Genomic DNA, 144,179 nt, shown 5'->3' with positions numbered 1-144,179 from the left:
AGCTTTACTTCCTCATTTCCAATCTGATGGCCTCTATGTCATTTTCTTGCGTAATTGCTTTGGCTAATGTATCCAATGCAATGCTGAATAGAAGTGGTGAGAATGGACAGTCTTGTGTGTTTCTGATTGTAGGAGACAGCACTCCATCTTTTGCTATTAAATGTGATGCTTGCTATAGGTTTCTCATATAGTCTCATCATTAATTTGAAGAAGTTCCCTTGTTTTCAGTTTACTGATGTTTTTAATCACTAGGAAGCACTGTGTCAAGTACTTTTATTGTGTCTATTGAGATATGAAGTTTTAACTTAATATTTGTCTTGATAAACCCAGTTTGAAGATTTGCTGAAATGACATGACCACTTTAGTCTAGAGTTATGCATCTTACTGTTAGGGTAAGAATTTGAGCCTGCATTAAACAAAATACAACAAATTTGCTTATGTCACCATGTGAAAAATAAGCACAAAACATTTGGAAACTCCGTAATGTTTTAAAAGAATAATACATCATGTCTAGGAATGCTGAAAATCAACTAGTAGTATTTTTTACTTTTATAAGCAGAGGAAATTCTGACGACTTACAATCATCTGCTGATGATAAAAAGATACAGAAAAAATTTTCATTTATAATAATTAAGCACATTGCAGTGTCTAAAGCATTCCTACTGGTCTCTGCCCACAAATATTAGTAACATTTCTAAGATTGACATGGAAAATATAAAATAGACATTTTACTTAGCAATAGAGACATTCCAAAAAAAAGGAAAGGTGCTTATTATTTTCCCTATTATAACCATCATTCAGTATTATGAAAATATAAATGTAAATCCATCTGAAAACAGAAACTTGTAGATATCAGAAAGGAGACACAATGTTATTTTTGGATGCTTTGTCTATCAGGAAATCCAAACACCAACTGGGAAAGTAGTAAAGTAAGATTTCAGTGAATTTGCCTATTACAAAACAGAATGTCAATCCTTCCCCCATACACCTACCATATATACAGGGAGAAAAACAATACAGGAAAGTGCATTTTAAGGAGAATACAGAATGTAAACTAATATTCTTGGAAAGACAGAGGCATGAGAAGAGGTAATAATACCTATCCCAAATCATCACAGGTTAAGTGGCACATCACAAAACCCCCATCAGCATTAGCACTAAAGAGACATGACTGAGACCTTCCTCAAACTTTGAGGAATTTTCCATAGAACACAGAGTAGGTGAAACCAGATTTAATGCGTTTACAAAAGCTATGTAATGATTCTTCCTTGTGGGAAAGAAGTGCAGTACCTAGGGAAATAAGTAGAGGTACTCCTGGCACAAGGCCATCTTCTAATTTGGAGGTGCTAGTCCTGGCAGCAAGTGGAGGAATAGGGATAATTATCTAGAGACCACCTTCCTGGGGCAGATCAATACATTCAGAGACACCTGCTCCACAGACCTGAGAGCAAACGTTGCAAGGCAGCCACATCAACTTCAGGACACTCCCCAAGTGACCAAGTGCTTCCTTGAACATTTGCCACGTCCTCCAGATAGGGTCTTTGCCCCTCAACAGACACAACCCATAAGAAGAAAGCCATCAAATGACAACATTAAAGCAGTGAGGATAACCATCATAACAATTCAAAACAACTGAAAGTGACATATTAAATATATTCGCAATGCAAATAAATGGGAGCCAATGTCATTATTATGCAAGGGCCCTTACAAATGAATTACAAGGTCACCCAGGAGAAATATCTAAGCAGTAAACTGTAAACCCATCTAACCCAGATACAAAAGGGCCTACCAATACAAGAAAAGACGCTCCCTATCAGTGTAATCAAAGACATTTAAATGTAAACACTGAGAATTTATTTAGTTGATCATTTGGTGAATATTTTGAATATTTTAATACAGTAAAGAGGGCCATATTCAGGAGTGAGATTGGCCAAATTACATTGTTACATTACATACATGTATGAATATATAACATCATTGTGTACAACTAAATGCCCCAATTTAAAAAAAAAATGGGAAAAGAGAGTGCACACATGCTTTGGTTGGAATAACCAAAAAAAAAAAAAAAACTGCAATAATTTTGAAGGGCAATTTGCCAAATATCTCAAAAGCCTTTAACATGTCCTTCCCCCAACCCAGTAATTCCACTTCAGGAAACTTAACCATAAGGACATAAGCATAGATTTAGTGATTGGAACATTCATTGCAGTGTACTATGGTTTGGACGGTAAAAATTTGGAAATCACTTAACATTCCTGATGATATGAACTGCTTCAAAATGTTATAGAGCTTCTAAATAAATACCAGGAGCCATGAGAACATGGCAGATGAATGCTGGGTGTTCAAAGAATAGCTCCAGAGTAAGTTTAAAATCCTTCTTAAAACATTTTTTTTTATATATGTCCACGTGTCCACTCGCACACATATGAAAAACCGGAAGTTTTTCTCTTGGTGACGTATTTTTATTTTCTGGCTGTTTGTTTTTCAGAGCCAAAGAAAACATCTGTAAAGAGATAAAAATGAACTCAGTGCTGGTTAGGAAAACATGGGCCAGGTGGAAGGGAAACCAGTTGTTTTCTTGGGATGCATCATGAGGACATTTCTTGCAGGTCTTGATCAAAGGCAGTGTCAGAGTCCAGTCCACATTGAGGAAGCAATTTGTTTGGTTTGCACTTCATAAAATGTGTCAAGAGAACGGCTTATTCTCTTTCTGAGTGGCCCTTCAAGCTGAAATCTAAAATAGGAAAGGCAGCCTATTGGCTAATGCTCTGCTTGCTCAAACTCTCAGAGATCATGAATCTGCTGCTTTTGACTCTGGTGCCTGTTGTTTGAACAGCAAACAAATCAACCTTTAACAATGCATCTCCCCAAACAAAAACCAAGGACGTGGCAGCTCTTCCTGTGAAGAGGTTTCTTGAGTGATGGCTCTTCAAGGCAGCCAGGGACATCCATAAAGAACAGGGGTGAGAAGGCAGAGGAGGAAAAATTTAAGAATTTCAGGCAGACAGTGGGGATAAAATGTGGAAGACAGTCATCCCCTGGTATCCACAGGGGATTGATTTCAGGGTGCCCAGAGCCCCTCATGGATATCAAACTCTGCAGGCATTCAAGTCCCTTATTTGCATGTAACCTGAGTACATCCTCCTGTGTACTTTAAATTATCTTTAGATTACTTATAATACCAAATACGATGTAAATGCCATGTAAAAAATTGTAATTCTGCATTGTTTAGGGAATAATGACAAAAAAAAGAGTCTGTACATGTTTACTACAGAAACAGTTTCCCCTCTTCTGAATATTTGAAATCCACACTTGGTTGAATTCCCAAAGGCACAGTCTATGGATACAGAGGACCGACCATATAGGGTCTTGCAGATTTCACTGTTTATGCCAGCCCTAATGGATTTTTTTTTTATTAACAAAATTACAGAAGTTCTATAAATAGATAGCTAGATGCCCTGGCAGGGCTGGTAACAGATCTAACCGGGGAAAAGGTACATAATAAATGGCACAAGTCCCTAATGCCATTAAAATTCCTTGGGTTTGAAAGCATGAGACATTTCACTTGTGCTACTTGAAAGACAATAATAGAGTGTGTGTGTGTGGGGGGGGGGGGGGAAGGCAGAATTCTCCTTTCCTGGTGTTCTGATGTAGAAACTGAGGTTCAATTTTTTTAAAAGAGTTTGCTTAAGGTCACATGGAACTTCTAAGGGTCAGAACTAAGTTTTCTAAATCCCAGAATAGGGCTGTTTACACCTATCACTTTGAATCAACCCATTTACGGTGAAAAAGAAGGAGCTTTGAAAGTTAGAAGAAAGGTCTTGAAGGGAAGGAGTAGAGATAAAGCCAAGAGAAAGAAGTGTGGTCTCTGTAGGCTGTGCACGGTTGGCTTGGTTGGCTTGATGTGGATTCTCTCCGCTGTCTCGCTTTTCTCGACTACATCTGTTGATCAACCTATTCGTGCCACAAACTGGACAGCAGCTGTCAAGCTTTGTGCCTACGAGTCTGTCTGGAAGATGGAGGGACATTCAAAAATGATCTCAAAACATTACATTTCAATAACGTGAAATGAGAGCTCTTTCATGTGACCACTGACTGAAACCCTCTTCCTTATCCAGAGGCTTATTTTAGATGCTAAATGTCTCTTTGCTCGATACGAATTGAAAACCACTAGTGACTAGAAACATTTCTGTTGAAAGAGATTTTCGCCTCGTGTTATAAACGAGAAAGGATCTTAGATGTAGAGTGTAGTTAAAGTAATGCCCCAGTGAGATTTATTGTTGAATGAGAACTCATAAATGGCTCTGTGACAGCTTCCAAATGTGGTTTCCACAAACAGAGATTCCTAGCAATCTCTCATGGATGTTACTATCACATAAAACGATTCTCACGCCGGGTTCTGGCATGCAGTCTACAGTAACAATTACGATTATTTCTTCACATTGTGGGCAATAAATGCTTATTCCAGAAAAATTTAAGAATATGTGGGGTTGAAAGGAAATGAACCCAGACATTATAATTTAATATAGACCTTTCTTATTTATGCACATGTACACCAATACATGAAACTACAGAGTGCTTTGAATTCTACTTTGAGATTAACATGTAATTTAAAAAAAAATTGCTGGGCATGATAGTACATGCCTATAATCCCAGTAATTCAGGAGGCTGAGGCAGGAGGATCACAAGTTCAAAGTCAGCCTCAGCAACTTAGCTAGGCTCTAAGCAACTTAGTGAGACCCTGTCTCAAAATAAAAACTAAAAAGGGCTGGGCATGTGTCTCAGTGGTTAAGTGCCCATGGGTTCAATCACTGGTACAAATAATATACATCTCCTCCTTATTAAATCACTATGACTACAAATTTTCTATTGTACACACGTACCCTAATTTATCCATTGTTCTAAATTTATTAGCATAAATTCAGCACTGATTCTTTTGAGTCAAAATTTGCAAATATATAAAGGCTTTTTAAATACATGTTGCCAATTATCCTTCAAAAAGATACATTTCACATTCTCAATAGAAGTGCATATGAGAGTTTTGTTTACTCAAACCTCACTCTTAAGTGCACTTTTCAAATTTTCACCAGTCTTTATGGTCAAGGTGATATCCTTCATAGTCAAATTTTCATTTCTCTGATCACTGGCAAATGTCCTATTTATATCCTTTATATTATTAGAAGTTGAGGATCCCTTATGCAAAATACTTAGGATCAGAAGTGTTTTAAATTTCGGATTTTGTTTCAGATTTTGAAATATTTGCATATACATAACAAAACATCCTGGGGATGGAACCCAAGTCTAAATACAAAATTCATTTATGTTTCATATGTACCCTTTATACATAGAGCCTAAAGGTAATTTTATATAGTGTTTTTAATAATTTTTGTGCATGAAACAATGTTTAATGCTGTGGAATTTTCTATTTGTAGCACAAACCATATTAACACTCAAAATGTTTCAGGTTCTGGAGCATCTCAGATTGCTAATTTTTGTATTGCTGTGACCTCTTTTTATATTAGTGAGTGAGCTCATCATATAAGCAATGTTTAATCCTTGTCACGTGCAGCCAATGCTATTCCATGTCTGACATTTATGTGTTACTTATTTTTACCTTTTGTCACCACTCTGTTCTCTCCTCATGACTCTCAGTTCTTGTTTCAGAGAGGTCATCATGACTTCTTGGACTTTGAAATCTACAATACGTCCTCATGGAAAGAATGTTGCTCTAAGACTGCTGGATGCTGCTTCATTTCCTTTCTGTGGTATTAATTTCTCTTTTCCTCATCTTTCTACACACTGTCATCTAAACTCTATCAACCAGTTAGGATTGAGTGACTTGTGTCTGGCCTTGTGACCCTCCTCTCCTCCACTTGTCCAATGATCGAATGTGATTTTCAAAGCTACTGGCATGAGGGGAGGTTGTGGTGCTTAGATCCAAAGCCAGTTTCCAGTTTTTAATAATATCTAGTGTGTCTCTGTGTCTTCAGGAGGTCTATGAGTCTGTTTTCTATTTTTATAACAAAATATCGGGGCTGAGTAATGTAACAAGAAAAAAAGGGTTTATATAACTCACAATTTCTCTGAGGCTGAAAGTTCAAGATCAAGTGAACTCTGGTGAGGACCTGATGGCAGATGGTATCACTGTGGGATCACAGGGTGTGACAGGAAGCCAAAGAATGGGAGGGACAATTCTTACTCTTTTATAACAACCCTTTCTTGTGAGAATGGATTTGGATCCTATGAGAACTACATCAATCTCTTCTGAGGGCAGCACCCAATGATCTAAAGATCTCTCAATAGGCCCCTCCTCTTAAAGTGTCTACCACTTTGGGGACAAACTTTCAACATATGAAACTTTGAGGGACAGGCTCAAACTATATCCAAGCTACATCAGGAAGATACAGTGGTGTTTTTTGTTGTTGTTGTTGTTTTTTCCCTCAACACTGGGTCCTCTTGTTCTCTGATCAGATACAGACCAATTGTCAGCAGCATCCTCACCCCAGTAATTTCCCACATCTTTCCCTAGTTGACTGGAAGCTCTTCTTTTCTTAGGAGGCACTGGGAAACATCCATTTTTTTAAATATTGAGTTGCAATATTTTAAATATTTATATTTAGTTGCAGATGGACACAATAACTTTATTTTATTTGTTTATTTATTAATAATGTGGTGTCAAGGATCGAACCCAGTGCCTCACACATGCTAGGCAAGGGCTCTACCACTGAGCCACAATCCCAACCCCGAAACCGCCATTTTGATTTCCCTACTTTCTTCATAAATACTTCATGAGAATTCTCAAACTCTGTCTGATTGTAGAGATGTGTAAAGAAGAGGGGGTGGAAGCAACAGGTCAAGAGGAAAGAAGAAAGAAAGGCAGACACCATTATATCTTGATAGCCCCAGGGAGCAGCACCAGGAGACAGAGAGTAGCTGCCCCTCCCTCACAGGGGGCAATATTCACTCACCACCTGGTCCCTGATTCAAAGCACCTTCTATCGTCTTCCATAGAGCAAAGTTCAACCACGTGCGGGAAGACTGAGTAGGAATTTTCTCAGTCTGCATTTATCTGTCTTTAATTGACACCATTGTCCAAAGTGTCAGACATCCTCGGTGGAGAATTCCATGTTGTTCTTAGGTATTTTTCGAGAAAAAGAAGAGTTGAAGTTCAACAACTGCTAACACGTATTTTAGATTCATAAATGGGCCCTGGAACTTGTCTCTCTTTGCATGAAGAATCCCTTTTGTAGAAGATTTCCACCGTGCATAGCAGTGACTGGAGCATGTCCCTTGCTGGCCACATGGAATGCAGATAGGGCAGAGGAAATAAGTGGCATTTGTGCCACATCCTTTAAGAGGATTGGCATGTAAGAGAAATCGTATCACACGTTGCCATGAATAATTGCTTTTGACACTGTGTTAGGGGAGGAGGGTGATCCAATGTAATAAATAACATGCTTTAAAAGGCACCTTCCAACTCATTAATCGAGGAGGAATGAACCAAACATGTAAGCACATACCTTTTGTGTATTTGCTCTTTATTGCTTCATAACAAATTTCCCCAGAACTTAAGGACTTAAAAGAACAATAAATACTTAATATTACAGTTTCCATGGATTATGAGTTCAGGAACAGCTTGATTGGGTACTTACGGCTTGGGGTCTCTCTGCAGATTGCAGTTTTGATGTCAGCCAGGGCTACAGACTGAATGCTTAACTGGGGCTAGAGTATCCTTTCCCAAGGAAACCTCACTTTACACAACTGGAAAAATGGAAAGAGATCTAGAGGGAATTTCCAAGGTTCTCTGCACTTGGACTTTTCTAGGGGGCTGCTTCAGTATTTGTGATTCAGGGGAACATGCAGAATTTCAATGCCCCTTAGGATCTATTCTCATCATTTTTTGTGCTCTTTTGTTCACAGGGGAGTTACCCTGCTTCAATGTAGGAGGAGATTACACAAGAAAAATGAATACCAGGTGGTAAAAATCATTGGGGGCCATCTTGGAGGTTGGTTGCTAAAATATGGCTAATCCTCTGTATTATTTGTCTTCATTCTCAGCCAACTATATGATAGCATTTGGGAAAAAAAATAAAGCACAGAAACTGGTTAAATGACAGTCATAGGATTTAAACACAGAACCTTGATACCAAAGTCCATGCTGTGCCCATTGCATTGTGAGCTTCGGGGCAGGTGGCTATCCTGTTCGCATCAACTTCCAGGGGCATGAGGCAGTCGTCACCCCAATGTAGTGCAGGTTTAGAGTATGAACAAATGTCTGAGTGGGGGGATTACTACCAAGGCTAGTTTAGTTCCTCCTGTGGCCTGAGCTCACCTGGAATGTAGAAATGGGACCTTCTGATCATACTGGCTCTGGAATGAGTTGCATGTGGGATGCTCAGGAAAGGTCAGCAGGGAATAAGTGTGTTGTAACAAAATCCAGGGCAGTTCATTTGGTCATTGGTCACTTAAGGAAACATAGGGCCTGTGGTTATGGAAGTACACGTGGAATCTCTTATCTGAAATGCTTACAACCAGAAGTGATTCCGATTGGGGGCTTTTTTTTTTTTTAAATTTTGGAATTTTTGCATATATGGAGTGAGATATCTTGAGGAGGGGACCCATTATCTAAACATAAATTCACTTATGCTTCAGAGATACCTTATATCCATACCCAGAAGACAATTGTATACACTCTTCTTAGTGTGCCTGTGTTTGGACAGAGGCCCATCACATGAGAGTCAGGTATGGAATTTTCCATTGGTGGCTTTAAGCAATTTCAGATTTCAGAGCATTTCACATTTTTGATTTTCAGATTAGGGCTGCTCAGCCTGTAGAGAGGGATGAATGGCAATACAACAGAGATCATGTCAATAACATGGCAAGTGAGAGCACGGTGAAACTAGGGCATGGATATCCCTATAGGTAGGTATGTCCACTGGCCTGAATGACAGTGACTGTGCCTCCATGGGCTCTTGTCACCCAAAGCCAGTGGCATAAAACTCACCCCTAACCTCTCTCTCACATCAGCGCTCTTCTGAAATCTGACTGATTCTGGAGAGCGCTCAACTCCTCTCCTCTGATGTTTCTCATTTGGAGATCCGTGTGAATTTTAATTGTGACTTGTTTGATAATTATCTGCTTGGGAAAAACTGCGCAAGCCCCTAAAAAGTTTCCGGGGGAACCTCCCTACCGAGAGCTGTTTAACTGATCAGGACATTGATTTTTTTCTGAAGTAACCATGGAGTTGAGACTCTATTACCTGCTTTAACTTTTAGAGAAAAAATATTCTTTAAATGGGAACAGATTGAGAGGGCAAATGGTAAACCTGCTACCCTAGAGCTCTTCTTCCCCATTAACCAAGGCCAAAAGGCAGGCCTGAAAATCCCTTTTAAAGAGCTGCCAATGACAACTTCATTTTAATGGACAACAAGTCCTTACGGGCACATGCTTGATTTCATTTTTTTTCCCCCGTCTGAATTTCTGATGTAAAAGAACCCAGCACAACTTTTAACTTGGCCAACGCTCTGAAAGAAAACCAGGCTGCTGGATTCTGAAGTGTACCATCGGTGGAATGTGTTCTTTCCTCTTTGTTCTCTAAATCTACTTTTTATTTGCCTGCATAAAGGAAAGAGAGTCTCTTTAATGTTGTGTGGATAAAAGCCACAAGAAAGAGATAAAGCATGGAACAAGTTCTGGGCGCTTCAGGGTAGACAGAGCAAGGAGTTTTTGGATGGCTCTTTTCACCAAAGAAAGGCGCTTTGCTAGTTTAGACAATTACAGACAAGACAACTGTGGTTTCATTTGCATTAATTGAGGGCGATCACATTGTGTAGAAGGAGATTTTGGCAAGGACAGATTAAGAATGATGTATAGCTATTACCCACAGTCAAACAGATGATGATTACGTTGATGGGAAAACAAATCGCTTAAATGTCATTTTGAAACTTTTTTTCCCCCCCCCACTTGGCCAGAGAAATTTACCCGAATCCTCAAACATGGCTTCAAGAATCTTTGCCTATCTTCATGCTTTCTCCAAATTATTTATCAAAGCCCAAGAATGCAATGCTCTCTGCATGATGGATTATTGGCAATACACACATTCCTCCTCAGCCCCTGCTCCAGTGTTGGTAAGCAAGTGGATATTCCCACTCCATCCATCTTCCCTTGTTGGATGATATTCCATTTGCTGCTTTTAAGACCAGCAGAAGGCATAACTCATCCCTCTTGTGAGGTTTAGGAATGTGTTCTTTTTTTTTTTTCTTTCCTTTTTCTGTCACATTATATCCACAGTAAGCTCAGATGAGAATTTTATTAGGGTGGAAAAATCCCTCCCTTTACTTCAAGTTCAAGTGGAGTGAGGTCATTTTCCACAGGGAGGAATCAATGTGTCTTCATATATATATATTTTTCAGCTATCTTGTTTTGCCACGGATCTTTCAACATCTACCCATTGCTCTAGATGGGCAAATAGAGACTTGTGAGCCACGCAGAGCAAGGCAACCCAAGGGGAAGTTCTTGGTAATAAAATCCAGCAGAATTTTCTAACACCTTATTAATGAGCTGCAAGCCTGGGGCTAAATGGAAAACCAAGCCCCGCTAACTTTTACCTTTCGTTTGAATTTCGGAGAAGCTATTTTGACATTTGTATTGCCCCAGAGAGATCTCATGCCCGTGAGCTGAGCTTTAAAGTATGATTGGACGTGCGCCATTGAGTCTAAAGGTTTGGGCAGCATGTATCCAAAAATGCAGAACATTTGACACATTTCTCTGAAAATCACCTTAGCAAACTCCAGTACCTTTTCCTGCTTTCTCTCAAGCTTTTTTCGTATGATCAATTAAGAAGGCCATGCTGAAGGACTAAGATCTCAAACAAAAGTCAAGGGGGAGGCCCCCAAGGACTGCCAAAAACGTTCCCACATTTCCATATTTCCAGATTTGGGGTTCTGCGCTCAGAGCTATGAACTCCCTCCAATGTTCTGCTCCCGGCCCGATGCCTTTTTAAACAGCGAGATTTGTTGCTGGATAAGTCTAAATGACCATCGCATCCTAACAAAGCCATCCTATTTAGATGTGGGCAGATGAGATAGAAAATGGGTGGTTCAGGCAGATTTCATGAGGTCTAATAAATCTTCAGTAAATTAAAACTCATCCCCCACCCCTCCCCGGGTCTACTCTTTGTCTTGCTAATACACATTAGGCCCCGCCTGGCTTCCCACTTTCAGGCACTTCAGAGGTGAGGCCTAGACAAAGCTGCAGATGTGGAAGCCCAAGAGACCTTTGCCCCAAATGTTGCCCATTAACATCAGCGTGGCCCACGGAAGAATTTAACTATGGTTCTCTGGCCTCAAAAGAACTCCCAAAGAGCAACTGAAAGCAACAAGAGGAGAGAGGTGGGGAAGAAATGGAGGAGGCCACTATCTCTGTTTCAAAACTGTACGTTCTCTGTTCATGGGTTTAAAAAATTCAGACAGACAGAGAAAGGGACCTGGCCTTTAAAAAAAAGCCAGATAGGTATTTCACAATTATAGTACAAAATGGTATAAAGTGCAAAGTTGATTATCTACTCTTCAAACACTCTGATGAAGGATGGTAGAAATAAAATCTGGACTCTATGAAATGAATCTCTGTTACTATCTAAACACGTAGATATCAGAATGTTCATGGGGCATTTTGTAAATCGGTAACAGAAAATAATGTTGACTTGTTTCTAGAGATTCCCTTGCAGCAGATACCTGCCTTCATGTATGTATGTTTTTTATACGTATATAAAATGGTGTTATGTTATATATATATATATATATATATATATATATATATATATATATATATATACATACATATATTATGGTGACTTCAGTGACAGGGTGACAGTTACAAAGGTCTTCTTCAATACGGCAGTAAGCAGAGCTGACCCTGAAGTTCGACTCCTTGGGTCAGAAGCTCAGGTCTACCATTTTCTCTGTGTGTGAATTTGGGCAAAGTGCTTAAGTTCTCTAAGTCTTAAAAAAAAAATCCACAAAATGACAATATCTTCCTTGTAGACCTGTGAGTACTAAATGGTGTCTGTAAAGTGCCAGATGCAATGCCTTCCAGAAAGAGAAAGCTCAATAAATGTGAACAGTTAGTCTACTGTGTGCTGGGTTTAGGAAAGGCTCCTGGCAGGAATGTGCCTGCCATAACTGATAACAGAGGGGATTATGCACCTGAAAAAATCATATAATTCAGGAGTAGATAATTATGTGTCAAAGAAACATCTGATTATTCATCGAATGCCAAGAGATCAGAAAAGAGATAGAGTCCTATGAGTAGGGGATGATTTAGAAAACCTTTCTTAAGAGGGGCAAGAACAAGAATGGGTTACCTGATTGTTAAGATGTGGCCAGGCCAGATGGGGGTGGGAGAGTGGGGAATGAGGGACAGAATGCAAAGAACTTGGCTGAGAACAAGAATGGCTTATTCTGGGGTTCAGAGAAGAAGAGTCCGAATGGAGACTTGGGAAATGAAGTAGGCACTATGCCTCATATTCCTGCTCTTCCATTTTTGTATCCAGTCCATTTCAAGCCACTCTAGAGACCACAATTCATGTCAGGAAAGTTGCCTGTGCTCATGAAATATGGCTCCTGAAGACTCCCCACCCTCTGACAATTCTCAGAGACTTAGCCCCATCTAGTGTCATGGCTGTGCAATCCAGAGGGTGGATTTGAGGCACCGGCAATTAGGGCCTATGGTGACAATCTGTTTCACAGATTCACAACTAATTGAGCATCTGCTAGAGCCAAGCAGCATATTTAATCTAATACAGATGCCACAGAGTCCTGCTCTCACAGAAACTGGTGTGTTTTCTTTCGAACTTCAGAATCGCCTGTGTACTAAAGATTTTGATCTGGTGATTTTGATTATCCAATAGTTCTTTCTGTACCTACCTCTTCACCTGCAAATTAAACTTCTGGATCCTCAGATGGCTTCCAAAAATGCCAGAAAAACACACACACATTATGGCCAGATGAATTCTTAACTCTGAAGGGGATTACACTTCAATTCCCTGAGCGAACTCATCTCCATCCTTGGCTGTTTCTTCTCTGTCAACTCCCACCGCATCATTTCCTACCAGGTATTTCCTCTGGGTCCTCTGTGACTTTTCCACCCACTTTTTTCTTTATCTTTTCACAGAATATTTTCTCAAACTTCCCTACTTGGCCATAGCTCAGGAGGGCACTTCAGTATCATTTCATCAAATCTTGCATAGTTCGGCATATTTCATGCATTTTCTTATTCCTCTGTTCTTCCTTTACATCCAACGAAGATAATCCCAGGGCTGGCAGAGTGTGACAAACCTTCCCAGGGCAGCAATGAGGAGCTGAGCCCTCGTTGGTAGAGAGATTCACTGAGGAAATGGATAGGCAAGGGATTAAAGTGAATCTAACCCAAATCATTAATGAGTTTCTTGGTGTGTCCTGCTTTCTGCAGTGTGTGTTTTATAACTTTGTCATGCCCTCACACCTTTGACTTCCACACAGTCCTGGTTTGAATGTGTCCTCAAAGGTTTATGTGTTAGAAACTTAATCCCCAATGCAATAGCCTTGAGAGGTGACAAGATCACAAGAGCCCTGCTAAAAAGGGACTGAAACATCCCCAACAAGCAAACAAACAAACAACAACTCCGTCACCAGAACTGCAACCTTCCTGCTTCTGTATGTCTTCTCTCTCTAGTTGCATTGTGATTTCTTCTCCGAGCTAAGGTCAACTCCACCCAGACTGCTTTCACAGTGACCTTGCAATCACCTTGGGTAAGACCGACAGTGCTTCCATGTGACTGAGTCAGAGATGTTTCTCCATCTCTGCCCGCTTAATTGACCCCTTCTAGAATCTTCTCTTCCATTTGCTTTTGTTCTCTGTTTCTCTGGTGTCTACTTCCCAATGGCTCATCTTCCTCTACTCAATCCTTAGAAATTGGTGATTTGCCATTCTTCTTGCTCTATGCTCTCCTTGGGAAAGTTTATCTGTCTTTGCATTTTAATATCCTTTCTATAAAAATATGGCCACTATTAACAATAAAGTTAATAAGATGCACCAGTTTCTCTGCACATATTAACTTATTAGTGGAATCCTATGCCAGTGTTCTCTCCATTACATAAAAAAAGAAACAGGGACTGGAGCTATATTCCCATGGTAGAATGTGTACTTAGTATGTGCACAGCTCTGGGTTCAATACCGAGCACCCCAAACAAAATGAAAATAAAGGGAACAGGAACAGAAGGGCCAAGGGCAATTGGCCCAAGGCTGCACAATAAGTTTCAGAGCTAGGATTCAAACCCAGACTATGTGATTCCAAAATATTATCCTTTAATCATGGAGTAATATTGCTAGGAATTCCGAAGTCATATCTCAAGTCCATGTTCACATCTCCAATCCAGACTTCTCTTGTGACTTCATAATCACACAATCAGTTGCCAGTGTGCCATCTGCTTCCCGGTACCTTCTCTGTCCCAACCTACTGGGAACTGAACTCTGACTTCATCCTCTTCCAAATCTGCTTTGGCCTCAATTTCCCCATCTTGGTCGATAACACCCCCTCCTTCCATCTGATCAAGTCTGCATTCATTGATAGTATCTTCTATCATCATTTATCAAGTGAACAGCCTGGAAATACATATGTGCATAAAGGGGAGCTTCTCTTCAAACAATGCAAATCAATTGCCACACCCCTCTCAAGCTCTCCCAATAGCTCCACAATTATTTAATGATCATGTCCACAGTTATTTCCATGACCACTTCCGCTCCCCATGATTTCGCTTCTGTTCTCTCTCTAGCCTCATCTTCTAGAAACTTTGACCTTCGTTCCTTCTCCCAGGTACTTTATCTACCTTCAGTCTTTCTATGGGTAATTTTTCTACCAGATACCTCGTCCCACTTCACATCCCTCTTCTCAATGTTGTTCCCAGATTAAACTTCTCATTTGGTTTCTTGTGCCTTCTACTTTTCCTTCATGGCACTTTTCATAATTCTAAAATCATGCATTCACATAAACATGGTTAATATTTGTCTTTTCCACTAGACTGAATGCCATGGAAGAGCAAGGATTGGAGCTCTTAATGACTTCCACATCTTGAACTTCACATGGTACCTGAAATTCAGTTGAAAGTCAGTAACTATTTGTTGAATGAATAAATCAAGGACTGGTACCATGCACCAGTACTGAAGACTTAAGCAAAGTCTAAATCAATGGTCCTCCAACTGGGGGTCTATGGGCCAATTTATGCTGCTGCTCTGAGCGTGGGTAGGCAATAGTTTCATCCCTAAAATGGAAATAATTTCTGCCAGAGAGGGTTACTGAAAGAATTAGAGCAAGAAAAAAAGCACAGTGCCCTGTAAACAATTGGTACTCAATAAATATTAGTATCCTTTGTCAGTTTCTATTGCTCTCCAGAGACTACTTAAAAGGCAGCATAATAAAAAGACTGTTTCAGAAGCTATTATTTATGCTGACACACTTAGAAGCAGGAGGTGGAATTAAAGACCTTCCCTGAACCAAAATGGATACCAGAGTCTTTTAGGACTCCTCCACCCAGCTTCTTTGTTGAGAACAAACAAACTTTCTTTGTTCTCTTTTCAACCGAATCTTAAGCTTAAAAGTAACCTAGGACATCTAAGTTAGCATTAAACCTTGGTAAGCAGATAATGGTTCCCAGCAACTGTCAGTATTTCTATAAAAGGAAGAGATCAAAAACTAAGGATTTTCTCCACTAAAGCTCTCATGCATGGTCTCTTCTTATGTTGCATCCTGTTGGGTTGTTAGGAGACAGTCTAGCATCTGCTTCTTCAAGATAAACCTCAGATAGCGTGATTGAGAGTGAGTTTTTCTCCCACCTCTGTTAGTATTGTCGGGCTCCAGTTTCCAGATTTATGAGGGGGAAATACTGATATCTAATAGCTTTAGGAAATGTTGGTTAGAAACATGACCTCCTGGACCTCCTCTGGGCAGGGCTGGCCTTTGGTTCACAACCAATTCAAGATTCAGCCCAGAGAAATCAATTCAAATCTCAGTGACAAAAATCGCCCTCGGGGTCTTTCATCTTTGTTGTTGGTGCTAATGGCTAATAAGGTGTGCAGAATCCTTAACCTAACTCTGTCATTTTTATGGCAAAGGGCAAATGGAACACCCTGGAGTTTTAAAGCCTATCCACTCCAGTGATCATTTGCTGCTTTCTAGTCTCACACTTTAATGTCCCTTCATGCCCACATCTCTGCTGATCTCGTTTCTCATCGGATCCTTTGGTGCTCAATTCTCCTTCACACAAGGAAGGATCGCCGTCTGCTCATCCTGGTGAACATCATTCAGTGACACTGAGTGAAGGATGCAGGTAGCATCTGGTATCTCCACTGCCACAGTGAGTTACTGCAAACGAGATATTCAAACCTTGGGGCTTAGATCTGTATGCCAATCCCAGGGGGCAGAAGTGACTTCTAGACTGCTCCTTGCAGAGAGGAGCCAGGACAGATGTGAGGTTTTATCCATTACTGCTGTTCATCAGGGTTCTTCCTCATAAGGATAAAAATGGGCAATTATTCTTATAACGGGAATAAAAATATGCAGATTCTAACATTAAAGGAAGTGTCACATAGAAATCCGAAAGGAGCTTTGACCATTTACTTTATTCCACAAATATTTGCACATGTGCTGTGTGCTAGACACATTTCTAAAGGCTCATGATACTTCGGTGAGTGGAACAAAATCTTTCTTCTGCAAGTACCTTGCAGACGAATGGGAGCATTTTTGTGCCAGTGGATGAGGGTGTATGTAGAGCAGAAATAAGACAATGAAAATGAAATACATTACTTAAATAATTTCTTACATGGTGACAAATATGTGTGGTAGAGGGAGAAAATTAGAACTAGGTTCTGGGAATCAGGAGTTGAGCATTAGAGTTTTAATTAGGGTAGTAAGGGTAGGCTGTAAGGACATTCTAGAGAATACCTAAGGGGGATACAGCTACTCATACAAGGTTTCCAATCAGAAGAAACACATCAAAGTAAGAATTTCACTTAAAAGGCAACTGAAGGATTGTAGTTGTGGTTCAGTGGTAGAGAGCTTGCCTAGCACATGTGAGGCACTGGGTTCAATCCTCAGCACCACATAAAGATAAATAAAATGAAGGTATGTGTACATCTACTACTACAATTTTTTTTTTTTAAAAAAAGGCAACTGAGTGGCACACACCTATAATCCCAGTGGCTCGGGAGGCTTAGACAGGAGGATCGCGAGTTCAAAGCCAGCCTCAGCAAAAAGCGAGGTGCTAAGCAACTCAGTGAGACCCTGTCTCTAAATAAAATATGAAATATAACTGAGGATATGGCTTGGTGGTGGTCGAGTGCCCTTGAGTTCAATCTCTGATACCTGTCTTCTCCCCTGAAAAAGCAATCCCTGATACCTGCCCCCATCAAAAAAAGGCAACTGAGCTGTATTAAGATCCCACAACTTTTCCATCTCCATCACCTTCATAGTGATGCCAAGGAACCATGCATTAAGAGAAAGACACGTGAGGCCTTAACTAATCCTTCTAATAGGCCCTCACCCTTGTTAGCAGTTGTTTTAAGAGTTCACAGACTACCACCACAACCTTTTATTGTTTTCCACATGCCAGGGATATAGAGATCTCATTCAACCACGCAACTCCAGGGTGGTAGTTTAGGTGCTATGTGTACATTACAGATGGTATGTTAGTCAACTTCTCGTCACTGTTCCCAAAACATTTGGCAAGAACAACTTAGAAAAAGAAGGGTTTACTTTGGCCTCAGGGTTTTGGAGGTCTCATTCCTTGTTTAGCCGACTCCATTGCTCTGGACCTGAGGTGGAGTAGAACATCATGGAGGAGGAAAGAAGCTTGGGTCATGCCAGTTGGGAATCAGAGTCAGGGAGAGAAGGGGCGAGGGACAGATATAGTCCCCACTGACCTACTTCCTCTAGCTGCACCCCACCTGCCTACAGTCACCACCTACTAGTCCATTCACATTACTAATCCATCATGTGGATTAATCCACTGATGAGGTTACAGCCTCTCATCACTGCCTAAAAGTCACACCTCTGCTCCTTGCTGCACCAAGGAATCATGCTTTCAATGCATGAACATTTTTTGGGAGGGGGGCATTTTTAGATCCAAACCATATCGATGGTAAGGTCAAGACTCAAAAAGGAGAAATCACCTACCCAAAGAGACATTACTCTATTTTCAAACCCTGTAATGCTTTTTTTCCCTGTAATGTTTTTTTTTTTTAGGAAAACTAGAAAAAAAATCATTTAGTTCTTTTTCCTTATTCTTTAAAATATTCTATCCATTATAAATATATTTACATATTTTATATTAATTTTATGGTAGCTATTATGAGTTTATAGTCTAAAGAATAGGGAAAAGTATAAAATTCCTATATTAAAATTCCCAGGACGTTTCTCCAAATCGAAGTAATTGTTAGCTGTTTGTTGTATATATTTCTGGGAAATTATACATGCCAATTAGCTCATGGATTTTCCTTCACAACATTTGTATCATTTAAGGTATAACAAAAGGAAATAAATTCAGAGCTTAGTGACAAAATGTGCCCACGACTTCCTTCTCCTTTGTTTTAGCTTATAAAACTTGGCATTTTCTGAACGGGATGCATCTTGTTGGTGGCAGGGATATTAAGTCTTGGTTGTGTTTCGGGGTTCTTCGCCATTCCCATGTTGCATTGGGGTCTTGAGAGTCTTTTGCTGTCTGAAATATTGGAGGCAGGTGAGCCTCTCATCTTCAGTCCGTGATGGTCTCCCTGATGTGGTCACGGTCCAGGTGTGGTCACAGTCCAGGTGTCCATGTTTTCTTGAAGATGAGAAAAACCATCAAGGATCAGTTAGACTCAAGGGTAGTGTCTGGGGTACTTGTCAGCCAGTCTCATCAGAGAAAGGACCTTGTTGGGGGAGGAGCTTTGAATCCTATTCATGGAAACTGCAAAATCTTACTCCCATGGACCTTCCTTCTCTGGAGTGTTCTGTGGCCTCTGAATTTCTAGGATCAGCTACCTCTCTGCTTCCAACTCCAAGCAGTGGGCTCCATTTGCCCCTACTTGGCCATCTACATGGGTCTCCTCCACCACCTTGATACTCACATGGGTTTTGAAGTCTTTTGAGAAGAATATAAGGAAGCATCAACCTTTAAAGATAAAAAATAATTTAGTCCTTTTTCCTTAATAACTTCTATACATGCATAAATATGCATTAAAATTTTATGAACAAGTTCATCCTGTATAAGAATCTTGTACCTTATTTGGTCTCACTCAAAATCATGAGTTCTTTTTATATCCATTCATACATAACAATCCCATTATTTCTGAGAGATGCATCCCATATTATTAATCACTTCCATGTTGACAGACAGGGTTGTTTCCCATTTGGTGATCAATTACTAGCAATGCTGCAGGGATCAATCCCCTGTGTATATAATCTGATGTGCTTTAGGGAACATATCCATATAGGTAAGACTCAGGAATAGAATTGCTGAGTCATTTTCAGGGCATGTTTAAAATATGGGTAGATAACAGTAATTGATTTCTGATTTATGTTTCCAACAAAACTGTGCATTTTTTATTCCACACTCTTTCATAATCTAACATTTATTCAGTGCATCCTATGTGTTGGCTTCTTTTCCAAGTATTTTTGGGCATTGTCTCATTGTATCTTCTTTACAACTTTGTGAGTTAGGTGCTATTATTTTTGTTTTATGGAAGAGGAAACAAGGATTTACCTGAGGTTACACAGTTGGTACGTACAATGAAGACTCGAACACAGATGGTCTTTGTTATTTGTCTAATATTTACCATGGGAATAGATATCATTGGTTCAGGTTGATTGCTCTAAATGTCTAACTATTTACCAACCTGATAGGTAAAAGCTGTCATTGCATGGTGGACATTTATTTATTTATGAAAGGCAGTTCATGTACTCATTTGCTACTGATATTTATTTCCATAAGTTTCTCATTCATGTCATTGCTTTGTTTCTCATTTGAGTGATTTTTAATAGGTCTGTATGAGTTCTGATGTCACAAAAATTAGCTACTCATCACATGTTGCAAGTTTTTCTATCCATTCTGTTGTTTGTCTTCAATTCATATATATACTAATTTTCTTTAAAAAAAATTGCTATGAATTACACATGAATTTTAAATCATGTGGTTAAAATTATAAATTTTGGTTTGGAGGATTTCTATAATGCCTTAAAAGGCTCTGCCACAACAAGATACGTAAATAGAGACACGAGGAGGGAAGATGGCGGCGAGGGGAGTGCATTACCCCCGTGTGCTGCTTCACTGTGTGGGAGTATGACAAGTCAGGACGGCTAAAGGATATCTTGTTAGGAATTTCCAGCAATAGTGGGGTGCGCCGGAACCTGGAGGAAGGATTTCCATCGCATGAGGATCGGCTACGGGGACTCAAACGCGAGAGGTTTGTCGCACGGAGGGTAAAACTGCTTATTCAGCAAATCGCCCCGCGGCTAGAGTCTGCAAGGCGCGCTGGGATAGAGACGCAGGGTTACAGCGCTGCAGTTTCTGCCAGACGCGCAAGCACCTCACTCAGGGCTGAATTCTGGGTTCGAGACGGGGAAGGAAGCGGTCCATCTCGGTTCTCCACACCGGTCAGACCACAGAGGAGGCCAGCAGCCACCATGTTGGTAAACTGACGTCACCACACCTGTTTTTGACTGACCGCAGCTCATTCAGCCATAGAACAGGTAATTTCAGGCTGCAATTCGCCTGCGGCTTGCAGACAGATTGCTAGGGTTCAGCGCCTGGGGGCTTCTTAAAATCTGATCTTATCGGAGTGAACACGGAGCGCGGGGCGGCCAAGTCCCGGCTCCCGGAACCGTCCCGGAACCGCCCTGGCTCCGGGCTGCGGAGCCTGCGGAGGCTGCTTCTTGGACCCTGCTAATATCAGAGCAAACACGAAACACCAAGAAGCCGAATTCCAGCTCCCGGAACTGAGCCCGCGGGGACTGCTTCTTGGAGCTTACACTTATAGGAGCTTACACCGAGCACAGAGCGGCCGAGTTCCGGCTCCCGGAACCGTCCCGGAACCGCCCTGGCTCAGGGCTGCGGAGCCCGCGGAGGCTGCTTCTTGGACCCTGCTACTATCAGAGCATACACCAAACACTAAGCGGCCGAATTCCGGCTCCCGGAACTGAGCCCGCGGGGGCTGCTTCTTGGAGCCTACACTTATAGGAGCTTACACCGAGCACGGAGCGGCCGAGTTCCGGCTCCCGGAACTTCCCTGGACCGGGGCTAGGAGCCCGCGGAAACTGTGTCTCGGTCCGGGTCCTGCTGAGGGCAGGTCAGGACTCACCCATTGCTTGGGTTGCCTGGCAAGGGGAACGAAATGCTGCCATTCGCATAGGATACCAACATGGCAGAGATCTGATGTCAGCAGAAAGCGGTGGAGGAGAGATCTTCATCAATACCAGCGGTGACATAAGCAGTTGGTCTTCTGGTAAGGGGGGTGAGGCTCAGTCACCCGAGTCTCCTCAATTTGTCCTCGAGCCGGAGGGAAGGAGCCGGGCCACCGCCAGCCCCCGGAGCAGGCCCAGCGGCTCGCCAGCATGGTGACCGCGTGACCCCAATTGGAGAGGGGGCGGAGCGGAGCCGCCACCCACACCCGACAGGTGGGCAGACCCACGATCCAGTAGTACATGGGCGTGGTAGGAGGGGCAGGGCAGAGCCGCCCTTCGCGCTTGCAAGGTAAACAGACCTGTGACAGCCTGGCGGGTCAGGCCCAGTGGCCTGCCAGTGTGGTACACACGTCACCCCAACTCGAGTAGGGGCAGAGCAGATCCTTATCCCACGCCCGGATCAGGCCCTGCCGGTGTGGTGGTCACGTGACCCCAATTGGAGTGGGGGTGGAGCGGAACCGCCACCCGTGCCCGCAGGGTGAGCAGACCAGTGATCAACCTGCAGATCAGGCCCAGGGGTCCGCAGGCGTGGTAGGAGGGGCAGGGCAGATCCGCCGCCCGCGCCTTCAAGGTAGGCAGACCTACAACAGACCGGCGGATCAGGCCCAGGAGCCTGCCGGCGGGGTACAAACACCACCCTAATTGGAGTAGTGACAGAGCAGAGTCGCCTCCCTTGCCAGGAACAGACCCAGCATCCTGCAGGCGGGGTAGTCACGACACCCCAATTGGAGTAGGGGCAAAGCAGAGCCTCCACTCGTGCCCGAAAGGTGGGCAGATCTGCGACCGACCAGCAGGACAGGCCCAGTGGCCTGCTGGTACGACAGACACGTCACCCCAATTGGAGTAGGGGCAGAACAGAGCCGCCACCAGCTCCCAGAACAGGCCCAGTGACCTGCCGGCGTGGTAGCCACGACACCCCAATTGGAATAAGGAGAGAGCAGAGCCGCCGCCCGCACCTGCAGGAAAGATACGCAAGCAGTATGAAAAGACAAGGAAAGAAAGGACCACAAGCAATGCAGGTCAACGCAACTTTAGAAGAGGTAACAGCTGCAGCAGATGGAATGTCAGATAAAGAATTCAGGATATACATGCTTCAGATGATCTGGAGTATCAAGGAAGACATTAAACAGCAAAATCAGACAATGAAAGATCACTTCGACAACGAATTACGCAAACAAATCCAGGAAGCAAAGGATCAACTATACAGGGAGATAGAGGTTATAAAAAACAAGCAATCAGAAATCCTAGAAATGCAGGAAGCAATAAACCAACTTAAAAACTCAATGGAGAATACTACCAACAGAGTAGAACACTTAGAAGATAGAACATCAGACAATGAAGACAAAGTATTTCAACTGGAAAAGAACATAGACAGCTCAGCAAGACTGTTAAGAAACCATGAGCAGAACATCCAAGAAATATGGGATAACATTAAGAGACCAAACTTAAGAGTCATTGGGATACAGGAAGGTACAGAGCTCCAAACCAAAGGAATGAGCAGTCTATTCCATGAAATAATACAAGAAAACTTCCCAGACTTGAAGAATGAGACAGAATCCCAAATCCTAGAAGCCTACAGGACGCCGAATGTGCAAAATCATAAGAGATCCACACCTAGACACATTATAATGAAGATGCCCAACATACAGAATAAGGAGAGAATTTTAAAAGCTACAAGAGAAAGGAAGCAGATTACATTTAGGGGCAAGCCAATCAGGATAACAGCTGATCTTTCAACACAGACTCTGAAAGCTAGAAGATCCTGGAATAACATATTTCAAACACTGAAAGATAATGGGTTCCAACCAAGAATTGTGTATCCAGCGAAATTAAGCTTCAGGATGGAGAATGAAATTAAAACCTTCCACGATAAACAAAAGTTTAAAGAATTCGCAGCTAGAAAACCATCTCTTCAAAACATCCTAGCCAAAGTATTACAGGAAGAGGAAATGGAAAATAACAATGAAAACCAACAGTGGGAGGTAGGACAGTAAAGGGGGGGGGGAAACAATCAAAGAGGAAAACAAACAATGTTTAGTAACAGAAATAAACAAATATGGCTGGAAGAACAACCCATATCTCAATAATAACCCTAAATGTTAATGGCTTAAACTCACCAATTAAGAGACACAGGCTAGTAGAATGGATCACAAAACAAGACCCAACAATATGCTGCCTACAGGAGACGCATTTGATAGGAAAAGACATACATAGGCTGAAGGTGAAAGGTTGGGAAAAATCATATCACTCATATGGACTTCGGAAACAAGCAGGCGTGTCCATACTCATATCAAATAAAATAGATTTCAAGCCAAAGTTAATCAAAAGAGATAAAGAGGGACACTACATACTGCTTAAGGGAACCATACACCAACAAGACATAACAATCATAAATATTTATGCCCCAAACAATGGTGCAGCTATGTTCGTCAAACAAACTCTTCTCAAGTTCAAGAGTCTAATAGACCACCACACCATAATCATGGGAGACTTCAACACACCTCTCTCGCCACTGGACAGATCTTCCAAACAAAAGTTGAATAAGGAAACTATAGAACTCAATAACACTATTAATAACCTAGACCTAATTGACATATATAGAGTATACCACCCAACATCAAGCAGTTACACTTTTTTCTCAGCAGCACATGGATCCTTCTCAAAAATAGATCATATATTATGTCACAGGGCAACTCTTAGACAATATAAAGGAGTAGAGATATTACCATGCATCTTATCTGATCATAATGGAATGAAACTGAAAATCAACGATAAAAGAAGGAAGGAAAAAGCATACATCAATTGGAGAATGAACAATAGGTTACTGAATGATCAATGGGTTATAGAAGACATCAAGGAGGAAATTAAAAAATTCTTAGAGATAAATGAAAACACAGACACAACATATCGGAATCTATGGGACACATTGAAAGCAGTTCTAAGAGGAAAATTCATTGCTTGGAGTTCATTCCTTAAAAAAAGAAAAAACCAACAAATAAATGATCTCATACTTCATCTCAAAATCCTTGAAAAAGAAGAGCAAAACAACAGCAAAAGAAGTAGAAGGCAAGAAATAATTAAAATCAGAGCTGAAATTAATGAAATCGAAACAAAAGAAACAATTGAAAAAATTGACAAAACTAAAAGTTGGTTCTTTGAAAAAATAAACAAAATCGACAGACCCTTAGCGATGCTAGTGAAGAGAAGAAGAGAGAGAACTCAAATTACTAGCATACGGGATGAAAAAGGCAATATCACAACAGACACTTCAGAAATACAGAAGATAATCAAAAACTATTTTGAATCCTTATACTCCAATAAATTAGAAGATAGTGAAGGCATAGATAAATTTCTTAAGTCATATGATCTGCCCAGATTGAGTCAGGAGGATATAGAAAACCTAAACAGACCAATATCAATTGAGGAGATAGAAGAAACCATCAAAAGACTACCAACTAAGAAAAGCCCAGGTCCCGATGGGTATACAGCAGAATTTTACAAAACCTTTAAAGAAGAACTAATACCAATACTTTTCAAGCTACTTCAGGAAATAGAAAAGGAGGGAGAACTTCCAAATTCATTCTATGAGGCCAACATCACCCTGATACCTAAACCAGACAAAGACACTTCAAAGAAAGAAAACTACAGACCAATATCTCTAATGAACCTAGATGCAAAAATCCTCAATAAAATTCTGGCGAATCGGATACAAAAACATATAAAAAAAATTGTACACCATGATCAAGTAGGATTCATCCCTGGGATGCAAGGCTGGTTCAATATACGGAAATCAATAAATGTTATTCACCACATCAATAGACTTAAAAATAAGAACCATATGATCATCTCGATAGATGCAGAAAAAGCATTTGACAAAGTACAGCATCCCTTTATGTTCAAAACTCTAGAAAAACTAGGGATAACAGGAACATACCTCAATATTGTAAAAGCAATCTATGCTAAGCCTCAGGCTAGCATTATTCTGAATGGAGAAAAACTGAAGGCATTCCCTCTAAAATCTGGAACAAGACAGGGATGCCCTCTCTCTCCACTTCTCTTCAACATAGTTCTCGAAACACTGGCCAGAGCAATTAGACAGACGAAAGAAATTAAAGGCATAAAAATAGGAAAAGAAGAAATTAAATTATCACTATTTGCAGATGATATGATTCTATATCTAGCAGACCCAAAAGGGTCTACAAAGAAACTATTAGAGCTAATAAATGAATTCAGCAAAGTGGCAGGATTTAAAATCAACACGCATAAATCAAAGGCATTCCTGTATATCAGCGACAAATCCTCTGAAATGGAAATGAGGACAACCACTCCATTCAAAATATCTTCAAAAAAAATAAAATACTTGGGAATCAACCTAACAAAAGAGGTGAAAGACTTATACAATGAAAACTACAGAACCCTAAAGAGAGAAATAGAAGAAGATCTTAGAAGATGGAAAAATATACCCTGTTCATGGATAGGCAGAACTAACATCATCAAAATGGCGATATTACCAAAAGTTCTCTATAGGTTTAATGCAATGCCAATCAAAATCCCAATGGTATTTCTTGTAGAAATAGAGAAAGCAATCATGAAATTCATATGGAAAAATAAAAGACCCAGAATAGCAAAAACAATGCTAAGCAAGAAGTGTGAATCAGGCGGTATAGCGATACCAGACTTCAAACTATACTACAGAGCAATAGTAACAAAAACAGCATGGTACTGGTACCAAAACAGGCGTGTGGACCAATGGTACAGAATAGAGGACACAGAAACCAATCCACAAAACTACAACTATCTTATATTTGATAAAGGGGCTAAAAGCATGCAATGGAGGAAGGATAGCATCTTCAACAAATGGTGCTGGGAAAACTGGAAATCCATATGCAACAAAATGAAACTGAATCCCTTTCTCTCGCCATGCACAAAAGTGAATTCAAAATGGATCAAGGAACTTGATATCAAATCAGAGACGCGCCGTCTGATAGAAGAAAAAGTTGGCTACGATCTACAGTCAGTGGGGTCGGGCTCCAAATTCCTCAATAGGACACCCATAGCACAAAAGTTAATAACTAGAAGCAACAAATGGGACTTACTCAAACTAAGAAGTTTTTTCTCAGCAAAAGAAACAATAAGAGAGGTAAATAGGGACCCTACATCCTGGGAACAAATCTTTACTCCTCACACTTCAGATAGAGCCCTAATATCCAGAGTATACAAAGAACTCAAAAAATTAGACAATAAGAGAACAAACAACCCAATCAACAAATGGGCCAAGGACCTGAACAGACACTTCACAGAGGAGGACATACAGTCAATCAACAAGTACATGAAAAAATGCTCAACATCTCTAGCTGTCAGAGAAATGCAAATCAAAACCACCCTAAGATACCATCTCACTCCAGTAAGATTGGCAGCCATTAGGAAGTCAAACAACAACAAGTGCTGGCGAGGATGTGGGGAAAAGGGTACACTTGTACATTGCTGGTGGGACTGCAGATTGGTGCAGCCAATTTGGAAAGCAGTATGGAGATTTCTTGGAAAGCTGGGAATGGAGCCACCATTTGACCCAGCTATTCCCCTTCTTGGTCTATTTCCTAAAGACCTAAAAAGAGCATGCTACAGGGACACTGCTACATCGATGTTCATAGCAGCACAGTTCACAATAGCAAGACTGTGGAACCAACCTAGATGCCCTTCAATAGACGAATGGATAAAAAAAATGTGGCATTTATACACAATGGAGTATTACTCTGCATTAAAAAATGACAAAATCATAGAATTTACAGGGAAATGGATGGCATTAGAGCAGATTATGCTAAGTGAAGCTAGCCAATCCCTAAAAAACAAATGCCAAATGTCTTCTTTGATATAAGGAAAGTAACTAAGAACAGAGTAGGGACGAAGAACAGGAGAAGAAGATTAACATTTAACAGGGATGAGAGGTGGGAGGGAAAGGGAGAGAGAAGGTAAATTGCACGGTAATGGAAGGAGACCCTCAGGGTTATACAGTGGAGGGGGTAGAGAGAGAGGAGGGGAGGGGAGGGGAGAGGTGGGGAGGGGGGAGGGTGGATGATGGGAAAGGCAGCGGAGCACAACAGACACTAGTATGGCAATTTGTAAATCAATGGATGTGTAACTGATGTGAATCTGCAATCTGTGTATGGGGTGAAGGTGGGAGTTCATAACCCACTAGAATCAAAGTGTGGAATATGATATGTCAAGAAATTTGTAATGTTTTGAACAACCCACAATAAAAAATTAAAAAAAAAAAAAAAAAAAAGATACGTAAATAGTTTTCCTGAGTTATTGTCTAGAATAATTGTGTCATTTTCTCAACATATACCTTTCCAATAAATTTGGTGTAATAGATAAAGTGGTGCTCTATTTTTTAAAAAAATATTTATTTTTTAGTTTTAGGTGGACACAATATCTTTATTTTATTTTTATGTGGTGCTGAGGATCAAACCCAGCACCCCACACATGCCAGGTGAGCGTGCTACCGCTTGAGCCACATCCCTAGCCATTGCTCTATTTTTATTCAAGAGCAATCTACTTAAACCAATGATATCTATTCCCATGGTAAATTCATATTTATATATTTTTAATATCATTGCTAAGTTGTGCAACCATTACCACTAATTCCAGAAACCCTAGATATGTTAAAGCTAATTTTGAACTCTACTCAATCAAACGTACCTGTGTCTATTGGTGCCATAGTGCCAAACTCTTAACCATTAGAATTTAGAATGTATTTGATAGATAATTCAATTAATTTACACTTACACTTCTTCCTTTTTGGAAGATAGGGAAGAACGGATTATCCTGCAAAACCTTAGTTATTGCTGGGATATAAGTAAGCCAAATATTTTTACTTCAGTTAAAAACTGAGATTTTTGAAGGCGAGTACTTAGTTCACTGTTTTGAATCCACACCTGTTAACACCAGCTGATTCAGATTCTAGTTGAGGATCTGTAATACTTTGTGTCTCTGATGCTCTTTTATCCAATGAAAAGCATGCTTCTTCTTCTATAATTGGTGTAGATAGTTGGACTTGTGTTTTCCAGTCCCCTGTGCGTATATTTAACTATACACAAGCTAACTGTGTGTATTTTCTCTGTGCATTAAAGCCAGCCCCTCCCTATGTTTCTTCTCTTCTGTTGTGAACATTATGTTGATCTAGCCACCTCTCTTTTATGTGCCAAATATCCAATTTTTGCTGAGCACCCTATGGCAGCAGATAGAAGGACAAACAAGACCTTGCTCCTAATTGGTGTCCAGAAAGTGCTTGATATAAGGGGAACTGCTTTTACCAAAAAAAAAAAAAAAAAAAAGTAGTCAAGCAACTTCTGAGTGTCCAACTTTTGACCAGTTCAACAGTTCATTTCTGACTTCAGCCATCCATTTCTGGATATAAAGGATTTCTCCATTAATTTAGGCTATATTAGCAGTTTCTTCTTTCTTTCCACCTTCATTCTATACCCTGTATTGAACGCAAGGATTATGACATCTACACAATTTAAATAGTTGGCCTCCGCAGGCCCGCATCTGTCTGCGTGTCAGAAGGGGCCTCACCCTGAGTGTGGGTTGGAACTGCCGATTTTAGATGTCACGTTCCTAGAGAACAAGCGAGGCACTGTTCCGCTGTTTGCTGGGACCTCACGACAGCCCTGCACAGGTGGGTGCTGGCTCCCCGATGATAAAGTAGTAATGAGCACCTAATTATGGATAATTGCATAATGAAGGCCGCTCTTGCCTCTGCCAGTTCCCAGTCGCAGCTGGTACCTGAATGACTTCTGCTTGTGGCAACAGGTTACTTTCTTCTTCAATCATCTGAGGGGGAAAAGGCAGCAGGCCAGCTCTCCAGCACGGATTAAATTATCCTCAACAAGTCAGTGCCGGATTCCTGTTTCTCCAGGGCAGGATGGGAAACCTAACTAGTCATTCTCCTAATTATCCAGGGAGATTAGTTTGTGCACCCGGGCTATGAACTAATAATAATGTCTTCCATTCGGAGAGGGCCTTAAAAATATTTAGGCTATGTGTCCACACCCTCCTGAATTTCTGTAATGAGTTGCCCATGTGCTGATCTGTAATTGCAGCCCCAGTGAGCAGTAAGCTGTATCACATACAGTGTTCCCCAAATTGGCCTGCTTATAACAATTGCCTTGTGCACTTACTAAAAATCTGCATTTCCCAGCAGCCCTCCTGGGGTTCTGTTGAATAAAAATCTACCAGGGTATTTAAGAGGACCTCGTTTCTTTTCCCAGGGCTGCCACTCTGGCCTAGGAAAGTTTCAATTTTTGTGGACCTTAGCTTTCTCACCTGTAAGATGAGATGGGAAACTTCAAAACACACAGAGGTGGCTACGTGATACTTTGCCCCACTAAATAAGAAGTGTTACTTGACTAATTTCTTCAACCAATACCTTATTCATATGCTGCCTGTAGCAGATTGTGTTTTCTAAAATTATGACTGCCCCAAATCTTTCCAATTCTACAGGGTTTTTTTTTTTCTTTTTGTTTTTGTTTGTTTTTGTTTTGCTTTGTTTTGCTTACCATGTGACTTGATAGTCCTCCCATTGAATGATGGTGACTATACTTGCTCCCCCATGAATCTGGGTGCTCTTGTTATGACGGTGGCGTTGACCCACTTTGGCTTCTGAAGCTAGGTCCTAAGATGTGATCCAGCTTCCTCCTGGTCCTCAAGGAATGCTGACACTTGGAAACTAGCTTCCATGCAGTGAGGAATCCCAAACATCCTGTGGATGGGAAAGGGCACCCACCCATCTCACAGTCCTGACTGAGCCCTGGTTTTCTGGCTACGCTAGTGGACCATCTTCAAAGTGAATTTTCTAGCTGCCCTGCCATCAAGCTGCCTCACCTGACAACACAAGTAGACCAGACTAGCTTGCTCCACTTAACCCATCTCAAACTGAAGTTTTGTGAGCAAAATAAATGACAATTGTTTCAAGCATGAAAATTTGGGGTAGTTTGCTACTCTACAATGGACGACTGATAGACTACATGACAGGGGAATTAGGGTGTGTATTTAACCAACAAAAAAATAAGATGGGTGAATAGTAATGAGGCAGATTATGGATGATTCTTATGACAGAGTTGGATGTGATCCAGTTGGCAGTGTTACCAGGAAGAGATAGACCAGATGGAGGAGGTGAGGGAGGGCATTAGGCAAAGGTCATGGTTAAGAGGCCACATGAATTCCAGCATCAGCGTGAGTTGATGAAGACCAGAATTAGGCCCATGATGGTGGTAGAAAAGGGAGATGAGACAGTCTAGGGGTTAAAACAAAGCCAAAGAGACACATTTTCTGACTAAAAGTGAGCTATGAGGTTGAGATTAACACTGCAGAATCTTTGAGCTCAGCTTCTTGTACAGATCCTGGAACTCTTGACAGAAATGGGGAAAAAAAACTGGAAAACTGGCATAGGAAATTTTTTTTTTATTACTAACAGGTTGAGCCAAGTTCAAGTCAACTTGCATTTGCTAAGTGTTTCTATAATGAAAGGCATCTGACACAGAACAAATGTCAGGCATCTGTAGATGTTTGAAGGAGAAAATGTTAAGGTCAGAGCATTGTTTGGGGCAGGCACGATCCAGTGGCTTTTTTTTTTTTTTTTTTTAGTTTTGGTGAATTTACTATGGTCTAGGATTTGGTTACCTACTTTGTAGTTTCAGAAACTTGTTTCTGTAGCCTACTGGGACTGAGGGAAATACACATCAATCAAACTCAGAAGACTGAGTTATAAAACCAGTGTTTTATCATTTATAATAAGAGATGTCACCTGCCTGGAACATGCCTCTCAGCATGACCAGTACATTCCTTCCTTATAGACGAACCTATACAGGAAGCCAACTCGTATTCACAAATCTTGTTGGGAATGAAATCAAAAGGAGAAGCCGTTAGAGTGACTGTTAATAAACAAAGAATGGCTGATGCAGATGTTTCCAAAGATGAAAGTCTACTGGGCATGGAATAGGCCACATCCAACCAACCACCCAGTGTCTCCTCCCCACCCCACCCCCTTTGACTATGCTGAAGGCCTTGAAGACTCTTTTCCCTCTGTCTACACTGAGGAAACTACCAGGCATCCCTTGCAGAGTGATACATCTTTCTTTAGACAGCTGGGTTCCAGTACAATGCTTGGGGCCATTCTTCTCCTACCTAGCATTTCTCTTCGTGCGTTGTCTATCAACTTCACAATACATACAAACTGAGACACATCTGATTTTCAGGTTCTTGATGGTATAGTACTCTATAATTGTTCAGAGCATATTCAAGTAGCTCCATCTTAAGACATCTGGACTAGAAAGATTGGGTGAGAGGAAAATGCAGGGGGTGATTGAAAGCGTTCAAGGAAACTCTACAGAGGTGAGTAAAAACCTAGAGACATTAGGAACTTTTAAGGTTTGAGAATCATAAGGTACAGAAATACCAGGGTAATTGGCATAATGTGGTAACAGAAATCCAAGGGGTGAGAAAATCTCCATGAAACCAAGAATGGTGTGGGTTCTCCATGCAGCCACAAGAAAGATCTGACTACACTGTTTAAATTTCTCTACTTCATTGAGGAGCTACACATATTTCTCACAAAGCAACTTGGTTTTCCTTAGACAGACAGGTACAATGCAGTGCCTGGGGCCAACAGATTCACGTGTGCTTAGTCCTAGTCTCTGAACTGTGGCAATACCAGCAGAACAGGTACCAGTTTCAACAACCAGGTCTGTGTGCTTTTCCACGTGGCTCCTCATAAAAAGCTCTTTTGAAGTAACAGGTTAGAATGTCAATTATAATTAGAGGTACATTTAAGGGCTTCTCTAGGGGGCAAGTGAAACACTTCACTATAATTTAGGTGTTTTGCATTTATCACCGTTTAATCTCACCTCTGTGTTCAGGCCTAGAGTTGATCTGAATGCTTCTCTTTCTGAATCCCCCTGAATCTGTATTTTGAAGCTCACTGGGTTAGAATAAAAATTTGGGAAAAAAAAAAAACTTTATAATAAAGCTCATCTCAGCAGTTTTCTCTTAATGTCTAGAAGCTTATCTCAGCCTCAATCATGTATTACTTTAAGACTATATAAGAGACTTTTTCATTCCTTGTATTTTGGCATCTTGCTGTAATGCAACATGTCTTTTAATAATAATCAGAAGTTTTCCTGACAATTTTATTATGCCAAAACACCTCCTTTCTCTCTTCACATAGATCTTCTTTACTCAGTAATTTCATGATTTGACATGAAGGTAGCAATCTCCTTAAGAACCTACTTAAAAACTTACTTCTGATAAAAACTAGGTTTGTACCAGAATAAATAGGAGGAAGTGGGTCTTTTGGAACCCATACAAAAATTTCTATTTAAACACTAATTTAAGTTACATTATTTTTAAATGACATGACTAAGCATCAGGGACATCTATAATTTGAAGAAGGATCCCAGTTTTACCCCAGAGTATGTGACAATCTTTAATAAGTAGTATCAGTTAGTGGTCAGAAAAAAGACTAGAGAGTTTTGAAAGAAAATATTAAAAAAAAAATCCTGCCTTAGAAGAGAGTCTTTCTAAATTATCTTTAGATAATGGTCTGTTGCCACTTCAACTGAATTTCTTCCTTCCTGTTTTAGTGCATTTAAGCTACTATAACAAACTACTGGTTGGCTTATAGGCAGCAGAAAATTATTTCTCACAGTTCTGAAGCTGCAAGTCGTGGGTTAGAGTTGCATGCTGGTGAAGGTCATTTTTTGGGTTGTAGTCCACTCACTTCTCACTGTGTCTTTACACAGTGAAAGGGGACTCTATCCTGTCTCTTTTTAAATTAATTAATTAAAATTGAGAATACTGGTATATGTTTGTAGTGTGCAACACAATGTTTTGAAATATGTATACATTGTAAAATGGCTACATCAAGCTGATTCAGATAAATGCATCATCTCACATACTTACCATGTTCTTTTGTGATAAGAACACTGAAGTCAGACATGGTGGCACATGCATACCTGTAATTCCAAGCGGCTCAGGAAGCTGAGACAGGAGGATCTCGACTTCAAACCCAGCTTCAGCAAAAGGGAGGCACTAAACAACTCAGTGAGACCCTATCTCTAAATAAAATACAAAATATATAATAGGGCTGGGGATGTGGATCAGTGGTTGAGTGCACCTGAGTTCAATTGCTAATACTCCAAAAACATTGAAAATCTACACTTGTAGCAATTTTTAAGAACACAGCATATTGTTATTAACTACGGTCACCTTGTCATACAATAGGTCTCTTGAACCTATGCTTCTGAGAACTGTGTATTCCTTCACTAACATCTTCTCAACATCTGGCCTCTTTTGTAATAGGGCACCAACCTCATTTGTGAGAGTTTCACCCTTCTGACCTGGTCACCTCCCAGAGGGCCCAACTTCTAATACTTACATTGAGTGTTAGGATTTCAATGTATGCATTTGGGGGTGGGAGACAAATATTCTGACTATATTGACCTTAGCAAGCACTCCTTAATTTGAAATAATCTAGTTTGAAAATATCCAATAATGCAGCAAAGTGCAATCTTCAATCCCTGATTTAGATAATGAATTCAACATTCTTTCATTTAGTGACCAATAATAAAAAGTAGAATTCATTGCTGGTGACAAGAAATAGATTGGGATAGAGAGTAGAGAAGAAGGTGGTAAAGACCTGAATCCCATGAGAAAAAAAAAAATTGACCATGCTCTCTAAGTATTTTATTTCAGAATTTTAAGCACTGTTATCCCAGGTGTCATGTGATCATCAGGTCCTTTGCTAACAGGAAAGGACCTTATCTGTAGAGACGTAAAAGATTTAGCCAAAAATAATAAATTGTTTTGAAATTTTTTTTAAAATATTATTTTAAAAAGCCAAACTTTTGAAAAACACCGAGTCTGTGAAACATTTGAGAAGATACAAGAAATTATCCAACTCGAGGGATTCGTTGTCCATACCCAAAGTTTCTTCTCTTCTTTTAGAGGTTTTTAAAAACGATTTTTCATCTCATGTTTTGGCATGCCATGGAACTCAGATATTTCCTAATTTTACCCATATTCATTTTAGGGCTAAGGGTAACTGCATGGATGGTCAGAAAAAGGAATGCCTGAAGAGTCCTGGTTCCTGGGGTAAAATCTATCTTCTATCTATCTATCTATCTATCTATCTATCTATCTATCTTCCTACTGTGATGGTGGTATGCCTGGTAATTTTACATGGTGATGAGACTCCCACAAACATCCATGAGATAGGGGCTATTTACCAAGGGACAACCAGGCATCTTTTATTCTGGATTTCTGGAAAAATCCATTGGGGCTGACCCTCCCTTCATTTCCCAGTCTCTGAACCTCATGAGACTCTCTTCCACATGGCTAGGCTCACTCTGGCTCACATTGTCCAGCACATTCTTCCTGCTCTTAGCAGACAATGATTTAGAAAGGAAGTGGCAGACCTCCTAGCAACTAGGGCTTAGTGGAGATGCCCAGCAAATTATGCCCCTTCCCATCGATCCCTATTTTTCCTTCACCCCCCTCCCAAATCTGTCTTCTCCCTGGGGCTCCTCCATGTGCTCTGGGTTCTGACTCTTCCTCCAGAGGTCTTGGAGAAGGTTCCTCCTCATTCTGCCCACAATCCCATGCAAATACAGTCTCTTGCATACAGAGGTTTCTATTGAACACAAAGGTGACCAGTGGTCAGCTGGGCTGGGATCAGCACAGCCCTACAGCTTGCCATCTTCTTAGAGCAGAGCCAAGTCTGTGAACAGGCTCCAAGACCCAAAGAATGGAGACTTGTTGTCAAGGGGACGCACCTTTCCTCTGAACTCCATCACTTAGCCAGCCCCCGGTGAGTGCCTGCTCACGAGATGTCTTTAGCCACTGGAAAAGGCAGAGGTGTTCAAAGAGGAGAAACTGTTCAAAGAGGTTCCATCAGCAGCTGTTTTATAGCAGCTTGCCTGCATGGCAGGTACAATTGATTGCATTCAGAACAAGATCTGAAGCCAGACGTTATAACTGTTTCAATCACTAATTATTAACTCAAGGTACAAGAAGTTGCATCACCACTGTCCTTGTGAAAATGGCCTGAGTGTCTGGGCACTCTTGGAAACTCCAAAGCAACAGTCATCTGCCCCTGCACAGGGCTTAGGCATGGTCTGTCATAGGAGGTGAAGTGCTGGGTGGTAAAACCTATTGCATTGCCTTTTAGGCATCCCATCAACATATCATGAAGTATGTATAGTCCCAGGAATGAGACAGAACAGACATAGCAAAGGGCTTCTTGCTTTATGAAAAGAGGTGCCTGGCAGGACAACCCAATAGCAGGAGATATATATTGCTACATCACTGAACAATTCCTCAGGCTGCAGTCTCCATAGGAATCCCAATATTGATGATGGAGTGGGCACGATGGGTCCCAGAGTATGATAGTTCAATTGTCCCAGTCACCCAAAGAACAAACAAAATTCAGAATCCTTTTTGGTGTAGTCTGGATGTCTGTATTTTAAACAAATGGTAATGCTGACTTTGCTATTTTATCATTTTCCACGGGGATCATTCCATTCTACAGATGTAGAAACTAAGTGAGATGAAATGATAAAATAGCAAAGTCAGCATTAAGACCCCAAAGGGAGAATGAATATCAAAGGCACCCAAGAATACCAAGTACCTACTAGTTCACATCCCTGTGGAAAGACCTCTGGTGTGAAAAGTCTGTGCTAGATTTTTGGAGATAACCTCTTAACTGTTAGTAGAGGATTTCCCACCTACACCATTCATCTCTTGAATGCTTCATCATCTAAGTAAGCGGTTGGCTCCAATCTAAAATTACTTGGAAGATTTGTTTAAAATACAGATATCCAGACTACTACAAAAAGGATTCTGAATTTTGTTTGTTTGTTTGTTTATAGCGGGGTATTTTCAAGTCTTCCAAGAGATTTTAAAAATTCCACCAGGATCTAGGTGCTCCTTAAATGAATGGGGCCACTCCCAGGAGTTGAAGAGGATGTCCTATTACCTGCACTCTCTGTCCCATCATCTGTGGACCATGCCTGTCCCTTTCACCAGAAATCAGAACTAAGGAGAAGGGGTGTCCTTAAAGAGATTCTAGGAAATTTGCAAAGGAAGTGAATAATTTCCACTTGTCCTTGAATGAGACTGTGGAACTGGGGAGAGTCTGTGAAGTGAGGAAGACCTTCGAATTAGAACAGGCAGGAAGCAGAAGGGAAGGAAGACTTGGATTTGGAGGACATGTGGCCTTGTGGACACTGCTCTCCTTTTTCACTGCCTCCGGTGGCTTCATAACTGATGAGGTGGAATTTTTAAAATATGCCAGTCTTCTCTATTAATAATTCTAGTAGTGGGGCAAAACATTCACTCACTGGCACACGTTTTGAGGAAATCATGTGAGCGTCCTCTCTCAGGCATGTAATGAGCACCTGTTGCTCTTGGAGATGTGTATTGAAAGATCTGGTAACTTCCCGACAACTTCCCTTCCTCAGATCTCACTGGTCTACTGGACTGATTGCCTCAGTTCAGAAGTACGGATGCATTTATTTGCATAGGAGTTATATTTTCTGTTGTGGCTTTAACAGATTTAGTAACAAAGCAGCACAGATTTTCTTACTCTGGAGGTCAGAAGTCTAAAATGGGTTATCGGATCTCTGATGCTTCCTTTCTCAGCTTCTAAAGGTCGCCCATATTCCTTGGTTCATGGCCATATTATCCCAACCTCCACTTTCTTCCTCACTTCTTCTCTGCTGGGCCTGCCTACTTCCCTCTCTATGAGGACACTTATGATTACAATACAGGATAACCTCTCCATCTTGAGGTCTTCAATTGATTTATATCTTCAAAATCCCTTCTGCCATACTGTGTAACATATTCACAGCTTTGGGGGATTAGGGCATGGACATTTTTGGAAGCCATTATTCTGCCTGTCCTCGAAGGAACTTTCCAGGGAGGAAATGGATCCAGATAACGAACTTTGGAGATTCAGTGATATCAGAATTGTGCTCATGGATTGTGGTGGTCCAAAATAATTCCACGGATGGGAAATCATACCAAGGACCCCATAGATCACTGTTTGATGGAAAAAGAGGTATCTGCAAGGGGGCCCTAGCAGTACATGTTAGGCAAGGGTAGATCAGGGGTCTGCAATCCCCAAAACACCAGCATAAGGTCCTGCTTTGGGAATAATATTCTGGGCTCTAAGCAGAAACAAAAAGAACTACTTAGATGAGCCCCACTTGGGAGTTTATTATTGATCTGCAGCAGCAAGAGCATCCATGTGGCTTTGGAACTGTGTTTAGCAAAGGGTAGGTCTGTCTGCCTCTGTAGCTCTCTGGGGGCAACCACCAAATATGCACCAGTAGAGAATGGTCAGTGGGGAGGAAGAAGGACTTACTTAGTGGGGACAGGAGACTTCCTGCTCATGGTGTTAATGGGAGCAAGTGGTTATGTGCAGAAAGAAAAGACAACGTGAACATATTTGCATCCTGAAGTGGTGATGGGTGCAGTGAAAAAAAAAATCCATTAAATGGAGGCAAATCCAAGGTGAGAGGGCTCAAATTTCAATGTGCTACTCCTCCCGATTCAATTTGTACACAAATACCTGGTCTACTGGTCTACTGGACTGATTGCCTTAGTTCAGAAGTACAGATGCAAGAAGTAGACTCTGATCAGTAGGTTTGGAGTGGGGCCTTAGATTCTGCCTGTCTTTCTTTCTTTCTTTCTTTCTTTCCTTCCTTCCTTCCTTCTCAGATTGTGTTCAGTAGACATTTACTGAATAAAGCAATTATTGCTTATTCTTCTTCCCAATTATCCAGTACAATGCTTTGCCCATGATAAGGACTCGATAAATATTTGCTGAACATACTGACTATGAAAGGTGAGAAGAGATGGGCCCCTGTCAGATGGATGTCAAGTATAATTGGAATTTTACCTGGCAAAGACAGAGAGTGGTTAAAGAAGATGTAAACTGCATGTGGTTTACAAGTAAATAAACTCAGATGTCAACAAATCAAACAAGCAGACAGCGCTGGCACCAGAATAAACAAGGCCAAGACATGCCCATAAAGGTGTAAATAAAACTGACTTTTAAGAGATAACCAAACAAGAGTTTATATTAGACCAATTCCATTTGAGACCAACCAATAGAGGCATTGTAAGAGAATATGATTGTCTTCCTTGATATTCAGATACCTAGTTTCCAACAATATATTATGGACCAGTTATCCATGAATCAATAGATGCTGGTTCACATTTGGGGATCAGTTTCCACACGTCCAAAGTTGAATTTCCTTTTATTTGTCCTAAAATGCTTACTTTTAAACTCAAAGGAACTTCAGTTGTTCCCTGTAGTTTTGGATAATTCTTTTCAGACTAGAGTCAAAATAGTCATACAGTATTCATACTGATGGGTGACCGCTCACCCACCCTTTGGCCTTTCTTTGGTCCTTTTCCCATTCTCAGATCTTTCTTGAAGTGCAGTAAGCAGAACTGTACTGGGTATTCCAGCTGCAGTTTGGTCTCTTATTGTCGGAATGGCTTTTGCTATGGTTGTAGACTTCCAGTCAAGCCTTCTGTTCCTAGGGCTATGAGATCTATATTTGTAATCAAAGACCAATTTCTTAATCTCCTCTTTTCCCAACTTCAGCTTCTAGAAGGTCTGTGTCTGTCATCATCATAGCATCCACATTCTCCCCTTTAAGCTTTCATTTGATTTGGTATCTTTCAATCCCCCTGTGCAAACTGTATTTCGATTTGACATCCACAAATCCATTTTCTGACCAAATTATGTCAAGCAGCTTCAGCATCACCAACATCCTCAAACTGAACATAAGCAAATCCTCTTGGGTGTCAAGTGTAGAAATCGAGTGGAACAGACCCATCAACTCTAGGACCCTAAGGACCAAATTCACGCCGTAAATCTTCAGAGCTGGTGTGGTAGGCTGCGTTCCCGACAAACAGAGATGTGTGGGGGGATGCTCGAGTAGCAGGACGTGAGTCTTCACCGGGATCTCCAACGGTGGCTTCTCAGAGATTCTGCATGTCTTATTATCTTTCAGGGGATGCTCAGGCTGTAGACTCTGAACTGCACTTTAAGCAGCTGGGGATTTTGAGCAGAGCAGGCTCTGTGGACCTGTGGCCTGCACAGTAACTCAGAGCTCCATGCTGAAAAGGGGCCTCTGTTTGGTTTCATGCTCTGTGGTTGCTATTTCAAAGTTTCAAGTAACTTTTGAGCCAAGACCCCTCACCTTTTCATTTTGCATTGGGCTCTGCAAGCTGTAACTGATCCTGGCTTAGTGTCAGAGCTGGGTTCAAGTCTTGGTTCTGCCCCTCACTGCAGCAGTCTGGCTGCGCACAATTCACGAGCCACTTCTCGAGCAGAAACGAACTTTATTTTTAGAACACACACACACACACACTGCACCACAGGAGCTCTTCAGGAATTCCCTCAGAGCCCAACTGCCACCACCGGCTTCCCACAAGCCTCTCACTTCCCCCCACTCCTCCTGCTCTTGAGGCGGATTGGCTGGGTCGCATGGGCGGAGCCAAAAATAGTCCCCCAATGAGCAGCTCTGCTGTCTGAAAGGGCGGACAAACAGTCCAATGAGCATCACCACAGAGGAGCCAATCAGTTGGCAGCTGGAAGTTTGCTAGGGCCAGTTGTGAGCCAATCATCAGCTGGCAGCTGGAAGTTTGCTGGGGCCCCTTGGGCTGTGGCTCTCAACACCTCACAAATGTGATGTGCTAGAGAAAAGGTCCTTAGTTCCCATGTATCGCATTTCCTTTGATCATAAATAAGGCAAATTGTTCCTGCGGAAGTCTACATGAGATGACAAGCAGCCACTGATATCACCCCAGCAGATACTGTCCTCATTTCCAGCAATTACTACCGACTGCTAATTTGTGCCAATACTACACTATTATCATTACTATTTTTTTTCTACTTAATTCTTTTTTTTTTATTTTTTTTATTGCTTATTCAAAACATTATAAAGCTCTTGACATATCATATTTCATACATTAGATTCAAGTTGGTTATGAACTCCCAATTTTACCCCAAATACAGATTGCAGAATCACATCGGTTACACATCCACATTTATACATAATGCCCTATTAGTAACTGTTGTATTCTGCTACCTTTCCTATCCTCTACTATCCCCCCTCCCTCCCCTCCCATCTTCTCTCTCTACCCCATCCACTGTAATTCATTTCTCTCCTTGTTTATTTTCCCATTCCCCTCACAACCTCTTATATGTAATTTTGTATAACAATGAGGGTCTCCCTCCATTACTTAATTCTTAATAATAATTTCCTCTTTAATCTCATTTAATTGATATTAAAGCCTTGAGGTTACTTTTGTTTTAACCATGGTCTGGCGCCATTGGACTCTTAACGGAAATGGGAGGGACTTTTCAAAGAGAAACTGTGTGTACCCTGAGGCCCAGCCATTTCCTTAGAACAGCATTCATCCTCTGTTCTTTCTAGATGTGTGCCTCAAATCTGTGCCAGACTGGTCATACCATCAGATGTCATAAATTTCCCTTGAAATATGCTGCCTGCAGATTGAGCCTTCTCTGGCTAGGTAAATACAGAAGGTCCCAGAGTCTAAGCGAGAGGGTATAAGTCAGAACCTAGAAACTCCAAATGAATGAATAAATAAAATTGTGTGCGATAAATTATTTTTTTCCTTTTACAAAACAGAAATGAATACAAAATAAAGCATAAATCAGATGTTGTGGTGCACACCTGTAATCCCAGAGACTCATGAGGCTGGGACAGGAAGATCACAAGTGAGAGGCCAGACTTATCAACTTAGGAAGACTTCGTCTCAAAGTAAAATAAATAATTGAATATAAAAAATAAAGCTTAAGAAGAGTGAAATCAAAAGTGCAAAGAACTTTTGTCAACGATATGCTGAGGAACCATGCATGGATGAACTCAATGTCTGGCTATAATTTCACCCAATTCTTGTTTGATTCTGATGTTTTTGGAGCGATTCTCCTGTGGAAAAGCACCAAGCACCCATTCTTCTCAAGTGCTGCCCTCGGTGTAGTGAATAGGATGGCGTCTAGTGATTCTGTCATATCAAACACTTTCATGAAGAACAACAAATCTGGAGGGAAGCAAAGTTGTTCACAATCTTGGCTGTATCTTGGAATCACTTGGGGGCACTTATGAAACATACCCCTGACTGGAGTGTACCTAAAGATTTTCATTGATTGGGAAAGATCCGTCCGATATTATCCCTCTTTAGAATCTTCTCTGCTGGGTACAAAGTACAGCCAAGTTTTTAACCGACAAAAGTATAATAACCTGAGCCAATATGTGATCTTCAGAGCTTGGTTACAAAGAGCACAAAGGATGGACTCATTGCCTGGGTTCAAATCCCCAGATAGCCCCTTACTGCCTGTGTGACCTGTCAGTTTACCTAACTTCTCTGTGCTACAGAGTTTCTTCCTTATTTAAATGGGGGGTGGGGGTGGGTAAGATTGCCTCCTTCATAGGGCAATTGAGAGAATTAAATGAGTTTTTGTCTTTAAAGCACTTCAGACAACGTCTGGCACATAGTAAGCACTGGCAAGCTTTTGATGGTTAAATATGCTTTACACACAGTAAAACGTAATATGTGATTTATAAGGAAGACATACAATTATCTTAAGATATTTTGCTAATTATTTAGATTAAATGATTTAAGCAATTTGTGCAGTTTAGCTTATTTTCTGATTCTAATTTTGATGACTTTCTTTGAGCTAGTTTTCCTCCTCCCTCTGATTCCCAAATTGCCTGTATTAGGGGAGAGAGAGAGAGAGAGAGAGAAATGTCAAATGTTTTTTGAACCTCCTGGCAGATTTTATTGCTAACAAGTCCGTCCAATTAGAGCTAATTAGCAAATGTATATTTTTCTTTTGCACAGTAGTGTATAGAAGAGCTCCTCTTCATTAGCAAGGCTTAAGTTGCAAAGTACTGAGATCCTTGCAGACAAACCCACAGCAGTGGGAGCCACATGATGATGCAGTTGGAATGCAGTTCCTGCATCTGGATGGGGCTCTTGGGGGAGCCTGTAAACACTGGGATCAAGTCAGTTACTTCAGAGTAGCAATTCTCAAAGTCTCTGGACTAGCAGCATCAGCATTCCCTGGGAATTTGTTAGAAATGCATATATGGGGCCCCGCCCCAGGCCTACTGAATCAGAAAGTTTTGAGGTAGGGCTCAGAATTCTGTTTGACTCCCCTGTTGCTAAAGTTTGACAATCTACACTCTAGAACATTTTCTTCAAATCTAAAAGTAATCACTTCTGTTTTTCAAGTAAGCTTTTAAAAATTGTGGCATAAACCAGAACTATTTTAACTTCAATTAAAAATATCAGTTGATGATTCATTTGACATATTTTGGAAATTTCTAGTTACTTTATCATCAGGCTTCTTTAAAATCTGCCAATAGAACTTAATTATAATTAATGTATATTATTATAATTTTATTATATCCTAAGTCTTCCTTCCTAATGATAAAATCCTGTTTTATTTACTTCTCTTTCCCCACTTTTAGCTGTTTTTATTAATTTTGAGTGATTTATGAGTCATCAACATAATTTTGTTATGTTTTGTTGATTTGTTTCATTTATGTTCCAGGTAAGAGATTTGTTTTAGTATTCTTTAGTTGTTAATGCACCTTTATTTTATTTATTTATATGTGGTGCCGAGAATTGAACCCAGTGCCTCATTCAAGCTAGGCAAGCGCTCTACTACTGAGCCACAACCCCAGCCCCCCCTCAAGAGATTTTAAATAGCCTATAAATAACCTTTTACCAATTTGATTGACACTTAGAAATCATTAATAGCTTAAAAAAAGCAGAATAGTGTGAGATGGATTATTTTATTATGAGCTATGCAGTGATACATATTTTATGATTTTTACTCAATATTAAGAATTTAAATAGGTAGTCATGAGACAATACAATTATGCAAAATAGGTTAGTTATAAAAGTATTGAATCTTACACAATGAGTTTTCCATTATAATATTGTTTTTCCTTTTTTAGCAAAAACAATATAAAATACATCTTTTTAATAAAAGGACAAATCTCAGAATAAATGTCCAGAAGTAATAACTGAACTTTTTATAATTCCAGTCCTGACTGAAATGTTTTGCTGTTAAGTTTGTTTTCTTTTAAAGAAAATTAAAGAGTATTATATGATTAATGGATGTTTATACATTGATATCTTAATGACTTTTGAGATTTAAATAAAAATAATCCATCTTTAAAAACTTCATCATTATTTTATATGATTGACATAAGTTGCAATTTTTGACTTTTATGGTTTCCAGCAATGAATTTCTTTATAATGCCTCAGTATATGCATATAGACAGGCCTAGACATTTTAATATATAGGATATCTTCCACATATCATGAAACTGACCTCTCTGGAGTTCTGGGAAGAATTATATGCCCAGAAACTTAGTTTGATTGTTTCCAAAGGATTCTGTGACTTTTGGCAAATTCATTCAGTCCTTCAGTTGGTGGTCTTCTGTGATGGATGTAACCACTTTCTGTTTCTATAATGTTTGATAGTTTTCTAAGCTCTTTCAGATAGATCCACTGAACAATCTCAAGAGACTAGCAGGGCAGGTATTACTCCTCCTTCTTGCCATTTGAAAAGACTGAGATGGAAAAATTGGATCTTTTCTTTGGAGCTGGGACTGTAACAGAAGCATCTGGTGCAGAAAAGATTTTCTCTTTCCCACAACTCTGGCTGCACCACGACATTCCCTCCAAATCAGAAGCAGCTCCCTAATGCTTCAGGAAACATAATTTCATAGGACAGAAGGCAGAAAATCCACTGCAAAAGTTTTCCATTAATTGAGAGGCAAGAGTGAGAAATAGAAGCTTTTTTATTTTTTTGAAAATAGTTACAAACTTCTGTTTTCAATCTCTATTTTTTTTGTAACCTATCCTTCCCATGTATGAGCATTAATCAAATGATCTTTGGCTCACTGATAAATAATATTAAAGAAAATAGAATCTCCTCAACTTGGTTAGAGGTCCCAGATATGAGAACATTTTTCATGTGAGAGGAGAAGAGAATTCTAGACAAAGAAAAATATAGAAGATCAGTCAAGGTGTTAGGTGGGAGTTCAGGGATGCCAAGATGGCAGAGGCAGGATATAAGAAAGATGTAACTGGAGGACAAGACAGGGAGAGCAATCATCACGTCACCGTTTATGAAAAGTCCTATTATCATGACAACTCCCACCCTAGATTCGGTATTCTAAAACGACCAATGTTGGTAAAGTGGGTAAGTATTCTAATTAGTTTTTTTTTTAAGAAACCAATGGGGGAACATTGGACAATATTCTAATCAGGTATCATAAAGTAACCCATAGAAGCAAATGGGTAAAGTCTTCAATCTGGTCCATACAGGAACGAGAAGGCCTCATGGCTCACACTAATTTCCAGACACTGGGACCTTAAGCTTCTCTTTCTGGTTTGGCCCAGGTGTTCTACCTTATGGAATGCTATTTCCACCTTTATCTTCAATAAATCTGTACTTTGTCTTTTACTTGTGTGTTTACTTGCTCAGTTCTTTGCTCTGGACCTGGATCTCAACTGGACACCCTGATGCTAACAGAGGTAGGGCTTGAAATAGAAGATGGGAGGTCCTAGGGACGGCAAGTTCTGTCTTCTATCCAGAGTCTGTAGACTCTGAGAACAAATTGATAAAATCATAGGCTTAGAATGGAGGTTCATAGTGAGTGAGTGGGGGAAGTATCTTGATTAAGAGTCTAACTTGTGCCAGGTGCAGTGGTGCATGCCTGTAATCCCAGTAACTTGCAAATTCAAGGCCAGCCTGGACAACTTAGTGAGATACACTGTCTCAACATTTAAGAAAAGAAAAAAAAATTGGCTGAAGTTGTTGTTCAGTGGTAGAGCTCTCCTGGATTCAATCCCTACTGCCACACATACACACACACACACACACAAAAGCCCAACTTTGGGGGGCAGACTGTCTGGGTATGAAATCTGTCTGAAGCACATCCTTGCTTGCATCTTACTTACGTTACTCTCTTTAGGTCTCTGGGTCTTCATCTTTAATATGGGCATAAGAACCAGGGATGTTATGGAATCAATATTTACCCATCCCTGAGGATAAATCGTGCACATCTTTTCCTAACTGGACACTCAATGCTATAATACTGTCAGCTTGAAATGGGCCTTAGTGTGAGTATTTTCACTAGGGAAGTTAGCAAAAACTGCAGAGCAGGGCTGTTTTTTCTCTTTACATATTTCTACACATTCACTTATGGAAATCTGAAATTCTGCATTGAGAATAACTATTTCTCCACGTTTGTTGATAGCATAAATTAAAATAACTAGTGTCACTATGTCATTGACTGGAACATAAGAGGAGGAGTTAAATCAATGGTGCCACACATACACACACACACACAAAAAAAAAGCCCAACATTTGGGGGCAGACTGCCTGGGTATGAAATCTGGCTCTAGCACTAGCACATCATTGCTTGCATCTTACTAAATCAATGGGAGATGCTGATTTTAATAGTAGAAATAGTCACAGCCATAGTCCCATAGTCTCTCTCTCTCTCTCTCTCTCTCTCTCTCTATATATATATATATATATATATATATATATATATATATATACAATTTTGGGGATGGAATTCAGGGACCTGGCATGCTAGACAATTGCTCTGTCACTGAGTTCACTGAGTTATACCCCAGCCCTCTTTCTCTTTACTCAGACTTTAGAGTCAGGTTCTAACTCCACTTCTGTGGACTTTGGGCCAGTTTACTTACCCTTCTTTACCTGGACTTCACTTTTTACAGAGGGATGTGCAGTGTCAATTCCCTGTTTTTCTCTGCTCCCTGAAGAATCCACTTAACCTCCCTGAATATTCCAACATTTTTTCCTATGGCAATTTCAATAAGAACATCCATGAGCACACACACACACAAAACTTCCAAACAAAACCATCCTATAATTTTACTTGGCCTATTTGGATCTGACATCATAACTTCTAGTTCTTAGCTCTTGAGCCCATAGTTCACATTAAGGCAGACCTCATCTGACAGCTGGGAGCTCCCCTCCACTCCCAGGGCCCTACTAGAGTCATTTTCTGGACTTTGTTCTCATTTCTGTTCAAGTGACTTCTGTTTCAAAGTAACTGAGGTAAACCAGAAGTCGAAAAGAGGAGAAATTCTCTTTCCCTTCAAATTAAGTAAAGGAAAAACCATAGGATCTAAAATTCCAAAAAAACTGAGCCAAATTATGAACTACAAAGACCTGGATATGTTCCCCAAATATCCAGAAGTCAAAGAGAATTTCCAGGCATGTCAGATCTGGAAGGGACCTTCAATGTGATCTCATATAATACTATCCTTTAGCAGATGAGGAAAGGGATGCCTGAGACCCTTTAAGTCACCTGTCCAAGGGCACACAGCTGGCTGGAGTCTCCAGCAGAAGCGAGGCTTGGGTGTTTTTCCATTGCATTACAGTGTGGAGGATGCTAATCCATTTTTCAAACCCCAGGGTATCAGCATCAAAGCAAATTCAATCTGACCTCAGGGGTTATCTTTTGTAAACATCTACTAATTGGTTTTGCCAGCCCGAGACCTTTATGGTCTTTCTGTCTAATTTCCCTTGTTCAGTGCATTTCTTCCTCTATAAAAATATCCATCTTTCCTCCCTGTCACATAGATGCACTCTCAGGACACTTCCTTTCGGCTCCTCCCTCCACAGAGGACATAAAGCTGTCAGCTCCACCGGTGACAAGAGCCAGGCACACAGCTAGTCTTTTGTCTCTTTCAAAGAGGAACTTCTGTGGGTGTGCCACAGGATGGCTCTCACTGGAAGTTCAGGACCCACAGCAGGGACATGGTGCTGATTCTGTTGGTCTTATAGGGGTGGGATCCTTCTCAGAATGGACCACAACTCCCTCTGCTGCTTATTCTTATATCTAGGTCTGTGTTCCAGAAGGCAATTGGTGAGAAATTCTCAGGCCCTTCCAACAATTTTCGAAATAAGTCTGAACAGTAATTTGCCATTCTGGGACGACTTTATGTCCGTATAAAACTGTTCACCTCCCAAGAAATTAACACTGGGATAAGATGGCCTCCTATTAGTGTGAGTGGATTCCCCTTCCTTTGGGTGAATGAAAATTATTATATTTTTAAATTAAAGCAATGCGGTGTTGATGTGTACACCATAATAGAAAACAGCATTTGAATAACCAAGTGCTATTGCAAAATATTCAGAACCAATCAATAGTTCTCCAACTTGAGCAAGTTTCAGATTCACATGGAGCCCTTAGTCAAACTCAGATTTGCTGGGTTTCAACCCCTAGAATGTCTGATTAGCAGGTCTGGGTTAGAATCCAAGAATCTAACTGCTTGAGTTCCCAGATATGTTGATGCTATTGGTCTGGGGACCACACTTGGAGAACCACTGTTCTAAAACTTAGGGCTAGTTTTCCTCATGGCACTAATTTGCCTTCCTAGGTATTGAATCTATGCATTTGGTCTCCTTTGTCCGTGAGCTTCCATGATTGAGCTATTTGGTCCATACAGAGGATATACAACACAGCTGCTTCTAATTTCTGGGCAGGCAATGTGCTTCTGACTTTGGACAGGGCTGAGGGTGGGAGTGAATTCTAGAGAGCACTTTTCAGCTCAGCTTTGGCCTGAGGACAGGCCGCATGGTCTGCAGGGGTCAGACTCATGGGTCAGAGAAGGGCCTTCATCTGTGAAGATTCCATAGCAAGAGCCATGTTTTACTGTGGATCGTTTAGTTTCTACTAGAAGGCGTGTTCCCCAAGGAGGAAAACGCTGGCTCTGAACTCGCCAGGGAATCTGAGCTACCAGATATCACAGCATGGAAGAACAAAAATCAATGCTACTTAAATGATGGGCAACATATTATAGTGGAAAGTTTGTGGTTTTTCAAAATCTAAAGACCGGAGTTTCTCTATTAGTTCCACAGCTCACCATCCATATGACTCAAAGGAGTCAATTTACGTCTTTTCAGTCTCATTGTGGAAAAAAGGCAAAACTTTCAATCCAACAACAGGGTGGATGGAAAGGTCAGCAATTATGTATATACAAACATCACACCAAAGGTGAGGATCTGGTATGGACTTCCGGAGGTCAGTTTGCAAGCTAAGACAATGGGCAGGAAGGCAAGTAATCATAGGTGTGCAGCCTTAATCCAGTCTCAGCATTTCTGCTCTATTTGGGGCCTTGGGGGCAGTGCTAAGCCAGGGGACTCTATCAGTGTTCTACATAAAAATAGGATTGATAAAATATATACCATGGGATTTACTAGATTAGCTCACACAATCTCTGAGACTGAAAAATTCTACAATGGCGGGCTGTAATCGGATAGAGTGGTTCAGTCCAAGAAGTCGGGAGCCTCAGGAGTAAGTAGCCTGAGATTGCAGCCCTTAGTCCAAGGTTGAAGGCCTGGGAGCCCCAGGAGGGTCACTGGTGCAAGTTCTAGTGTCAAAATGTCAAAGAATTTAGGGTCTGATGTTCAAGATGGCAAAAGAAGGAACAGAGAGAGGTAGGGGTTGCGGGGGAGAGATTGATTCTTGCCGCAGTCTGGCTGGGCACAAATGCCGCAGTCTGGCTGGGCACACAATCACGAGCCACCACACAGCTTGTAGATTCAAACAGCAACTCTTTATTCCCAAACTCACACCAGCCGTCTACAATCACGTTCTGGGGAAATCCACGTTCTCTGCCCAAATCCACGTTCTCTGCCCAAATCCACCTCCACTGGGCTTCTATCTCCCAAAATATATTGTCTGAATCCCGTGAGAACTCAAGGGGAACTCAGGCAGCAGGATACGCCCTATTCCCAGCAGGAATAATCTTAAACCTTAAACCTGGAACCTAAACTGGGAACGCCCTAAACACGATTATCTTAAAACCGGGAACACCCTAATCTGCCTTGGTCCTTGAGCAAGGTCACCTACATTCAATGTCAGTGCAACATGTCAGCAACATGGGGTACGCTGGCAAGGAAATTGTCATACCTACTTGGCTAATGGCTCCCAGCAGATTCTCCTTCCTTTTTCCTTTCTGTTTCATCAGGGTTCCTAGACAACTGGATGGTGCCTGACCATCCAAGTGGCTCTTCCCCATGCCGTTATTTTTTTCTGGAAACATCCTCACAGACACATTCATAATGAATGATTTCATATAACATAATCCAATCCAGCCAAAATTAATCATCATAGGGACTTACACAATATGTGGATTGCCAAGTGGATGATGAGAAAGATCATATATCATACACCTTGAAACATCCTTATAATTCAACGACAAGCACATACTCTTGAGAAAGATAAATCAACAAAACACACACACGCACACCCCTCCAAACAAAACAAAATCTCCAAACCTACTGCTGTTCATTTTCACAAATTACCCCATCATTCCTTCTTCAATAAGTTATTAAAATTATGAATGATCATCTATTCTCTTTTTATGACAAATGGGCCAGGTCCACAACTTTGTCGACATAACTTTTCATCATCTCTCAGGCAACTCAGTCCTTGTAAATTCTTACACTGGAAATTTGTAAACATTCAATAAATAGTAATTTTTAAATTTTTATTTTGAGAATATATATTTAAAAAAAAACAGACCATGACTATCATCCTTCCCTCTTTTCTAGGAGCTTCTCTTAAAACAATTCATACCTAGTATACTAACTTTGCCTTCTCAAACTGGTACAAATAGACCTATCTAAAAGTGTTGTGGTATTGGACACATTGAGAGAATAAGTGTCAGAAGCCACAGGACTATAAGACGTAGCAGAAAATGATCCAGATGAATTCATGATTGCTTTTTCTATTTCTATGAGGAATGTCATTGGGATTTTGATCGGAATTGCATTAAATCTGCTTTTGGTAGTATGGTCATTTTGATAATATTAATTCTGCCGATCCAAGAGCAAGGTAGATCTTTCCATCTTCTAAGGTCTTCTTTGATTTCTTTCTTTAGAGTTCGGTAGTTTTCATTGTATAGATTTTTCACCTCTTTTGTTGATTCCCAAGTATCTTATTTTTTTTGAGGTTATTGTAAATAGTTTTCCTCATTTCCTTTTCAGAGGATTTGTCACTGATATACAGAAATGCCTTTGATTTATGGGTGTTGGTTTTATATTCTGCTACTTTGCTGAATTCATTTGCTAGTTCTAGAAGTTTTCTGGTGGAGCTTTTTGGTCTTCTAGGTATAGAATCATATCATCAGCAAATAGTGCTAATTTAAGTTCTTCTTTTCCTATACATATCCCTTTGATTTCTTTCATCTGTCTAATTGCTCTGGCCAGTATTTCAAGAGCGATGTTGAATAGAAGTGGTGAAAAAGGGCATCCCTACCTTGTTCAAGTTTTTAGAGGGAATGCCTTTAATTTTTCTCCATTTAGAATGATGTTGGCCTGAGGCTTAGCATAGATAGCCTTTACGATGTTGAGATATGTTCCCGTTATCCCTAGTTTTTCTAGTGTTTTGAACATGTAAAGGTGCTGTATTTAGTCCAATGCCTTTTCTCCATCCACTGAAATGATCCATTACTGAAACTGTTGAAAATGAAAAGGAAAAAAGCAAACCTTAAAGAGAGCTGGAGTGGAACAGAATTATACACAGAAAAATAAAGATAAACTTAACAGTAGACTTCTCATCAGGAAGTATGACAACAAGAAGTTGATGGAACACCATCTTTACTGAAAAATAACAACAAAATCAACCAACCTTCAAAAATAAAGATGAAATAGGGATTCATTTTTTTTTTCTTTTTGACACTCAAATGCTAACAAACCATGTTATACTGCAAAGACCATTAAAGAAAGTACTTTAGGCAAAAAGGAGCGTGATGGATGGAAATTTGAGTCTATTTAAATAAAGTAAGAGTGTTGAAGTATATAATTGTCCTATTGTCACAGGAGGGTAGGGAGCTGAAACTCCAAACCTCAGTTCTTGTGTCCTGATAGAAGAAAGTTTAAGGTCAGGCACAAAATGTCTAGCAAGAGAATTTCATGATGAGTATAAGTAAAGTAAGGATCAAGTAAAGACCACTCTCAAGAGAAAAAGAAAGGATCATCTCTGAGCAAAGAATGACAAAGAAAATGATGTCACTTCCTGATTTATTAATATTTGATATTTACCAGGAGACTTCAGTGACACCTTCTGCTGTCATTATCATTCAGATGTTTAACTTCTCCTTCATGTCTGTCAGGGGAGTTTTGACCCTAGTTGGTCCTCCCCAGAACATTCATGATGACCATCTTATTCCAGAGGGGCTTCATTACAAATCAGTCCTATGTTAATGCAAGTGACCTGGCAGACTTCATCTTAGTGTGCACCTGGGCTATTAATGAAATATCCCTTTTAAAATACATTTAGAAATCCTAGGGCACAGTGACCTCAGCAGACCCTGTCAGGAGTTATCGCCATTGATCTTTCTTTCTTGATATATTTCTTAATTAGAAACCTTTGTTTCCACATGTTTGTTCTCAGGGTTAGTATACCTGTTATTCTACAGTTATTTGATGGCTCATTAAAGGCAATTCAAAGAAACCCTGTGACCTTGCCATGTTATTGGTTCACATTTCACTTCTCATTGCTAACTACTACCTACCCGTATGGTTTGAATGTCCCCTCTGAAACTCAGGGTGAAATTTCATTGACATTTGAACAGTATGAAGAAGTGGGATCTTTAAGAAGTGATTAGGTCATGAGGGCACCAAGAATGGATTAATGCCTTTATCTCTAAAATAGGTTCCTCAAGAAAGGATGAATTTGACCTGATCTCCTCTTTCCACCACATGTGATAGGACACATTACAAAAACCCACTGTTTGACTGTGGTTGACTCACAGTTTGACTCCCCAACCTCCAGAACTGTCAGCCAAATAAACCTCTAGAGTTTGTAATTTACTTAGTCTGTGGAATTCTGTTAAAACAGGTAATTATGAGTCATTTATTCTTATATTTGATCTTTTTCAAAGATAATTAATGTGAAATAACAACAAAATGAAGTCTATAAAGTGCAAATGAGCAAAAATTGAAAAGAGCCAAAAGATAAGCAGTCTTCAATGTATTCACAACCTTAAAAATGCACTTATGAATAATTCAGGAATCAAGAAGTCTTAAGAAAATTAAAATTAGGGAATACATTTAGACTTGAATATACTTAAGCTTGAGGAATACAGATAAAAATGATACTTTACAGGGAAGTGAACAGGTTAATGCATAGAAAATATTACTGGAAGTTTGTGAGCAGAGGATATAACTCAAGTCCCCTAGTAAAACAAAAACACAAAAAGAAAGACTAAACTCATAGACTAGAAGCACAATAATAAACATAGTATAAATTATGGAAATATAAAATAACAAAAATCTAAAAGGATCAATTAAAACAAACCAAAAATAAACAAAAAAAATAAACTCATTTCTGGAAAAAAATGTTTTGGAAGAGTGAATGTGTACTGTTTCCTTGTAATATATACTGAAGTCAGGGAATGTGACACTTCCAACTTTGTTTTTCTCAACATCAGTTGGGTTATTAGGGGCCCTTTATGGTTCCATATGAATTTTAGGATTGTTTTTTCCATTTCTGTAAAAAACATCTTTGGGATTTTGAAAGGAATTACACTGGATCTGTGCATGTCTTTGGGTAGTATGGTCATTTTAACAGTATTAATTTTTCCAGTCTATGAACAAAAGATGTTTTTCATTTGTTGTGTCTCATTTAACTTATTTAGTGCTTATTGCTTTTTGATGAAAAAGTTTTTACCTCCTTGGGTAAGTTCCTAAGTATTTTGGTGTTATTTATAAGTAGAATTGTTTTTTTTAATTTCCCTTTCAGTTGTGGTTGGTACCTAGAATGCAATTAATTTTGGTATGTGTCTTTTACATCCTTCAACTTTACTGAATTCATAAGTTATTTCTTATATTTTTTTAATGGAATCCTTAGGGTTTTCTACATATAAGATCATGTTGTCTATAAAGGAATAATTTTATTTCTTCAAGTTTATTATTATTATTATTATTATTATTATTATTATTACCTAACTATCTTTTTCTTGCCCAATTGCTCTAGCTAGAAATTACAGTATTAAGTGGAAAAGAAGTGACATCACGACCTTGTTGTAGATCTTCAAGTTTTTCACTACTGAGCCTGATGTTGGCTGTGGTGCTTTCATATATGGCTTATATTATGCTAATTTGCTTTTTTTCTATTTATTGTTTTTATTATAAAATAAAGTTGGATTTTTGTCCAATGCTTTTCTGCCTCTATTGAGGCAATTATGTGAGTTTGACCCTGACTCATTTAATGCCATATATTATACAGGTTGATGTATACATACTGAAATGCCCTTGCATCCCAACAGTATAAAGTTTTCTGTAAAAATGAAAAATAGAACCACCATAGAATTTAGCAATAACACTTCTACATATAATATATATGTATATTTATATATATACACATATGCATGTGTATATACCTATATATACCTATGTGTATATTGAAATTAGGATCTTGAGATATCTGTACTCCCATTCTTTAGGGGGAATCCTTATTCACTAATAGTTTACAATAGTGAACTATTTCAAATACTGTCTGAACTATTTCAAACATAGATGTTGTTATGATGTGAATTGGGGGTGTAGCTTTGGGGTGTATATTTGTATCTGGCAAGTGGAGACCTCTCTCTCTCTCTCTCTCTCTGCTTGCTGATCATCATGTGAGCTGCTTCCCTCTGCCACTTCCACCATGAGGTTCTGCCTCATGTGGAGCCCTGAGGAATGGAGCCGGCTTTCCATCGACTAAGACCTCTGAAACCGCGAGCCTTCGTATAAACTGTTCCTCCCCCATAGTAGTTCTGGTCAGGTCCCTTTGTCACAGAAGCAAAAAAAAAAAAAAAAAAAAGATGACTAAAACAGAGTATTGAAAGGAATATAATACCTAGAGAGTATTATATAGATTTAGAGAATGTGAACATCTTGCCATTTTGCTTCGGATCTCTTTTAAAATAAATAGAATAAAGATAAACATTAAATCCCTACTGAGCTCCCTCCATCCCTCCCCACCTCACACCTAGAGATTGTCACCCTTCCAGTTGATGGACATAGTTTCCTACCTAATGAACCCCTCTTCAGAGGCTCATATCCTGATTCCGGCTCATGTTTCTGTATGTGTGTGTGTGTGTATGCGTGTGTGTGTGTGTGTGTATAAAAAATTAAAAAATTAAATATACACAAAATAGATCATATATGCACAATTCCCATGCATATGCTAACTTACAAGGTAAAAGAGACTTGATCCTTGGTGAACAAATGTGGTCAAATTAAAGAATCTTGAGTTCAGGACATATTTTGGATTATTCCGAGGGACTCACTGTAATTACAAGGGTCTTTATAAAGGAAAGAAGGCATCAAGGGAATCCAAGTGAGAAGAGGATGTGTGGGGATGGAAATCAGAGGTAGGAGCACTGCGCCTGCAAGTCAAGGTGTGTGGATAACCTCTAGAAGCTGGAACATGCAAGGGAATGGGTTCTACTCTAGAACCTCCAGAAGAAACCCAGGGCTCATAACCCATTCTAGACATCTGACTTCTAGAACTGTAAGAGGATAAATCTGCTTTGCTTTAAGCCATCAAATAGAGTCATTAAAATGGCTTTTTTTTATCAGTGGTTAAAAGATGAATAGCTTCTAATAATGTTGAAGTATACGCTAGCCATATAGAAAAAATAAATCTAAATCATCACCTCATTCTTTAAACCAAATTCAGATGTATTAAAAATTAAGGTGATTTAAAAAATCTATATCCACAGAAGAAAAAAATGAAATATTTAAAAATAACCCTGATGCCACAAAGACTTTTTTGTAACCAAAAAGAGGCCCATTAGCTGATAACATAAATAAAAAAGATCTGTGAAGTTGTATATATAGTCAACAATGTTCACAAATGAAAATTTCCATAGGCAAAGTAATAAGGCAATCAACTCCTAAAACAAACAAATGAACAAACAAACAAAACAAAACTATTGCAGCAAATTATCCTAATTTTTAAATAATTTTTAAGAAACAGTGAAAATTGTCAACCATTTAAAAGTAGAACATATGAACAAACAATCACAAAGAAATTAAGACTGATAAACAGATGAAAGATAGTGGACATCATTCTTAATTAGATATACTTTTAAGATTCATCTTTGAACATGAAAAACTGTTTGCACGTAAGATACTGCCAAACATTGAGAATGCTTCTGGATACATGGTTATATGAGCTGGTGTAAAGGAGTGGCCATTCTCTCACAGGGATGGTAAATTGCAAGTAGTTTGGAGACCCATTTGTTAGTATTCACAAATGGAAAATGGGCACATTTGTTGACCCAGTAATTCTTCATCTCACAATTTAGCCTGTTAGGTTGTTCACCATTATGTAGCTCATCATGGTAAAATGTAGATCCAAAATATGAGTCTCATATGAGTTCACTGTTAGGGCATAAGGCAAATAAGTTGTTATACTTATATCTGGCCATGCAAGAAAAGGAGATTGATATTTATGAAGTGATATTTTTAAATCTACAAAGGTAGTAATCAAGGTAGTATACAACATATACAACATCCTTCCATTTGTAAAAAGTGGAAAGTAAGAAAATATTATCAAAAGCACTAACATATATCCACATAGTAAATGGATAATAATATATGTAGGATTGTCAGTGGATAATTATTCATTGTTGTTCCATTATGTGGCAAAAACATTTTGGAGAGTTGGCCACAGTGGTCACTTGTGAGGAAAGGGACTAAAGAAGTCTATACACAAGAGAGATTTGCTTTCTTCTGCATACACTTTGATACACTTTGTGCTGTGATTTTTTTTCTAAATGCAATATTGATTTTTAATTAAAAGCCGTTAATCAAAGAAACCCATTTGGAATAATGAGTCATTGAGAATTTTTTTTAATTGGAAATGAGTCTGAAACCTCCCAAAGGCAGATATTATCTATTATTAAAGCATTTTTTATATGTCTTCTGTCTAGGAACTACAACTGCTCCTGTTATCGATGCATAGAAATTAGCATATGCAACTCTATTCTTCTAACAAGGTATATATATATATATACACACACACACACACTTGCCAAGAAGAGACTGCACATGAATATTTAAAAAAACATCTCTTAGATGTTTATCTTTTTTTTGGCAGATAAATGAATGAATTTCATTTGTTTTTTGCATTTTTATTTTTTTTATATTTTGACAATTAACTTGTATTACCTTCATAAAGAAAAAAATGCAGGTTTTAAATGAACAGAATTATGAATGCTTATGATATATGTATATATAAATGCATAAGTATACATATAAAATGGGCAATGTTATATTAGAAAAACTTACTAATATGAAAGAAAATGCACCAAAATATTAACACTGCAAAACCCTTTCTATTGAAGATGTTTTACTTCATTTTGCTATATTTAAGGTTTTATGTGAGAATTATTGTAGTTTAAAAGGCAAAAATATTTTTAATGCTAGACATAAAATATCTTCAGAGTCAATATCTTAAGAACCTTTGTATTGTTGTAGGCTTCCTATGATTAAAGCAAATAAAAACTTTTCTTTTTGGGGAGAATATTTTTTTTTCCAGAAAGGACAAGAAAAATACATTGTGCAATTAAATAGCTTTTAAAAATTCCTAATTGGAAAGCATCCATTAGAAATAAAATCTGGAAGGTAACTCTACCTTCTACTTTGGAGCACCTTTCTACTTTGAACTCTGGGGAGGGGCTGGGGGGAGGTAAGCAAAACTAGAGTTGTCTGCACCTTGCCTTCATATTGGTTGCAAATAAATACATGTTTTGGTGTACACTAAAAGGAGAGAGCAAAGTCCTAGCTATTTCTAAGGTCAAGCCTTCTTGATTCTCACTGAAAGTGATCTCAAAGAAAGCTTTGCAAGGGGCTCCTTCCTCAGCAGAGGTAAGGAATGTATGAGAGAGAGAGAGAGAGAGAGAGAGAGAGAGAGAGAGAGAGAGAGAGAGAGAGAGAGAGAGAACTACAGTTCAACAAAGCACATTCAATGAAAGACGATGTCAATTTATACTTCATGCTTTCATTCCTTAACCTTTGTTTTGTATATCTACAAATGGACACAATGATTAAAGTACTTCAGAGGAGACTTTCTGGAAGGTGCCTGTTAGTACAGCACCACTGCAGGTTTTTTTCATAACCACATTAACATTTGTCGATTTCCCCAACTGATTCACTTGGCAACCATGGAGTACGGCATTCTAATGAGAACAGACAAGAAGGGATGAAGCACAGACAAAGAGGAGGTTCTAGAAGTATTTTAAATGTTATGAAGAGATAAGAATTAGATTGAAATGCTTCAGGGGGAAATGGAAAATAATGATACCATTTTGTGGTAAGTATATTTTTAATTATGCAATATGGGAAAAAAAGAACAAAGGGTGAGTGTAATCAACACATATAGATCCAACTCCCAAAATTAAGGAGTGTCAACATTTTGTCACATATTTCATGTTATTACTTTTAAGAAATAAATGTTACAAATACAATTGAAGCCCTCATTGTACTTCTCATCTATACCATCCCTTCTCCACCTGATATAACCATTCTTATTTGTTACTATGTAAGTAAATATCCATAAACAATATACACAGTTGTGTGTGAATTTTCAGTACCTATAAAAGTGTCATCTTGTATCCATTTTCTCACAAATTGCTTTCTTCATCCCACATTATGTTTATGGGATTTAATTATGTCCCTACATGAATGTTTAGTTCATTCATTTCAGTAGCTTTAAAGCATAGTGTCTGTATGACACAATCTATCAAGTCTTCCATTGGTGTGTATTTAGGTCTTTTTTGCTTTTCTGTTTAACAAGCAACACTGTCTGGATGTTCTTGTACATATCGCTTCTTGTGCTTGCACTAGAGGTTTTTAGTTAGTGAAACAAGGGATTAGGCACTGTCTTAATAGACAGTGCCAAATTATTCTTCAAATATTTTTACAAACTTATGAAGCACTTCCATCAGCAAGGAATAAGGGTTTTCACTTTCCCATGTCCTTGTCAATGTAATATTTCAAACTTTTAACATTGTCATTCTATTGGTAGTGAGTGATTTATCACTTTTGTTGGTTTTTAGTTTTTATTCTCCTGGATAACCACAACATAGCATTTTATTCATATGTTTATTGACCATTCAGATTCCCTCACCTTAACATGTTAAACACCCATCCATATTTTTTAAAACTGTTTGCAAAAAAAAATTTTTGTTAACTCGCAGAATTTTAGAAACTATTTCCTGGATAATGTTTCTTTTTCATTTACAAGAATTGAAATATATTTGTCCAATCTGTAAAGTATTTTTGTTCACATTAAATTTCTTTTGTCTATTATCATAGAGAAATAGTCAATGTAAACGTCATTCGATTTATAAAAATGTTTCTTTCAGTCGTTTTATTTTCTCTCAGTTAATAAATTTTGCCCTATCTTAATTCATAATGATACTTTTATATTTCTTTCTAAAAGATTTATAGTTTAGAATTTTTTACACTCTATCCACCTATTCAATTGGAATTTAACTTTGTTCATGGTATGAAGTAGGGAACTAATTTCATTTACCACTTATGAAAGACATTTTAAAATTTTTTTGATGCACTGCCAAATGAATAGTGTAACATTTCTTTATCAATTTGTTAGCCCCACCTGTTAGCTTTACCACATTTTCATATGTGCATTGGTTTATTTCTATCTCACTATTTTATTTTATCTATTCCTAGATTATTACCATAATTTTATTAATATGGTATTATAATTAGTCTTGCTTTATGGAAGGACACATTATTTCTCCCACATCTTCTAAATGATTTGCTGGTTCATCCTCTTTATTCTTCTATATGAATCCTAACATCAGCTTCTTAAATTAATTGAAAGACTGCATTTGAATAGGGAAATAGTTCATGTAAATGTCATCAGATTTATAAAAATGTTTCTGTCGTTTTCTTTATTTTCTCTCAGTTAATAAATATTGTCCTAATCTTAATTCATAATGATACTTTTATATTTCTTTCTAAAAGATTTATAGTTTAGATTTTTTATACTCTATTTACCTATTCAACTGGAATTTAACTTTGTTCATGGTATGAAGTAGGGAATGCATGGACTAATTTGGAGAATTAATCACCACCACCCATCATGTACCTAAAAATGTACATCCATCTTGATTCATTTATTTAACAATTATTACTGAGTGTTTGCAGTAGACAGGCAACGGTCTGGGCATTAGCTCTACAGAAGCAAAAAAAAAAAATTAAAATGGACCAAACCCTGCTTTTGTGAAGCATACATAAATAAATGTCCTAATAAGTATATAATTAAGAGAGCTACAAATTGGTTAAGTGCTAGGTTGAAAATAGAGCAGAGAAGGGGGATGGACAGGACAGAGAACAGAGGGATGAATAATTTTTAATTTCTCTCTTCACTTAATAGGGTTGAGTCAAGAAAACAAATCATTCTCTAGGTTTCAGTAAAGAAAATACATTCACTGAATGCTATGGGAGAGGGAGGAGTCCTATAAGATTGTAAGGCAGCACAGTTGAAACTTTAAACCAGAGGAGTTCGGATTTTCAAGTATAACAAACAAAATAATTGTGAGTGGGTTATTAGGTTTAATCACAACCTTAGCCTCTTGGTTCCTGAACTTGTTATTCTGACCATGGGAAAAAAAGTATACCAGATCTTGGTTGCTGTTTGAAATATATGCCATGAAACCAGAGATAGAAAAATATCTATCTCTTGCACATCGTGAGGGAGAAAGGAATAAAAAGGCAGAGCACAGAGGATTTTTAGGGCAGCCAAAAATACTAAAATACTATGTATGCTATTCTAATGGTGAATATGTATTAGTCATGTGTCCAAACCATAGACTGCACAACATCAGAGTGAACCCCACTATAAACCTTAGACTCTAGGGGGCGATGATGGGTTGGTCTAGGCTTTGTGGGAGATGTTGATAATGCAGGAGACCCTGCTATCTGTGGGCATTAGTGTTTGTCCCTAGAAGGCAGGAACCTCATTTCGATCGTATTTAGACCCCCAGAAATTCATACAATGTCTGTTATACGTAGCTTAGTGTAAGGTAACGAAACATTCTAAATTAATAAAAGCTGCAGCAAAGGGAAAAGGCAACTCTATCAGCTATGGTAACAAAGTGGGGTCAAGGGAACGAAGTTCAAATAAGAGGAGAATTAGGAGGCAGGAATGCACACTACATGAAGAAAATAATAAATAGAATTCAATTTTCCAAAGAGTTCTGTTCATTCTAATCATTCTGCAAAAAATCTGTCACAGGAGGTAAGTTTTAGAAATATGGCCATTGGTTGGGCTATTGGACATTGCCATCCAGAAAAGAGGTGATGGTTGCATTGGTGAATTTTGTATGACTGTAATGAATAGCTGAGGCAAGTGAACCTTATAAAGAAAATGAGTTTATTTAGCTCACAGTTTTGGAGGCTCAAAGCCTTCACAAGTATACCATAGACTCTGGCAAGGGACTCCCTTGACTATACTTTCCCCATGGTAAATGACAATGGCAGAAACATGTGTGGGAAGAAGAGATTGAATGGCCAAACAGGAAGTCAAAGAGGGACTAGGACCTCATAATCCCTTTTGAGGAGACACCCCAATGACCTAATGACTTCCTCTAGGCTCTACCTTTTAAAGGTCCCAACATCTCTCACATGATTGCAATAAGGACTACCTTCCAACACATTAAATACTGGGGAGACACACTCAAGCTATAATCAAACCAGAGCAAGTGTTTAGTCAGTATGTGGCCTTGGAGGTGTGTGTGTGTGTGTGTGTGTGTGTGTGGTATATGTGTGTGTTTATGTGTATGCGTATAATAGTCATCAAGAACCTCACCATTCATTAGACAAACAGTGAGTAGAAGACAGCAAATGCAGTCCACAAAAGCTCAGGCACAGCTCAGGCACAGGCTTTATTTACTTCAGTTCAAATCTTTCATTGAGCTGACCTTTCATGGTCCCCACAGATATCATGGTGCATGCATATGGATCCTTTCCCATGGGACAAGAAAAGTAGGGTCATCCCTGTCTTAATAACATTCAGGTTTACCCACAGATACAATTGCACCCTTTTCTTTTTCCACTAAAAGTTTTTTTTTTTTTTTAATCCTTTGGCTATTGAATGCAAGAGACTCTGGAACTGTCTCTGTATGCACCAACACAACAAATTATAATATCTCTCTATATAATCACATATGTAATACGATCTGTTATATCTATTTTATACATAGGGCAATTAATCAGTAGTTTAGTATTTACTGTACTAAAAATTAATTGATTTGCATCCCTCAAGGTGATCGACTTTGATTTTAGAGACAAAAACACATTTTTTGTGTGTGACATTGCTTATTGCAAATTTTTTAAAAAAATATAATTTTTATTCTGTACTCATAGCCCCTGTGAATAAAAAACATTGCAAGAGAATACATGTTTGGGTCTCTGTGGGATGCTTTGCTATAAGCATCTTTGAATTGTTATTTGATCCCAGAATCTCAGGTATGTGAAGCCAACCCTGTCTCTAGGAGCAGCTTTCTATGCTTCAGGTCTCCCACTAACTGGTACTTTCTCCATATTTAGGTTAAATATTTCTTCATTAAATTCCTTCTGAAAACTTGGAATTTAGACCCATGATAGCACCCACAGATGTTTTCCTCCTTTAGTATTTATTCTATTAGCAGTTACTCTCTTGTCAATCCCCCTCATTCACTTGATATTCAGGAAAGAAATGTGGCTTGTGTTAATATCTTCAATCGCCCTTCATAAATCAATACTCAGAGTCACTTAGTTATCTTCATTACTTTTCTTTTAACTCTCTTCAATTTGCTATAGTTGTCGCATGCTTCTCCAAACAAACACTTTAAGATTCTTGGATATATCCAGTAAAGCAGTTACTGGCATGTCATGGGGTTCTCTAGTAAATAATTTTACCCATGAAGTTGACAATGTTGGGGAAAAAAAATAGGTGAAAGATTTCAACAAATCTAGGAACTGAGTTAGAGGGCACCCAAGTGAGCTATGAATGAGAACTCCACGATCTTGCCCTAACTTGGTGTAGGAATGCGAGTGCTATCAAAAGCAGAAGACAATTTAAGTAAAAGTACTCTCCTATTTCTCCCTATCTTGGCCAAAAGGACATTTAAAAAACTGGTAGTTAGGAATGAGGACAAGGTGCTAATTGTATGCCAAGGATGTTCTCTGCCAAATACTATAAAAACTGAACCAAAGCTAAGGAAGATAATAGCAGATGAATAGAAATTTTGGATTATGATAAAGTTAAACTCACCATTATATACTTTTGTGGATACTATTGTTAGTGTTCTGTTTAAGAAGTTTTGAGTACATCAAGTTCACACAGGTATTCTCCATTTTTTTTTCCTTAGAAGTTTTAAATGTCTGACTCTTATGTTTGTGTTCAGGTGACAATGATTCACCTCAAATTTATTTGTGAATGTGGGATGATAAAGGGATTAAGCTTTAATTTTTCTTCATAGCTACATCTAGGTGCTTCCGTGTGTTTTTTTTTTTTTTTTAAAGATTTTTCTTTTATCACTGAATGGGCCAGGCATCCTAGCAGAAAAAGGAGTTGACCATAGGTGAGGGTCAAGGTATGGACTTAGTATGTTCTATTACTCCATTTGTCTATCTTCATGCCAACACTGTGCTATCTTGATTACTGAAACTTTGTAGAAAGTTTTGAAATCATGTATTATACATCCTCCAGTTTCACTTTTCTCTTGAAAGATTGTGCATGAAAACTTGGAATTTAGACCCATGATAGACCCTCTCAAATTTCTGTATAAAATTTGAAGTCTAAGGAAATTGATAGAGGTTCTTCCAATTTAGAAAGTTAATACCATGACATTATTGTCTTCCAGTCTGTGAACAAGACCTATTCATATAGATCTGTGATGTGTATCTGTAAAGATAGTATATACTGATTTCATATATCGTCAATTTTTATTTTCAATAATGCTTCATAATTTTGTGTCTGTCTACCTATTCAAACATAGATTGATTGATAGCTCACATCTCTTTGGTAAGATTTATTCCTATTTATTTCCTGGGTTTAGTGATGCCTAAATGGGATTTTTAAATTAATTGTTAGAATAAAGATACATCATATATTTTTCATCCATTGATTCTGTAGATACACCATATATTTTTCATCCATTGATTCTTACCAATTGACCTATTTGTTTTAGCATAATTATTTGTAGATTTCATAGTTTTCATCATATACAATAATGTTACCTGGATATAAAGATGCTTTTGTTTTTTATTCTTATTGCCTACTATACTGACTAGAACATCCATAATAGTCATGAATAATAATAGTGAAATGTACAACCTTGCCTTCTTTTTAGGAGAATAGAGCTTAATATTTCAACCTTAAGTATGATGTTAACTATAGGTTTTTAGAATTGTTCCATTTTATCCATATTTTGCTCAGATTATTTTTTCGTATCATTAATGAGCGTTGAATCCTGTCACTTGCAATTTGTCTCTAAAGAGATAATAATATGGTTTTATTCCCCTATTTTGTTAATGTAAGCTATGTTGATTGATTTCAAACTTTTTAAACAATGATTCCTGAGATAGTCTCTATCTGTACATAATGTGTTATTATTTTGATATGCTGCTCAATTATATTTGCTAATATTTTGTTAAGACGTGTAATCTATATTTATGAAGGATATAGTCTCTAATTGCCTTTTCTTGTTCTATCTTTGTTAGGTTTTCATGAGTCTAATGCTGCCCAAGTGAAATAAATGTTGAAGTTACTCTCTTTCATTTTCTAAAACTGTTTGCACACAATTGGTGTTATTTCTTTCCTTTTTTTTGGTACTGGGGATTGAACCCAGTGGTACTTAACCTCTGAGCCACAATTCCAGCCTTCTTTTGTATTCTGTTTACAGACAGGCTCTCACTGAATTGTTTAGGGCCTCACTAAATTGCTCATTCTGGCTTTGAGCTCACCATCCTCTGGCCTCCGCCTCCCAAACTGCTGAGATTACAGGTGTGCGCCCCCACACCTGGCTTATTTCTTGAATTTTTGAGATTAGTCAATGAATCCATTTAAACCTGTTTCTTTGGTAGAGGTTTTACAAATTCAATTCCTTTAATAGATCGCATGTTATTTGAACTTTCTATTTCATTGTGTGTTGCTTTTAGGTGTTTTATCAAGGAACTTGTCAATTTCTTTAGTTATTCAATTTATTTACATACTATATCTATAATGTCCCATTATTTTATTTTTAATGTCTGTAGGATTTGTAGTAGTATCCCCACATTCTTTCTTTCCTACATAATTTGAATTTTTCTTTTATTTTTTTATCAACATGGTTGAAGATTTGTACTTTCCATTATTTAAAAAACATTTTTTTACATTAGTTTCTATATTATTTATTTTCTGTCTCTTTCTGGTTCTTATTTCATTTTTAATTATTTCCTTTCTTCTATCTTAATTTTCTTTGTCTAGATCACAAAACAAAAATTTAGGTTTCTTTCTTAAAATGAATATTTAATGCAATTAAATTTTCTTCTCAATAATATATTAGTTACATTTCATGAATCGGATGTTGTGTTTTGTTTATCATCCAGTTGAAAATGGTTTCTCTCTTGTAGTTTCTTCTAAGATTCTTCAGCCAAAGCATGTTAATTAATTTCTAAATATTTTGGAATGAGAACTATTTTATGCTAGTGGTTCCTTATTTAATATCACTGTGATCAGCTAATACATGTTATATGAGACTTGTTTCATGGCTCAGCATGTGGAGTAAATTTGATCTCCAGGGACAGATATGTTCTGTGACTAGCACTCTGCAAAGTTGTAAGCTGTCATGCTGGCCCACATACTACTTTTATGAGAGTCTTATAGCTAGATTCTCCTTACTCTGTTCCGTGGAACCTTCTCCTATCACTGCTCTGATAGGTATAAGAACAACCATGGTCTGATTGTCTGAAATTTAATTTACATAGTTTACTTATTTTTCTTATCTCATTTATTTGTTCTGAAAAAACTCAGTAATTAATAGTTTATTAGCTGAGCCACAGTCTCTTAAAGCCTTACACATCCTGAGTAAAACTGGAACTCCAACTCAGTGTATTTTGATGTTATTGTTGTTGTCTCGGGGGTATTCTTGTTTATTATTTATTTATTTATTTTTACCTATTAACACAAAATTTAGACAGTTTTTAGACTATTTTAGTTTGGCAGCATTAAATGCATCTTTAGTATTATGCGGCCATCACCACCACCTATACCCAGAACATGTTCATCTTCCCAGGCTGAAGCCCAGTGAGCCATAGCTCCTCATTCCCTCTTCCCCTTTCCCAGAAACCACCATCTACTTTTTGTCACCTGCATTTGACTAATCCATGTACTTCACATAGGTGGAACCACGTAGAATCTGTCATAACTGGCATATTTCGCATGGCCTCATATCCTCCAGGTTCATCCATGTTTTAACATGTATCATAATTTCTTTCCTTTTTAAGGTTGAATAATATTTTCTCGTATGTCTATACCACGTGCTATCTTCATTCGTCAGTGGACGCTTGGGTTGCTTCCACATTTTTGCTATTGCAATTAACGCTGCCATGAAGAAAGGGTTGGAAACATCTGCTGGGATTCCTGCTTTCAGTTCTTTTCAGTTTAAATCTAGAAGTTGAATTGCTGGATTGTATGGTAATTATATTTTTTAATTTTTGAGGAACTTCCATATTATTTTTCCTATAAGCCATGTGTCAGGGTCTTGGTAAAAACAATTGAGAGTTTAATTTAGTTTGAAAGCCTTTGGATTACATAACAATACCAACTTTACTTTCCTGGAGACCAGCAGACTCAAAAGCAAGAGACAAAGATCTGACTGCATTTTCTAAATAATGTGTTGCTAATTAGCTTTCTATTAATCCATAAGCAATGAATTTATGTCATTTCAAACAAGATGACCCGTCTGGGTTAATAGAAACAACCTCTCAAAGGGAGGACTTGGCAGAGACAGTATCTCATGACATGGTTACATAAAATATAGAGGACAATGCGGTCCGTGGCAGAGTTCCCTAGCTTCCACAACCCCTTCCCACCTCCAGGCTGCTGAAATTCTGGATAATTAAATAGGCAGAAATCAGCCTTAATGCCACAGTCTGGCTGGGCACAAATGCCGCAGTCTGGCTGGGCACACAATCACGAGCCACCACACAGCTTGTAGATTCAAACAGCAACTCTTTATTCCCGAACTCACACCAGCCGTCTACAATCACGTTTTGGGGAAATCCACGTTCTCTGCCCAAATCCACCTCCACTGGGCTTCTATCTCCCAAATATACTGTCTGAATCCGGTGAGAACTCAAGGGGAAGTCAGGCAGCAGGATACGCCCTATTCCCAGCAGGAATAATCTTAAACCTTAAACCTGGAACCTAAACTGGGAACGCCCTAAACACGATTATCTTAAAACCGGGAACACCCTAATCTGCCTTGGTCCTTGAGCAAGGTCACCTACATTCAATGTCACTGCAACATGTCAGCAACATGGGGTACGCTGGCAAGGAAATTGTCATACCTACTTGGCTAATGGCTCCCAGCACCTTCCCTCTCTGTTCTCTAGGTAGGGTATATTTACCTGGAGCCCAGGTGGACAGGATGGGAACCCAAAGGAAACCTGCTTATACTGCTTTGGTATAAATAGCAGGACTGGGTAGATGAGTATATCAGTTCAAGAATAAGCACACCAAATGAAAAGAAACACACACACACCACATACACAAATGCAGGCTGTAAAAATCCCCCCCAAAATATAAGGGGAAAATAAACATAATTAGAGTTTGGAGGTGTAGTTTTGTGGTAGAGCACTTACCTAGCCCTGAGTTTGATCCTTGGTACTCCTGTAAAATAAAAATAAGTGGTTAAACAAATCAAAACAAAACAAAAAAGAAGAAAGAATTGAAGGAAGAAAAGGGGAGGGAAAAAAGAAGGCTATATTTCTAAAGAGTTATTTCAGGAATGATGAGAAAGGTTGGAAGAGTAAGAGCTTTACTTCTCTATATAATTAAAACCAATGACTTGCCCATTAGTATGGTGGCGCATGCCTGTAATCCCAGCGGCTTGGGAGGCTGAAGTAGGAGGATGGTGAGTTCAAAGCCAGCCTCAGCAACTTATCGAAGCCCAAAGCTACTCTGTGAGATCCTTTCTCTAAATAAAATACAAAAATAGGACTGTGTATGTGGCTCAGTGGTTAAACGCCCCTGGGTTCCATCCGGTACCAAAAAAAAAAATTAAAAATTAAAAAAACAAAAAAGATAAAATCAATGGCTCCACGAAACAAAGAATAAAAGATGAAAAGACAAGCACTCAACTGAGGTGAAGAGAAACAGGGCTAAGAAAACAAGGGCGGGAAATAAATAGAGCCACTATGGAACATGAAGAAATAATAAAAAATTTAAATTAAGGCAGAAAAACAAATGGAATGATACGAAGAATATTAGCCAGAATTCAGAGGAAAATAAGATACACAGAAGCAATCAGTAAGGGTTTTTTTTTTTTCCTGAATAATTACTGATAGGCCTTAGCACACCAAAGGCGAATTATTGAAAATAATTAAGACCAAGACATAATTTGGTCGACTTTAACTGATTTTAAGAATGAATTCTCCAGGCATTTAGATCAGAGTTTCTCAGCCTCAGCACCGTGAACATTGGAATTAGATAGTTCTTAGATTTGGAGGAATTGTCCTTGTATTATATTTAGCAGCATCCCTGGAGTCCACTCCCTAGATTCTGGTTGGGCTTTCTCCCTTCCCCAGGTTGTGATAGCCCAAACTGTCCCCTGCAAGGCACAATCAGCCCTGGGTAAAGCCACTGAAGAAAACACATCACCAAAGAGATCAACAGTAGGCTATTACAATATTCACAACCGGATGCACCAAAGGCCTGCAAAGTAAGGTTGGTTCACAGAATTTTAAAGGCGATGAGAGGTGTCCTAGGATTTACTCTTCAGTCAAGTTGTTATCAGCTTTTGTGGAGACCTTAAAAGTCAGAATGAAAATATAAGCTCCCCAGCATTAAAAGGGACAAAGAATCTAATGGAAAATTCACCCAAAAGGCAAAATTCAAATGCTAATAAATATGAAAAAGTCCAGCCTCATCAAATGGACGTAAAAAGGCATGTTATTTTTCAAAGATAGAATTAACCAATTGAATGCCCCAGAGGACTCTCAGCTCTGTGAAGGTGTGCAAAAGTTTCCTGTACTACCTGATGGGTGCTTTGGCTTTGAATTTTTTTTTTTTTAAACTTAAAGTCTGCATTTCATTAGCTCAGACACTGAGTGTTTGTCTTAAAGTAATCCTAAATAAATGGAAAGATTCATCTAAAAATGTGTAATGTGCTGTTACCGGTTATAGGAGAAAGCTGCACTTAACCTAAATGTATTATAATAAAGGATTGGTCAGTACATCTATATGGCAGGCCTAAAAGGTCACTTTGAATAAGAGTTCTTGCTGGCACTGGACAAAAACTCTAATTGTATTTAAAAAGGAACTACATAAATGCACACATGCACATAGAGAGAAAGTAGCTAATTTAAGGTACTGACATGAAAAAGCTGCACAGATTATTACTGGATAATAAAGTTTCAGGCATTTTCATTTTGGGGGGTGATTTATCTATACTTATCATTTGTTAATATCCTGTGTTTATCATATTTAACATTAATTTTTTTTAAAAAAAGCTTTTTTGAAATAAAAATATAATGAGTAGCCTTTATGGAGCATTTGTTCTGAATTGGGGGGTTGAAAATCAACCCATTCAAATAATCTTAGGACCCCATTAGGGTGAACAAATATATTCTGAGTGGATTCCTCTCTGCCCTCTTCCCTGTTCTCATTCGGGCCGAGACTGGGTATGCAATATTTAAACTCCACAGAATCATCTGTGTCCGGTTATCATAGTCGTCATGATAATCACAAACAGTATCCAAAGACACCAAAACATGCCAGGGAATTCAGCTAACAATTAGTCTTGCCTCTTTTTCAGAATCCCTGCTCTGGAATGCACCATTTGATTCAAAGATTCCCTTGGAAAAAAAAATCTCTGTTATATATGGAAATCTAAAGTGCTGGAATATGATTTACAAAAATTAAATTGGCAAGGAATGTGGCAATAAAGTTGTCTAATGTGTTCCAGGGTGCTGGTGGGAAGATGATTTAAAATAGCCAAGGGCAAGAGCGATTTAAAATCAGCTGCCGAGCAGTGACCGTTTTTTTTTTTTTTTTTTTCTGAGCCGTCTGAATCTTGGGTTGGGTGCACAGCATTTTAGTTCAAAGGCTGTAGTCCATTTCAGGGTTTGACAGGGAGAAGTAAGAGGCCAGCTGAATCCTTGCCAGAGGATATAACAAAGAATTCAGAGTCCTATACCCAGCCCAGCTCACACTCACACACAAAACAATGGTCCTTTTTTCCCTTGTTTGAAATGCAAACCAGTCACTTTCCGTCTTCCTACCCTTGTCACTAATGAAATCATCTTTGCAGAGCTCTTACAATGGCTTCCCTCTCTGTCTCAGGGGCACCCTTTTCCTATTATCCTTGCTTCCTCTTTCTCCCAGAACTCAGGTTTCTAGAAGGTGGCAGTGGCTGGAGAGCAAATATCTTGCCCATCTTGCCTTGCTCTTGCCTGGAACCTGGAAGGAGCTAATAAAGATACGTAGCAGAACCAGGATGGGAATCATAAGTCAATAGGAAATCTTTGCACTTTAAGTCGGAGATATTTGAACTTGTTTGTTATTGCAGCATGATCTAATCAAAGCTGACTGATACCTAGACGATATTTCTATCGTTGGCATTAAGACCTATGAGGACAAATGTGCTCTCAGTATAGTATTTAATATGAAGTCGGTATCTGATAAATGTTTGAAAAAAAATCAAATGCAATGAAAAGATCTAAAGTTTGCAGGGCCATCTCTGTCATTTTCTAACTAAAGACCATCACTCGATTTTATCTCTAAGTAAGGGTGCAATTAGCCATTTGGTTTTCCAAAGTTGTTGCAATGCACAAAAATCACAAGTGTTTTTTGAAGCATGGAGTAAGCTATAAACCACAGTGCAAATGAACTTACCTGTTCAAGTCAGTAGGAACAAGTGTTATTTCTACCTCGTTTATGTGAGAAGTTGTTCATTGTTTATTTTTAGTTGAGGCACAAGTTGAAAAGGTTTGTCTTGCCTCCGAACAAGGCAGAAAGTAGAGACGTGGAAGGCTCCAGGTCAAGTTGCCCATGTCTCAATGCACATGTAAGTTTTAAGTGGCCATGAGCCTTCAGCTAAGACACATCCCTTCTCCAGATCTTGGTTTCCTTATGTACAGAACATGGCATATCAGCTCCTTTTCAACTCTAATATTTCAGGATGGATTTTGTGTGGTCATAGATGTCATAGGTCGGGCTCTACAAAGTTGTTCTACTGAACAGCTACCTTTGTCAACATTTCTCGATGAAAAGTGAGCAATGGCTGACCACCCAGAGGTTTCCAAGTGTCCACCTGTTTGGCATGGAGGCCTAGCACATGAGTGGTTGACCAAATGACTTCATTTTTTTTCACCCAGACATTTTGGCTTGGTCTTATTTCAGCCTCTTTCTCCAGACCTGGAAGAAAATCCTAGGACAGTGTGAAGACCAAGAGCATAGTGTGGACTCAGAGCTCTTTTCCATACACATTTGCTCATTCGATAAGAAGGGCACTGATCTCTTTATGTCATTTCTTCAGACATTGTGCTCTGATCTCTCAGAATAAGGTATGTATGTAACTCTGGATGCTTTAGATCCTAAAAAGATGTAGTGACAAATAAAAATGACATGCAGTTTCACCTCTGCTGGGTAAGTCAAAGTAACAGATAGAAAAGGTGGGTATTTGAAGGGAGTTTTTTTGTTTCTCTTTCTGCTCTGTCTATACCTAGCTGTGGGCATATCTTGGGGTTCATTTCCTGATCTTTATCTCTCTTTTATGGTACTGGGAATTGAACCCAGGGGCACTTGACCACTGAGTCACATCCCCAGATCATTTTTATATTTTATTTAGAGACAGAATCTTGCTGAGTTGCTTAGCTGCTGAAGCCAGCTTTGAACTTGCGATCCTCCTGCCTCAGCCTCTCTAGCCTCTGGGATTACAGATGTGCGCCAATGTACCTGGCTTCACCTCTTCTTATTGATCATCTTCAGAAAATATTTGTATTTCCATAACTTCAGTAAAACCTCTTACCTATAAGCATAGAGAATACAAATAAATCTGAACTAGGTCAGCACCCGAAAGCAATGTATTCACATCCAGTAGGGAGATATATGACCCGTACTGAAAATGTAACATAGCATCCAAATATCCATAAATGGTTACATATATTGGGAAGCATATGTTTATCTTCATTTGGTGAAAAGAACTATTGCTAAATTATGTCAAGATAGGAAGTAAAGAAAGGCCTTTTACTTATTTTAACAGATATTCTTTGAGCAATGAGTCAGTGTTCCATATTATCAATCTAATTCCATAGTGAGGAAGAACAACTTATTCCCAAAGTGTTTTAAAGCTGTAGTATTTATTTGGCACACGATTATGAGGTCGAGCGGTTTCAGCTGGGCTCACCAAGGGCAAGCAGTTGTGTGAGCTGGGGACTGGCTAGTCTATGACGGCCTTCAATGGGACAGTTTATTTCTATTCCACAAAGTCTCCCATCTTCTCATCAACTACCAAGGCTAGTTCTCAAAGTGATAAGCAGTGTTCCCAAGAGAGCATACTAGAATGTACAATATCACCATCTATCCTAACTGGCGACCTAATGCTGGGTTCACAGAATCTGACTATCCCAATAACTAAAGAAAATAGCGAAGAAAGCACGCAACCACACAGAAGTACCTTTTCAAAATCCATGATGGTTCTCCGACCTTAAGGATCTGTGGAAAGAGAGCGAGCCACTGGAATTCTTTTTTTCTTTTTCTTTATTTTAACAAATTAATATATATATATATATATATGCGCAAAGGACTTGACTTTTCATATTGACAGTGGCTATCACAACAAGTAGAAAAAGACCTAGAAACCATGGACAAACAGAATTTTCTAAGAACTGCTGGGAGAAAGGAAATGACACATACAAAGGATCAGAAGTTAAAATGGTATATCCATTTATTCCTATTCCCTATTTTGTCACAAAATTTGATCAGGAAATGAGTGCAGGTAATTATCAAATACTTTTTCTTCTGAAATTGATTATTATGATTGCTTTTTCTATTTCTATGAGGAATGTTGTTGGGATTTTAATTGGAATTGCATTAAATCTGTATAAAGCTTTTGGTAGTTTGACCATTTTGACAATATCAGTTCATCCTATCCAAGAACATGGGAGATCTTTCCATCTTCTAAGGTTTTCTTCAGTGAGTTTCTTTATTGTTCTTTAGTTTTTATTGTATAGGTCTTTCACCTTTTTTGTTGGATTGATTCTCAAGTATTTAATTAATTAATTTATTTATTGAGGCTATTATGAAGGGGCTAGATTTCCTAATTTCTCTTTCTGAGGATTCATCACTGATGTATAGAAATGCATTTGATTTATTGGTGTTGATTATATATCCTGCTACTTTGCTGAATTCATTTATTAATTCTAGAAATTTTCTGGTGGAGTTCTTCTGATCCCCTAAGTATAGAATCATGTCATTGGCAAATAGTGATAATTTGAGTTCTTCTTTTTCTATTCTTATTCCTTTAACTTCTTTTGTCTTGTTTAATTGCTCTGGCTAGCATTTCAAGGACTATGTTGAATAGTATTGGTGAGACAGGGCATTTTTGTCTTGTTCCAGTTCTTTTTTTTTAATTGCTTTTATTTTTTAAATACATGACAGTGGAATGCATCACAATTCTTATTACACATATAGAACACAATTTTTCATATCTCTGTTTGTATATAAAGTATGTTCACCCCAAGACATGTCTTTGTACATGCCCTTTGGATAATGATGTTGGAATTCTTTATTCTTATATAGGGGGCACACAAGGGGAGGTTCCGTGGAACATTCTATCCCCAAAAGGACAAAGGAGTAGGATTACAAAGGAACAGGTGAGTGTAACTCAACCTCAGTGGGTGATGCCTACTCCTGGAATCAGGCTTTGTTATCTGAGCTGGATTAATGCCCAAGTGACTGCGACCTGGCACTACCATGCCAGACTGAAGTCAATAATTGTTCAGAACCTTGGCGCATCAGGATGTCTGCATCCAGGGCAGCTCCCTACAGAATGAGGTCTGCGGTAGTCGGGTTTTCGTTGCTGTGACCAAAAAACCTGACAAGCACAATTTAGATAAGGAAATATTTATATTGGTTCACCATTACAGAGGTCTCAGTCAGTGGTCGGCTGGCTCCAAGACAGAAACAGCATGGCAGAAAGGTATGGCAGCGGAAGAGAGAGAGAGAGAAGGAGAAGAAGAAGGAGGAGGAAGAGGAGGAGAAGGTGCCAGGGACAGGTACCATGCCCCCAGTGACCAACTTCCTCCAGCCATTTGGGGATAACCGCAGTTACTACCCTCTAGTCCATTCACATTATTTATCCATCAAATGTGTCAACCCACTAAGAAGGTCAGAGCCTTCATGATTCAATCATTTCTCAAAGCCCCACCTCTGGACACTGCTGCATTGCTTAACATGTGAGTTGTGGGTTGAAGGGGTATATTCCAGATCTAACCTATAAAACCTATAAAAAGGTCTCTTGAGGCTGGGGTTTGAAAATGTCAGAACCTGACTTCCATCACATTCTATTGATCATTTCAGATCAAAATCAATCCAGATTCAAGAAATAATGATGGGAGGAGATGCAGCATCAACTTGCTAGTATTATGACTGTAGAAGCAATGAAGAATTGGGACCATTCTTATAAGAAATCCGTCATTTCCCTGCAGATTCATTCTCTACTCTCTACACTCCGATTCCTGCTGGTGGGACTGACCTGTGTGGGCTACATAGATGGAGGCCCATTCCCATGGTCATCTGGATGGATATAAATGGAAATTGGAAAGATGGTTATAAGAGGGAAGTTTGTGAACTTGTTTCCTGGTTTCTTCCGACTGGTTTTCCCAGTGTTCCTGTTAAGGGGGCCATGAGGTATGAAATGAGGCCTGAGGCATTGGGGAAATGTGGGATTGGGGTGTGGTATTGAGATGATCTTTCTAAGGAGAGTTTTTAACATAAATCTAAATACCATGAAAGAATGGGCTATGTAGGAAAACAAATCCAAGAAGGTACAATGATCCAGGCACTGAGGGCAGCCTGGGGATTCTGTGCTAGAGACCAGACCCTTTCAGGATCACCAGCTGCCAATTCACGACTGCTGGCAGGACATCCGGTAAGTGTCTTTCTACCCCCCAACTCAATCTATGCCCAGATAAAATGATCATATTTTTATTCTTCTATAATTCTTTTTTTTTAATATTTATTTTTCAGTTGTAGGTGGACATGATATCTTTATTTCATTTTTATGTGGTGCTGAGGTTTGAACCCAGTGCCTCCTGTGTGCTAGGTGAGCACTCTACCACTAAGCCACAACCCCAGCCCTCTCCTATAATTCTTATTGTCTTATTTTCATCAATCTTATGATTTTTTGCATTAGAAAACTTAGAATCCAGGGGCTGGGGTTGTGGCTTAGCAGTAGAGCACTCACCTAGCATGTATGAGGCACTGGGTTTGATAGGCAGAGCCATATAAAAATAAATAAGTAAAATAAAGGTATTGTGTCAAACTACAAATATATATATATATATATATATATATATATATATATATATATATATATATATGAAAGCTTAGGATGGATTCTAACCTCATTCCAATCCAATATTTGCTCATTTTCCTATGAGATAATTTAACTTAGAAACATAAGTTCCCTGTAATTCTTACAGTTTCTATGAGTGGCCTTTATCCTCTCTGAAAGAGACAGCAATAGATACAACAAAGTTATTCTAGAAATTAAATGAGGCAATATGATGAATTAAACTGTTTAGCGTAGTTTCTGATATACAGTTGAATGCCAATAAATATTCATTTCTTTTTGTGGATACAGAAGCTATTTTAAAATATACTTTGCAACTTTATTTTAAAAAATGTTTTTAATCAAAATAATATACACACACAGTACCTGCTGCCAGTGCTCCACCCTACTTCCTGCATCCTCCCCAGTCCTTGTGGTCCTCACCACAGCCGAATGGCACTATCCACATCTCTGTGCCTCAAAGTTTATTCAAGAACCACAGCAGCCTGCTCTGCCCTCTACTGAACAGCGAGACCAAAGTGCTGAGAAATTAGCACCACTCTGTGAGTTAGGGATGAGTTTCTAAATACCCCTGGTTCCCCTGCTTATCATGTTGGATAAATATGAGACATGCATATTATATTATTCTCTAGCTTCCTCTTGAAATTAAATTTAGTTGCCTACTGGCTTATTTACCTGGTTTTTGTTGGTTTCCTTAATTTCCTATACAGTTCTCCCTGCTTCCGTGCAGATATTTCTTGCACCCCTGAATTATCTCAGCATGCCTCCAAATCGTAGCTCAAGGTCTACTTCTAGGTGAAGCCAGACTAAAATGATAGGAGTTAAATGGTGCAGAATATCCTGTGATAAAATGCTAAGGATCCCCTCCCTTCTCCTAAATCCTCCTCCCCAAGGACAAATTTTATTCATTCTTTCTGCTTTTAATTCGTCTTATGATATACCTTCATAACTGAAGATAAAATGCTTATATCTCTGTTTTCCAGTTTATAGATATTTTAGACAGTGTCTATGGACTCCCTTATATGAAACAAGAATATTTAGTTACTTAGGAGGTTTCAATTTTGATATGATTATTTTAGTATGTGAATTTTGTCATTGATTAGATTTGAATAAAAATAACATCTTTAGACCTACAGTTACTCATAAATCAACTTTAGACAGTACATGCTGAAACCCTATTTGGAAAAGATAGGGTAGCTCAACCCCATACTGTCCCTACCCACTCTCTGTCACCTGGACTCTCACTCTCACTGTGTCCCCGTTGTTACATTTGCTTTTTCTCCTTCAGCCTTAACAAAGCCTTCTCTGCCTCTCCTGTCAGCATGTGGCAACTGTAGAAGAGAAGGTTAATCTTAACAACCGGGACACAGTCAAAGTGTGGTTGGCAGAAGCCAGGTAAATATATAAAATTATATGGGATTGTTTTCCATTTCTTTAAGTCTAACATCATAATACCTGGCCACTAAGAAAAGACTGTTTCTTAAAAATCAAATGAGCTCTTGAATCATAGATTCTATCAACTGTTTATAATTGCACCCTGTTCTAATTTGGTTCACTGTTGGGCCAAAGCCTTTTGGCATTGTGTGTGTGTGTGTGTGTGTGTGTGTGTGTGTGTGTGTGTGGCTGCCTTTATTTCATTTTGTTTCTCTGGGGAAACTAATTACCTTTCCTTTTTCTTGATTTAATTGCCTTTATTGTATCCTCATTATTTTTCAATAGTTCAGTTCCAAAATTCCATTTCTTCCTGGAGACTTGTTCCTTCCGTTTCAATCTGCACTGTCAAAACGTATTTGTAAATTCTGAGAAGGGGGCCCTGGTGATGGCGGCCTAGATTGTAGACCTTCTAAAACCCCCCACATGGAGACACAGAGAACAGCTAGGTTAACAAGATCAAAAACTCCTCAACAACCTTTACAAAAACAAAACAAAACAAAAAAAAACTCTAAGTGACAGGATACCCCATGAATTCCAAAATACAAATCTTTGGAAGAATCTCCAACAATTCCCAAATCTGTGTGTGCTGGTGTTGGTGAGGAGAAAGCAAAGAAGAGCAAGAAACCTCAGACAGATTGAGAGCAGGAGCCATAAAAGAGCTGATCTTTATTTACTGTAAAGTTCAGTGGGTCGATTTGAAGATACTGATTACACCCAGGAATACAAGCGGCCCAAGGAAGACACAAAGTTTGGCGATGTCTGGTGCTGTAAACTTAATCCGACAGGTTAGACTTCCTTTCCAGGATAGGACCCTGTTAAGATCTGAATGTGATTTGTCCCCATTGAAATTCACGGTTGAGTTTAATCCCCACTGAACCTGTCTATGGTGTGCAGAGGTGAGGGCTTTTGGAGATGATTACGTAGGAGGAAATCATCAGATTAGGGCCCCATGATTGAATACTGGTGGCTTTATAAGAAGAGGAAGAGGGACTGGAGGATATATAGGAGCACATTCTCTGTGTCCTGCATGAGATGCCCTGTGCTGCCTCAGGACTCAGCCAACCTGAAGTCCATCACCAGATGTGGCCTCCGAACCTTGCACCAGAATCGTGAACCAAGATGGACCTCTTTTCTTTATCACTTACTGTTGCAATGGGCAAAGGTGCGACTTATGCAGTCGAGGGGAAGAAATAAAGAATGTCCACACACTTCTGCCCTTTTCAATACTTTATTCACTCAAATGACTCAATACAATTTCACTCTATAGATTCTTAATCAAGAAAATGACAATCCTTAATGCTAGGCACTGCAATAGACAAAATCAATCCACAGCAAACAATTCTAGATTAATTCTAAGCACTGCAAACACTCTTAATCATGACAGGCTCATGACAGACATTCCCTCTGCATGCTAAGCTCAAGTGTCAGGTCTAAAGTCTCAAGCCTTGGGTTCTAAGGCCAGCAGATGCACATTCACTCAGTCCCTGGTGATCAGGTCAGGGACCGAGGCAGGCTTCTCCTGGGGTGGAGCTGATGGTGGTTGAGGAGAGGGTCGTGGGGAGAAGTTGCAGTTCTCCCCAGAGTCAAGATGTGGCTGTAGAGTTTGGGAGCCGTGAGGATCATGCAGAGGATCAGGCAAATGATGGGAAGAGTTAAGATGTCAGTCCAGGTCCTCATCAGGCTCTCTGGCATGAGGGCATCAGTGTGGCTGGCTGAATGTCTGTTCATTTGCTCCATTTTGGGGCTTCTGACCACCCTTTCAATCCCTATCAGCTGCCACCGAATTTCTCAGTGATGTCATTTGCCCTGGGATTAAAGCATCTGGTCTGGTGGTCCCCACCCTGATTTTCTTGCCTCTCCCCCTTATCGGGGTGAGGGCAACATGATAGAGACTTGGCTCTGAGCTTGTCAGGGTGGGGAGAAGTGACTTGTTTATGTCAGGGCTATGCCTGATGATCATATTGGAGGGCTCCTTAGGCATGCCTGGTGGGACTGCAGGTTTCAAAGTGGAGTTTTAAAATGGACTTGCTTAGGCTAAGACCTAAGGCCCTCCTTACACTTACCCATCTCTGGTATTGTGTTATTAAAAAGAAGGAAACAGACTAACACAGACACCGAGGGGAGCTGATGGAAGTTGAATTAAAATTGTGCAATTAGGGGACAAGGGAGAGGAAGAAAAAAAATCATTTTTTTTTAACACAACAGGAAAACAACTGAACAGAAAGCTCTGTAAAGTTGGAAAAATTCTTTGAACAAAAAGCTCCTTTACAATTTCTGAAAAATTTATTTATGTAAATGAGCGATAATTTATAAAAATGAGCCATAGAAAAGTATCAAAATCAAATTTCACAAAAAGTAAAGACTTGAGAGGAAATAAAGCAGGATAAGGTTCCCGCAGACAATGACAATACTCTTAAAAGAAAGACATAAAAACTTGATAAAAATGTTCATCTTCTACCTCAGACAAGTGAGGTGGCTTTTCAAAAATGAGATTGAAACTGAAACAAATGAACAAACAAAAAGATCCATAAATCACAGAGAAACCATAAACAAGTGGCAGAATTCATGACAAGATACAAAATTGAGGGGGCAGAAGAAAAAAAAAAACAGAATGAACATGAAAGCAAATAACACATTGCAGAAAACACTGTGAGAAAAATAGAGGTTAAAAAGAGAATTTTCAGCCAGGTGCAGTGGCACATCACCTGTAATCCCAGTGGCTCAGGAGGCTGAGGCCAGAGGATCGTGAATTCAAAGCCACCGTCAGCAATGATGAGGTGCTTAGCAATTCAGTGAGACCCTGTCTGTAAATAAAATTCAAAATAGGGCTGGGGATGTGGCTCAGTGGTTGAGTGTCCCTGGGTTTAATCCCTGGTTCCAAAAGAAAAGAGAATTTTCAAAATAAAGATAATTGAGATAAAGTAGTGAGAGAGAAGGTGGCAGATGTTAAAGGGAGGCAAAGAAGTGCCATCCTGCAGATAATGTTATTTCAGTTTATAAATGATGACTAAATAAAAGAATTAGACTCTATTTTAAAACCTCTGATGAATAAACAGAGCCAGTCTTGAATGGCAGATGCCTTAATCGAATCATAAAATGCATGCAACCAGGTCTTGTGTGCTTCCTGATAGAGAACACACACCATCACATGGAGCTTTGACCTAGGGACCAAACCTGAGCACCATCAAACCTCTGGATCCAGCTGAGAGGGGAACATGTTGGACCACATCACAAGCGCACAGTCAGCAAAAGCAGACCTTGGGACATTCTGCAGGTCAAGTGGTTTCTTGAATAGATACATTTTAAGAAAAGAAACTACCCAGTGATTTTGGATTTATTTTTAATGGGCCAAAGTAAATTCTAATGTTGGTACATACACTTTTGAAATAAGGTAATGAAAGAAGGTTGCATCACAATAATCATTGCTTCTTCAGGGAGCAGGGAGACAGGTGCACATGGACAGTTTAGGAGGGCCACTGTAAAATCCGTTGTGACTTTGGTGAAGGGTATAAGAGAGTTCACTTTTTAATCATTCACTAAAGCATTTGTGTGTGTGTGTGTGGTTTTCTGTATTTGTGTGTTTTATTGGATACAAATTGCTTTGAGAAAAAATAATGAATCTCCAAAAGAGGTTAGTGTGGGAAAAAATATATATATTAGGAGAAAGTGTAAAGAAACTTTTAAGGCAAGTCATTTCATCACGATGATAAATACATAAAAGTTAGAATACAAATTACCTGTCTTATCAATAGTTCAGTGAATCTATCAACAAATATTTACTGTTTTTTAATACCCCTTTTCTTTTCTGGAGGCTGACGGTATAGGATATATTTTCTTTGCTGGGAGTTGATAAATACACAGTCATTCTATGTGTGCGCGCGTGCGCATGCAAGAGAGAGAGCGCACACATTTGCTTTTAAATGGGATAAAGGGTAGAAAAAGAAGACACTGAAAAGTTTTGGGAGACTCTGTTTGTGCTACTAGTTCATTGTGGGAAGGAGATCTGTTTATGAAATCTTTACTGGTCAGTACCTTGGACAAGATTTAAGAGACTGTAGCACAGTAACACATTCAAGTCTCAGCTCTGCCACTAAAGCCAGAGATATTCTTGCTTGAATAATTTGACCTTTCTAACTCTTAATAGTCCCATTTGTAAAACAGAAATATCCCCCTATCCCTAGCCATCATTGGAAAGGAGGAAATTCTTCACACAGTCTTTCTCAGATCTTTCTCAGAACCCAGATGGAAGCTAATGTGTTCACAGGAGGGCTGGGGAGGTTTAGGGGTCAGGAGAGGCTGGGGTGGCACTAGGCAAGAAGAGGCTTGGGGAGCAGCCTCTGGAGCTCAGGGCCATTCTCATCTCTCTGTGTTTGTTCACAGTATAAAAGAGGAGGGGGCCTGTTTGCATAGAATGGTGTCACCCTTCACCCCAACATTGTGCTTTGAATCCTTCTTCCCTGTTCTCATGAACATAAAATGTTGCAATTGTATGTGCTCTGGTAAATACACTATGGCTAAAGTTACCCCCAAGGACTCTAGGGATGGATATCTCACCCACATGGAGCCCTCTCCAAGGGCTACAGGTTAGAACTCTGTTCTAACACACAACAGAAACTATAGTGTATTCAAGGAATATGTTTGAAAAATGAGAATCTAAATCATTCAAAGAAATTCTCTGCTTCCCAATGAATGGCATAAGATTTTCCAGAAAACAGTGATATCTAGGGCCATCTTAGACCAACTCTAAAGAGCCAAGTGTGTGCACTTCTTCCTGACTGGACATCAAAGTCAGGGCTAGAAATCAAATGCAGTAAGAATATTCAGAAATTGGGGCTCCCTCCTCCCTCCCTCTCTCCCTTTCTCTCTCCCCCCCTTCCTCTCGCTTCATATCTTTTAAGGATGGCTCTCAATCGTATGCCAGCAATACCAGAAACCAATACAGTTACAGAACAATAGTTGTATCACTTTACTTTGTGCAATTAAAAACCAGTTTAATCAATCAGGTTTTTAAGGACAACCCCTACTTCCAAATGTTATTTTTCATTGTTTTTATAAATAATTATTGAAGTAATTCCTAGGTACCAGCTGCAGTTAGGTAATGAGAATACTGTGGTGAACAAAAGACGCCAGGTCCCTGGCTCCCAACAGTAAGAGAAGATCAAAGCAAGCAAACAGTATGACAAAAGGACACGTTCTGTAAAGGCAGAGTGGAGGGTTCTTGGAGAGCTTATAATGGAGAAACCTGATTCAGATAGAAAGGTCAGGCAAGGTCTCTTTAAAGAAGTGATATGGACATGAAAGATGAGTGGGAATTAGTGACTAGCGTGATGCTTGTGTGTGAGAGGGTTTGGAGAGCCAGGGATGAGCAGATAGATCCCAAGGTCCCTCAGGCAGGAGAGAGTTTGACATTATGAACGGATCATGCTACTTTTGATACTGTAAGGAGGACTTGGGATTTTATAATGAGGACTTTGGGTCTTACTCTAATCACAGGGGAAATTACTCAAGAGATAGGTTATAGTAAGACTTTTCATCCTAAGACCAAAAAATAAAAAGGCAAGGCTGATCCTCTCAGTGTTACTATTTACTTCTATAAAGGATGCCAGAAACCTGAGGAAGGGGATTCCAGACTTGCTGTAGGACCAACAAGGATGATCTGGTAACTAATAAATGACAGCCTATATATACATCAACTTCTTACCATAGTATCGGGTGTAAAGAAAGTGTTAGATAAATACCAGGCTTTATTATTATTGGTTATGAATATTTGGGAAGTGATTGCAATACCAAGTTTCCACAGCCTTGTTATTAAAACAGGGGTAGAATCCATTCCAAAGTATACATACAAAACAGAAACCACAGAACAAACCATAAAGCACATTTTTTTTATAAAGCACAATTTTTGGGGGGGGTGGTGGGAAGAGAGATGAACATGACCAGTGAAGTGGCCTCATTTTTCTTTCATCTCCAGGACATTTTCATTGGTTTGGAAATTGCTCTTGGCTCCTAGAAAATAAACCAGTGTGAGCACACAGCTTAACTTTGGAAATGCAACTGGTTTCATTTGCTTTGACACAAGGACTTTTTCTTCCTTAACACTCACCAGATCTTGTGCGTAGGAGAAAAGGTGTCAGCCAGGATCGGCAGGGTGAGCATCCAGCCCTGGCGCATGTGCCCTGGCCCGATTCCACACCACGATTGCCAACCCATTCAAACCTAAAACTAGTGGCCATGTGGGTTTAACGATCCACTGACAGAAGCTTTTAGAAATGTGTAGCTTCTAGGTGTGCCAAGGGCTGTTTTTCTTCTACTACCCATTTTCTGCAGGTGGCCCATTTAAGATGACTTTCAGCCACTACCTTCTGCTTTGATTCAGGGAAGTTCCTTGTCATCCCCACACATTTCAAATTCCAGAATCTTTTACATTTCCTGTGTTTTCTCCTTCTCCCTTCGTCCCCGCTGCGCCCCCACCCCGCCCACCCCACTCCTAACTCCAGTGCTAAGGAGAAAAGGAAAACAGATTTCTAAAAAAAAAAAAAAAAAAATCCTAAAGAATGAAAACTTTCCCTGAGTCCAAACCAAATCTGGCATCATTTATACCTGGGCAGCTCTTTGATTCTGTGGCCGGAAACGGTTTGCTTCAACACCTGAGATTTTTTTTTTCTTTTTAATGACCTTATTTTAATGGTTTGATTTTGACAAATCCTGAGTTCCTGCTGAAAGGGCTACGTGAGACACCTCATTCCTCTAACTGGTGACAGGAGTTTATGAAGTCTGGGCTAGTACAGTGAGAAGGAGTTAGAGGCAATTTTAAGAAATGAATAGCGTTCCCAGTTAGGGGTGAAGGCTGGGGCAGGCACATCACCCCTGTGATGAAGAGAGGAAAGCTCCCCAGAGGAGCCGATGCTTCAAGGCAGTGGCCAGACTATGATGAGAAGACATGTGTCCGGGAGAACTTTCCAGATGCAAAAGGAAACTCCAAGCTAGGGCTGCAACAATCAGACAAAGGAGGCTTTGAGTAGGTTGTTCTGAGAGGAAATGAGAAAGTGCCTCAGAAAAGGGGGCATGGATAGTGCATTGAGCCTGAGGTCTGGTGCAGAACTCAGAAACCAGCAAGAATTCACCCCCAAAGTCAACAGGTGGCACGTGCAGAAGCGTGCACACGGGTATGTACCTGCGCGCAGAGGCAGCTTCTGTCTCCTACCCCTGTGGGTCCTTTTTCAGAGACATAACAGGTGTTAGCCACGGCTGTTTAATTATTCAATTTGGAGACCCAAAGGGCATAGCAGCTTTCTGGAGTTTGTTGGAAAGGAGAAAAGGGATTAATAAATTAGGAGCCTTCGAACCATTGGAGATGACCTGTCCACTGAGGGAAACTCAGTTTTCCTGAGAAGCAACATCCTGTAGTGACTGAATCTTGCAAGCTGTGTGACTTGGAAAATGCATGCACACACACACCCACACGCACATGCACATGTGCACATACACCATCTCTATGTCTCATTTTCAAAATGGATATTTGGGGGGGTGCCTTTTATCAGACTGAGAATTTCCTCAGTTTTTGATTAAAGGGTGTGAATTCACGGTCATTTCAGAAATAAACAAATTAAATGTCACTTTACCTGTTTGTGCTTGTCTAGTATTTGAGGTCACAGGGCAGAACCCCCTGACTTAGCATATCCCCCGCTTTCTGCTAATTGCCTAGAGATACAACATAATTGGAGAGATTCATTTGCTGAACTTCCATTGTTGACCACAAGAAGGTTACACCTGGAAAAGACCAGGACCCCGGTGTGTGTGTGGCTGGGATTTCAGACAATCCAGGAGCTCATAGGAGACAGGTGAGTTGCCAAAAACCAAGACTAAGGTTCACTTCTGGTGATGCTCTGTGTGTCGAAGGCATAGAAGATATACTATGCAAAACTGCTGGGGAAAGGTTTTCTGTTTTGTCTTTTTTTTTTCCCTTAGCTCATGAAAGTCGCAGTTAACAATGTAAACTTTTGAGACAAATGAAGGTATCATATGGCTTATTATATTTTTTTTGCATGACCCCAAAGCATCCCAGGAATAATAAAAGTTCAAGTGCAAAGTTAGTCAGCTAGGTGGTTCATTGTTTTCTTTCAATTACTCTCCCACCTCCAAAAAGCCACTCATACTATGAGAAGCCTTGACATGGATAAGATGCTTGGATAACTGACCCCACCAGGGTGTTTGGGAGATTAAATTAAATGTGCTGGAACATGCAAAGTGCCTAAGCAAAGAAGACCTTAATGAGAGTTGGATTCTTTCTCCTGTATCATCCCTGGTTTGAATCAGCCTCTTTCTTCCAGAGCCCCACAGTTTGCTGCCTGAATTGCTAGTACAGCAACATCCTTCTGTTTTATTCTTACGTCAGCCTTCCAGCTGGTCCATATGCCCCTGGAGAGCTGGGGTCAGGTCTTATTTATTTTGATAACCTTCCTAACCAAATTGAACCAAAACATCTGGAAGGGAAGGGTCCCCTTCATTAGATCCGCCTCTATCTTGATCAGCCTCCCTGATGACTCTAGAATTTAACAATTCTTTGTTGCTTCTCCGGCTTTTGAAGCCTTACCTCATTTCTAACCTTCTTCTACATTCCTCCAAGTCATAGAAAGTATAGGCTTGTTGCTTAATTGAAATTTAAATTAATTTGGCTGTGATAACACTGTGAATTCTTGTTAAGAAGGTCCAAAAGAGAGATGGGCTGTCCATGTGTCTTGAGAATCTTGGAAAAGGAGAGAGGAAATTCTTTTCAAGAGGGGACATTCGCTTCTCTTTTCTGATCACAGACAGGTTTGCCCTCTCGGTCACAGCAAATGTTTCACCCAGTGCTCTCTCTTGAGATGAGCTTCTCAAAGCACGGCAACCAGACCAGCAACAGCAGCGTCATTCTTGAAGCTTGTGAGAGATGCAAATCCTCCACCCTCAATCCAGATCTGAATCAGAAATCAGGGCACTGGAGCCCAGGAACCTGCATTTTAATAAGCAGTCAGCAGATTCTGAAGTGCTCCAGTGACTGAGAACCATTAATCTTTTAGCACAATTAGAGTAACAACCAGGTTGCCTGCACTGTAAATTTGCTCTTCTGGTGTCCAGCCAAACCAGCTCCTGTGAGGAGGAAAAAAGGAAGTTTTCATTTGTTTTCCCCTAAATATTTATATCTACAAATCTCAGGGAAATTTTAGTAGAACTAGAATTAGAGAAATAGCAATGCAAAACTGATGCATTCTCTATTTGAAAGGATGCTCATCTCCCACTGTTTGAACAAGAAAGAAAGACATTTAGATCTTTTGTCCTTCCATCTAACACTCTGGCAGAGAGAACACTATGAGACCCAAAACCTACTTTCTTCCCAGTTTGTAAGAGTTTGGTGAACTTTAAGTGGTAGAAATGCCAGATAATGGGAGATGGGGGTGGGAAACATATAAAACTATAAGCATCCAAAGTCTAATGAGAACAGGTCTATGAAGACTAGTCCTTGTTTCTGTCTTTGAATATTCTTTTGTCCAAATTGAGGAATCTTGATTCTCAAGAGGTCCATCCACGATGCACTTACGTGCTCAGGCTGAAGGGAGCAGTAGCTCTAAGCATAAGCTGGGCATGCATTCCACAGTCAGGCTGTGGAGGAGCTGGTTTGGCTGGACACCAGGCTGGTTGTGGAGGTGCAACTCTGAGGAAGACATAGCCCCTGTCCTCATGGGAAGAGTAACCAAGAACCACAGTGGCATGCTGCATCTTGCCACAGGGCTATGTGAGGACGTTCAGATACCCATTCCAGCCTTTCTGGGGTCAGTGAATGTTTGCAGAGGAAGTGACTGTAATCTAAAGGAAAAATAAAAGTTAGCCAGTGACTATGTGATTGGGAGTGTTAAACTGAATTAAGTTTGGCCTAAAGTTACCACTGTACATATTTTAAATTTGGACTAAGGTTTTCTCCTTACATTGTACACTATAATTTAACTTGATGCATAAACAGACTATAACATAACCTAAGAATATAATCTTGCAACAAATAACTGAGTATAAAGCAATCCCAGCAGCAGAAACTCCAGCCAATCAGAGGCTAAAAGCCGCCATAACATAAGCACTTAAAAGCCAAGGCTGACTGCAGCCTATGGGATTGGTTTCTGTGTGTCATTTCTTTTTCTCTGGCCACAAATATAATTTGCAAATGTGGTCAAATGGAACATTCTGAAGCATTTTTGTTCTGAATTAGTGCCTGATTCAGTTTCCTTGTTTAAATTAACTGCTACATTGAATTTGAAGTTTTTCTTTTGACAAGATGTTGGAATGGACAGGGCATGGTGGGTGACAGAGAATGTAGAGAGAAAACTAAAGGCACCCACCAATGGAAGAAAGTCTAGTACATCTAGAGCAGAAGTGAGACGGAAACAGTTAAGACTAAGAAATGAGCCAGGTACAGTGGTGCACGCCTGTAATCCCAGTGCTTAGGAGGCTGAGGCAGGAGGACTGTGAGTTCAAAGCCAGCCTCAGCAATAGTGAGGCACTAAGCAACTCAGAGAGACCCTGTCTCTAAATAAAATACAAAATAGGGCTGGGGCTGGGGATCAGTGGTTGAGTGCCCCTGAGTTCAATCCCCGGTACACACACACACACACACACACACACACTTACACACACACGAGTGAGAAATGAGATGGGAGCCCTGTGTAAAGAGACCATTGCTGTGTCCATGTGCTTAAAACTACATGGACACTGGAGACTTTGGAGGAGGCTTGGTTTGAGCATAGACATGACTGTTTGACAGCAAGAAGATCCTCAGCTGACAAAAATCAACATAGAAAAAAATCACTAAAGGTAAACACAAAAAGAAATTTGCCAAACTATGCGAGATAATTTCTTTTTTTAGTTGACAATGGACCTTTTTATTTTTATTTATATGTGGTGTTGAGAATTAAACCCAGTGCCTCACAAATGCTAGGCAAGCACTCCACTTCTGAGCCACAACCCCAGCCCCTGAATTTTTCTAAAAGACAAAAAAGCGGTCTTGGACATATAAAACTGGATCTTATGTTCTTAGTTAAGATGACTCTGCATTAGAAACATGCTGATTTTCCCCAAGTCAAAATATATTTTAAATGATTGCAATAAAAATACTAAAACATTTTCCACACACATGAAAACCTTCCCTGTCCACCCTCCGTCTCCTACTGAGAGCTAAAGAAAAGGATTGCAAAGAATTCCCCCTCTTGGAGATTAAACCCAGGAGCACTTTACCACCAAGCTACATCCCCAATTCATTTTTAATGTTTTTTAAAAAATTTGAGATAGGGTCTGGTTAAGTTCCCGAGGGTCTCTCTAAAGATTGCTAAGATGCTTAAAACCATAAATAAGCAAGAGTAGCCAAGAAAATCCTGAGAAGAACAGCACACTGTTGGGGGTGGATAATTTTTATCAAATTTAAAAACATTACCACATAGAACTATCCTTACAGCATATTAGAAATGATCCAAGTTCTCATTGCTAGCAGACTGATTCAATAAACTATGTATGTTTGCTACATGGATTACTCAGTAGTTATGAGAAAGAATAAGAGAATCTATATCTAAGGAGAGATTGCCAGAATAGCTAGTAAGTGAAAAAGAATTGTGCAGAGTAGGAAATTTTGTGTAGTATAAGTGTGTGTGTGTGTGTTTGTAAGAGAATTGGGAAAATAAGAATAACAGATGCAAAGAAATGTTAAATCCCACTAAGAACTTTGATAGCATTATCAAAGGTTTATGTGTAGTGTGGGATAAAGCAAGTAAGTATGAATCCTAATGTTACTAAACACTAAGGTTTTTCACATAAGAAAAAAAAAGATTCTAATATAAAATCAAAATTAAGGGAGAAAAAATTGTACTGTTAAATTAAATTGGCATGAACTAATTTTGTAAAAAAAAAAATGCGTACAGAGAGCTTAGGAGAAATGGTACCTTTGTAACAATCAGCACCCCTAACACCTAGATTTTGCCTTTTAAATACCATTCTTCAAGAAGAGGAGAAAGAAGGATATTCTATGAAATTACTAATGCAGGTCTGTAGGAGGGAAACTGAGACTAGGGTATGGTGTTCTAGAAAATAGAAAAGTTCCTAGAAATAGTGGGGATATGTTAACACAGAAGCCAGTTTGAAGGTTCCCCCTGATCAAATTCAGTTCATAATATTTCTAAAAGAAAACTAGCTGAAATTAAATTAAACACTTTGAATAAATAACATCAATGAAATCCATAGTGCTACAAAGAAAGAGAAAGAAGAATTAAAACTCATTTGCACTTCTAAAGGTGATTAATATACCAACAACTTCTTCTAAAAAATAACTAAAAGGTGGGGCATGGTGATGCACATCAGTTATCCCAGTGACTTGGGGAGGCTGAGGCAGGAGGATTGCAAAATCAAAGCCAGCCTCAGCAACATAGAGGTCCTAAGCAACTTCACGAGACCCTGAATCAAAATAAAATTTAAAAAAATAACAAAATTAAAAAGGGCTGGGAATGTGGCTCAGTGGTAAACATAAAAGTCAAAGGGAAAAATGAAAAGCATTTACCTTGCTTTAAAAAGAAGAACCATAGTCTGTTAATTATGGAAATCTCTTTTTATTTTATTTTATTTTTTATTTTTGTTGGAAATCTCTTCTTTATTGAAAAACACCAGCTAATAAATGTGCAAAGAAATAATAAAATTTAGAAATCGTCCTTTGGAAATCCCCAGTGAAGTAATTAATTCAGACACCTATAAACAAGAGATAATAAAATAATTAGGTGACAATCGGATGAGGAACAGGATATTCACATGTTTCCAAAATCCCAGTTAATTCCAAAGAAGGAATCATGTTATGGGGACTCTTCTAGATGAAGAGCAAAGAAGTACAATATTGGAATGCATAGATGTTGACTGGGTCTTGAATCCATGAGAAAAAAATGTTAGGGGAAATTTGCATACGGACTGGTGTTAGGTAACAAGGTAGGATTTGTGCTAATTTTCTTAAGTAGGGTAATTATATTGCAGGATATAGGAAGATGTCTATTTTTAGGAAACTTCTGCTGAAGTACTTACGTGTGAAAGGGCATAGAGTCTGCAAGTTACTTTTAAAGGGTTGAGCTAAAATAAGAGGATAGATCAAGCAAATACTGCCAGTATTTAGTAATTCACCAAGAGAAAGAAAGCACAATAAAACCCAGGAAAGAGGATAAGATGGGTAGACTTAAGCAAGAGGGTCTTAATTGAGGAAGAAGGGTTTTCCTCTGCTTTCCAAATTATTCACTTAAGTAAACTATATTGTCATCATGGAGGCACCTTGACCTCCCAGACGCCAAGAAACTGAAGTAGAACGAACAAACACATGAAACTCTCCAAGATAGGCCATCAGGCATTCGATTTTCTAAAACTGGAGGAGATTCTATGCTATAAGTGGAAATACAAGTTTGAAATGCAACTTCATTAGTCTTTCGGGAAACATAAATTAAAACTATATATACTTATGAGAATGGCAAACTAGATTTGGTCTAATTGGAATTTCCATATGTTGCTAATAGGAGGGCATCAGTGGTAGAGACGCTTGGGGAAAACAGTTTGGTTTGGAAAGCAATTGGTTGTCGCTTATAAAATTAAAACATATATTTACCACAGATGAGCAATTCACTCCTGGGCATTTCTCCAAGAGAAATAAAAACATATTCACATAAAAACCGTAGTAAATATATACAGCAACTTTCGTTCAAAAATTTCCTAACACTAGAAACCACCCAAATGTCCTTCAGATGGTGAATGGGTAAACAAGATATGGTGCATCCACGCAACAGAATACTAGTCAGCAATAAAAAAGGAATGGGGAACCTATCCACACAACACAGGTGAATCTCAAAAGCATTATGCAAAGGGGAAAAAAAAAACAACTCAAAAGGCCACATACTGTATGATTCCATTTTTGTGACGTTTGAGAAAAGACAAAACGGTGAGGGCAGTGGGTAAGAGTGAGGTTGACTACAGTGTGGCACTAAAGAGATTATTTATTTATTTTTTGCTGAGGGTGGGGGAGTGATGGATTGTTCTGTATCTTGATTATGACTGTGGTTATCAGCTATAGGCATTTGTCAAAACTCATCGAACTGTCCATTCTACAAGGGTGAATTTACCGTGATTCAGTTATCATTCTTTAAAAAAAAAAATCAAAAATTCAAATGACTGTGAGTGATCACACTGGGCTAATGCCTGGTGCTATTAAAAACAAAGTCAATTAGCCAGTAACCACCAGGGGTTGTTGTCGTGACCCTTTCTGATGTTGGAGAGCAAATGTTAAGAACTGTGGAGTGCTAAGGGCTTAGGGAAGGGGAAAAGACTGCAGAATGCAGGCCAGAGAACAGCTGGTGAGGCTTGCGCTTGTGGTTTAGGTCAGCCCTGTTTTAGTTCATCTGGGCGCATGTCAATAAAACCATTCATTTGCTAATGTTTCTTAGGGTGCCATTTATTAGCAGTGCTATTACCAAGCCAGGAGCCCTAGGCTCTGCATACCTCGGGTGGTTAATAAATTATTTTCTTGATTTGCCAATAAAATATTCCTAGATCAAGATTATATGTCATAGGTATATTGAGCCCTTTAGCTAAGTACTGCTTAAGTGGAAAACTTCAGGAAATCTTGCCGTAATATTCCTTCCTGTGGTATTCGTATACATGGGGTTCTATAATGGGATGGTAGAACTTGGAACGTAAAGTCTGAATTCTGGAATGCTTTTGGTCCTGGTGACTGTGGTCACTAATCCACGATGTCCCCTAGTGATTCCTTGGCAAGACTCGGTTTCCCTACCTATCAAAGTGGAAATATTTGTTGTCCCGATGGATCAAGCACATGTGAATGAGAAAGCAATCTGTAAAAGGAAAAAATGTTACTTATCAAATGAGGTCCCCAGGCATGAATCCCCTTCCAAGGACACTGGGCTCTCCCTCCACCCTCCTCTGGATGGGTCCTATCCTTTGTTCTAAGGTTTTTTTTTTTTTTTTTTTTTTTTCACATCTGTGAAATGATACTGCTGCCTGCCTCCTCTTCAGCCTTGGCAGTTCCTACTAAAGCAGCCCCCGGAACAATGACTTGGATGAAAGAGGTAAAGGAAGAGGCCAGAGGCCACTTAAGAAAAGCTTGTAGCTTTTCAAGTTCAATGAGGCTTAGGAGGTTGGAAGGCTCTCCAAATAAAGGCTTGTTTAAAAGAACGCCAAGGATTCAAAGCCCGCTCTTTTCCCAGACCTCTGACCACTTTCAGCCATCCCAGGGATGCGTGTGTGTTTACCCCCGTCTCTCTCGCTCCCTTCTGGAGTCATTATTCCACACTCAAGCCTAGATTCCCCGAATCTGTGATGACACAAATGGAATTACCTGGAAGGTCTGACGGTGGGGTCAGACCTTGGAACCCAGGGCAGCAGGTGCAGCCCGCGCCTCCATTCCCAGCCCCAGGGACTTGATATATGCAAATGCAAGGGCCGTCAGGCCAGGGACAATAGAGTATCTTAATCCCCCCAGGCAAGGGGAGGGGAGACCCCTCATCCGCACCCCTCCCCCTTGCAAAAAGCCAAACTCCAAGCACAGCATCTATAGAATGGAGATCTTCCTGTGCAAGACAGGCTTTCTTTTTCTGTGCACTTCTCTGGGAGGGAGCAGAGCTCAGAAGCCTGGGAGGAACCTTCCTGGGAACCTTAGCTCAAATGCTGGCAGGGAACTTTGGGGTGTTTCTGCTAATCAGGGAAAACAAGAGAAAGCCCTTGGAGGCCAGGCCCATAAGGGTTACTAAGGTTTGATTTGACAGTGTAGTAGAAACACATCAGGATTTGGTCTCCAAACGATATTTATTTATCATTTATTCGATCTGAGCAACAGCAAAATCCTGGTTCTATATTGTATTTGACTTTGATCTTAGGACAAGTCTCTATCTCCTTAGTGAACTGGGACAATGTCCCTGATCCCTCAGAGAGGGAAATAAGTGACTTCTGTTTTCTGAAGATCTGAAGTCTAGTCTCCATCTCCATCATCCAGAGGGTTTGGCTGCCTGTCCCAAAAGTGGATTATAAAAACACCCCTTTTTATATTCACTTTTTGCCTAGTGAACCCTGTGGACTCTGGCACTGTGCTAAGCACTGAGGGTATGGAGATAGAAAGTGCACAGACCATGATACTCCCCATTTTGCCCCCTTTGGGCTCCTCTCTCTTCCAACATAGCCATTCAACCTTCAAAGGCATACATTTTGCCCTCATGAGAAAAAAAGTGAAATGCAGTCTGCATACAAATTAGGAAAGTTTACAAACTACAATCTCACATTGTTCAGGTTTTGTCAATAATTCCAGGTCTTTGTCTTTTTTCCTCCCTCCAAACACTTTATGAGGCCAGTTTAGTCACTAAACTGCCATTATCTCATTTGGCCTCAGGTAAATATCACTCTCCTAGTACCTCCTCTGATACTGCCAACAAATTTTTTCTAGGTTAAATTCCCCTCTCCTGGTACATAACTCCCTTTAAAATTGGAAGAAGTAGGCTCAGGTCAAGACTGAAGCTCCTTCCAGGTCTGAGATACTGTGATTCTGGGACAGTAGTACCAGGACCTTGTTAAATCTCAAACTGCATGTTTCAGGTACGTTCTGTGTCTCTTCTGCCCAGAGACAGAAGAGACAGAACCCTTTTTAATCTAGCAGAATTTGAGCTATGGTTTTTGAGCTATGAGATTTGAGATTTTCCCCTATTTCCTCTCTTGGATTTTCGTTTCTCACCCCTGGAAAGATTTGTTTCTTAGACACTGTGGGTCTAATCTTGGCCAGAGGGAGCTCTGGTGTTGCCTGGGCTGTGGTACTTCTGGACCACCCGGCTATGTCCAGGTTGGAGCCACAATCCATCTCCTCCTGTGTGAGGTGCAATACAGAGAGGGCTGTGGAAATGCAGGAAAGTTCTCTTCCCTTCTCAGAATATTGCAAAGAGATGCCAAAGACCGCAGCCCACTTGCCCGCCTGCTATTGGGAGAGTCGGGTTCATTATTTTCTAATGTTTTCAGATTCAAATTATCATGTAAATTAGAGTTAGGAAATCACCATTAGGTCATTTTTCCTATCCTCTCAGGGGCTGAAGTGGGATCAATGTATGTTCTCCAGTTCTTTGTTCTCCCTTGTGTTAAATAATGTAAGGAATGGGGCTTCTATTCTTGAGAGAGTATTACATATTCTAATAGATTTTCACAGTGAAGAAGGCCTTTCATCTTTGGCCCAAAGTTTCCTTTCTTTAAATTCATTTCATGACTTCATTCCTTGGATCTCTCTTTAACTGCGGCCTCTCCCTGTTGGGGTTTAGGCCCTAAAGATATATTTCTTAGAATTGGTTCTCCAAGTGAGACCCATGAGCCCAGCCTGCCTGAAATGGGAACCAAGTCCAACCCCAACCAGATCTTTTCCTCCTGGTGCAAATGGAAATTATTATAGAAACAGCAAAGAGAGACTCTGACCCAGCTTCCTGCCATGTTGTGGGTCAGAGATTTCATTCAAATCCTTCTCTGGATCTTTCATGATTCAAATTGTTCTGTTATATTGTTCTGAAGATCCCAACACACGGACTTCAGGAAAACTTCTTTTTCTTTCTTTGTTAAAAAATATTTTTATTAGTTATTGATGGACATTTATTTATCTGTTCTTTTTATATGTGGTGCTGAGGATCGAACCCAGTGCCTCACACATGCTGGGCAAGCGCTCTACCCCTGAGCCAGACTTCTTTTTCTATCTGTGTTTTCTCAGCCACATACTTCTGCCCTAACACCACTACCTGTCTCCATCTGGGAATAAAGGTGGCAGTGGGGAGACCTGAAGGCTCTCAGAAGTTGTAGGCTTAAGCTGGAAGGGGAAGTTTTCTCAGGGAAGACTGAATTTGCAGCCTTGTCTGCCCCTGTGCTGAGAGGAGGGGTAGAAGATAACAATTCTCATTGTGCCATTAATACTAGGCTTTTACTTGCAAATCTATAATTAAGCAGCAGTCAGGACCTAAAATAAACATAAAGACAAGACAAAAATATGTACGTATGCTCCTTGCCCTCTCTTGGGACTCTGTTAGCAAGCAGATTATCACTTTCAGGTGTTAAATTCAGTTTAGGTTAAAGCTGCCTCTGTATATATTTTAAATTTGGCCTCAAATGTTTCTCTCTTTATAAAGCCATCAGAATTAAGTCACAGGGGCTCCACCATAATGACTTTATCTAATCCTAATCATATCCCATTTTGACCCCATCTGGAAACATGAGTAGTTGGATTCAGTTTTGACTTTCTTTATGTCTCACAGTGGAGATTAAATTTCAATACCTGAAGCCTTGGGGGAAATTCAAATCATGTCCACCTATCCTACCAAGATGGGACCAACTGTACGTGATGATGAGTATGGACTTTATTTAGAAAGCCCATTCTTTGGCTTTATTCTTTGGGGTATATCATGTAACCCCTTTGTGTGTTGTATTAGTTGTTTATGATTACATTAACAAATTGCCCCCAAGACTTCGTGCCTGAACGTAGTTTCTGTAGAACAGGAATTGCCTTAGCTGGGGCGTCTGGCTGAAGGTCTTTTGTGAAATCCCAAAGTGCATTCATCTGAGGGTCTGACTGGGGTAGCATGATCTGCTTCCAAGCAGACTCTGTAAGTCTGCTTGAATATCCTCATATGTGATGCTTGCTTTCCTCCGGAGCTAATGACCAGGAGAGCAAGACAAAGCCATCCTATCTTTTGTGAGTGAATCTCAGACAGCCCCAAACATGATTTCTACAATACCCTATTAGTTATAAAGTTCAGCCTTGTTTATGGTGGTTGGGCTAGACAGAGGGCAGGAATTCCAGAATGTAAGAATCATTGAGGGCCATCTTAGAGGCTGCCAGTGACAGGTTTGTGTGCTTATCTGTGCTTAGAGACATAGAACTGGGTAATTTCCGAGGGCTTTTGTAACCCAAGTTATTTTATGGTGAACATTTCCATGGATAACCATATTCTAATAGGAATTCTGGATTTAATTATGCCTTCACTCTGCCATGAGTTAAGGGCATGATAAGATAGGTAAGAGGAGTAGGATTTATCTCCTGGCCCCTTTCAAATCAGATCATAAAAATTACTACCAGGCTTACCTATAAACAGACACAATCCCGACGGTGGGGGTGGGAGTAGGGGAAGCTGTAGACCTTTATGATGGACTTTGCAAGATTGAATATTCTGACATACCAATGTTGTCTTCTCTATTGCTACTGGGCCTTCTCCAAGCCACACACATACCAGTGTTATCAGCAGGAAAATGTCACCGAGGGATAGCCTGACAATGTGGCATTGTCCTGTGGGATTTATGATCAGGTTCCAACAAATGACCTTTTATCTCATTTGTTTTTCCCTACGTGGGTGGATATGCCCCCTCCACAACGCAGGTTCACAGGGAACGTGGGGAACACCTGCTTTCAGATTGCTTTTCTGTCCTGACTCCAAGATTTCCGTGCACTTCTTTCCACCCTTGATTGGCACCGTCTTGGCAGTGTCCTGCCGCAGGAATGTTATTTTAGGGAAGTCTTGGGGGTTAGGGAACTTGGCTGTGGAAGTCCTTGTGAGTGGCTGTGATTTGTGGCAAAGAATGTTTTATAGTTGAATTTTCCTCAGCACAACTCCTTCTTCAACTCAGCATGGGATGGAATAATGTTATTAAAGTCCAGAGAAAAGAGAAGAGGATATTATATGTCAGCCAGGGTTAAGAGAAAAAGATTTTTCAAAGTTACAAAAACATTCTTGAAGAAATACATCATTGGCTCACATGTGATTTTTCAGAGAACCTGGGTTCAAACCCTCATGTCTTATGCTCTGGGACTTAGTCGGGACACGAAATCTATATGTTTTCTCATCTATTAAATGGCAATTAACATCTTTCTTTACATCCCGGAGTTGCTGTGAGAGTCAGATGAGAAGTTTTCCTTATTTCAAGGTACTTTTGAACACATTAGCAGATACGGGGTGGAGGCTATGTGGTGAGAGACGCGGTACTGCGATCAGCCAGCTCTAGATTCAAATCTAGATTCTGCAATTAGCTATGGTTTCATCACATGCTTCTCAGACATCAATGTATGCACTGATCACATAGAAATTGTGTTAGGATTCTGGCTCAGTATGTCTGGTGTGAGACCTGAGAGGCAGGGTTTCCAGGTGACACCTGTGATCCAGACCCATAGTTTGAAGAATAAGAAGTTAAGCTTTTATTCAATAGTTCCCTACCCCCATGGGTCATCAAAGCCACCTGGGAACTCTGTTTTAAGGCCTCTGATGGATCTTAGATCAATCAAGCTAAAAGTTTCTGGGGATGGAATGCAGCATCAGTAGTTTGGTACTAAGACTTAGTCTATTCATCTGTAAAATAGGAAAAGAAAGTTGGTCCTCTTCATCTATGAGTTCTGCATCTATGGATTCAACGAGCTGCAAATTAAAAATATCCAGAAAAGAATTTTTCACTGGCAGTGAACATGTACAGACTTTTTTCCATGTCATTATTCTCTAAATAATACAGTACAACATGTATTTACATTGTATTGGGAATTATAAGTAATCTAGAGATTATTTAAAGTATAATATGAAAAGATGTGGGCAGGTTCCATATAAATATGACACCATTTCCTGTAAGGGACTTGAGCATCTGCAGACTTTGGTATCCACAGCAGGTCCTGGAACCACTTCCCTGTAGGTACCAAGGGATGACTGTAATCATCTTTCCCTCACAACCCTCTATTGGTATTCAAAATTTATAAGGCTCTTGATACAATGTTTTTGATTCATAAAAGAGCTGCCAAGCCTTTCACAGAGATACTATCATCCTTTTGAATTTACTGGGCACTTGTTCAAGTATTATCTCACCTAATTCTCAAAAACAAAAACAAAAAAATCTGTGAAATAGTTGTATTTTGGTGCATAGCTTGAATCAATTCACGACTAGGAGGCAGGTTGGTGGGATGGGGAATATAAGTCTCCTCACTTATTTCATAAAACAACTTTGTGGCCTCTGCAGATGTTTCCAATAATGTACGGTATGACCCATAAACTTTGTTCATGGGACGTAAAACCTGCCTGGACGTATCATCGCCACAGAGGGAGGCATCCACTGCTGGCGCTCATTCACTTGGCGTCACCCTCTCTGACATGTTGAAGTATGGGCCAGAGATGGGGTTGACTCCTTTCACTGTCAAAGAGAGGAGAAGACTCTGAACAGAACAACAATGGAAACAGTGTCTGTCTTGCTAGTTCCAGGCCATGGATCTCATTTTATTTCAGAAGAAAGAGGCATTAGAGGGCTCAATGTAGGATGAGGCAAAGAGGAACGATGCTTTTTTGCAGGGTGGGAGGTTTGCTGTTGCCCCTTGGTTTTTGTGTGTTACTGGGGATTGAACCCAGGGTTTTGTGCATGCTAGCTAAGTAAGCGCGCTATCATGGAATTACATCCCTACTTCTTTTCTAGAAATTCATTTTGACATAGGGTTCTACTGAGTTGCTCAGGTTGGCCTCAAATTTGCCATCCTCCTGCTTCAGCCTCCCAAGTTACTGGGATTACACATGTGCACCATCACACTCGGCTGCTCCTCCGTTTTAGAGCAAGCCCACAGCCATTTGGGACCAACCAATCACCCTTCGATTCCCTCTGATTTGTTTCTTCCCTTTCTCCACCCATTTTCCCTTCAAGCAGTGGGTAGAGACAAACATCCAAGAAGCAGGTGAAAAGTTTTCATCTTACCTGGATGGCGGTCATCCATCTTTACTGGACCTCTGTAAAGAACTTTCCTTTCATTCCAAAAAGAGGATGTGGTGTCCCTTGGTTCCAGAACGGAGGTTAGTCGTGGGATGAGTGACTAAGAAGTGCCCATATTGTAAGACACCATGAGAGCAGTCTAACCGGGATGGAATAATTTCTATTTGAAATTTTAAAAGAGCCTGAGCGTTGCATGTAAAGATCTTGTTGGATCCCACCAGAGGCAGGCATGGCCCACTTTAAGAGGCTCTTAAGGGATTTAAGGATTTCTCCCCTGGAATGTTCCCCTTTCCTGTTTCCAGCCTGATGAGTGAGTGAGATGGCTCTGGGGAAGAAAAATCTTCCGTTTGGCAACTATACCAAGTAATGGGTAGAAAACAGTGTTTTGGATGTAATTGATGCTTTTTAAGAATTAATAGAGACTAAGGGAGTTCTTATTTATTTTGAAAGAAAAAAAGGAATTATATGGAAATACCTTGGTAACTTAAGAAGCCATTGGAACACACAGTGGAATTTACCTTCTACTTGCTAGCATCCTAATGTGTGTTTACTTTCCTGTCATAGGCTTAGGATAATGAATCCAGAGCTGAAGGGGGCTGCTAATTTCTTCTTGGAGATCATCTTTACAATGAGAATAACATTTCCTTTTTCGAAGTGGGGAGAGCTATTAGGACACTTTGGATGTTCTCTTTTGTTCTGACAAAGTCACCAGAGTCCCTGTATGATCAATGACCGAATACGTGATTATATCAGGAGTAAGATGCTAGTACTGTCCCTCTTCCCCTAGTAGCAAGAACTTCTAACAAGCAAGAGAGGAACACTTCACTCCTTTGATGTCCAACTCAAAATTATTACAACCTCTGAAGGTCCAAGGTTACCCCACTGAGGACCATGGTCCACAAATGAGCTTATTGGTCCCTGAGAAGAATCTTTCTAAGAGTCAGGGTATACTTGCCTGCTGATACCTGGCTTCAGAGTAGGAATGCAGATCATACACAGCCTGTTTCTTTGAGAAAACATACGCCTTCTTTTCTTTCTCCCTTGTTTGCATTTGTGTGTATTTTATAGAAGAGCTATAGAGTTGGTATCCCCGACATTTTATGAGCATCATCCACAGTGAGAACAGCCTCTCTTCAGTCTGAGCCTGGCAGCTGCTGTAGTTGAAATATCCCCTCCCAAAGTTGCGTGGAAGCCTAATGGTTGTCATAATAGGTGTTGAGGTCATGAGGACTTGGCCCTCATGAATGGACTGATTCTGTTTTTGTGAGATAGTTAGTGATAACCTCTTCTACTTTCTTACTTGCAATAATTTTTCTACACTCCCATGTTCTCTCACCATGTGTTGGCTTCTGCCATGTGATGGTGCAGGAAGAAGGCCCTCACCAGAAGCAGTCCCTCAGTGATCTTTGACATCTTAGCCCCGCAAAACTGTGAGAAATAAGTTCCTGTTCTTTACTTTCTAAATTACCCAGTCTCAGGTAGTAAGTCATAGCAGCAAGAAGACGGATGCAAGCATCTAAACACTAACTAAACACAAGACCCTTTTAGTGGACTGCCAGGCTTTTACTGGTGAGGCAATTTTGAGCGGCACAGATTCTTTTGTACTAAGCAGATTAGCTCATGGGTTTTGGACTTATTTGGGGAAGGAGAGAAAAAAACACCATTCTTCCAATTTGTGGGATAAGGCCTGGGAGTCATGATGTAAACATCTAAGAAATATGATCTTCATTTGCTCCTTAAGCAAGTAAAAGGGGAGATATCAATTATCTTTCATTAGGGAGTAACCAGACATCCCAAAGGCATCTCTCTTAATCAAGAGAAAGCAGCTCATTTTCACACCAGTCCTCTGACATCTTTTTCTTTGCAAAATTTTCCAGCAGGGGTGATTTTTCAAATATTTACCAATAAACAAATATTGTGTGCCAGGCATTCCAATGTTTGGGAGACTTCAATGAATAAAAAAAGTCATAATTTCTGCCTCTGTGGAGCTAAGCATCTACTGGAAAGAAACGGATAGTAAATAATAAACACAACAAATCAGTAGATTTTATACAGTAGTCTCCCCTTTTCTGAAGGGGCTGCATTCCAAAATCCACAGTGAGTAGATAACTGTAGATAACACTGAACCCTGTGTATACTATGTTTTTTTGTATAAATATATACCTATGACAAAATTTAATTTAAAAATTAGTCACTGCAAGAGATTAACAATAGCTAATAATAAAATAGAACAATTGTAATGATTGTAATATATATTAACTGAGTTGGATCTTTCTCTCTGAAAATAGCTAATTGTACTGTGCTTACCCTTCTTCTTGTGATTCGAGATGATCTAACGCTTGCATGATGAGGTGAATGGAAGTGAATGATATATGCACTGTGGCATATTACAACAGTGATAGACTACTACATAAGAGTTGCTTGAATACAAGCATTGCAATAGCTCAACAGTCGATCTGAAAACTGATATGGCTGCTGAGTGACTAAAAGGCACACACAAGGTTTCTTTCTAGATTATTCTGATGCACATTGAAGTACAAGACACACTGCATCATATGGCGCCAGATCTGCAATAGATAAAATCCAAAGAGCCAGGAATCAAAGAGTATAAAAAGAACGGCCCATCTCATCAATCCCGCCCCCCCATGACCCACTTTGGGAATTTGTACTATTGTCCCTGCAACTTTAGGTTTTGTTGGATTACTGGCCCTAGTTCTCAAGAAAGGGATGACTCTACTAAGGGGCCCAAGGAAGAATCCTACTATAGATATAGGCACCACCTAGTAATAATGGTATTTTTCAATAAAGTTTTATTTTTGATGACATAGTAGTTTTACATATATAGGGAGTACCATGTGACGTTTTAATACAAATATAAATTGCATGAGGATTAAATCAGGGCAATTAGCACACACACATACACACACCATAGAATACTATTCAACCATAAAAAGATGAAATCTTGTCATTTGCAAAGTGGATGAACTGGAGGACATTATGTTATAGTGAAACAATCCATGCACAGAAAGACAGATGCTGCATGATCTCACTCATAAGTGGAGTCTAAAATAGATGTTCTCATAAGAGTTAAGAATAGAATAGTGGTTACAAGCATCTGGGGAGGGAAGGGGTAGGCTGGGCAGAGGTTTGTCAACATAAAAAGTTACAGTGTGATGGAGAATAGATTCTGGTGTTGTATTGCACAATAGGGTGACTATTGTTTACAATAATGTTACAATATGTTTCATGAGATTTCCCCATCCTGCTAATTTAATAATTTAAAACTCTAGATCATTTTTTCATTTTCTAGCTGTATCATCATACTGTCTATGAAAAGTGGCAATTTTTCTCTTCTTTTATAATCCTCGAGTCTTTTTTTTTTCTTTTCCTTGCTCTTTCTTGTGTAAGGCAATAGTGCATCCACGGTAGTGTTAGATACCCTGTTTTACTCCCAAACTCAAAAAAAAGAAAACTCTCATCACTTTGTCATTAAATATGATAATATCTAATCCTCCCTTGCCGTGGGCTTAAGGTGCTTCCTCTTTATCGTATTATATACCATATCCCACTCCTGGTTTGCTAAGATTGTTTTCATCTTGGATGACTTGTTTCATCAAATGTTTGTTCTGTCTTTTATTGAGATGATCATCTGATTTCTCTCTTTGGTTAATTTTCTCCCCGGGATCATGCTACATATAAACCTCCCATCGGTACCTTGAAATACTCCTAGGATAGACCCTAGAAAGTGATGCATACTGCATACTGGAATCTTCCTGAAATTATCTGTAATTTCTATCATTGGCCTGCTCTTCTTATTGCAAGGTGAGCAATCTCACCTTGCCTCTCCTGATTCTTTATTTTCATGTCCTTTGGAGAGTGCTTAGTTTTTACACACATGGCTCTTCCTACCTCCAACCTGACAGCAGGAACTTTATGCTCTAAGTTCTTCAGGCTCTTAGCCTTTGAGGATTTAAAACTCTTTTTTCATTCAACAAAAGTCCTTGCATATAAACAGAATTTTAGATTAAGCAATTATCATAATTTTAGTTTGTGAGTCATTTTTAGGATGAAAAGTAGAATGTTTGACTTTTCACTTTCAAAATGTGGTCCTTTAAAAAAATGTTCTTTTTAGATATACAATATAGTAGAATGTATTTTGATATGTGAAACATGCATGGAGTATAACTTATTCTAATTAGAATCCCATTCTTGTGGTTGTACATGATGTGGAGTTTTACTGGTTGCATATTCATAAATAAACATAGGAAAGTTATGTCCAATTCATTCTACTGTCTTTCCTATTCCCATCCCCACTCCCTTTATTCCCTTTGTCTAATCCAATGAATTACTAATCTTCCCTCTGCTCCCCCTTATTGTTTGTTAACATCTGCATAACAGAGAAAACATTTGGCCTTTGTTTTTTGGGGATTGGCTTATTTCACTTAGTGTAATAATCTCTGGACCCAACCATATACTGGCAGAAGTCATAGTCATTCTTTTATATGACCTAGTAACATTCCATTGTGTATATATCATTTTCTTTAGTCATCTGTTGAAGGGCATCCAGGTTGGTTCCATAGCTTAGCTATTGTGAATACAGCTTCTATAAGCATTGATGTGGCTGCGCCACTGTAGTACGCTGATTTTAAGTCCTTTGGTTATAGACTGAGGAGTGGGATAACTGGGTCAAATGGTGGTTCCATTCCAAGTTTTCTGTGGAATCTACATACTGCTTCTCAGAGTGGTAGCCCCAATTTGCAAGCCCACTGGCAATGTATGTGTGTACCTTTCCCCCCACATCCTCACCAACATTTATTGTTACATGTATTCTTAATAATTGCCATTCTGACTGAAGTGAGATAATCAAGAATCCATAAATGGGATGGTATCAAACTAAAAAGCTTCTTCACAGTAATGGTAACAATTAAGAATATGAAGACAGAGTGTAGAGAATGGGGGAAAATCTTTGCCAGCTGTACCTCAGATAGAGTATTAATCTCCAGGATACATAAAGAACTCAAAAAACGTAACACCAAAAAAATTAATAAATCAATCAATTAATAGTCAAAGGAACTGAAAAGGTACTTTATAGAAGAAGAAATATGAATGGTCAAAAAATAAATGAAAAAAGGTTCGACATCTCTAGCAACTAGAGAAAGGCAAAATTTGGTCCTTCCTGGGAACCACAAGCCTGTCTCCGTGTGCAGTATTTCTCATGTAAGTGTTAGGAAGCACAGGTGAGCCCGTGACAGCCAAGCTTAAAAGTTTTAAATATTATTTTGCTATTTGTTCTTTCTGACCTTCATGAGAATGAAGATAGCAGGAGGTCCCAAGTGGGAAATGTACAAGTGACAAATGAGGGTGGCTTGGTCTAGAGAGAATGCATGGATACAATGAAAAGGGTTGTGTTCAAGGGATGTTTAGGAATGAATTCCATTCATCTTGCTCACTGATGAGTTATGGGTGCTGAGGATGAAGAGGGAGTCAAGAATCTTGTTGGAAATTCTGGGTGGATTTGGGTGCCATTTTCTCAGAGTTGGAAGAAGAACATCATGAGTTCAATCTTGGACACATTAAGATTGAAGTACTTGGAAGGACATTCACGTGGAGATATCTAATTGATAGCTTCGTAGAGAGGGCTAATGCCTCAGAAAAGAAGATTGGGCCAGAGGTAAAATCTGACAGTGAACATATAGATGTTTATTAAAGCCACGGGAATAAATGGAATGGTCAAGGAAAATATAGAGAGCAAAAAGAGAGAAAGTGAGCATTGGTCCCTCTGACTGCTGACTTTTAAATGAAAAACATGTTTAAGCTAAAAAATTAGATCACTAAACTGCATATATCATGTTGTATAATTTATATAAAAATCACATGCCTTTCTTAGAATTGATTTTCAGCTCATTTATACCCAATGGAGCAGCAGCCAACAAACTTGATTAATGCTCATGCTATCATAGTATTTAGAATATCACATATTTGTATGTGTTTGCACTTAAAGATCAGAAGGACAAGTAGTAATTCTGGAAAGAAAAAACAGTGCTTCTCTCCCATTGATGAGGTGAAGGATAATATTTTGTTTCTCTGTATTTTCTAGAATTCCTGTTAAGAGTATGTCTTTAGTTCTTGGTTTTGAGTACTTTAATACTAGGCATGATGTGTGCATAAAATATAAAGATTTGGAGTTAGAGCCATGCTGGAAGGAAAGAAAACATTTCTTTTCCTCTCAATTCTTCTTTACTCACCAGAAAGCCAAAAGTAGAGCATGTCAGTAAAAATACGCAGGTATCAAGAACTGACATGAAAACAGTTGAGGTTCTTTACTGCAGGTATCCACTGTAGCATGTGCATGGACCAGCTACTGGTATAACTGTGAAATTTGAGTGATTCTGCATGGTAGTCAAATGCCCTTAACATTTGCATTTAAAAACTGACATTGCTCCATATAAAGACAAATGTTAAAATGTATGCTTATAATAATAACTTTTAAATAGTAAATTTTAAAATCATGACAAATTGAAACTACAGGAGGAAAGAAAAGGTAATTTTTTCCCACTTTTTGAGCTAAGGGTCCGACATATTCACTTTGTACCAAGTCCCCCAAATGATGTAGTTTGTCCTAGTCAGGAGACTGTAGGAAGTCAACTGTGAATCAAAGTGTCCCCTTTCCCTGGTCCCCACCTACTCACCCCTCCCTCAAGCTCCAAGGAGCCCCAAGGAGTGTGAGGGTCCAGATACACACAGCTCCCCAAGAGCTGACTGCTGCTTCTGGTGGAGAATTGAGCCAGTGGAAAAAAAAAAAATGGCAGGACTTCAGTTCCATTACTGCCTGAATCCTGCCTGCCTGCCTGTTTCCAGACAGTTCAGGCTGCAGTCAGAGAATGATAATGAGCAGTTCCCTTCTGAGGATGAGCTAAGTACGGGGAGGAAGGGTAATCATTAGCAACTCTCTTGTGGATACACGAAGGCCAGCAAAAATGTCTGCAGACAAGTAATTTGGCTGGGCGTGTTTTGACAATAAACTCAAACCAGACAGAAAGCGGGTGGGGAGGGAGAATGTGGAGGGAGAAGCCATGAACTTGACAGGAGAAAATAACTAGGCTTCTTCAAGCTCATCGCCCCAAGCATCCAGCAGCAAAGAGCAAACATCCCCATAGAGACAGTGTGGGCTAGTGCTCAAAGACCTGGACCACTGGGTTACTCTGGGTAGTTCAGTCTGTCCTGCTGAGTCTCTGTTAGCATCCTTATAAAATGACATCCACAAGTCTGGATCTAGTCATATGCCTAGGATGGAACAGACAAGCTTCAGCCATTCCATTTCTGCCTTACTCAGACTGGAGGGTCACCAGGGTAACAGCCCTAACTTTGGGCATCAATGGGTGACTGCTCCAGAGGACCATCTTCCTCTAGGTTTGGGCAGTAGGAGGGTCATATTGGAGTTACAGACTCCTCAGACACCTGCTGTAGTTCCTGAAGACTTTAAGCTCATTTCACTGTGAGCTATAGCTGTCTGGACTAATTATCTGCTTTGAGAAATCCGCAGATTAGCAAGTGTGGTAAAACATGTTGCTCAGACATAATAAGGTCAGTCCACAGGGAACTCAAGAATGTAAACTAATATTTTCCATCACAGTTACTGACAGGTGGTATCCATGTCTGCCCACCCTAGACCCTCATCCTTAAGAGTATTATTCACTGGGATGCTTCTGTTTTCAGTCTGAGCAGGGGACTTTGTTTCCTGTGAATCATGGAGCCTCCCTTTAGTTTATGTCATTTATTTATTTCTATGGGTATCATTTTCAAAGTAGAGGTCTGAAACTCACAGAACCAGAATCTGTTGATCCAATAGTCCTAACCAAGCACGCACTTTTCATTAGAAATTTTCTTTAAGATCATGGACCCTAAAGAAGTCTGAAATGGTCTTTGTCATAAAACAATGTTTACCATTTAGTTCTCATTATTGCTTCCTTAAAAAGAGAAATTTAATTTAAATTCTCCCTAATAAAAGAAATTAGATATATAGAAATGAAATTTTTTTCAGGTAGGGTTGAAGTGGAGAGGGTTATGATCATTGTATAATTTAGGTCCCCACCACCACCACACACACACCTTTCAAGAACTACCTACTTTTCACCCTCTTGGGACAACAGTGTCCCCAATAAGAAAGGACTCATTGTGTGATACGACTGAGAGACCCGAACAAGGAGATAGAATATCAGGATGATAAAAGCCCCAAGTTCACAATCAGATTTCCTGGGCTTGATTTGGTCTAAGTACTTCTAGTTTTCATTTTCTTCACTGGTCCAATCATGGTTCTTTCCTCCTAATGTAACATGAGAATTAAATAGGCTGATAGTTACACAGCACTTTGTTAAAATGCCTGGCATGAAATAAGCACTACATAAATGCCACTTTTAATAAATAGTAGTTGGGGACCAAAATATGTGTTAGTTATGTATTGCTGCATACTGAGCTCCCCAAACACAACACTTGAAACAACCAACATCATCTCACCCAGTGTCTCATGACAAGCCTAGTTTGTGGTTCTGGCTCAGGATTTCTCATAAGGTTGGAGTCCAATAGAACAGCTTCTACCATGGCCATTCTTTATTTTTACGTGATCTAAGAAAAAAAAACCCTGAAAACTCAGTGTACCTTCAACATAGTTGAATACCTTCTATGTTATGTTAAATTCTATAATACAATATACCTGGATTTTGAGGACCTGCTAGAGAAAAGTACAAGAAGTAGTTGTGCTTTTCTAGAGAAGTAGTTTATTTGTCACTGAAAGCAGCTCTGGATTATTTACAATCCAATGTCACTTTTCATACTGTCATCTAGGAAGTAGGTGATGGACCATATGTGTGTATTAGCTTCGTGCCTGGGTCTACTAGAAGTCCCTTTCCTTTTTATTTTCTTTAATTTCTTTCTCTTCTTCTATTTTTTTTATTTTAAATGTTTTTATAAACTTTTCAAATCTTTCTGGTACAATATAATCTGTAAATAATAAGCAAAACAAAAATCTATAATCTTATATCCATAAATACATTTAAATATGACAATCTAAGAAGAATACATTTTTTTAACTTAGTCACACCGGAAATTAAAATAAAATCAATGCCCTTTACCATAGAATAAAAATGTGAGAGAGTTTTGTTAAATTTTACTAAATGTACACAATATCTGCACATTAGAAATGACAAAACATTGCTATGAGAGTATGAAGAAGACATGGATTAGAATACATATTATTAAGATCGCAATTATCACAAAATTGATAGAAAGTGTCTGCACAATCCAATCAAAATGATATGAACTTAGCAAGTCCCTGTCTCCAAATGAAAAAATAAAAAGGGCTGGGGATGTGGGTTAGTAGCTAAGCATCCCTAGGTTCAATGGCTGATATAAAAGAAAAAGAAAATGATATCAGGCATTTTTTTGTAGAAATTGACAGACTATTTTTAAATTTTATATTAAATTGCAGAACATCTGGAGTAGTCAAAAGAACATTGAAAAATAACAAAACTGGAGAATATGTACTACCTGATTTCAGTATTTACTCCAAAACTGCAGTGATCCTGAAAGTTGTGGTAACTATCCAAAGGCAGAAACATAGACCCAGAAAGCAGAGTCCAGAAATAGACACAAGGGTAGGTGATAGATTAAGGAAAGTTCCTAAGATAGTTCATGGAGGAAAGATAGTGTTTTCAATAAATGGTGCTAGACCCACTGGCTATTCATTTTTGCCAATAGATAGATAAACAGTTATAGGAGATAAAGATTGATTCATCTCAAACCTGTTTCACACCCCACTGAAAAATCAACTCAAAACGGATCACAGAACTAAATTAAAGAGTTAAAACTAAAACCTTAAGGGGAAAAATGAGAAGATAATCTTTGTCACTCTAGGGGAGGCGTAGATTTCTCAAAGCACAACTCCCGCCATCCTCCTGAATCATATGAGAAAATACACAGATGATTGGCTCTTCTGAAGACATGGCTTGCTTTCTTCGTGGAAGCCTTTGGACACTCCTACGTTACTGGTGGTGATATAAAGAAGTTTGGAAAGCAGTGTGAGAAACAGACTCACCATTCCGCCCAGCAGTTGCTCTCCTGGGTCTCTCCCTAGGAGAATCAAAAACAAGTACACACAAATACATGAATTACCCAAAGCAACTTGACACATAGTAACCCCAAACTGGGAACAACTAACTGTCCACCACCCAACTGGTGCATGGATGGAGAGTTGGGAGAAAGAATACCTGAGTGCAGGGCAAGCTGGAAGTTCTTGGTGAGAGGAAGCCCAGTTTGGGACAGTAGGAGCCTACTTATCAGCCCCTTTCCAACTGGCCTCCTCCCTTCCTTGTCCCTTCCTCTATTTCCTGCCAAATCATCCTGGATCTCACCCAAAGGAACAACTTGAACTTAGATTCTCATCTCAGGATCTGGACCGATTCTGCTCAAGGCGGTACTGCCTGGTTGGGAGTTTTCATTGAGTTTCAAAGCATTATTCATCATTCAAAATTTCCCTTAGGAAATGTTGTGGTTGGGATTCCCCAGTAGCTTTTCAAATGGTGTGTGGCTTTGTTCACGATAAAGACTAAAATGGCGAGATAACAAATGGGAGCAGTAGTTTGTAGACTTCCCCTTAAACAGAATCAGGCACTGTAATTAGGACCTTAAAACCATTCCTTTTTTTACCCTCATTAGATAGTTAAAGGCTCAAGCTGGGAAGAATTAAGCTGTATACTTCATCCTGAGAAAAATGGGCTTCTCTTTCGTTGCTTGTAATTGTAGACAGATTTCCATTAGGAAGCATTTAAGTATTTAAAATTGGTTGAACATCTACTATGTGCCTGATATTCTGAGACCATAAGATAAAAAGAGGAGACGAGGAGATGGAGGGCATGAGTCAAAAGGAATAAAACCAAAACCTTGCAACATTCTGAGAGGCACTGTTGAGTTTTGAAGGACCAATAGGAGCTCATTGGGTAGAGAAAAGGAAGTAAGAGATTCTAGGTTGAGAGAATAACGTGTGCAAAGGCTCAGAGTGCCTAAAAGCATGACACATTCAGCCATACAAATCCTGCAGAGGGGAGAAAACTTTGCTACTACCTGCAAGTGGGAGGAGAGAAAGGTGGTAACACTGGTACCCAGCTAAGGTGACCCAGACTTTACTCAGAAACAATCCTGTGCAGATGGGTGACTTCCATGCTCACCAAAGAGGCCAAGCAAACATATGAATTTTTCCAAACTGGAAAGTGAGCTCTATTCTCATATCCTTACTGAGCTGAAATGAGGCACCTTGTGCCACACTACTTATCCCTGGATGATATGTTACAAGATGCCCAGTGGATGCCAAGAATAGCAAATGTACTGAAGCCCATATATTCTGTTTTTTCTATAATACCTGCTTATGATGAAGCTTAATTTAGGAATTAAGCATAATAAGAGATTCACAACCATAAATTACTATAGATTTCAGCAACCTCAGCATATGATTTTTTTTTTCTTATTGAGAACTTTCACCTTTTCACTTTAAAAAAAAAATCTTTACAGCTTCTCTTTAACATATCAGAATTTCCAGCATCACTACTCTTGTGTTTTGGAGCCATTATTAAGAAAAAATAAGGATTGCATGGGCACAAGCTTTGTAATACCGTGAGAGCTGATCTGATAACTAAGTAAGTGACTAACAAGTAAGTAGCATATACTGTGTGGATACTCTGAACAAAAGGATGATTCACATTCCGGGCAGGAATGAACAGGGAGGTGTGAGATTCATCACGCTACTCAGAATGGTGTACAATTTAAAACTTAGGAGTTAAATTTTTCATTCAGTATCTTGGGACTATAGTTGGCCATGGGTAACTGAAACTGAAGAAAGCAAACCCTGGATAACGGGGAACTATAGCCATGAGCAATGCAAGGAGCCAGGGGAGTCACATCCTTGAAATAGAAGAAGCTTGGAAACATATACATCCCTTCTGCCACCCCTTGATCTCAGTCCCACTGTACCAGCTCTACAGCTGCCACTTGAGTAACTACAGCTTTCTTTCTCTTCTTCTCAGAGAGGGAAACTCTCTACATAGGTCTTTAATGATTTTCAAACAATGACAGGGTCTTGGCTGCCCATTGCCTGGACTGTCAAGCAGCACACTTGACTTGGGGAGGATTGTAAGAACAACTTGTATATTACTGGCCATGTCCCTTTTCTTCTGACAGTGTCAATAGTTCTGCCAGATGGCCATGAGCTGTTTTATGGGATCATAGGCAGTTTTCCCTGCCAAACTACATACTCAGATGGAGTATTTATGGCTTTGAGGAGATTATCTCCTAAATGCTAATGTTTGGCAGACAGACATCAGGCCCACCCAATCGGATTCCTTGGGATTGATACAGTTGCTTGAAGGAATTCCACTAAGGGCGAAACCAAACTTGACATTTTCTCCATATTGAAAGATATCCACATACACATCATTTGAATATTGAGAGTCAGATAGGAGTCAGGGTTCTGGTTGACTTCCATGAACCTCCCCTCTGTCTACCTTTGAACTTGGAAAATTATAAAGGAGCTGCAGGGTTTCTTTGGCTTTGAGTGGTTTTGTTTTTGTTTTTGACACACTGAGGTTGGAGTGAGGTTCATGATATTGGAAGTGAACAACTTGCCTTCTTGTTTCTCTGCTCAAAAAGGTGGATGCCATTTTTCCCCCTATTTCCTTTCTTGCCTCTCTCCCTTTTAATACTGAACAAGAATCTCAGTTTTTCACTAGTAAAATGGAGATCATGACACCCACCTTATGAACCCATAAGCTGCTCATAAACATCAAACATGCTAATGTGCATAAAGAGGAGTTGTAAGTGGCAAAGTTATTGCCAATGTAAATTGTAATTAAGACACTAAGCAATGGTTGGAATTTGCAGATGATAAACCAGTTCAGAAGAGATGTAATGAAGTTGAATACCGTGCATGCTCCCAGCACAGTGGTCCTAATCTTTAAACCCAGGAATATAAAAACCACTTTGTTCTGCCTTCAAGAAACCTGCAGTGTCTTTAGGAAAACATGAAAATTCATACTTCAAAGGGTATTACTGTCCTTCTTCTCTAAGCACAGAGACAAAGAGCATCACTTGGATGCAGCTAGACAGGTAGAACCTCAGCCTTGGGCCACACCTCTTGAATCAGGGTCTGCATCCTAACCAGGTTCCTCAGGTGACTCACATGAACACTAACATTTGAGAAGCATTGTCCTGGGTCTTAAAAGCAGCAAGATATGCTTCTTCAAAGCACATGGGATGGAAATAGAACAAAGAGTTTTGGAATCAGTTTTGGAAGTAGTTTCTGTGGAAACAAGCAGCCAACTTTGACAAAAGTTCAACATGAATCCAAGGAACTGAAGAAGAGACTAAAAAACTTAGCAGCAACAGGGAACTGTAAAATCAAGCAAAATGGAGAGAGATTTGGAACAAAATTTAAAATTAAAAAGAACTTGCTTTTATCACTTTCTAACCATTTATTACTGGACAAGAATCTCAGTTTTTCACTAGTAAAATGGAGATCATGACACCCACCTTACTGAACCCATAAGCTGCTCATAAACATCAAACATGTTAATGCGCATGAAGAGGAATTATGTGGCAAAGTTCTTGCAAATGTAAATTGTAATTGAGACGCTAGGCAATGGGTGGAAGTTGACAGATGATAAATAAGTTCAAAAGAGATGCACTGAAGCTGAATACTGTGCATGCTCCCAGAACACTGGTCCTCAAACTTTCTTGTGAACCAGAACCTTGAGCCCATCTTTAGGGTACCTGACTCAGCAGGTGGGTGTAGGGTAGATCTAATAAGCTTCCCATTGTCCTTGATGATACTCTTCTGGAAACCACATTTTGAGAGTCATGTCTCTAGAATGTATAAATTGAAAAGAAACATTGATTGGGGCTCTATGACAGCCTAGCATTCTGTTCTGACTTTGAAAAGGTTTCTTCTGGTCCTTCGTCACATCCAGAACAAGGCCATGGATGATGACCTTTTAGAGCGCCAAGACAGATTGTAGATTCTGATAGGGCATGAAAGTCACGCGTGGGGGTGTGGCAGGAGCCCTGAGCAATGAAGCAAGTTGGGAACACCTGGTGATCATCATCTACATAAGCACTTTATCTCTAGAGACCCAGCGAAACCTCACTTAGTCCAGAGACTAAAACCTCAAAGTCTTACATAGTACAAGAAAATGTAGAGTTTGAAGTGAAAAATCTCTATCCCATAATCTCCTTTGGAAAAACCACTAAGAGAAATAGACTTCCCTGGTTTTCTTACTTCGTGTCATTTTTTTAGATAAGAGCATTTCCACTAGAATTGTAGAACCTTTCTTTTCTGAACAGTTATTGAGCACCAACTGTATACCAGACATGTTTTGGATGTTTCAACACGACGTAATCTTGACATAACCTCCTAACCAAGACTAAGTCTCCATCTCCATTGCACCTCCATTCTCTTCACAAGTTCATCTTGGCCCTTGCTCATTTCCATTTATTCTTTCACTTAGCACTTGCAGGCTCTCTTCCAGGTCTGGGACATGATCAAAGATGATTAAGAGCCCTGTCACTGTCTGTAACAATGTAACAGACCAGCAGTGGTGATGAGACATGCACAGGGTGATGATGTCACAACCAGACAAACAGATGATATCAACTACATATAATTATAGACAAATTTCCATTCTGAAGGCTTTAAGTAGTTAGATGTATTGAGCACGGACTATGGGCCTGACACTCTACCGGCTCCTGAGACCAAGAGAGAAAAGAGGAAGAGATGAGGAGGCAGAGGAGATGGTTTCAGATAGTTACAGATAAAAATGTCAAGGGAGTTCAGAGACAGGGCAGGTCACTACCAGCTGTGTACTTTATAAGTTCTTGGAAGAAGTGTCTAGGATTAAATCTTTCAGGGAGAACAGAGTTCTTCTTTCTCTCCTCTGAATCAGCCTGTAAGACTAAGCTGTGTCTTCTGAGCAAAGCCATCAGGAGAGTCAATAGGAGTGACAGGTGGGGGCCATCTCCGTGATACACTAGGAGTCTGACTTTAGGTCTCCCCTAGTTAAATGAAGTGGGACTTTTGTTCTGGATTTTTTGCAAAGATATGAAGATAGTAATCTTGCTTCCTTGTGCCCAGTCCCTATACCCTGCCCACCTGGACAAGTTGTGTTGCTCTTTTATGGGATGTCAGGGGTTGGAGTTCTCTACATTGAACCTAAGATGTGTAATGGTCAAAACAAGAGATGGAAGAGAAAGTGGCTCTGGTTTGTTAGTGAAGAGCCTGGTCATTGCGCCAGACTTTCTTCCTATTTCATTGTTTTATTCTTTCATTCATTCAGTCGTCATTTGTTGAGTAGTAGGTACTATCCAGAGATCAGGGGCTCAGGACATAGCAGGAAACCAGAAAATCAAGTTCTCGTTTTGTTTCTTATGAAATTGTATTTATTCTGGGAAGATAGAAAAGAAACAAAGAAACTTAAAAACACAAGATGTTAAATAACACTGACAGTCCTGAGGACAATAATTCCAGGTAAAGCTAGAGGGTCAAGCGTCAGGACTGGGCCCTTTTAGCTGGTCAGAGAAGATCCTCCATGAAAAGGCCATTTCAGGTGAGGGCTGAATGATGATCAGAAATCTTGTGAAGACCAGAAACTCCTTGCTGTGCCCTTGAAAACTTTGGTTTCTTACCCCTGAAATGGAGACAACGAACGATATTAACCTCATAGAGTGGTTATAAAAATCAGTGGTGGTGACACTACACATTTTCATTCTGAGTCTAGCTTCTCTTCTATCATCCCTTCCCCTTGAAAACAGGGGGGGTCTGAGACTAGGTAATGACCTCATCCTGACCTCCTTCAAGGTGGCTCCTCAGACCCCTGGATCTCAGATGCTCCAAGTTTTCCCTGGGCTTCAGCCAGAAATGACTCACCAGAGGCCAGGAATGTGGTGACTCTTTTGGCATCTAAGCAGACATTAGAAAATACTCAGACCTTTTTCTCAACCCTCAGAAAAGATAAGATCCAGAATGTGCCAAAGGGGTCCTCAATATCTTTTGGATGATAGATAAGGCTGGGTGATTCCCGATGATGCCCTTGGTATCTCTACTTTGTAAAATTGGAAACAGGTTTGTATTCATGATTTACAAAATGTACTACTTGTCAGATAAATGGTGTGGCTGTAACTGATTGGATCCTTCACAGATAACTGTTGTCTTCTTCTTCCAGGAACCTTGGCTGAGTCTTGAGTCAGGGAAGGAGAAGCTAATTCTCATCAATGGAGGGGTGCATTTTTTTAAAAAAAATGTGGATAAAGTGTTGCCAGGGCATGAAGACCTGTTGTCATTGGGATATTAAATAGAAATAAAATGTGCTGTTTATTCAGGGTCTTCTCTCAGTACAAGTCTGAATACTTAGGAGGTAGAAGAGGTTGGCGGGGGAGGATCTGGTGAGGAGAAAAACACGGCCTCTGGCATCACAGGTCTACTTCCTATTTCAGTGTTTACTCTTTCATTCATTCAATTACCATTGGTTGAGTACTGTCCATCAGGTAGGTGCTGTCCAGAGACCCAGGTGCTAGGGACAGAGCAATAAACCAGGAAGTCAACAGGAGGTAAGGAGCAGACTTTTAACACCAAGAGCCAAGGCCATCTCTTTAGGCCAGAGTTGTGATCGCAGAAAAACATGAGGTGGACACTCTGGGAACCTACGTAAGGCAGGATTTCTGGCCCCGAAACATGGGAGCAACAGAGTGAACTGAACCCCTGAGTAAAAGGAACACATGAAAGGCTGTCTTTGGAGACAGACAAGATTGTTTCCCAGTTCTACCACAGTCCCTAGGCTTACCTCCCCGACTCTGCCACCCACCAGCTGGGTGGCCTTCCATAAGAAAGTTACTGAGGATGGTGAAGCCTCATGCAGCTAAACTCCCCAAACATGGTGCTAAGAGGAGACATTGACAAACCAGCCTGTGGTCATCAGCTCTAGGCTGTGTCCCTGAAGCTCATTCCACTTCTCAAGAGCACACAGAACCCCTGAACTGTGGAATGTGCATGATCCCAATCCACCTTGCCAAACCACTGTCAGTCATTCTCCACTTTCACCTCCCTTCTGTGATTTTCCAGTTCCCAAGAACCCCCCTCATCCTTTTCTTGGTTCCCTTTAAAACTTTCAGTCACTTCTGTCTTAGTTGGAGGTGAGCTCAGTTCACAACAGAGTCTCTGCCCAGTCCTGTAATAATCTGAATAAGATCTGTCCTGCCATCTTTTTAAATTTAGTTTTGTTTGTTTTTAATTGACACATAATCATAGGCATTAATGGAGTATGATATGATTTTTAACACCTGTATACATTGTGTAAGGTTCAAATCAGGATAATTAGCATATCCTTCACACTAGTTTGTGGTGAAACATTCAATATCTGGTAGCGATTTAAAAATGTACACATTATTATTATTATTATTATTATCTGCAGTTAGTGAAAAAGAACATCAGAATTTATTCCTTTTAATTGTAATTTCATGACCAACCTCTCCCTATCCCTCTTCTGCCTTCGCTCCTAGCTTCTGGTAACCACTATACTATTCTCTACTTCTGTGAGATCAAATTCTTTAGGTTTCACATATGAGTGAGATAATGTGATATTTTAGTTCTAGCTTATTTTAGTTCACACAGCGTCCTCTCTGGGTTCATTCATGTTGTCACAAGTGACAGATTTTTAGAGGCTGGGGTTGTGGCTCAGTGGTAAAAGCACTCACCTAGCATGTGCTGCAAGGCCCTGAGTTCAGTCCTCGGGACCACATATAAATAAATAAAATAAAGTTTAAAAAAAGAATTAAAAGAATGAAAGATTCTTATTCTTTTGCGACTGAATAGTATTCCATTGTGTATATATATACACCACATTTTTGTTATCCATTCACCCATTTAGGTTGATCCCACTTCTTGGCTACTGTGAATAAAGATGCAATAAACATGGGAGTACAGGTAGCTCTTTGATCTACTGATTTCTTTCTTTTTGGATACATACTTAGCAGTGGGATTTGTTGGGTCATTTTGTGGGATTTGTGGTTCTATTTCTTTTTTTTTTAATTTTTTATTGTTGGTTGTTCAAAACATTACATAGTTCTTGATGTATTTGTGGTTCTATTTCTAATTTTTTTTAGGAAAGTTTGTATTGTCTTGTAATCTTTAATCAGTGTTCAAGTGCTTCTCTTTGATGTTACTAAACACTTCAAGATGAGTTTTCTCATTAGAATAAATGGAGAGCATTATTGAAACCTGAGGGTGAGGTAAGCTAGAATCTCCTCTTCTGCTGGTGGGTGAGTCTGAAAGCCACCGGGTTCTGCAGTTGACCACATCAGGGGATGTCTGACTGGCAAAACCCGGTCGCAGCTCATAATGGCAGCTGTGCCCTCCAATGTTGTAATGGACCTCAGCAGTTCACCTCTAATTTACTTTAGTGTTCTTGTCTTGAGAACTCAAAAACTGCAATCAGTAAGGAAAGTTGTGAGTAAAAGGAGTAGGATTTATTCAAGTGAGAAGGAAAGAGACAGATTTCTCATGGGGCAAGAGGAGACCCCTTAGCAGGTAGCCAATTCAGCGTGCTAGTCTAGAGGTTTCTATAGCTCTTGGGTTAATATTATTGGTCCCAATACATACAAATCAGGTTTGGGAAAAGTTTCAGTGCAATTCCTCCAAATCTATGCTAATCAGGGTTTGGAAGACTACCAATGCTTGGTTAGCCCTGAAATCTCCATTCGGACCTGTCCCACTTCTGTTTTCTCACTGCTAGTAGGAAAGTGTGAGGTTGAGGTTGGGTGATTCAGGATGCAGCGTTCTGTGGAGTGAGCCTTGACCTGGGTTGCCACTTGGGACACGTTGGCGTGTTCTGGCTTGCCTTGGCTGTGGCTTGCCATGCCTCAGGACGCACCACGGCAGGCTTCTTGTGGCTGCAGCCTGCACTTGCTGTCTGCATTCCAGCCCACCCATCTGCCACTCAGAATCTCCACTACCACTTCTCAGCAAGGATTAGTGGGTTGGTGTGCAGCATAGTGGCCAGGAAGCCATGTCATTATGGTATGTCCATCATAATAAGAAATAAATTCCAATCAGTTCTATAATGCAATGTGTGTAATAGTATCTGGTCTGTGTTCTATGTACATCAGACACATGCTGGTTGTAATTATTATTTTTTTTTCTTTTCAAATACATGACAGTGGAATGCATTACAATTCTTATTACACATATAGAGCACAATTTTTCATATCTTTGTATATAAAGTATGTTTATGCCAATTCATGCCTTTATACATGTACTTTGTTGGGGTTTTTTTTGCATTACAATTCTTATTACACATATATACCACAATTTTTCATATCTCTGGTTGTATATATAAATTATATTGACATCAATTCGTGTCTTCATACATGTACTTTGGATAATGATGACCATCACATTCCACCATCCTTGCCAACCCCCTGCCCCCTCCCTTTCCCTCCCACCCCTCTTCCCTATCTAGAATCATGTATTCCTCCCATGCTCCCCCTCCCTACCCCACTATGAGTCAGCCTCCTTATATCAGAGAAAACATTCAGCAATTGTTTTTTGGGGAATTGGCTAACTTCACTTAGCATTATCTTCTCCAATGCCATCCATTTACCTGCAAATGCCATGATTTTAATCTCTTATTGCTGAGTAATATTCCATTTTGTATATATGCCACTTTTTTTATCCATTCATCCACTGAAGGGCATCTCCACAGTTTAGCTATTATAACAAGGGTGGACATCTTACCTGGGAAGATGATGCTGTTCTTTCAGCGCTAATTGATCACTTATGAGACCTGGCTCAGAAAGGTCTCAAGAATAACCATCTGCAATTTTCAACGAGTCTGGAATATGGAAAATAGGAACACATCGAGGTTCTTAGTCTTGTGCAATGCTTTCTTGTTTTTGCAAGTGACCTCTTGCATTGCAACAATGCACCCTGGCTGGCCTTCTCTGCTATCTCTCAGGGAAATGAGTTCCTTCACCAGAATGCTGACATAAACAGAGAAAGCAAGAGCCACAATAGAATGAAATGCTTACATCTTTTGACCTTGTGCAGAGGTCAAAAGTCTTTACCACCCCTCAGCAGAGAGAAGAGCTCACTGACAAAAAGTTTACAACATTTGCAATTAAAGATGAAAGCTTTTTTGCCCTTAACTGCTCAAACTGTGAAGATTGAGGGTGAAAACTTGGCTGACTGGGGGAGAGTAACCTTGCTTCCTGATAAAAAAAAATGCACAATTCTGAGGCCCATAGTTGTGATATCTTCAAATTCTGAGGAACAAAGCTTCAGTAGATGCAATGAACTGGTCTTCATAGACCTCCTCAGGGCTGGTGGAGTGATAAAAAATGTGAAGAATTCCCTTTGGTTATACAAAAATTATAAAAGACTGTTGGTCCTTTCTTCCAGAAAGTATGGGGGTCTAAACGTGACATCTGTGCATGTCATTGATGGGGGAGAGCTGGTGTCTACTCAGTTAACCAGAAAATCAGAAAAGATGTCCCAAGATGGACTTGGAGACCCCTCTCCTTACAGGACTAAGATGTGTAGAAAGAACGTGCTAAGTAGAGGAACATTCTAGAGAGATCTCTTTTAAAAATTCACTATTAATTTCTGCTTATCTCTGAGAGGCTGGTTTTCAAAGTATGGCCCCTGGACCAACAGCATCAAACATCATTGAGAGCTTAGAAATGTCACTGCTGGAGTCCCACACTAGAGCTACTGAATCAGAAATTCTGGGAGTGGACTCCAGGTACCAATGTCTTTTAAAGGATTATAGATGATGCTGTAGCACATTCAAATTTAAGATCATGTGCTCTAAGAGATCAGGGTCCTCTCTCAGCTTAGGACCTCTTTCTTTCTCTCCTGACTGTGATGGTTTAAAATTTCAGAAAACATTCAATCAGCGTCAAGCCTCCAATGACTTAAACAATAAGAAACATATTCTTATTAAAGCAGGAGCCCTAGGGAAGATGTCAAGAGAAGATGAAGGACAGCCAAGCATTTCACTGACCACCCTCCCCGCTAGCCTCTCCTCATTCTTGCTACATAATTATTGCAGTCTTGATGTTTAACCTGGAAGAGTCCAGAGAAGAAAAAAGATAGTGTACCCAGCACTCCAGTCATGGGCCAATATATGGCTACCTTGTCTCAGGTCCTGGTGCGTTAGGCAGTTTTCATCACTGTGACAAAATACCAGAGAAAATTAAATTTAAAAAAAGAAAACTGCAAAGCTAGTTAGCATCAAGAGAGGACTGGCATTTGCAGTTAAAGTGGCTCACGTAGTTTCTGAGATTTCAATCCATGGTCAGTTGGTTCTGACGTTTTGGGGCCTGTGAAAAGGCAGAAAATCATGACAGGTAGCATGTGGTGAAGCAAAGCTGCTCACCTAATAGTGGCTAGGAATCAAAGAGAGAGGAAGGGACTGGGATCCTCAAATCTCCTTCAAGGGAATTCCCCCAATGACCTAACTCCCTTCCACTAGGCTCCACCTACCAAAGCTTCTATCACCTCTATAGGCTGGAGACCAAGTCTTTAGCATAGGGGCTTTTAGGGGTACATTTAAGATCCAAACTATAGCACTATTAACTACAGTGTGTGTGTGTGTGTGTGTGTGTGTGTGTGTGTGTGTGAAGTTTTATGGTTTCTAGAGAACTAGAAGACTGAATCTCAAAATAACCTCTGAGTACTCCCTAGTGTTGCCATTGAGAGTATGATGGAATCTGCCTTCCGACTTTCAGCAACAGAGGATGGGTTCCTGAAGACTGCAGGGCCTGGTTTTCAGATTGGAGAGGAAAGTAATGAACTGCTCCTATTGCAAAGCTAGTGAGCATCAAAAGAGGACAAGAGAGAGAGTACGGTATTTGCAGCTAAAGTGTCCCTCTCCCTCCTGAGACGTTTCATCAATATCTTTTGGGGTTTGGAACTCCTCCACTAAGGGTCTGACTTATGCTCAGTGAAATAAGCCAGACACCAAAAGGCACTGTATGGTTCTCGGGACGTACCGACGTCAACCTATAGAGACAGAAGGTGTGAGGATGATTACCAGCGTCTGGGGAGATGAGGAAAGGGCAGCTAGTGTTTCATGGTCACAGAGTTTTAACTAGAAATGGAACAAAACGGATCCCAGTGGAGCCAGCGATATCTGCTGGCTATATACCTGGATATCCGGACACAAGGCAGGCCTCTGCGCCCCAAATCAGGTTAGCAGCTCTGAGGTCATCTTGTCTTTCTTTTTCACTGAAATACCCATGAAGATAAAGAAAGCTGAATGTTCCAAGTAATGTTAACAAAATCAGGCAATTCAATGCCAGCATCTAATGGGAATGAACACAGATAGAATGGTTTGGGAGTCAAAGAATTTACTCTAGCTTCCACTTGTGACATACCTCAACTGGCCTTCTTAATACAGAGGACCCCAAGGACAAGGACAGAAGGCACTTCCCAGCATCTCGGCCCTTCCACCTTTCCTCGACTCCAAGCCCACCAGAAGGTTCCGTAACCACTGGGAGACAGATGGGTCTCCCTCTCTGCCATTGTCATTCTTCTCTCCACTTCTTCCTGCCGAATTAAAATGAGTTCAGTCTTCTGGATGCCAATCATCTAGTGGATGCCAATCTAGTAAAAGGTTTCCAGAAGCCTATTCCGTGATCCAGCAATACTGCTTCTAGTTATTTATCCCAGAGCTGCACTGCATCCAAGGATGGAGCTCCAAAAAAGCTTTTAAGATGTTCCTCTGTTGCTATTTCTTTCCCCCAAAACAGGGAAACAACAAATCTTTCCAATTCAGTGTATATTTTTGCACATCTACACTGTGAAATAACATTTGGCTTTTAAGGATGTGGCAGTAGATGTATGGATACCGACATGAAAACGTTGGAAAAACAGGTGATCATGCAACGTATGTCTAGTATAGATTCAGTCTCTGTTATGACGACCCCATCCCCAAAGGTTGTCCGTCAAGGTGCTGACAGAGGTTATTTCCAGGTAGTAGGATCATTTTCCCATTTGTTTTCCATAACTTATATGTTTCTTTTAAAATAAGAAAATAAGGCAAGAAAAGCTACTAGAATTTTACACTGTATTGCAAGTGGTGATAGATCCCCAGTGGTGCCCTGTGAGCAGATAAAACCATCCTCCTGACTTAACTGGGAAACCTGCAAATTCTAGCAACCCAAGGAGCAAGGTAGGAGGAAGGCTCCGAGGAGCCCAGTCTGCCTCAGGCAGCTTTGTTCCGGTGGCTGCTTAACATGTCACATCAAGGCCTGGGCCTGACACTCACTGATCTGCAAATCAGATCCCCTCTGAACCCAGTTTGAACAGTTTATATACAAGGACTGGTGGAGGTCTGACATAGGCTGACATATGAACTTGAAGCACCCAAGAATCGGCTTGAAAAAAAAATGGTCATTTTAAGAGTGAAGGAGGGGGTCATCTCAAGAAGAGACAATGGAGGGGAAAGTAAGCCGAAATGTCCCAGTTGATGTTCCAGGGATCCCAGGGCACCGCCCAGATCCTACTAACAGCACCTGCCAACTGAAAGAGTCACAGCAGACTCTCTTGTTGTTCCCATGGGCTGTGCAGGGATTCATTCTAAATGCTGGAGACTCAAGAAAAAGGTCACGTTTCCATTCTTATATTGCTATAGTCTGAATGTTTGTGTGCCCCCAAATTCAATATATTGAAATCCTAATCCTCGAGGTGATGATATTAGTAGGGAGGGACTTTAGGAGGTGATTATGTCACAAAGGGCAAAGCTTTCGTGAAAGTGATTAGTGCCCTTGTAATGAGAAGTCTGAGAAAGCACCCTCACCTCTCTTACCATGTGAGGACACAGTGAGAAGATAGTCTTCAATGAATCAAGACTATGGTCCCCGCCGCACACCAGAGCCTTGATGTCAGATCTCTGGCCTGCAGGATTGTGGGAAATAGATTTCTGTCATTGATAAGTCCCATGGTGTATGGTATTCTATTTTAGTAGCCTGACATAAGTAGCCTTTTTAGTGGACTAAGAGATACAAGGTAATAAATAGATATAGCTGTATGACATATGCTAGTGTTTAGAGATTTTTTTTTTTACAAAATTTTTTTCACTTCATTTTTGCAAAATCAGCGAGAGAAAAATCAGCACAGGTTTTATCTTCTCTGCTTTTGAGATAGAGAACAGGAGGTGAGAGTGGAGGCAGGAAGCAGGTGGAAGATGGGAGCAAAGAAAGAGAGGAAGAAAAGCTGATGTCCGGGCATGTCCTCTGTGCTAGGGCCTCATAGAGTTGTCTCATCTGAATTGTAACTTCAGCAAGGCCACTGTTTCAGACCATCATTCACCCAGGCACCGCTGGAAGCCGGAAGGCTTTCCTTAAAGTTCCCAGACTCAGATAGGCAAACCTTGACCCCCCAACTGGCCTTTCATGTAGGGTCACATTCTCTCTGAATAGCCAGACTCAATTAAGTTTGTCCAGGCACACACTGAAACTGGGATCTCCATGCTATCATTTAAGATAAAAGTTTGCAAGTAAATAGTTTTTGCTAGCTTCCGGCATACTTAGCTGTCCAAAATTTACAACAACAGATAAGTTCATTACAAAGGAGCTTCATTAATTTTTCTTGTTTGTTTGACTAAGGCAGATCCAGGCAATTCCGCACAAGATGATCTTTTTCATGTTCACCAAAGAAATGTGGCTACTTGAAAATAGCAAAGTGGATCTTACAGACATGATTCCTGAGGGGTCACATGTTGCAAAGAAAGCCCCGGCTGAAGAAAAGTAGGAAAAAACTAACTAATGACCTTCTTTCCCAGAGTCACAGGGCTCAGGGTTAAAGTAAGCTTGGAAAGTGGTGGAGAGGGTTTTTGGGAACTGTCACCAGGCAAAACCAATCATACCCATTCGGGGAGCTGTATGTGGTCCTTCCCAGCTAATGCTGGCTGGTGATAGCAATGATAGCAACTAAAAGGAAAGAAATGTGTTCATTCACATCTACAAGGACAAATATGTTCTGTATGCACAGAAATACAGAGGAAAAGTGTTGGAAGGAAATACCATCAGAACAATATTCTCAGTGATTTGAATTTTCTTCTTGATTATCAGTGTTTGCTTATTAAAGTCTATTCTTTGTTTTCATAAAAAAATAAGTTGGAAGGTGTTATGATGTGTATCCAGAATAATCCCTCAAAGGCTCATGTGTTAAGGATATAGCAATGTTCAGAGGTAAACCAACTGGGTCATGAGATCTCTGAACTCATCAGTGGATTAATCCATTTAATGGATTAATAATTTGAATGTACTTACTGAGATAATAGGTAGGTGGGGCTAGGCTGAAGGAAGCAGGTCACTGGTGGCATGGCCTTAGGGACTGTGTCGGTTCCCCACCCCTTCCTTTCCGTCTCTCTGCTTTGCCCTTTCACCATAATGTTTCTATGATGGAATCAGCTGACCATGGGCTGACACCTCTGAAACCACGAGACAAAATAAATCCTTCCTCCTCCAAGTTGTTCCTGTTGGGTATTTCGCTCACGGTGGCAAAATAAAGCTGGCTAACAGAAGGAGAAACTGGCTGGCGTTCATAAACAATGTGAAGATTCTTTTCATGAAGATTCTACTCATGACCCTGCAGTCGTGGAGGACAGATCTAAACTGTAGAAGTTGTTTATTGTTTTTTGAAACTTCTGACCAGAAGAACGGCCCCAGAGCACATTCTGCTTCACTCTCTCCACTTTTAACGGAGCCAAGGCAGAAATGCAACTGTCTCTTTTGTGGCCCTTTGAAAACGCAAGTTCAACAGCAGTTCATTCATGAGTGACCCGTGTTTTCAGCAGGGAAGAAGCCCTCACTCCCTGCAAGTGCAGCCTACGAACAGAGATGGCGCCAGGATTCTCTAAAATTCTATCCCAGTGAAGGGCAGAAAGAAGGTACTGAGAAGATATAGAAATGGCCATGGTAATTCAGTGGCCATGGGGACTCAACCAAAATAAGAGAAGATGACATTTTTAACTGACATTTTTGTCTTACTCCATTGGGGCTACTATAACAAAAATTCCACACATTGGGTAACAAACAATAAACAATTATTTATCATAGTTTGGGAGACTGGGGAGTCCCAGATTAGAATGCTGGCAGCGTTGGTGACTGGTGAAGGCCACTTTCTGGTCACAGTCGGACCTCTCCTCACTGTGCCTTCACATGGAAGAGATGAAGGAGACCTTATAGGGAGCTCTGTTATAGAGGCACTAATAATCTTTCATGAAGATTCTACTCTCATAACCAAATCACCTCCCAAGGGCTCCGCTTCCCCACGCCATCAGCTTGAGGGTTAGGGTTACACCATATGGATTTGGGTAGGACGTGAGCATTCTGCCCTCGACATTTTTTTTTATCATTTCATTCAATAATTTCTGAAGTTTTCCCTGCATCCTATTTGGGTACAATTTCAATTATCTTTTAAATTCACAATGATTTGGCTCACACTCTGTAAGGGTACATGGACTTTTCTATCTATAACAACAATGGTCTCCGGGGCACTTCTGGAGTAGGATGGTTCCAGAACCCCTGTTGGATCTATTTCTCCAGTGGCAGGCTCACCGCACACCCACCCCTGGCTCTCCCAATGGCTGGGGCCATGCACTGGAAAGACAGCCTATGGCCCAGAGGCCCTGGGTAATTAGCAGTCCCTCCTGGGGCCAAACCAGCAAACTCGGCCTCATTAACACCAAGCCCCTAGTTAACACTCCATTTGAAGGTATTTCTTGTAAAACCACTTCAAGTCTGGATGTCTGGTTCATCCTTTGACTGAATTAGAAAGTAAACTTCTTGACATGGAGTCCCTGGAGGCCCTTTGTAATCACAGCAGAGAAATGTGACAGATTGAACTGGGTCAAGAGGTCACTGTGAAAGTAAGGCTCATGTCATCAGCTCGGTACTGACAAAGAACCCTCCCCCAGAGTTGCAGAGTCGCCTCCCTGGATTAGCTATCCTTGGCTTTTTTTCCCTTCCTTTTCTCTTTATCGTATAAAGGGAAGTCCTGAGAATGTCACTCCAAGCTCCTTTGCAATCCCTTCTACACATAGAAACTCTTTAGTAGGATGTCACCGCAATACTCACTTATTCCATAAGCGTTAATGCGGTAAAAGAAATATATATATGGGGTGAAAATGGGAGTTCCTAATCCGCTTGAATCAAATGTATGAAATATGATATGTCAAGAGCTTTGTAATGTTTTGAACAACTAATAATAAAAAAAGTAAAAAAAAGAAACAATAATTACTTATAATGTATAACAAAATCCTAGGGGAATGGAAGCAGAAGAACAAGGAGTTACAGAGAATTCCCTAATAGATTGGATGTGACGGACTTCAGTTCTCATTACAGAGATGCCGAGAGAGACACCCCCTACCATTCACGCTGGCGTCCCTGTGTACAACAAATCAATCTAGTAATCACTGGCCAGAGCAGCAGGTCTTTGATTCACACTCCATGCCTGGAGCTCCAGTGGTTCTTGCTGTCATCTCTACTGTCACATTTAATGGGCTAAATTATATCTATCATCTTTTTTAAATTAGTCTCCCATTCAAGGATGACAGTAACAGTGGTTTCTTTACTATGACGTCTCTGCAGTGCACAACACCATGGCTAGCACACAGTAGGTGTTCACGTAGTATTGATCGACTGGCTGAATTGGATATGTATAATTATATTCCCAACACAGCCAGCTTCGGCAGCCCCTCTCTACGAAATCCACAGCCTAATCATGCAATTGCAATTTGATGTTTACCCAGCCATACATGTGAGAGTAATTTGTACGTTGTAAAGCTCCATGTATATGTGAAATGTCATTGCTCACTCCTTTGCAGAGCAAGATCTACAGAGAAAGGACCTTGAACTTTAACTTTCATCCTAATGTAGACCATATATAAATTGACTCCTAGGTCCTTTGTCTCTGAGTATAATTTCTCATTGAGTCTCTTTTCCAAGTTCCTCTCCAAGTTACCAAGAGTTATTTGGAAAGCAACCTAAAATGCCCTTCCCATTGAGGGTTTCTTCCTCCCAGGGAAGGACAGGAAGGAGAAAGGGGAGACTTAGGTAGGTATTCATGGGCAATGAAAGAAACAGCTGCATCCAGGGCAGGTGTTCAGCACAGTGAATATTTGTTTTGGGTGGGGACCTTCCTGGATCTGAACCCATGTTTGAAGATGTCTCCACCATGAGAATCAAAAAATAACCCCCAAAGCCAAAAATAATCCAGACGTTTGCATTCCCAGTCAGCAAGTGGATGATGTACCCCAGGTACTTAAGACACCTGTGCCCCCCTCAACTACTTCTCCTGGGAACTAGTTATGCAGACACACAGGAAGTATGTGAGAGTCACTCCAGCAGAGGCAGCCAGGCAGTTCTAGGCAAAATTTAGGTCCAGAAACAGCCATGTTGGGAGAACTATCTATACCAGGGGCTGGCAGCACCATGCTCCCCTGAGTTTCCTGATTCTTTGCTGGGAATCTGGTTCTGGCCAGTCTAGCATTCCTTGGCACCTGACTCTGGGTCCAGCCTGGTTCTTCATAGTTTGCCATCTTTCCTTGAATTGCCAAGATTACTATAGAAATGACCCGAAAGTTTGAAACAGAGACACAAAAAAGCACCATGGAAATCCACAGGAAATAAACCAGAGACAGATGCATGCAGTCTAGGGAACAGGCTAGCTAGGTGTAAGGTATTCTCAGAGTCTGAGATTATGATGCTGCACACCAGCAGAGGACAGAACCCTTGGAAAATCCCAGCCTTTAAATCTGCCACGATAGCTCTCTTCCTATTTCTGACTTGTGTAACATCCTCCATTCCAAAGGAGAAGCCCCAGTTATGAGGATTTTTCTAGTATGAGTAGTTAAATTTTTGTGACCACCTCTAAGTCTGTCCTTTGGAAAAGCAACTCTCCAGTCCAAAGGTATCCACATTTAGAAAGCTTTTGAGGTATGGTTGGCAAATTTCCCTTCAAGAATACCCATTTACCAATTTATATTTGGACTGGCAATATGTTAAAGGACCATCTCCCTGTATCCTAGCTAATAGCAGGGATTATCATTCTTGAGTATTCACCAATGCATTGGGTTTAACATGGTATGTTATTGCCGTTTCAATTTGCACTTTTAAAATTACTTATGAAGCTAACATATTTTCATGTTAATTGTCATTTTTAAATAAATTGGCTGTTCTGTTTTATTTTTAGATGATTTTTGACATTTTTCATTGATTTAGAAAAAATTAAGATATATGTAATGTTATTGTCACTTTTTTAAAAAATAAACTATTTCTAATTTGTCATTTAATTTATAATTGGTAATGTTCCTATTACTCTATATACAGTTTAACATACCTCTGATCATCAAGGTAAACAAAAATACAATAATATCTTCTGAATCTCACTGTCTTCCAAATATTTATATGAAGAACTGAATAATTTTTATTACTCCATTTTCTCTTACCAATTAATTTTGGTGTTTTAATTTGGAGATTTAGGCCTGGATTATTGTTTAATTAATTATAGTTTTATATTGTTCATCTTTTATGTAGCTGTAATTTTTACATCTGCAATTAATTTTATAAACAAACACATATAGTTGGGTCTCCATATCTGTGGGTTCCATAACTGTGAATTCAACCAATCGTGGATCAAAAATCATCAAAACATTTACATCTGTGTGAAACATGTATAGTCTCTTGTAATACCAATACAATACGATATAGCAACTATTTACATAATAGTTACACTGTGTTTGGTATTAATCTAGAGATGATTTGAAGTGTATGGATGTGCATAGGTTATATGCAAATACTACACCATTTTACATAAGGGATTTGAATATCCTGGGATTTCAGAACCAGACACCCAAAGATATTGAGAAAGTACTGTGTGCAGAACACTAAGCATAGTGCTTATCACATGATAAATAATAACTAAATACTGGCTCTAACATTACTATTTTAGTAAATATTTTGAATTAATACCATGTTCAATTATTTTACTGCTCACCAACAGTTCTTTTATGCAGAATTTCTTGAGTTTTTAATGTTTTTCCATACTTCACATGAAATAAATTTTTTTCAAGTAATTTCTCCATTCAAAAAATAAACTCAGGCTGGGGATATAGCTCAGTTGGTAGAGTGCTTGCCCTGCATGCACAAGGCCCTGGGTTCAATCCTCAGCACTATACACTCACACACACACACACACACAAACACACACACACACATACACACACCAAAAAAAAAACCCTCTGGGAGTATATTACTAAACCTTTGGATATCTGGCAACCTTTTATTGTTCACATGGATTAGAAAAAATGTGACAGTTTTTAGTATTGTTTAGACACAACAGTTTTATACTACTCTTTCTCCCCTTATCTTTTACTGTTCGGCATAAAGCAGGAGAATTTTGTATTTCTTTGTGTTTAATTTGTAGAAAATTTTTATCAGATTTTTAAAATTTGTCTTCACAAGAAAGTATTCACAATGCCATGTGGATTTTAATTTTGCCCTTAAACTTTTGTTTCCTTGCTATTTTTCCTTAGTTCTGCTGTCAATCTTTACCTTTCATCTCACTATCTTTTTAACTTAGATGACCCTCTCCCTGGGCTTCCTCACTCCTGTTTGATAGAGACCAGGTAACCTTGTATTCTGTTAAGAATATCAAGTATTTACTAGGAAGTAATTTTCTGGATTCTGGGATAAATCATCTTCAGGGTCTTCTCCTCTGATACTCAGGTGGGATGAGATCTATCCCAATAGGTGGTTTTAGGGCTGGGGATATAGGTCAGTTGGTGGAGTGCTTGTCTTGATAGCACACCACCCTGGGTTCAATCCCCAGCACCACCAAACAAAACAAAACAAAAAACCAAAACCAAAACCAAAAAAAAAAAAAAAACGATAGGTGGTTTTCTCCAGATCCTACATAGGTCTCTTCTCTCTCTCTTTTTTTCATATGTTTAAGGTATACATTGTAATGTTTTATATATGTGTGTGTGTGTGTGTATCACATTGTGAAATGATTACTGCAATCAAGCTAATTAACATATCCATATCTGAGCCTGGCTTATTTCACTTAACACAATGTTCTCCAGTTCATCTATGTTGTCAAAAATGACAGGATTCCTTTATTTTTGAGGTTAAATAGTATTCCATTGTGTACATAGACAGACACCCCTAGATTTACTGTATATCTTGTCAACTGTGAACAGTATTGCTGTACACTAGAACTTGCAGATCTCTCTTCCACAGACTGGTTTCATTTCCTTTGGATAGATACCCAGTGGTTACAGAGTCATATGGTGGCTCTATTTTTAGTATTTTGGGAAACCTCCATACTGTTTTCCATAATGACTATAATGACTTTTCTCCACCTCCTCACCAACATGTTATGGTTTGTCTTTTTGACAACAGTCATTCCAACAGGTTTGCGACGATATCTTAATGTGGTTTTTATTTGTATTTCTTTGATGACCAGGACAGCTTATGCATTCTCCAAAGCAATCCTCATCCCTAGAAAGCATATATTTGGGGCCATTTCTATACTCTGAGGTGGGCAGATCTACTGTCCCAAGGGTGCTGCCTCATTGTATAATATATCGAGTTCATGGCATATATGAAAAACTGTAGCCTTCAGCATTCTTTATTAACAGAAGCATTCCTCTCTCTCAATTCCTCTCTCCACACCCACACACCCATCCCTTGCTTTGAAGGATTTGAAGATGTAAGGACGTTGTCAACCACTTCACTATGCCCACTACTTATTCACAAAGGGTTGAAGTATATTTACAGTGTATGGAATAAGAAAGAAAACATGGGCTGTGCCACTCACAAAAAGCAACAGACAGAATACATAAAGTTGTTCAGTTTCTGTCTAGATCTGGAAGTAAAGTAGCATAGTAGCAGAGAACACAGGCTTTGAAGTCAGATGATCTGATTTCAAATCCTGGGATGGATAATCAGACCAAGATCATTCAGGGACTGGGTGACCTGGTGCAGTTACTCAACCTTCCCCCTTGACTTATTTTCCTCATTAGTAAAATGAAGGGTGAGAATAACAGAATCTCTCAGACTATTGCTGCAAAGATGGTTACTACAAATGAAAGACTCAGAACAGTTAGTCTACGGATGCACTCAATAAATACTAGTTACTTTGAATAGGCATGAGGGATCTAATTAAGCTACAGAAATTTTCTACAACTGGTTTGTGTATAGGGTTTCAGAATTAATGACTGAATTACATATTTGGAATGAGTGAATTTTCCAATATGAAAATAGTCCTCAGGGGCTGGGGATGTGGCTCAAGCGGTAGCGTGCTCTCCTGGCATGCGTGCGGCCCGGGTTCGATCCTCAGCACCACATACCAACAAAGATGTTGTGTCCGCCGATAACTAAAAAAATAAATATTAAAAAATTCTCTCTCTCTAAAAAAAATACACCTCAGTATAATTACTTTGGAAATAAATAAATACTAGTTTCTTGCATGGCCACACTGTCAAGGAGTTGATTTTTATGTATTAATTTCTAAGTTTTTTTATATTTTTCTCTGAGACTTTTTGAGTCCCTTGAATATGTACTATTTACTTCTACAGGGAAAGGATTGAGGATCTGAAAATAGTGTTGTAGAATATTCCTTGAGCTTCCAAATGAATGTGCTATTCTCATATTGTTGCCCCAGTTTATCAACATTTAGTTTATGACCACGTAGTGTTCAGGAAGTCAGAAGACCCTAGATCGCATCCTGGTCTGGATGTTAACTGTGGAATTTAGGTACCTTCCTTCCTCCTGTTTCAAATTATTCCTCATCTGCCTAAAAAAGGGAAATGAACTAAGTGAGCTCTACATTTCTTTCCAATCCATGAAGCATCACATCTTATCATCTTCTCTGTGTTCTCAGATTGAGTAGAAGATTTATATAAATGAGAATTTTGTTGACATGACATTGTGCCAATGTTTGTAGCTGTGTCTCAGTCTAGCTCTATTCCTATCTTTCCTCTGTTGTACATAATCCCCCACGTGAAATGTATTCACAGGGGAAAAGGAAAGAAGGAAGTAAGAAGTACCTACTTAATTTTCCTAGATCTCAGCCAAAAGTTTAGTGAAGCAAGACTTGGGCATGAGAAATATCCCTTATGCCTATGCTATCTAGACCCAAGTATCCACAAGCCAAAGTCCACCCCATTCTGTCAAGACACACGTTGAGAATAACAAACAATTTAGTGTCAAAATGCAAAACGGGTTCTGCCATTTATTCGAGAATGGGCATCTTGGGCTCGAGTCACTTAGCTTCTCTAAACTTTAATTTCCTAGTCTTTAAATGGGGTTAATAACCCATATTTTACAGTGTGGCTATTACAATAAAAAGACATACAGGTAAGAACGTGCCACACATCCTTAGAGCTAACAAGCATTGAGTAGATGAACCAACGAGGCATTCACAAAAACAGAATGGACCAACGGGATCACAGTTTTCCCAGGATCTGTTGTGGTGAATTTATCAGAGCTGGACAGAGTCCTAAAATGGGACGGATGTCTAATTAGGCTAATGAAACAGGGACCCTTTTCTTTTCTTTTTTTTTCTTCTGTTTTTCTGTTGGCTCTAATAGAGAGAAACGAGTTAATGAAAAACAAACATTTCCTAGTGAGCCCTCCTTCAAACAGCTGGGGGTTGTTGCAAGGTTGAGAAAAAAAAACAACTGCAACTCCATTCAAAAGGTCAGGAATTAGGATAACCAAAACAATCTCAGGACGTGAGCCAGTCCCTGGGAAGCCAGGAGTGACAGCAGCCCAAGGCTATCTAACCAGTGTGAAAAACAGGAAGAGTCCTGGGAGCAAAGAGAAGCAAATCCTCCTCAAAGTTTCATTATCTCCTCCTCCTCCTGGAAGGCCACCAATGACTTTCAAAGTAATGCAGAGGCACGAGTCCCCTGAATTCAATAGCAGAGGTACTTTTCTTCTCAGTCAACAAGTGACTCTCAGGTTCAAGTCCTGTTCAAGTTCAAAAAGATTGCAGCTCTAGTTGCTAAAACCTGTGGTCACTTCAACACAGCCTTAGGAGACTTAGGATGTCCCTCTAGACCTCCAGGGTAATAAACATTGCATGGACTTGGGAGGCAGACAGGAAGGTGAGTAGAGAATATCTCGCAACACAACACCAGGTGAATACAAAGAAGAAAAGTAATAAATGTAGAGTCAAGGAATTTGGAAGACCATTAGATAGTCAAGGTTAAGATCATGGATGACAGCATGAGTGGACATGATATTCCCCCTGTCCCCCTCTGTTTGAGGTACCAGGAAAAGCCAGGATCGATTCTGTGTTTCCTATCAAGAATCCATAACTAGAGACTCTTCACCAAAAGACACAGAAAAACCCAGGTGGAGGGTCATCTTTGAGAATAAAAGTTTTGCATTTTAACAAAATCAGAGACATAGTCAATAGGGAAAGACCAAGAAACTATTCCAGATTGAAGGGAGATATGAGACACACACACACACACACACACACACACACAAATGAAATGCATGCTCCTGAACAGGATCAGAAAGGATAAAGAGAGTTGGTTGCGACAGTTGTCAAAATTTGAACAGTTTATGAATCATCTACCACAGTGAAAGCTGCCAGAGGGTGATTTTTTTCACGTTCATGGCTGCACCTACATGTATTTGCTGGCACCGTGCTGTAAGAAAGAGCATTCATTTCCTCCATCATTTACCAGCTGGTATTGGCACATACTTGTGGATTTCTACATTATTCAGTGGGCAGCCATCCAAGGGTTTGGTTGCTCAAGTTGTCCCTTCTTTGGTCAGGGAGATCCCACAAGCAGGCTTCTGTGCCGTTTTGATAGGAGCCTCTGGATTCTCCAACTCCTTTACAATTTCTGGTACCGTATATATTCCAGGCTCATCTTGTATTGTCCTGCCCCACCCCTCCACCGGGTCATTTCCCCAAGGATTCCTGGTGTCTGGTATTCAGGACCAGTCTGGATATTAGATGTGTTTTCTGCCTTTGGGAAAAAAGAATGGCTGCTTCCGGGCCCTTATTGTGACTCTAGGGGGAGAATATATGCACACACACATGCACAAATTATCACTTTTCATATGTGTAACTTTCTTGTTAGCAGTCATGCCCAGTAAGTTCACATGCTGTTTTAAGCCCTAATTACTTGAAATATATAAATGCTGTAAATGTACAATGTAAAAGTTGAAAAGTTTTCATATTTAGATTTTTATCTTACACTCTCACACACACATATGTGTAATTCAACTTCCAAATGATTAAGTATACTACCATTGTAACTCCAGTCTCCCCAGATATATTTTAAATGCCTTTAGAACAAAGAAGAGTATGTTTTGTTTTGATTTTAAATTTTGAATCCTTTATAGCTTACAGAGCAGTCAGTATTTTAACTCAACATATATGAATAGAATGGAGTATGTATTTATTTCCTCAGGCCTTGAGAACAAAGATAGGGAGCAAAATTATTATTATTATTATTATTATTATTATTATTTCAATGGCCTCAGTTTCTCCTTTAAGAACTGTTTAAGAACTTCCTTCTTGTTTGAACGAGGGGAAGAAATTCATCCGATGTTCCTAGTTGTTGAGAGCCACAGCCAAAGGGGCCCCAGCAAACTTCCAGCTGCCAGCAAACTTCCAGCTGCTGGCTGATGATTGGCTCACAGCGGCCCCAGCAACATCTAGCTGATTGGCTCCTCGGCCCCAGCAACATCTAGCTGATTGGCTCCTCTGCGGTGATGCTCATTGGACTGTTTCCCTGCCCTTTCAGACCACGGAGCTGCTCATTGGGGGACTTTTTTGGCTCCGCCCACGTGACCCAGCCAATCGGCCTCAAGAGCAGGAGGGGAGGTGGGGAGAAGCTTGTGTGGGAGAGAGAGGCTTGGGGAAAGCCGGTGGTGGCAGTTGAGGCTCTGAGGGTTTTTCCTGAGAGACTATTTTGTTTGTCGTGTGTGGTTCTAAAAATAAAGTTAGTTTCTTTTGACAAGTGGCTCCTGATTGTGCCCAGCCAGACTGCGGCACCTAGTTGCAAATTAGAAAACTTTAATAAGAATTGTGCTTCTGAATAAATGACTTTAGACAGGGTATAAGTCTTTCCAATGCAAGCACAGATTGTTTGACTTATAGACATTTCTTTAATATTCAGACTCGGAGAAGTGGAAAAGACTCAGGTGCTGTCTTTGGATATGGCTTGGTATGTCTGCCAAGGGTTCATGTGCCGGAAGTCGGTCCCCATTGTGGCAGTGTTGAGGTGGGGGCCTAGTGTAAGGTGATTAGGGGCTCTGCTGTTGGAAAGAATTAATGCTGGTCTCACAGCATAGGTCAGGTCTGGTAGGAGAGGATTAATTCCCAAGGGGAATGGGTTGTTATAAGAAGAGCAAGTCTGGCCTTTCCAGGATCTCCTGTCTTACCTTGAGAATTTTTCTGCAGATTTCTGCCATGCTGTGATGGGGCCAGACAACCTTCACCAGAGGCCAAACTGTTGGAGCTGCCCAGTCTTAGACTTCCAGCCTCCAAAAGTGTAAATTAAGTAACTCTCTTTTCTTTATAAAGTACCCAGCCTCAGATATTTTGTTTCAAACAAAAAATGGACTGAGATAAGTAAGACAAAATATTGAACAATATTAAAATGACTCATTCTTTGTTTCATGCTGTCATTGGAAATAGGTGTTTATCTAAGATCCGGTTCACATACTCATTCTATCCGGTTCACGAGCCATTTTTGTTTAGTATGGAGACAGAGCAATCTAAAAAAACCCAGGATTTTTCTAACTAAATTTCATGTAAAAATCATCTATTAATAAAATTTTTCAAAAGATCGTTTGTATAACAGGAAGACTTATTCTTCTGTTCACACAAACCCAAAAGATTTGAGAAAGTTGCTACCTTCTTAATAAGTTCCAAATTGATCCCCTGACATTTTGAGAAAGTAGGAGGAAACAGATATCTTATATTTTATAGGGGAGTTTTCCTGGCCACTAGATTACAGGCAAATGAGACTAATTTAGTATATTAGGTCTAATTTACCCCATCCCTGGGCTCTTGTTCTTCTCCTCCTCACTCCTGGGTCTGTGATAGAAAAGTCAATTAATATCTCACCACAAGACGGTTTATTGAGGAGAATGCTGTTTTGCAGATGAATAATCCAGTTGCAAACATTCTGGGGCCAAATTTTCCCAAGTTTTTCCCACTTGACTCTGTCAGACCCAGAAGAGCAGAAACTAGGTTTATTTATCTTAAATCTGGAGTTACTCATAGTAACAGCTACTGTTTACTGAGGCATCAGAAAGAATTAAACTTTTTTTTTATATCCATTCTCATTCTCACCATGATCCTTCAAGGCAGCAGGATAATTGTGCTAATCAGCTTTCCATCGCTATAACATATACCTGAGGTAATCAACTTATGAAGAAAAAAGGATCTATTTCGACTCACAGTTTCAGAGGTTCCAGTCCATGAGCAGTTGTTCCCATGGCTTTAGGCTTGTGACAAGGGAATGCATCATGGCAGGAGCTTGTGGTGGAGCAAAACCACTCACCTCAGGGCTAGGGAGCAGATGTGCCTTCATAGGCACATCCGCAATGACCTGAAGACCTCCCAGAGATTCCAAGTCTTAAAGGTTCCAAAACCTCCCAATAACACCACACTGGAGATTGAGCCTTTAACACATGGGGCGTTGGGGGACATTTAAGATTCAAAATATAGCAATGATCATCCCCATATTCTAGAAGAGCAGCTGAGGCTCAGAGAGGTTTTCATGTAGCTGATATTCGACAGTCAGTCCACAATAGGGCTGGGAAGTGAACTGTCAAGTCTGGCTCATTCAGAGCCTGATTCTTTCCATGAGGCCATGCCCCCTGCTCCACCCCAACACAAGGAGGAATGCCTGCACACAATAAGATTCAATCTGTGATCATGGAAGGGAATTGAACTAGACTGGGCCAGGAGCAACAGCACCAGAAGCAGCACCCAGCAGCCTCTGCAAACTAGGAGCAGATAGGCATAGCAAGTCATCTTTTGAAACCATAGGCAAAACTCCAGGTGCTACTACCACCATCTCTCATGGGAGACTTAAAATGAGCAACTCCAGCTTATTTTTTAGTTTCCAAAATGTGAAAATGAGGTAGTTGTGCTTACCCACCAGGGAGGCTTCTCATGTTACGATTCTTTACTTTTAATTGTCAAAAAAACCCTTTTCTTCTGAATTCTGAGGGGAGATGCTTTGAAATTCCTAATCTCACAAAATCCCCTCTAACGGTAACCCCCAACTTCTCCCTAATTTTAGAAGTAATTTTTATAAAAAGGGCTTCAACCAATTGGCTGCTTTTGGAAAAGTAGATGCTTAGCAAACAAAGGTGTGATACACCAGCCATTCCCACTGAGAAAGTCGAGGTATTCACAACGTGACCAAGAATTTTTTTTTAAAGGTCCATATTTACATTCTTCTTTTTCTCTCCTGCTTTAAAACAAAGACAGAATGAATTTTTTTTTTTTGGCTAATGGGGAAGTATGAGCAATGAAAATCAGCACCCACTGTAAATAAAAGCCAAATTTCCTGTAAAATAAAAAGGCCTTTAGATAGATGACAAAAGCTATTCATCCTGTTGTCATTCTCCCATGAAAGACCTAATGCTATTTTTCACATCAAACACTCTACCTTGTGCACATGTGCTTGGTAATAAAGTTGGAGGGGGAAATATTGAACACGGACTTATTTCAAATGTATCTACTTCTAATTTCTGATCATCCATATGTGAACCGATATCAGGTACCAGGCGAAAAGTTCGGAGGGGGCGGGAAAGGCAAATGCTAAACCTCTTGGGAAATGAATGTATTTTCCACACTGGAGCTTGAAAATTAACACTTTCAAGAACCAGCAATCGTTAACACATCAGGAATGAGTGTGATACCTCCGTCTTTCAGCCCAGTTAATGAAACAATTCTCTTTTATTTGTTTTTTCACAGAATGCAGCATTCACAGGGCTTACAGAGGCAGAATTCCATGAAGGTCAATGGAAGTTCACCTGTCAAAAATAGAAGTACTGACCTATAAAGAATTTTTTCCAATGTAATCTTTTCAGGGGCTGGGAGTAGTCAAGAGAAATAACAACCGACAAGGGCATAAACTGATGCCTGGAGAATGGAGGGCTGTCAAATACACATCCTCTACTGGAGCCCAATAGGTTCTCTGCTTAATTGCATGCCCCTGCAGAACCCAGCAAGCTGGACTGCAGCAAGCTGATGCCTTCCTCCTAGGCATACTGAGACAGAAGCTCAAATTCATTCTCAGAAGAGGAAAACAGAAAACTCCAAACTATCCCCTCAGTGATTAAGTTAATGGAAGGAGGCTACATCATTTGAGGAAGAAGTAGCTTTACTATTGCAGGACTGGAGATGGAATCCAGGGTCTTGCACATGCTAGGCAAGTGCTCTACTACTGAGCTGCATCCCTAGCCTGAGCTTTTCTAGGTTAGAAACAAAATCCCCTTTGAAATAATGTCTCTCTCACTCCTTCATTGAACATGCCTACTGGAAGCAATGGAAAGTACTACTAATTTCCAACTTGCAAACAAACCTCTTAAGGAATAGGTATGTTGTGTATTAAGAAAGCAAGTGTTTGAGAGAAGTGGCTCAGTGGTAGAGTACTTGCCTGATGCAAGGCCCTGGGTTTGATGCACAGCAAAAAAAAAAAAAAAAAAAAAAAAAGACAAAGAAGTAATTTGCATTACAAAAAGGATTTTTCTACTTCTAAGGAGTTTCACTGCATTACTTTGTTACTTAAGTTTTTTACAGTTTTACACGCTTCCTGTAGAAAAAAAAACAACCCTAGAAAACACAAATAAGAACAAAAGTAGAATAAAGTCTCCATCATCTAGAAATAAACACTGTAAGTGCTACCTCCTCCCAGGTATTTTTTACCTCCTTTTGTATATAATTCCGCATATATTCTCAGGCAAGAATGGAATCACATTAAATGTAGCATTTCATAACCTATTTTTCCACCTAATATACATTATTGACATCTGTTTATGTGAAGAAAATATTTCTACAGCATCATTTTGAATGGGTATATAGAATTTGGTCATTTTTATGTTTGCCTTCTTTTGAGGGTCATTTATATTGCTTTCATTTTTTTACACTTATAAAGTGAGCTGTGGTGCAAATGGTGCCGCTAAATATTTCCCTTTAGTCAAGTCCTTATTTAAACTGAGTTCCCAATCTGGGACGCTATGGGAGAGGGCACACACAGACAGCATTTGTTGCTTTGTGTGTGTGTCGGGGTTGGGGTAGGGGTGTCTTTTTGGTTTGTTTTGCAAAAGTGTCATCAAGAAATCTGCCATTAAAATATACAGTTTTTAATTACCACGTAATAGAACACACTTTTTGTCTCACTTGTCTTTTTTTTTTCTGTTATTCCAGCATGTCTCTGCTTATTTGTAGGCAGCCTGCCAGCTGGTGTAGGTATGTAGATAATGATAAAATTAAAATGTTGTGATATCTCATTTGGAAAGCCTTTTAGGAGTAATTTCCCATTGTTTCAACAAAAACTTCTTGATCCTGTTTCCACTTGTCATTTTCTTTCTTTTTTTTTTTTTTTTTTGCTATTGCCTCAAAGATGTGTTAATTATTGAGATGACAAGCCAGCTCCTTCAGTCCCTATGACAAACTGGTGAGGGAGCCACTATTGTTCACGGTCATGGAATTCAATGAAATCATGCTGCGAATTACCTTTGAGTAGCTACTTTTGCATTATCTGTGAAAAGGCCGCAGTGACTTAGTACCCAAGCATTGCGGTAGGGACATCTGCGGGAGGCATCTCTCTGGTTTGCTCCCAGATTCTTTGTGCAGGACTGTGACGCTTGACCAGCAGCACAGAGCACGCTGGGAAATGTTAGAATTCCCCTTTCCTTAGAATAAATTCCCTTTTAAAATTTATTAATTTTAAATGATATATTTTTTATCACCTACATGTTGTTTTGAAGAAGATATGCATTGGAAGATAGTTAAACCTGGCTCATTAACAATTGTATCACCTCATATGATTATCATTCTTTTTATGGTGAGTTATATGGGTCCTACTTGAGGTGTCTCCTGAAAGCTCCTGTTAATGCAGGAATAATCATTGGATTGGATTGTGAGAGCTGTAAACTCATCTGTCCATTCTAGTTTGAATGGACTGACTGGGTGGCTGGGTGATAACTGTAGGAAGGTGGAGGATGCTAGAGGAGGTGGGTCACTGGAGGTGTGCCCAGGAAGGGTGCATCCTCCCTGGCCCCTTCCTCACCCCCTTGCTCTCTCTCTCTACACTTCCCGGATTGCCAAGAGCTGAGCAGGTTTCTTCCACTGGGCATTTCCACCAAGATGTACTGCCTCACCTTGGGCCCACAGCAAATGGAGTTAGCTATCTATAACTGAGACCTATGAAAGCATGAGACCCAAAAGACTTCCGTCCTCTAAGTTGTTCTTGTTGGCTATTTTGGTGATAGCCACAACGAAAGCCAGCCAAAACCGTGAGAGTGCAACATATCCACTCTTTGTACATTTTTCAAGAACACAGTGTATCATCAACTCCAGCCACCTTGCTGTGAAAGTGATCTCTTGAAATGCATTTTTCCAATCCAACTACAACTATGTACCGAAGGCCAGTGTTTCCTGATCCTCTCCCCCCTCCTAACCACTACTAACACTTGGAATTAAACTTGGTGTCCATCAGTGGATGAATAGATAAAGAAAATCTACATAACAGGATAATATTCAGGCATAAAATCCACGAAATCCTATCATTTACAAGAACATGGAAGAGCCGAGAAGACAATAAGTAAAATAAGCCAGGCACAGAAAGATAAATAAATACTATAGGATCTCATGCCTATGCAATTCAAAAAAGCTGATCTCATAGATCCCTTTCAGAAAACACGGGATATAGTTTTGTTGCTTGAAATCAAAATTCCTTGAGGTAGATTTAGCTTCCTAAAGGAGTTTACTAAGGGAAGGTATGATGCTCTTCAGGGGATAAAGGACTGATTTGTTGAAAAATTGAAGTGCTAAGAAGATCCTCAAAATCCTATATTCCAAAATGTCAGGTAATAACTAAAATAAATGTCAGGTAATATGAAGATAAAATTCCTTCCATTTGACTTCTCATTTCCCAAATCCAAAAGATCAAATAACCTTAACAAATATTTGTTCTCTTCTTACCTATCAAAAGTTTGACAAACCAACCACATTAACAAGACCAAAAATTAATTTTTTTAAAAATTTTATGCATCTTATTAATATATTTTTAATTGACACATAACAATTTTTTGGAGTTCTATGTGGCATTTCAATACATGTATGTGAGTAATGATCAGATCAGGATAATTGGCAAAATTCATCACCTTAGTCATTTATCATTTCTTTGTACTGGGAATATTCAAAATCCTGTCTAAGAGATATTTTTAAATATTTAATTCATTGTCATCAACCATAATTATCCTGCTGTGCTGTAGAATATAAGAAGTTACTCCTATTACCAACTGTACCCTTCCCTGTACCCATTCACCATCCTGTCTCCATCCTCTCTCCCCTATATCCTTCCCAAGGCCAAGGTAATTGCAATTATTTTCCCTACTTCTCTGAGGTCAACTTTAGCTTCCATATAGAAATGAGAAGAAAAGAAAGCCAAGTAATGAGGGTGAGGAAGGTTTGAATAAATTAGGAATGAGGGATACAGGGGCCACTTTATGAATTTGGAGTACAGTGGATCTTTAGACAGGAACTTTGGGTCTCATTCAAACATTGGAAGACCTGGGAGTGTGAAGGACAGAGAATCTACCTCTGTTATGAACTGAATGTTCATGTCTCTGACAAATTCCTATGTGAAGCCTTAATCCCCAAGGGCATGTGGTTTGGAGGTTAGGCCTTTAGGATTTGATTTTGAGAGTTAGACAAGAAGATAAGGGTAGGGACCCCAAGATGGGCTGGTGGGATGTGGCTTAGTGGCAGAGTGCTTGCCCAGCATGCATGAGGCACTGGGTTCGATCCTTAGCACCACATAAAAATAAAGACATTGTGTGTAAACTAAAAAATAAATGTTAAAAAACAAAGAAGAAGAAGAAGAAGACACACCAGAGCTCACTCCCTCTCTTTGCTATGTTAGCACACAGATAGGAAGTGGTCATCTGCAGGGCAAAATAAAGGCCCTTACCAGGAATTCCAGGAATAAAAGTTGTCAAACATCTTGATCTTGGCCCTTCCAGCCTCCCAAACTGTTAAAAAAAAATGTTGTTTAAACCATTTGGTCTGTGTGCCTTAGATAGCAGCTAAGATAACCTAGTGACTTCAGCCTAGAACTCCAATGTGGGGGTTCTTAAGAATGTTCCAGAAAGGTGCTGTACATCTCACGTCTGCTCCTCTATCTAATAGCAGCTGCCTCTGGGAAGTAAGGATTCTCCTTCTCATCCACATTCTACATATCTTGTGAGTGTCTCTCCTTGGCTGGTATACCTGGGCCACTGTGGAAAAGGAGATTTTAGAAAACATGTAGTTGCTAGCTTATCTCTCTGGAGCTTAAACCATACTATGGGGTGGCAGAGAATCCCAGTCAATAACAGGCAATCTAGCCTATATGGGACTTTCTTAGCTCCCATGTGTTGCTGGGGGATGTAGGGCAAATCATCTGGGATAGGAGGTGGACTTGATCAAGTATGGAGAGAAGGGACCACAAGTTTACCAGCTGCAGAAACAGGAAGCCACTAGTATAGAAGGGACACCAATGAAAGAGTAGTTAAATAAATAAATAAGTGTAAACAGACATAAACCGTTCTGGGAAGACACCATTCAAACTTTGAAGGTACTCAGTAGAGTGACCAAATAAGTTGTCTAACAAGAATTTGAAAATGACTTCTACTTAGCCAATGCATTGCCAGGTGTAGAACAACCTAGAACACAAAGGATCAGGGAAATCTCACAGCATCCAATCACAGGACTAGAAATGGAGGAGTCCTCAGGCTCTTCAAGTTCTCCTCTTATTTATTCACTTACATCTCGTGCTCTCCTTCTCTCTCTGCAGACCAAATTCACTGCTTAGTCATCTACTTGTAGTTAGCCATGATAGTGACTCCACAAAGAGTAACCTGAACTCTGTATCCACAAAACCTTCCCTTCCAAGGCCTAATGTGCGAACCTCAGTATCTGCCTCAACCATGAAAGAAAACCTGTCCCTGCAGTGGTGGGTGGAATAACTCTAGATTATTATGGTGAGAAAGGGAAAAGATTATTTTCCAAAGGCATTGAGAGTAAGAAAAAAGCAATTTTCCAAGGGAACTCTTAGCAGTCTATGGTACTTTCGTTATCATGACATGATGAAACCACAACCCTTGAGCTAGTGCCTTCTCTGTTTGAAGCCCATTAAGCACCCATCCTATCAGCAAAGGAATTGTTAAAACATGCATTCTGGCCAGACATGGTGGCACACACCTATGCTCTCAGCAGCTCAGGAGGCTGAGGCAGGAGGATTGCAAGTTCAGAGCCAGCCTCAGCAACTTAGTGAGGTTCTAAGCAACTTAGGGAGACCCTTTCTCAAAATGAAAAATAGAAAGGGCTGGGGATGTAGCTCGGTTGTTAAGCGCCCCGGGTCCAATCCCTGGTATAAAAAACAAACAAACAGCAAACATATTCTTCAGAAGTCAGTTACCAAAAACAAAAACAACAACAAAATAACAACAGTTCACAAATACAAACTGGTCACATTGAAATTACAGAGTTGAAAAGCCATAATTGATAATTTTCTGGTAGTACTGAAGGGAAATAAAATCTTTGAAATACATTAATTAATTAATAAAGACCCTGAAACAGAGATATGAAAAAAGTGTGCTCTATATATGTAATAAGAATTGTAATGCATTTCGCTGTTATATATAAATAAAAAATAAATAAATAAAATAAAAAAGTAAAGACCATGCATTTTTAATAAGTCTGTAAGCAAAAGTAAAGCTTACCCTCTAGAAAGGAATAGGCATTCCAGCACAATTCAGACAAAATAGAAATCAAATGAGGATAAGGCCAAATCAGATCAACACAAGCCAATGGCTTAGCCACTTGATCATAATTTCCCAGGAGTTCCTTTGTGAGGAGATCAGAATTTTGTTTCTGAACCCAGGGTACATCCTTCAGATATCATTGTACATAAAGATACAGTAAAACTGTGTACATTTATTTTCACTAGCCATGATGATCTAATCCTTTGATTGTCTAATACAGTCCTGAGATTCAGTGTCTGCCATGTATTTTTATACATAGATATTGGAATTGAGTAGACTTCTGTCCCTGCAAGGGTGTGACTGCGTCTCCTCCACAGTTCCAGTGTTACCAATGTGACCTTATTAAGAAGGAGACTCTTCAAGAGGTGATTAGGCTATATGGGTTTCTCCTTTGTGGATGGGATCAGGT

The 144,179-nt window shown here is 39.7% G+C and overlaps 1 pseudogene; it reads right to left on the bottom strand.

The window, feature by feature from the left end:
• Positions 1-38,952: 38,952 nt before the first annotated feature.
• Positions 38,953-97,955, bottom strand: LOC124076645 (serine/arginine-rich splicing factor 10-like; annotated as a pseudogene).
• Positions 97,956-144,179: the final 46,224 nt, after the last annotated feature.

The sequence above is a fragment of the Marmota monax genome, unplaced genomic scaffold (assembly GCF_021218885.2).
Source record: "Marmota monax isolate L192 unplaced genomic scaffold, Marmota_monax_Labrador192_F-V1.1 WCK01_AAM20220418_F8-fsc00251, whole genome shotgun sequence".
Taxonomy (NCBI): domain Eukaryota; kingdom Metazoa; phylum Chordata; class Mammalia; order Rodentia; family Sciuridae; genus Marmota; species Marmota monax.
The sequence above is the reverse complement of the archived record's forward strand: the minus strand, read 5'-3'. Positions and strand labels throughout refer to the sequence as shown.